This window comes from Arachis ipaensis, chromosome B4 (assembly GCF_059453495.1).
Source record: "Arachis ipaensis isolate K30076 ecotype BB chromosome B4, ASM5945349v1, whole genome shotgun sequence".
NCBI classification, from domain to species: domain Eukaryota; kingdom Viridiplantae; phylum Streptophyta; class Magnoliopsida; order Fabales; family Fabaceae; genus Arachis; species Arachis ipaensis.
This window is the reverse complement of record NC_142439.1, coordinates 139,415,222-139,552,166: the sequence shown is the minus strand read 5'-3', so window position 1 is coordinate 139,552,166 and position 136,945 is coordinate 139,415,222. Positions and strand designations below refer to the sequence as shown.

Sequence of the window (136,945 nt, the reverse complement as noted above, 5' to 3'; positions counted from 1 at the left end):
GGTCGGCTCCCCGGCTCTTTGGGTCACCCCAAGCAGATTGATCGGGTGCTTGGCTTTTGCGATCCTGGTTGTGAATTGAGCCAGGAAGGCATGGCTGATGTCGGAGAATTGGGTCACCGAGCCCTGCGGGAGGTTATTGAACCACCGTATTGCAGGCCCCGCCAGAGTAACCGGGAAGGCGCGACATCTTACCTCATCTCCTACTCCTTCTAAGTTCATCCTGGCCTCGAAGGCCGTTAGATGCTCCAGGGGTCCTGCGTTCCATCGTACCTCATGTCCGTCGGCTTGTCAAAATGCTTTGGCAGCCGGACCTCGAGTATGGAGCGGTGGAATGGGGTGGCCCCTATTATCACGTGTCCCCGAGTGTTCGTTCTCCCTTCGTCGTTCTCTCGACGGGCGTCTTCGTCCCCTCGGTTCGTGGTACGCCGCCCTTCGCGCCTGGCGTAAATGATGGGGTCTCGACTTCTTCTTCTGGCGCGTCCCCGTTCTCCTGTGCTTTCTGACTCATACTGGGGGCTGGGTGTGCGCCTTGAGCGGCTCCTCGAGCGAGAACTGGTGGGGCTTCGCTCCAGAGTGCGTTAGTCGCGTTCTCTGTCTGTTAGCCTGCGTTCCAAGTCCTGCATCCTGTGGCGTAGCTCTTGCATTATCCTGGCGTGGTTGTCGCCGGTCCCTCCGAAGGGGCGTCTTTCGTGAGTTTGCGTCGTGTCCCTTGGAGGCGACCTCTGTTGTTGTCGAGTTTCCGTCGCAACGGCGCCTCCCCCAGGCACAGGGGGCGCGGCCTCGCATCCCGTCCCAGTTTGGACTAGCACGAAGTCCATCGACGAATCAATTCCCACAGACGGCGCCAATGTTCGGTAGGTCGGTTACTGAACGGTTCGGGTTGTGATCCGAGATGATGATTGGGGCTCGTCGAGTCGTGGACTGTCGGCCAGCGGAGTGCGAGGTCCCGAGTACTTCGAGTGAGAGAGAGGAGGGGTGCCACCTGCAAAGACACTCCGACGCTCTTGTCAGTAGGGTGTGCAGGCGGATAAGGTGATAGAGTATATGACGTACCTCTGGGGGAGTGCAAGCCTCCCCCTTTGTATACCTGTCAGAGGTGGACCCGATGAGAGCAGGCCCATGTTTCTAGGAAGGTTACCCCCCAGCTGTGCATGAGCTCTCCTGGACGCGTGTCCGAGGTCGTTGTGGGGCATGTGTCCGGTTCGGGTGGCGTCCGGGTCGGGTCGACCCGCAAGGACTCTGGCCAGGCCGTAACAACACTCATGATGCAGATAAGTTGAAGGGTTAACTTTAAAATGCTCACTCAATAAAATTAATGTTCAATGTTCAACCAAAATAATGTGTTTACAAGTTTTTATTACTTTTCTTTTACAATATACAATATCTTTTGCAGTACATGTTATTTACGATTTTACGTTAGATTTGTCTCACTGTATTGTGACTGGCAAGAAAATCTTGACGGAGACAATATATTTTTATTACGATAGTTAATGACTAGATGCTATGTTCTGAGTTCTAACACTATATTCCCAAACACTTGGAGATAATTTATTTTTCTATTTATTTTACGAAATGTCTGAAATACAAAAAACAGAGGAAGCACGTTCTATTTTCCCCAAATCATCCACTGATTCACGGCCACCGGAAGAAAAATCCCAATTCAGAAACAGAGGTGTTTATTAAATTTTGCACAATTCTCAATCATTCTAAGCAGAATACTAGCGGCTAACGGGTTAGTGTGAGTCACATTCCCCACAAATATGAGAAATCCAAATCAACATATTTATTAAGAGAGATATCACAGACTTGAACCAAAACGTAAAAAAAAAAAAAAAAAGAAAAAAAGATATCACAAATGTGTTGGACGTTATATTTTGAACCAAAAATATAAACATTACATTTGAAACCAAAATGGGCATTAAATTTACGAATCTTTCCAAATATATATACATATCATGATAGCGTCACCAATATGAACAGCATGACAGCGATTATTATTACACGCATTGGAGTCATGCATTTTCTTTAAGTAGCCATCCTGCTGAGGTTGAAGACTTGAGTTTAGAGACAATTTTAATTGATCTTCTTCCGATAGCTGATATTTATTTTTTTAAAAACACTTTTTTGTTTCTGGTAAACTTCTTGAATTCTAAGGTTTGTTAAGTGGCAAGTTCACAACTTTTGTGTTATCATGATAGCATGAGATTCTCTTGTACCAAATCAGTGTTTAATTTGAGTGTCCATGAAATTAGATTGATTAGAACTTGTGCTTCGAACTTGTCGTTATCGAAAGTTTATGTTAAATGACTGCTAAATGAAGTACTATGCCATAAGAAATAGGCTATTATTATTATTATAGTATTTTTTAATTCGACTAATTAAGGACTAAATTATTATAGTTCGAATCTTTATTTAAAAATTTATCATTAGTTAATAAATTATTAACCTATTTAAAATTTTTATACTTATTTAAACAGATAAATAAATCACCTACCCGCGATTTATATCTTAAGAAAAGCATTGTATTAAGAAAAGAAAACCTGACCCATTATACAAGAATCACGGTTGTTGATGCCTTTGATTGGCGCGTAGTGGGAGGAGCATGCGGAAAAAGGAGTGGGAAAAATAATTGAGTCACATGAGGAGTTTTATTTTAAAGTTTAGTCCTAATCATTCATTAAATTAAGTGATCAAATTTGTATAATCTCATATTTCATTTTATTTAACAATGTTTTTAATTAAAAAAATTAAAAATCTTACCGAAATGTAAAAAAAATAATTATCACTTTTTTTATTATAAAAGAAAATGATCACTTTAATTTTAATATTTATATAATTACCCTAACCAACACAACGATAGGTACTAGAGATGCCATCTATTTATGGCATATGTTATGTTACTATCTCTCTAAAAATTTAATGAATAGAAAAAAATAAATAAATAATTATATCTTTAATAATATCTTAAAGTACTTTTATGACTAAACAATTGTTGTTACAAGCAAATAAGACTATTTAAGTGTTAATTTAAAAAATATATTGATTTTATAATAAAAAATATTAATAGATAAATAATACACTTTGTTATTTAATTTTGACCAAATTTTTGGTTAAAAAATAATAATTTCATTTATATTTAAGATATTAAGCTTTAATTTAGTATAATTAACTAATGAACTAGTGTCACAAAGTTTATTATTATTATCATCACTAACTGATTTTTTATTGAGTTGCTTTATAATCCCAGTTATAGTAGGTAAATAAATTAAGATATTAATTTATTTTAGTAAATAGCTTAATTAAACTTTTTTTTAAAAATTTAAATAATAAATTTTTATATTAAAAATAATTTATAAATAAGTTATTTTTTATTTAATTTTTTAATTTTAAAAGTGTTTATTTTAAAAGAAGAGTGATAAAAAAATTTTATTATAAGAGAAGTCATTTTTTTAACTTCTTCGTAAGCACTTAAATAGTTTTTTAAAAAGTTATAATTTAATTTTAAAAATTGCACCAAATATTAATGTTATAACTTTTCATAAGTTAAAAGTTAAAAAAAATTACTTGTGAACCTATTCAAACTGATCAAGTGGCTATAGCTTCTACTTTTTAAAAAGTAGCTTATAAAAATCAGTTTTTAAAAAAATAGCTTTTCAAAAGTTGTAGTATTTATATTTGATAAATTAAATTAAAAATGAGTTTCAATAAGTATAAGTAAAATAACTTTTAAAATTTAAAAATACTATAATAAATAATAATATAAGAATTAAATTTGGATATTAATCAATAGATGAGATTATATTTTAGAAATTTTTTAATTTTAATAAGTACAAGCCAACCTTAAAAGATAAAAACCTCTTCTTTAAATGCTTCCAAAAATATCCCTAATTTTTAAAACTATAAATACAAACACATAAATTTTTTAATTTACTAAACATAAAAATAAAATATTTTTATTTTAAAAAATACATATAATTTTTAAAAAAATTCACTAAAGCAAACTCTAGTATAAGACTTCAATTCATTCGGCTGTTAGTCACCAAAAAAAAAAAAATTCATTCGGCTGTTCATCCATAAATCACCGTGTCTCTGCTTATTTGATCAAGCACTTATTATTAGACTAAAAATTATAGCAGTATTGTGATTAGAGAGCTATTTTATTATTATTATTATTATTATTATTATTATTATTATTATTATTATTATTATTATTATTATGAGTATTTTTATCCGTAATTATATTATAAAAATATAAATTTTTTAAAATTACGTTAATTTTCTCTTGACATTATAAATTATAATACAAAAAATTTATAAAATTAAATTATTTTTATAAAAAGATTATAAAGAACAAAATTTTTGTCAACTAAGAAAATCAAGATTTTCGTAAATAAAAAATTAAATAATAAAATTTTTAGTTATTATTTTTATGTGAAAGAGTTTAATTTATTATTAATAATTAATATTAATATTTGTTATCTAAAATTTGAAACGATTTAACTTTTATACTTTTAATTAGGTGTTAATTCTATTACACAAATAGAAATAATTAATTTTTATATTTTTTATTTAAAAAAATAATTTTTTTATGTATATAAAAATATAATTATATATTAGTATAAAAAAGTTATATTGATAGTTATAAAATTAACTCAAAATTAATTTTTTTTTAAAATTGAATCTTGATTTTAATTTTTAATCAAAATATTAGTATTCTCTTCAAATTATATTTAATAAATATTTGAAAGAAGAGAAATAAAAATATATAGATTAGAAAGATAAGTAGTAAAAATTTAAAATTAAATAAAAAATCTAAAAAAATTGTGTATATAATAATAATATTTTTTATTTTAATTATATTATTTTGTTAATTTTATTTATTGTAGAATAAAAAGATAGAAAAAATAAAAAATGAGAAAAAAAAAGAGAAAGATAAAAATGAAGACTGAAAGAGGGAGTTTGTTAATTTTAAAAGAAAAAAATTATATTTTAATTATAATAGAAAATATCAAGTGACACATTTTGATTTCTCAAATTACTAATATAAAATATAAATTATAAATTATATATAGAGTGGGAATGGTAGAGAGAAATAGAAAAAGAGAGATAAATAGATAAGAGAATTTAAGAAGTGAGTTTATTAATTTTGGAAGAAAATTCTTTCTCTTAATTTTAATAAGAGAATATCATATGACACATTTATTATTAAATTAGATAATAATATATAAATATATAATAAATTATTTATAGAGTGAGAATGGCAGAGAGAAACAGAAAAAAAGAGAGAAATAGATGAGAGAATTTATGAAGGAAATTTATTAGTTTTGGAGGAAAATATTTTCTCTCGAGTTTAATAAAAGTGACACATGTGACATATTTTGTTATTAAATTAGACAATATAATATAATATAATATAATATAATATAATATATAGTTATATTTTAATTTTAATATTTTAAATTTAATTTTAATACAATTAAAGAAGGTTATGTGGCATATTTTGATTGTTAAATTTATAATTAATCATTGATAATGATATATAAAAGAGATAAAGTAGTTAAAAAAATGAGAGGGATAGATAAAGGGAAAGGGAGGAGGGGAGAACTCTTTAATTTTTAAAGAAAATATTTGATTTCAATCGCAATCAAGAAATGACATGTGACATATTTTAGTTATAAAATTAGTAGGAAGGAAGAAAGAATTCTTTAATTTTAGAAGAAAAGATTTGATTTTAATTGTAATGGAAAATTGATATGTGTCATATTTTGATTGTAAAATTAATAGAGAGAAGGATAAAACTCTTTAATTTAAAAAAAAATTGATTTTAATTACAATAAAAAATAAAAAAGATCCCATTAAATTAGTTGTAAAATTAATAATATATAATAGATTTTAAAAGCAACTATCTCTAACTTATGACACGATTTTTACAACTAATATAGGATCATAGTTTACTCACTAACTACTTTATTACTTGAGGGTTTGATGCATATGCCAGTATTTTCACCCATCAATATATCTTCAATTTGCTTAAAAATTTCCATAATGAAATTGGGATTTAATTTGAAGATATGTCGAATAATGTATGATATAGTACACAGTTATATATATATAGCAGAACGTGATAAGGGTTTTCGGGTATAAAAGAAGAGATAAGGGTTTTTATTGTAGAGAGAAGAGAAGAGATGAGATTTTCTTTTTGGACTTGAGACTTGAGAGATGAGGGGTTAAGCGAGTACTAATTCAATCGTTCTTTGGGATTTCATATTTGTATTTTGATAGATCAATTTTAATGGGATATTTTTTATCAATTTTAATATTTGCAGTAATTAAATTGATTTAAAATTAAAATTTATATTAGATATAACTTTTAAAATAATATTAGTATTAATCAGTAAAAAATATTGTATCATTAAAAAAAAAAAGCCTAATAAAATGTTAATATATCCATTAAATTTATTTAATGAATATTGTAATCTGTTATGTAATGTTGTTAAATTAAAATAAAATTAAATATTAAAATAGCAAATTTCACATTAAATTTTATTGTGTGAAATTTAAAATAAAATAAAATTAAAACCATTAGAATTTCTCTTAGCCTAGCTAATGACCTAATAGTACGACTTTCCTAGGCTTCACCGTTTGCCTTGAAATTTTGACGAAATTTCGGTGAAGCAGCAGGTTTAAATAACAAGCATGCTCCTAAGTTTTTTTTTTTTTTTTTTTTATTCTTTTGTTGGGTAAAAAGGGAATTATTGATTATTAAGCTAATAAGCTTGCATTGATATATGTTGACAAAAAAATTAAAATTATTTATGAGTTTAATTTTGATATATTAACAACGTAATAAATTTTATATAAGTATTCAATTAAATTTATATATTTAAATATTTTTAAATAATAAATTTAAAATTAGTTTTTTTTTAAATCATAACAATAAACAATTGAATGCTTTTATAACTTTTACACTCTTAATACATGAAAATTAAACTATATTTATAAATAGAAGAAAAATACATTATATAATGTATAAGGACAATAAACAATAACTTCAAGAGACTAGTAATAACAAAGTAATTTTTATGAGAAAAATTTAAGATTCTAACAAAATTTATTATTTTTGTTAGTATTTTTAGTTATTATTAAATTTTTTTAGTTTAATTAATAATTGAATAATATATTTTTAACCCATATTTTTAAATATTATTCGTTAAAAATAATAAATTTTACTAGTTCTCAAACATTTCTCAAATTTTATATTACAAAATAATAAAAACGCAAGTTTTCTAGTTGAAAAATGTGTTTAACCTAAGTGCTAATTGTTGAAATAATTAATTTAAGTGACTACTTGCATTGTAGGAAGATTGTTAGAATTATTATATGAAGATGCAACCTTAAAGATTGATATCTATTATGTTGCAGTTAAACTGAAAAATTGATTTATCTTTAAATGGCGATTCCATTGTAATATATGAAAGAAAAGTTGGTTGGTAGATTTAATTCGAATCAAATGAATCGTTTCTTTCAAAAAATCAATTTTTTTAACCTGCAATATTAAATACTTCAATGGTCAAACTTACATCTTCGGGTGAAAACAATTCTATATATACTAAAATTAATTATTAAAATGAGTAATTATATATATATATATATATATATATATATATATATATTTATTTATTTATTTATTTATTTATTTATTGTTTAGTTCTATTTTAATATATATTTTATAAGTTTAATTATTTTATTAATTTTTTTAATTTTATTAAATTTATAATTAAATATGTATATATTTTTTTAATTGAATTTATATATTATTTTTAATTTTATAATTAAATTATTTTTATATTAAAAATATTAAAATTAACAAAATATATATTTCTTAAAAAAAATACATGATTAAAGATTTAATTATGTTCTTTTTAGATATCTTTAATTTGTACAGAAATATTCAATTAATTTTAACGTTTTTTATGCTAGGAATTATTTATGTAAGAACTCAATTAAAAAAAATATATAAAAATTTAATTAAAATTTTAGTAAAATTATAATAACTAACAAAATAATTAAACTTAATTTATATTTTATATATATTTTATATTAGTGAATAATTTTAGTATATATATTATATTAAAAATGCTATTTGTACATTAAAATTAGTCACTAAAATCAACTACTAATATATTTGTGTATAAATATATATTGTTTGATTTATTTTTAATGTGTATTTATATTCTAATATGTATTTTATACTGATAGGTGACTTTAATTTGGCGGTTGATTTTAGTGTATACGTAGCATATCTCGTATTATATATAAATTCATAATATTAGTTTGGTGAAACTCTTACCAGAAAAGAAAGATGATAATCTCTTCATCAAGGACATTCACACATGCATGCATACACCGAATGACTGAAATATTACAAATTAAACAAGACAGGAAAATAAAACGGTCCTTACTGTAAACCAGAAAGATGGTATTTGTACATGATGGCACTCCCAATCATAAATTGCGGATCGAGGCAAGAAAAACGATTTATCTTTAATAAATTATACTTACTTTATTAATAAGAAGAAAAATATTTATACGTTTTATCTTTGTATACATCCTATTATCTTTAATGTCCCGAGTGTTTAAAGAAGATATATACAAAAATGGTACAAATATTTTATTAATAAAGCAAGCATAATTCATGAAGCTGATCCGCCAAATGTTGTATTTATAAAATTGATAGCATTGGAGACTAATTTCAGTATTCCCTCGTTTTGGCGAGGCGGTTCCATGGCGGCTACTGCATTGTTTTGGTGTGGTTGCAATTCTACTCCTTGATTCAGCACTCCATCTCTTGGGTGGCGTTGAGTGCATCGAACATAAAATAATCCGACTGAAGAACAAACGAAGGAAAGGCCAAGAGATACAGACATAGCAAACAAGAAGAGAGGCCACGCTGAAGAGCCGAATTCAACAAGAATCCCCGAAAAAATACCTCCCAATTCACTGAGATATATGATTGTCAGAACTATCAAAAGAACAACCTGAAGAAATCGTAATTCTGCTTGGTGTCTCCGAATCAGGTACAGAATTAAACCACAACAAACAAAGAACCCAGCCATCCATGCCATAGTTCTGTTGTATGTACCAACTGCTTTCCCAATACTTATCGATGATGATGAGTGTGCATCTGTTGCAGATGTTGATGGAGAAGTGTTGTACAGCCGATAAAAAATGAAAGCATAACATAGTCCCAATATTGCACCTTCATTACTGTTACCCGCCTCAAAACCTTGCAGGCGGAGAGGAAGGGTACCGTTGTTTTCAGTGTTCGGCTGACAAGAAACGGAGGACATTATTCCAACTGTGTTAGCTAGTTTGCCATCATCTATACTTAAAACACATTATGAATTAATTCATATTCGTATTACTTTAGAAATGTTTCTCAAACTTAAAATTGTTCTTTACAAATTCTATCCAATGCAAGCAAGCAACTGTATTACTAATATTCATGATTTAAATTCCATATATAAAATTAGTCACTAAAGTCAGCTATCAGTATAAAATACATGTTAAGATATAAATATATATTAAAAATAAATTAAATCATACATATATTTATACATAAATATATTAATGACTGATTTTAGTGTACAAATAACATTTCTCAATCATCAGTTTATTTCCTTAATTTGTATGCACACGTAAAATTAAACATTCCGTTTTCAGCTAGAGATAATAGTTGCTCTACTTTATAACTTTATTATTAGAGCAATTAGCCAATTGTAATAACCAATAAAATTCATTATTTTTTATTAATATTTAGTTAATATTTTAAATATTAAATATTAATTTTAAATCTTAAATTTTAATAATATAGAAACAAAATATTTGAATAAAAAAATGTTGGCATCTTAATATTTCTATGGAAAGTATAGGGTACCAATATACTATCTGCCAATTTATTGTCAATAATAATTAATTATTATATTTTAAACACATGTATAAAGAGACATATCCAAAAAATATATATATATAAAAACACTTTCATTAGACACAGTCATAAAAAAGACATTTTTATTAGACACATCCACAAAAACACTTCTATTAAACAATCATAAATAAAAGTTGGCAGAAGTTAGCAGAAATGTTGTTGGTAACGTAACGATATTGTATTTCTATTATTATTATTGGTGAAACGCTCTACTTTATATATTATGTTTGTTAAAAACAAAACCACACACAAACACAAAACAACAACAGAAATATTTCACTAGATGAAACGCACATAAACACACAAATGAAAAATATATCTACATAATATTAAATTAATTTTGACAATATATCTTACCTTAATATTTACAATTTGCCATCGCTATGAAGTGATGACTACAAGTTATCACAGTAATTTATAACTGCTATTTCTTTAAGAAAATTTCTTAGTTATTTTTGGTACAAATTATAACTCTTGCATTAATTTATTAATTGAACAATAATACTAATGAGATTTATAATAAAATTATTTTAGTGTATGTAACATAAATTAGTTAGAAGGACTAAATTCTTTTGTTTACTCTGCAAACACTAAGAATTTCTCTAACTTTAATGACAACATAATCAACGTCAATAATCAAAATGGGAGACAAGGACTACTAGTTCTTACGCTGTCACTAGCGGGCGTTGCAAGCGTGGTATTGTCATCTTCCATTTTTATCCAATAATGTGTTTTTGCAGCCACAATACCCAAGTATATCTGAATGTTCTTGTGACCAAATAAAATGTATGTTCTTATATAATCTCACGTCCGAATTTTTTAATAATTATTCAAACAAAAAAGTTGCTAAGACACCTAATAGGAAACTGCCTTTTCTTTTTCCTCTCTCAGCTCGTGGACTCGTGCTAAGTTGCGTGGGCTCTACCATTTTACTAATACAGTGATAACCTATTCCACTAATCTCTTGTAACAACCACCTAGAAACAAAATTAAATTTGAAGTTTGAAAATCAGTTAGGAGATAAGTTTAGAATTTTGAAATTTTGGATAGGAACCTGGTAACCACCCTCAGTTTGAAATTTAAAATATCCCAACCACCCCATCCCCAAATGTATATAAATAGGGGAGCACACATAGGTAGAAAATCACTTCTCTCAAACACTTATCCTCTCCCTTCTCTCTCTACAAAGAAATAACATTCTGTGGGCAAACACAAGAGGCAAGCTCAAAGAAGCGTTAGAAAAGAAGGTAGGGAATTATGCCTTTCTTACTTATGTTGGCATGTAGTATGCTTTATTTTGTTTTCTTCCATCCATGCATGGCTATCACCTTTCATGTATTTTATGGCATGAATTATTCTTTGCTTATCTCTCATCTACATTGAGCATGATTATCTATTTTGTCAATTATACCCTTTTGAAATCCATTAATATGTATCCCATATCTTTTCTATGTGCATTTACATGACCCTTTAATCACTATTCCTTTTATGTTGAGAGTACATGCCCCTTTATAACGTTTTATTAAATTATTTAACATTCCCTAATTTTACTATGTGCCCTTATATGACCTTTGATACCGTTACCTTATTATTATTCCTTTTATGTTGAGAGTACATGCCCCTTTATAACATTTTATTAAATTATTTAACATTCCCTAATTTCACTATGTGCCCTTACATGACCTTTGCTACCGTTACATTATTATTATTCCTTTAATATTAAGAGTACATGCTCCTTTTTATATCTTGTTCAAGGAACCCTATTTTATTATATGCAACTAAATGACCCCTTATATCATTATTGCTCCTTTATTTTAAAGATCAAGGGTACATACTTTTTATAATATCTAATCCAAGTATTTCAAATACTCACTTCTTACTATATGCACTTAGATTATACTTTTTACGTTATATCATTAATATCTTCTTAGGGTCAAGAGTATATGTTTTTTTATAATTGTTTTATTCAGCTAATTAATATCCTATTTTTTTATAATGTACATTTATTTTATACCCCCTCTAGGGACGAAAGTACCTACTTTCGTATAAAATCTTATTCAAACATGCTTATTTTATCATGATATATGCCTCTCCTCTCGCATGGTTCATTCTTGTATATGCCTAAATAACCGTACTTGTTAAAGAACTGAGGGAATGATCCTTCGGTAAGGGAAGGTGACCCCCAAAGACAAGATATCAAGATGATCCCTCGGTAAGGGAGGGTGATCGATCGAGATGATCCTTCGGTAAGGGAAGGTGATCGAAAAACGTTTGGGATAAGAACCTTCGGTAAGGGAAGGAGACTATCCCATCAATTTTATATAATAATATATCTTTTTATATGACTCCCTTCTTGTGTATGTCTAAATAACCTTGATTGTAAATTAAACTGAGGGAATGATCCTTCGGTAAGGGAAGGTGACCCCCAAAGACAAGATATCGATATGATCCTTCGGTAAGGGAAGGTGATCGATCGAGATGATCCTTCGGTAAGGGAAGGTGATCGCCAAAACGTTTGGGATAAGAACCTTCGGTAAGGGAAGGGGACTCCCACTTATACCGGTTTGAGCTCAATACCCTCCATATAAGTTATAAATTAAGAAAGAAGAAGGCACGAATGAAAGCTTGAGTTCTATGTTTTCCTTAGATTTAATTATGATTATGTTGATGTTATCCTTCTATTTTCCTATATGTTTTCCCTTTCTTTTACACACATGTTTTACAAAAAAGAAGATGCATATTACATGCCATGTTATACGCTTGTTTTTAAAATCCCGCACGTGGGCTGGAGATGGATATGGAGGTGTTACATAGCACTCCTACTGAGACGTTAGGTTCTCACTCCCTTTCTTTTCCCATACTATCTCCAGAGGAACATGGCACAGCGGATAGAGACGACGCAGTGCCCTTCGAGGGTAGCTTCTGAGTATGACCCCTCGAAGCACGCGTGGGTAGTTGCGACCACTACTACCGTGCTCCAAACTATCTACTTAGGTCAAGAACTCGTGGAAGAAGAACCCCAGCTGCCCGTCATAACCTTCCTAGATAGGGACGCTTCAACATCTAGGAAGCGGTCATCCAAGGTGGTACACCTTGAGTCCGACCCCGAGACCGAAAAAGAGAAATTCGACAACCCTGACCAGAAGGAAGACACCATGGAGGAGGACCCAGAGGAGAAGTTGAACCCTTGTGGAGGCCCAAAGGTGGAATACGTGCCCTACTCCCCCATTTCGGAACCCCGTCGAGTTTTGGTTCATCCCACGCAACGGAACCAGGTCTTCACTGCGCGAAAGGGTGTTGGAGGGAGACCCCTGGTACCTCGATTCATAAATAACTGAAGAGTCCTGATCAAGGATGGGATAGGATGCAAGTATGGGAGCCTCTTCGACGAGATTAGTTTAGGACGTATTAGTTTCCTTTCTTATTTTAGTTTACTATAAGTATTTCATACTCACGGTTAAGATACTATCTCATTTTTTATTAAAATTCCAACGTTTTAGTGCTACCCATTTTCCGCTCTACGCGCATTTACTCCTTCCTTGCGTAACGATTTAGTCATTTCTTTGCTTAATCAAGTGTGGCACCTTATTTTAAAGACCCCCCACGATAGTATAAAACTTAGGGTGTTACATTATTGGTATCAGAGCAAAGTCGATCCTAGGAGATATGACTAATGATGCCTCTTCCTATGGTTATCCATAAAAAGGGGAATGTCTAGCAGTTCCCCCACCCTCTGCCGATGCACCCCCAACGTCAAGGACGAGTCTTTGCCCTCAGCAGGTCTGTCAGAGGGTGTGCATCCTCATTTCAGGTAGATCATACCTTGCTAACCTAGTGTGCCTCCCTTTAGTAGGATTAGACATCATCCTAGGAATGGACTGGCTCAACGAAAACCGAGTCTTGTTAGATTGTTTTGAGAGAAAAGCCATCTTCCCTTCTCAATCCATACGAGACACACGTGACCTTCCAAGATCCTCCGAAGACACCAGTACGAGGCAAGAATATGCCTTGCTAAATTCGGTAAAAGCAGACTCCCATCAGGAGTTCTGTGAGATACCAGTAGTACACGACTTTTCAGATGTCTTTCCCGAAGATATACCCTCGTTTCCCCCAACACGAGAGGTTGAGTTCTCCATAGAATTGATACCTGGGACAGGGCCAATCTCCAGAGCCCCTTACCGGATGGCTCCAGTGGAGCTCACTGAACTGAAGAACCAACTAGAGGAGCTGCTGCAAAAAGGATGCATCAGACCAAGCGTCTCTCCCTGGGGAGCTCCAGTATTGTTTGTGAAGAAAAAGGACGGTAGCATGCGTCTCTGTGTGGACTATAGGCAAACTCAACAAAATCACGGTGAAGAATAAGTATCCCCTCCCAAGAATAGATGACTTAATGGACCAACTACAAGGTGCAACAGTGTTCTCAAAAATCGACCTGAGATCAGAGTATCATCAAATAAGGGTAAGAGAGGAAGACATTCCAAAGACAGCATTTCGAACGAGATATGGACACTACGAGTTCACAGTAATGTCTTTTGGGTTGACCAATGCCCCGCCGTCTTTATGGACTACATGAATAGAATTTTTCGACCTTACCTCGACAGTTTCGTGGTGGTATTCATAGATGATATTTTGATTTTCTCCAAGACAGAAGAAGAACACCGGGAGCACTTGCGTGTAATACTGGGAACCCTTCGAGAAAAAAAAAGTTGTACGCAAAACTATCCAAGTGTGAGTTTTGGATGAAGGAGGTACAATTTCTTGGACACATGGTTTCCGGCAACGGAATATCAGTGGATCCCAGTAAGATAGACTCGGTACTAAACTGGGAAAGGCCGACGTCAGTCACAGAAATAAGGAGTTTTTTTAGGATTGACGGGCTACTATAGAAGGTTCATAAGAGGGTTTTCTCAACTAGCCCTGCCATTAACCCGTTTAACCAGGAAGGATACCCCGTTTGCTTGGACGCCAGACTGCGAAAGAAGCTTCCAAGAGTTAAAGTGTCGCTTGACATCCGCCCCAGTACTAGCCTTACCTAACCCCGACATGGCCTTCGAAGTTTACTGCGACGCCTCAGGACAAGGATTGGGTTGCGTACTAATGCAATGCAAAAAGGTAGTGGCGTATGTGTCAAGACAACTGAAGACCCACGAAGCTAACTATCCAACTCACGACCTTGAACTAGCCGCGATAGTATTTGCGCTGAAGACATGGAGGCATCATTTGTACGGAGTTGAGTATTCTCCGATCATAAGAGCTTAAAGTACCTGTTCGACCAGAAGGAACTCAACATGCGACAAAGGAGGTGGATGGAGTTTCTTAAAGATTATGACTTTGTTCTAAATTACCACCCAGGAAAGGCTAACTTGGTGGCCGACGCTCTGAGTCGGAAGGTACTCAAGGCATCATGGCTAATGATAAAAGAGGCAGAGTTGATAAAGAATTTCAGAGACATGAACCTACAAGTCACCCTCGCTCCAAAAATCATACGTCTGAACCACCTAACAGTGGCAAGTCAATTCAAAGAACAAATAACTAAGGCGCAGAATTCCGATCCCGATTTTCAAGAAACCCTGAGCCTTGTCAAGAAGGAAAATTGAAAGGCTTCACCGAAGGAGAGGACAAGGTGTGGAGATACCAAGGTCGAATATGTGTCCCAAAGGAAGGCGATCTTCAAAGCAAGATTGCGGAAGAAGCCCACAAAGGAGATTTTACCATTCATCCTGGCATGACAAAGATGTACCATGATGTTCTAGTGGCCAGGGATGAAAAGGGATTTAGCTACGGTCGTGAATAAATGTCTGGTTTGTCAGAAGGTAAAAATTAAACATCAGAAACCATCAGGGGTATTGCAACCCCTTGGCATCCCAGAGTGGAAATGGGAGGACATATTGATGGATTTCGTCATGGGACTACCTCGTACTCAAACAGGGCGTGACGCTATATGGGTCATCGTGGACCGACTTACAAAGACTGCCCACTTTCTACCAGTCAAGGTGACCGACTCATTGGAAAGACTAGCCACGCTATATATCAAAGAGATCGTGAGGTTACAACAACCATAGTCTCGGACAGAGACCCAAGATTTACCTCGAGGTTTTGGAACACACTGCAGAAGGCATTCGGGACAAAATTGTGCCTGAGCACATCATACCACCCGCAAACAGATGGACAAACGAAGAGGACCATCCAGACGTTGGAAGACATGTTACGAGCTTGTGTCCTGGACAGACCAGGAAAGTGGGAGAGTCACCTACCACTGATCGAGTTTGCTTATAACAACAGTTATCATGGTAGCATCAGGATGGCACCATATGAGGCACTGTACGGGCAAAGATGCCAATCTCCTTTATGCTGGTACGGACCAGAAGAGAAAGGCTACTTAGGACCGGAGTTAGTAAGACAGACCACGGAAGATATCAAGAGGATAAGAGAAGGAATGCGTACCGCCCAAAGTCGACAAAAGAGTTATGCAGATCAACGAAGGAAACCCCTCGAATTTCAGGAAGTCGATCACGTATTCCTAAAAATCACCCCCACTACCGGGGTAGGGAGGGCTCTTAAGGTACAAAAACTAAGCCCCCTGTACCTGGGTCCATTCCAAATCCTCTGGCGTATAGGAAAGTCGGCATACCATCTTGTCCTACCACCAAATCTATCAAGACTACATGACGTGTTCCATGTGTCCCAACTCCGAAAATACCAGCACGATCCAAGCCATGTGTTGCAGCAAGAGGATGTAACACCCAAGGACGACCTGACTTTTGAACTACCAGCCATAGAGATTGTAGACAGAAGTACGAAGCAACTAAGGAGCAAGACGATACGACTGGTAAAGGTAGCATGGGGTAGCGGCAATTCCAGAGAATACACATGGAAAAAAGAGGCAGACATGAGACAGAAGCTCCCGGACTTATTTACAAGTAACAATTGTGGTGAGGATCTCCTTTCTCCCCAACAGTAAGGAAATTTCAGTAGGACCCCTAAGTTATTTAAACGACCCTTATCGACCAAGTTCAGACATGAAATTTGGGGACAAATTCTTTTCTTATGGGGGTGATAATGTAACAACCACCCCTTCTAGAAACAAAATTAAATTTGAAGTTTGAAAATCAGTTAGGAGATAAGTTTAGAATTTTGAAATTTTGGATAGGAACCTGGTAACCACCCTCAGTTTGAAATTTAAAATATCCCAACCACCCCATCCCCAAATGTATATAAATAGGGGAGCACACATAGGTAGAAAATCACTTCTCTCAAACACTTATCCTCTCCCTTCTCTCTCTACAAAGAAATAACATTCTGTGGGCAAACACAAGAGGCAAGCTCAAAGAAGCGTTAGAAAAGAAGGTAGGGAATTATGCCTTTCTTACTTATGTTGGCATGTAGTATGCTTTATTTTGTTTTCTTCCATCCATGCATGGCTATCACCTTTCATGTATTTTATGGCATGAATTATTCTTTGCTTATCTCTCATCTACATTGAGCATGATTATCTATTTTGTCAATTATACCCTTTTGAAATCCATTAATATGTATCCCATATCTTTTCTATGTGCATTTACATGACCCTTTAATCACTATTCCTTTTATGTTGAGAGTACATGCCCCTTTATAACGTTTTATTAAATTATTTAACATTCCCTAATTTTACTATGTGCCCTTATATGACCTTTGATACCGTTACCTTATTATTATTCCTTTTATGTTGAGAGTACATGCCCCTTTATAACATTTTATTAAATTATTTAACATTCCCTAATTTCACTATGTGCCCTTACATGACCTTTGCTACCGTTACATTATTATTATTCCTTTAATATTAAGAGTACATGCTCCTTTTTATATCTTGTTCAAGGAACCCTATTTTATTATATGCAACTAAATGACCCCTTATATCATTATTGCTCCTTTATTTTAAAGATCAAGGGTACATACTTTTTATAATATCTAATCCAAGTATTTCAAATACTCACTTCTTACTATATGCACTTAGATTATACTTTTTACGTTATATCATTAATATCTTCTTAGGGTCAAGAGTATATGTTTTTTTATAATTGTTTTATTCAGCTAATTAATATCCTATTTTTTTATAATGTACATTTATTTTATACCCCCTCTAGGGACGAAAGTACCTACTTTCGTATAAAATCTTATTCAAACATGCTTATTTTATCATGATATATGCCTCTCCTCTCGCATGGTTCATTCTTGTATATGCCTAAATAACCGTACTTGTTAAAGAACTGAGGGAATGATCCTTCGGTAAGGGAAGGTGACCCCCAAAGACAAGATATCAAGATGATCCCTCGGTAAGGGAGGGTGATCGATCGAGATGATCCTTCGGTAAGGGAAGGTGATCGAAAAACGTTTGGGATAAGAACCTTCGGTAAGGGAAGGAGACTATCCCATCAATTTTATATAATAATATATCTTTTTATATGACTCCCTTCTTGTGTATGTCTAAATAACCTTGATTGTAAATTAAACTGAGGGAATGATCCTTCGGTAAGGGAAGGTGACCCCCAAAGACAAGATATCGATATGATCCTTCGGTAAGGGAAGGTGATCGATCGAGATGATCCTTCGGTAAGGGAAGGTGATCGCCAAAACGTTTGGGATAAGAACCTTCGGTAAGGGAAGGGGACTCCCACTTATACCGGTTTGAGCTCAATACCCTCCATATAAGTTATAAATTAAGAAAGAAGAAGGCACGAATGAAAGCTTGAGTTCTATGTTTTCCTTAGATTTAATTATGATTATGTTGATGTTATCCTTCTATTTTCCTATATGTTTTTCCTTTCTTTTACACACATGTTTTACAAAAAAGAAGATGCATATTACATGCCATGTTATACGCTTGTTTTTAAAATCCCGCACGTGGGCTGGAGATGGATATGGAGGTGTTACATAGCACTCCTACTGAGACGTTAGGTTCTCACTCCCTTTCTTTTCCCATACTATCTCCAGAGGAACATGGCACAGCGGATAGAGACGACGCAGTGCCCTTCGAGGGTAGCTTCTGAGTATGACCCCTCGAAGCACGCGTGGGTAGTTGCGACCACTACTACCGTGCTCCAAACTATCTACTTAGGTCAAGAACTCGTGGAAGAAGAACCCCAGCTGCCCGTCATAACCTTCCTAGATAGGGACGCTTCAACATCTAGGAAGCGGTCATCCAAGGTGGTACACCTTGAGTCCGACCCCGAGACCGAAAAAGAGAAATTCGACAACCCTGACCAGAAGGAAGACACCATGGAGGAGGACCCAGAGGAGAAGTTGAACCCTTGTGGAGGCCCAAAGGTGGAATACGTGCCCTACTCCCCCATTTCGGAACCCCGTCGAGTTTTGGTTCATCCCACGCAACGGAACCAGGTCTTCACTGCGCGAAAGGGTGTTGGAGGGAGACCCCTGGTACCTCGATTCATAAATAACTGAAGAGTCCTGATCAAGGATGGGATAGGATGCAAGTATGGGAGCCTCTTCGACGAGATTAGTTTAGGACGTATTAGTTTCCTTTCTTGTTTTAGTTTACTATAAGTATTTCATACTCACGGTTAAGATACTATCTCATTTTTTATTAAAATTCCAACGTTTTAGTGCTACCCATTTTCCGCTCTACGCGCATTTACTCCTTCCTTGCGTAACGATTTAGTCATTTCTTTGCTTAATCAAGTGTGGCACCTTATTTTAAAGACCCCCCACGATAGTATAAAACTTAGGGTGTTACATCTCTAATTTTCTAGATTAAATATTTAAAACATGTTATTTGTACACTAAAACTATTCATCAATGTATTTATGTATAATTACATGTGTAGTTTAATTTTTTTTTAACATGTATTTATATTCTAACATATATTTTATACTATTAATTACTTTAGTGACTAATTTGATGTACACCTGGCATAATCGTAAATATTCAGTAATTAAATATTCTAACTACCACATCCCTTAATCATCGGTGCAACGTTAACCTTTATAAGATTCCATCCGAGGATATATACATTAGGTCTTCCTTTCCATGATCCGAATTTTCTAACAATTATTCGAACAAAATGTTCTTAAGACGACAAAAAAAAATGTTTTATAACTGATAGGAAACTACCTTTTCTTTTTCCTCTCTCACTCGGCTCTACCTTTTTACTAATGGTCACCTATATATATTCCACTAATCTTCAATTTGCTGGATTAATTATTCAGAAATATATGAACTCCATCTAATGATATATACATGAGGTCTCCGCTTTTTACATTTTTAAATCTCTCTCGGTCGAAGTCTTTCAGTTCACATCCTATGAAACTGGGACCTATTACTTTCATTTTAGTAAAAAATGTCACCTGGAATTAATTAGCATCCGCGTGCGGAACTGTTAAAGCCTCTTTCACTGGTAGTTTTAATCATCTGGGAAGGGAAAAATAGAACATGGAAAGAAAATGGAATTATTTTGCTTCCTCTCTTAGAGCCCAGATGAATTATTTTAAGAAAGGTTATAAGAAATGTGATATTTTTCTATCCGTTCAGAAAAGTGTTTTCGAAGTAGTAATATTCTTGGAAATTTTTGTGAAGAACATACATGACGTGTTATACGTATAATATATATATACGTGATGTTTTTCTTTAACCACATTTACAAATAACACTATATCTTATATATTATTTATGAAAAAATTTAAAGAACTACCTACCATATATATAAACTAACGAGTTATAGTTCAGTGGGCATAATTTTTTTATCTTTATATAATGAAGAGTTATTTTTTTTTACAATAAACTTATTTTTTAATTAGTTGTTCAGAATTAACTTTATCTATTCCTAATTAATATTTTAACAAAATTAATTATTTATTAATTTTTTATAATATAAAATAATAATATAAAACATATTTGTTATTATTAAAGATACTTCATTTAATTTTAATATTTTATTATTAATTATAAAATATGTAAAACTTTTTTAATTAAATATTTTTATAACAAGTTAAAATATTTTATATTATATAATAATAGTGATAATAATATAAAAAATATTATTACAACTAATGTTACATAATATAAAAATGATATTGTTTTATCCCATGAGGGTGATGAATTATATAGTTTGCTTTGATTCTAACCTATCAGTATGTTGCATTTCACGAACCCTAATATCCCATGAACATTAATTAGCAAAGAACATTAATCTACGTCTAATTGCGGGATGAAGGTTGGAGTGCTACTAGGGGATCTGTTGGAAGTGCGGGATCAAGGAAGAAAAGGTTTATTTTTATATTTTTGTTTTCTTTCATGTAAAACTAACTTCATATACTCTTCACATTTGTAACATTAACAACCTCACACTTGTTTGTTAATCAAGTGTGTGATACTTGATTGCAAATACTTTGCATGACAGGACGATTATATTGCATCCTTTAATGAGGAAGCCACGGAAGCCTTTGTTTGGGGGTTTAAAAGAAAAATCAAGATCAATCCAAAGTCATGCCCATGTTGTTCAGGAGAAAGTTAGGGTGGTAGAGGATACAAAGGAGGTTACTTGACTAGTGTATTAACTAACTAGATTTAGTTTGAAAGCTGTTATAACAGAATTGTAATTGGTTATAGCTTGTGACCCAGCTAGCTAGCTATATATATATATATATATATGATCACTTAGTGTACCCTTCATCAAATTTGTTCTGCCGTATACAAACTTTCATACGAATTGAATAAATACTGATTCCTCAAGAATTTTTTTTTGGCTTTAATTCTTTTATTTCTGTTTTTATTTCTCTCCTAGTGTTCATCTCTTTAGGTTAGTCTCGTAGACTCTTTTAGAGGATAGAGTACTTGATTTGGAGTTGCAGTCGAAGAATTGTAGACACAATAAGAGTAGTGGTAGGTGCATCGGGGTGATAGTTTTAGTTGTGACTTTTGTTTTAATTTAATTATTTTGTGGATATCTATAATTTTATTAAATTTTTATATATTTTTTAATTAGATTCTTATATTATTTTTTATTTTATAATTAAGTTATTGTTAGTATAAAAAATATTAAAATTAACACAATATTTATTTATAAATTGAAGACATTTATAATTTAATTAAATCTTTAATCACATATTTTTTTTAAAAAATATTTTATTAATTCTAACATTTTTATATAAAAATAATCTAATTACAAAATCAAAAATAATATAAAGACCTAATTAAAAAAAATAAATATAAAAATTTAATTATAAATTTAGTAAAATTATAAATATTAATGGAATAATTATACCTTTTGTTTTTAGTGGTAATTTGCTTTTGCAATTAATGAAACATAGCATTTTAAGACATTAATAAATCAATTTACAATATCTCAAGTTTTTAAACGTTGTTCTGTGTAACTATTAAAATATAAAAAAGTATAGGTAGATAATAATTTTTGTGAATAATAGACTCAATAAAATAAAAATACATTACATTCTTAAATTATCCATCTAAATTTAGTATTAAGATAATCATCTGCATACCTATTTAATCATATTGTTTAAAAAAGTTATTATTTACTTAGTATTATCCTTAAAATATTTAACACTGTCGGCAGCTGGACGTACAATATATAACACTACCCCCCAACCCTCCTCCCCTGCGCTCAAAAAAAAAAAAAAAAAAAACCCGAATATATGTAATTAATAACAAATTTAATCTCAAAGAAACCTTTGTAAGGCCAGCCATATGGATTAAAGTAGCACAATCAACACGATCACAAGTCACAACATTACAAATTTAAATTACAAAAAATACAAAGACTAGAAAATTATATCCCAAATACCACATCTTCGTTATCAAACCAGTCACTAATTTTTTATTATATTAGGATCGATTTGTAATCGAAATAAATTTGAAAACTGATTTGATAACTAGAATGATGGGATAGTAAAAATTCCTTTGAAAACTGATTTAGGTAATAACACAGCAAACGTACACAATTTTACTACATGGATTTTTGAACTAGAGAAACTTTTTTCTGAGAAGTCAGATGCATAGCATGGTATGCAGATCAAGAGAGCCCCCCGGCTTTACTATTTTGCTTGAAGTAAGGATGTGTTGTTGGATTTGGTTATTGTTGTGTGTAATGAAGGAGGTAAGTGCATGAGAGGCTCCGAAGAAGAGAGCGAGTATGGCGAGGAATAGCAAACTGATTGAATGATCAACTCCGACGTGCATAAGAACGGCCCATGAGATGAAGATAGCGCCGTGGGTGTGACTGAATCTTTCTCCAAACAGAATCGTTAAAGCCGCACCCGAAGCAAACACCATAAAACTCAGCAGTTCAACCACCGAGCCCCCTATCGTTATTCTTTCCCGCCGACACGTCAGCAGCCAGCCCCAAACACATATCATTAACAGCATTACTAAACACGGAACTTTTTTTGAGTAGCTTTCAACCTCTTCATCATTTTCTTCACACACCACGACGGGCTTTATTTGCTTGGTTTTCTTGTTCTTGTTCTTGTTCTTGTGCTTGTGCATGTGTTGATTCAGATTAGCGTGGCTGCATCGTATTATTGGCAAGATCATTTTGTGTTCCGATTCCACCTCCTTCTCCAACTCAATGTGAATAGCAACATGAGATTCATCACCATTGCACTGGGATAAATTGATTTCTGTTTTAGTTTCGGATGGAATCACTGCGTTTTCAGAAGCTGGTGGATATCTGAGGGAGCGAACTCTACCAAATTGCTTTGGGAGCAATCAGAAGAATAGTTAAGATATTAGGAGAATTAAATATGACATCAAGTGGTAAATTGACAGATTGAGTAATAGATTTGGCATACCAACCTCACTTTTAGCGATGACGATACAATCCCGCCTCCTCCTCTTCTGTTCCCCCAGCGCCGAATCAGAGTTTGAACGGTGCAGGTGATAATATTGCTGAGGCTGAAACAGATAAGAATAGTTTACAAGAGGAGTTTTATAAATCCCTTGTGAAGGACTAGACATACAACTACAATTAGAAGCAAATTTTGTTCTTGATTTACGCACCTCAAAAGCAAGTAAGAAGTGAAAATCCCTTAAAGTATAGTGTTGTTCCAAGGAAACACTCATGGTTACCTCATCCTGTTGGTCATCTCGGATCCTTTTTCCGCGGGGGTTAATATGGTCATCTTCCATTAAACAAATTAAACAATCGGGACTTGGATCTGGAACTTGTTGAGCCATGAAATGAAATTAGATGCGAGTATACAAAAGCAAGCAGTTTCCAAAATGTACTCTTTCAACAATACCTTGGCGATCTATGGAAGTCTGTAATCATTCAAACCTAACTAATGCAAATCCGTTTGCCTAAAAGTCTTCCTTCGGGTCCCACCATCACACTAATTCAAAGCCAGAGCCGCGTTGGCTTGCACTTTACTTTAGGTGAAAATTTGGAAAAGTAGACTAATTAATAATTATTATATCGATGCAAGTGACCCTGCAAAAGTAGGAAGGGCACACTAACCCATTATTTTGTTCACATGATCATTTTAGAAATATTAGGGGTTAATGTTAATTTTTTCAGAATTAGTCCAGATTTTGAATTAATATTTTATTTTGAAGGGTTTAGTATTATACTATTATAAGAGTATATAATAAGTTTATTATTAGTGAAAAAATTTTAATATTTTTATTTAATAAATATAAATTAAATATATTGAAAATTTAAATTTTTATTTTGTAATCTTAATATATGTCTTTAAAACACATGATAGATAAATTTTATTTTTATATTATAAAAAATAATAAAAGATCATGAATTTATGGTTGATTTTTTTATTTAAAATAAATATTCATATTTTTGTTGAAAATTAGATTATTTTGTGTAATTACAGTTGGGTAGATTTTGTAGGTGGGAAGTTAACACATGAGAAGTGTGTTGCAACACGTATGAGACGTATTGAACACGTGGCAACATCCTGATCAACACGCGGGGTATATTGAACACATGGCAACATCTTAACTAATACGTAGGGGCGTATTGAATAATTTCCACAATAATATAATACACTTTAAATATTAATATTCAATCAAAATACTATCTCTATTTTCATATTAAAAATAATTTTTGAGAATTTATTATTTTTGCTTATTACTTAATTATTAACTCAATTTTTTAGTCTAATTTTTTTCGTGCTTATTATTTAAATGTTATTAAGTTGATAAAAAAAATTTACTAAAAAATATATGTTTTATTTTTAGTGTATTTGGTAAAAATTGAATACTTTTTTTATTATCTTTCTAAAAAAGATCTTTTTAAAAAAAATTTACAATTTACATTTTTAAAAAAATATTTTTTGAAAAAAATTTAACAACCATAAATAAAAAAATATTTTTATATTTTTATATCTAAATATAATTGATAAATAAAAAAATTTTTTTTATAAAATATTTAAATATAAAATTATTTTTATTTTTTTATAATATTTAAAAAAAACTCAAAATTTTTTTTTTAAAAGTTTACTCAAACAAATCCTTTAATTTAATCTAATAATCTAATGATATAATATTTTATTCTATACTTTAAACATTACTAATAAATTAATAACAGAAAATAATAAATTTTGATAATCTTCTAATATTTATTATATATTATTATTTAAAATTAATATAAAAATATATTTATTAATCATATAACATTATTTTTTATTATTATTAAATTCTGTCCCAAAAAGAACCAAGGTCACAACTTATAGGATCTGAATGCTGAACAATTGAACATACTTATCCTTGATTAACGCGTTGCCTTTGCTTTTTTAAGCAAAACTTTTTCCTACAGGTCTTCTTTTCTTTTTAAAGAAAAAATATTCTTGATGCTGTTAGAAATTTTAGTATTTAACAACTTTTAATTAAGATATTATTTTACAATTTTTATTTTCTGAAAAAATTAATTCATATATCAATTTTTTTATAGGGAAGAACTGATGATACTACGAAATCTTTAAAATATTATTAGAGATTTTTATATTTTTATAAAGTAACAACAAAAACAAATTTTCCTAAAGTTTTAGTATACGACTGAATTGTCTAATAAAATAAAAAATTTAAAAATAATAATATAATTAAAATTTATTAGAGATTAAAGTTTTTGTTGAAATTTCTTTAATGTAGTATAGAATATTAGTAAATAAAACTACTGAAAATACGATAGTTTAGGGTTTTTTTTTTATAATATTAAAAGTACTAAATTTAATATTCTTTTAATAAAAGCAACTGTATATGTACAAATTATTAAATGTTAGTGTTACAAGTGTGAAGAGTGTTAAAATTAGTCCCACATTAAAGAAAACAGGAAAGAATAAAGAGTTTATAAGATGAGAGACCCATTTAACTAAAGAAATATTATAAGAAGACAAATAGACAATATACATACTAATTATTTTTTATTTTATTAAATTTAACCATTAGAAATATACAAATAGTTTTTGGCAGCAAGAACCATAAAATATTATATTGTATAATTCATCAGTTTTAAGGAATTTTTGTCAAGCGTCAGTTACTAAGATGTTTAAATTAAATATTCAATTACTTTGTTATTATATGGAAGTAAGAACGTAAATTATTTTCTGTAGTATATTATTGTATAATAAATCTAACTGTGTATATAATTAATATATAAAACATTTTTTGTATATTTTATTTAAAGTAATTAATTTATCTCATATTTTAATTATTAAAGAATATAAAAGTTGATATAATATTTGTGTAATTTTATAATCCATTGAATGGATATTCGGAAAACTCATTTTTGTTCAAATCTAGTTTAACTATGAGTTAAATTGATTAAAACTGTAACTATTTATTGTGTTAAAACTTAAAAGCATAAAGAACAAACTTAATTTTCAACAATACATGATATATATCGTGGTAATCTTGCTAAAGTAATTGCCTTTTGTGTATTCTTAGATTTTATTACGTAGACAATGACTTTTTTAAATAATGTAAATAATAGATTTTAGAATTGATCCAATAAAATAAAAAAGTACTTCACTCTTAAATTACCTCCTAAACTTTAATATTAGGATAATCATCTACACACTTAGTGAATTAAATATTCGATATATCCATTATTTAGTATTTTCATTGTCAACCTATATTTTTTTTCTTTATATTATTTTGTGATTGACACCAAATTAATTAAATTAATTATTTTATTGTCAATATAATGCTACATCTGATGCCGATGGCAAATAAAGGAAGGAAAATAAATAGTTTAATTTTCTTTTTAGGTTTTTCTAAAGAATTAACTCTAATAATTAGTAAATAAATTATATATCTAAAACTTAAAATACGAACTTCAAAATTCAAATAAAAAATTTGTACAATTCAAAATTAATTCATATAAAAACCTAAAAAGTAAAAACTACCTCCGAAATACTAAACATTAAAATAAAATAATCCAAACAAATTTGCCAGCAAGCTTCAGGCTTAAATTCAAAGTATGTACATTTAGACTTTAAAAATACATATTAAATATGGTGAAAACTTAAGTAAAATTGACTTCACGTAAAGTTGATATTTGAGAGTCGTTAGATGAAAATTTAGTCAAATCATCTAACGACCCTCAAGTATCACGTAAAGTCGACTGCACCTGAGTTTCCACTATTAAATATATAAAAATGTATAGGAACCATCATCATCAGTAGATCACTCCTTCATTTTCTGTCTTTGTTTGCATAGGCAGGCAAGATAAATAATGGACATCAACAACACCAAACAGGTCAGTAAAAGTGCAAGAGCCTCAAATATAACAAACAGTGGGAGAGGAAACCTGAAAGAGGCCCACTGCACAACAGAGTCAGAGGATTGGCTGAAGATTGTAATGCAACAAAGGATTGCCAAAAATGACAAAAGTGTCGAATAAGCAAATCGCTCTTCTGATCCCTTTGTCGAAACGAGGACCAAAATTGCTATCGCACAGAAGATGAATATGATGAAAAATATCATCGCGGGAAACAACATCCAAAATGCTTCCCAAAAGTTTAGCACCGAGTGTGATGATAAGTTTCCCAATGGGGAGTTGTTGTTCAGTGCAGCCACTTGAGTAACAGAGAACACCAAAAGCCCCAACAAAAGATAACTTCGACCTCGAGGAGAAATATTAGCTATCTTTGGACGTGCTGGTCGGAAATTCTTCAAATCCCAGTCAGAAACGGGAAGAATGTTCTTGTTCTCTCTGTTGTTTTCCTGACAAAATAAATTAAAAACATTATGGTGCAGGAACCAATTAGGAAACTAATTTAAAAACTAGGAGTTTTGTTATATAAAAAAAATATATAAAGTACTAATATATTATCTGTCAATTTATTGTTAATAATAATTAATTATTATATTTTAATTATAATTAGTATTGACACATTTAAGAGATATATCTATAAAGATATTTTTATTAGACATAACTATAAAAAAGATATTTCTATTAGACACATACATAAAGATACTTCCATTAAACATAATCATAAATAAGAATTAACAGAATAATTAACAGAAGTTGGCAGAATCCTTATTGATTATGTAGCAAAATTGTAAAAAAAAAAATAACTCTCACTATCCTAATTTTTTAAATTCTAAAACTAAAAGTGCAAAAAGTTGATTTGAGTTGGCTATGTTGTAGTTGGATTCCTAGATTTTTTTTTTCTCATAAATATGTCATTTTCTTTTCAAAATTAATTACCAATAAAATGTCACTCGTTAAAATTAATTACTTAAATATCACTGTAATACTAATACTAATAATTAAAAATGAAATAACAAAACAGTTATTATTGTAGTTGCTAAGTTGCTTAATACATCATACATGTACAGTTGTAAAAAGGTAAAGAAATTGCTTAATTAAATTGGTGATCAGTAATTAATAATTAGGGATGGAAAACGACTAACAAAAAATAGTGATTAGGGATCGAGTTCACTTTTCTTTCATCAATTATCTTTGCACAAAGAATCTACTTTTAACAATAGAAAACTACTACTGAAATTAAATCTGAAACGTAAAAATTAAAACAAGAAGGAAATAAATAATGATTAATAACCTAACGAACAAGTAAAAAAAAGTCTAGAAAATCAACTATAATATAAATTAACTTAAGTCAATCTTCTTTTATTTTTAATTTTAAAATTTAAAAAATTAAAATAGTAGAAATTATTTTTTTTTTTGGTAAGAAACCTGTTTTTAATTAATTGATTTCATTTGGCTGAACTCCTAATTGGTTCCTAGCAAAACTCACAAATAAATACTAAATACGTTAAAATAGAGGGATCTTAGTACCTTACCAGATAATAAAAATAAAAAAAGGGGTAAAAGTAGACACGGTGGCCAGTGGAAAAGAATGATTACTAACCCCGGAAGCGCGTGCTAGTAGTATGTTTATGCATCTGCGGGGAAAGAAAATAGGCATCTCTATGTTTTTCTTGTTACCGCACATCTGCGAATTGCAAATTGCGTATTTGCGTGTTAGTGATGAGTTTTGATTTTGGAGAGGGTAAAAAGAAAAAAGAAAGCGCTTTATTTAAGTGAATCTGATCTTCTCAGATTCTTCCCATCCATAATCTCAGATTGCAAGAAACAAATAAAATGATAATGATTCTGATTTATGATCTCAGCTTTACCTCATTTCTGGAGTTTGTCGAGCTCGACGAAGAAGACGCACCATCATGCATTGGCAGCAGAATTTCCTGAAATCAAATCACAGTTTTTATGTTCGCACTCAAAACCTTAGCTTGATCAATAAAGGACAATGATATGGTATATAAATGTGTATGTATGTGTAGGAATTTAGGGCTTATCGTATTACTTACAATATCGTTTCTTGAGAAGAAATCAACCGTAGGTAGCTCCTTCTCTGGGTCCGAGTTCATGTTCATGTTGCCTGGATGAAGATACCAGAGAGAATAGAGGAGGAGAAAAAGAACCTGGAACGTTAGGATCGGATCTCAACTCTGTGCGTGCAGAGAGAGTAAATGATGAAAGTAAGAATATTCAAACTTTTCTGCAAAGAGAAGGGAATCAAAGGGAAGGAAGGAGGTACCCAAGAGGAAGACTGGGGTTTAGTTCAATGTGAGCTGGCATTCTTGTGGGAACCCTATAGGCCTTGGGAATAAGAATGTTTTACACAATTTACGTATCCTACCTCCATCTTAAAAAAAATTATATTGTCACCTTAAAAAAAAAATACCATTAATTATTTTTAGATTAACATAATAACGCTCACAAATAACTAATATTACATATTTAAAAATAATTAAAGTATTATTTTATTATTTTACTAATATTATCATTTTAAAAGATTTTTTTTCTAAAAAAATATTTGTGAATTTAACCAAGATTACCTTAATTTGAAAAAGAACCTTCAAGCATTTAACGCACCATTTTGTTCTCCTTAGGTGGGTTTTAGAGGTACGTAGTAGTAAAATTCTTTTGTAGGTGAACAATTACTTACTCTATGAAAAAGTATGAGAAACAAATGGAATATTTGTACAATATATACAATAGAGATTTAAGGAGTATTAGATATATAACTATTAGTGTTACTTTTTTCTATTAACTGAAGTTTTTGAGATGAGTGGTATCATGACATGGTATTAGAGCTCTAGATCCAAAAGATTAAGAGTTTGATTCTTGGTGAACTCAAAAATCAATTTAAGCTTTTGGGAAGATATTTATTATTCCTAGTACTCGGATGGTTATTCTAAATAGTATGGGAATGTTCATTTTATAACTCAATAATACATTATACAAATAGTCTATTATCTCCCTAGCGGAACTCTTACTTTATTGCTCAAAGAATTAATCTATTTGCACTAATTGTTAGTAATTGCACCACAATTAAATTATGCTGTATGCTACGTTGATCAAATATAAATTAATGAACATTCACGAAAAACGTTAATTTTTTATTATCAACTTCAAATTTTAGGTGTTCCTAACTCGAGTAATTATTCTCTACAAACCACGGTAGTAAGAAAATGACACTAAATTTTCTTTGGATTCAAATTGAATGTAAAATTATATATTCTGTCACTTCTTATTATATTTAAATCATCTACTAATTATTTTTTTCAAAAATAAGTTTCCGTTTCTCAAACCAATATGATATTAGATTACTATTTTTCCAATCATACACTTTAATAAATAAGTAATTAAGTTTTTGAATAAAATAATTAATCTAAGTGAAAATTTAATAAAATTGAACATTTAATTTATTTTTCCTGGCTATTGTGAAGAAGAAAATTTAAAAATAAAAATCACATATAATTATCTTTATATAAAATTATTAATTAAAAATTAATAAATAATTAATTAAATTGTTATTTAACCATTTTTAACTTTTAATTTTACTTAAAAGAGAAAAGAAAAAAGTATATCACGCACGCTCAATGGAATATACAATCAATATTCGTGTCCTCGATTTATTTTTGTTTTCTGAAATTCCGTTCCGATCCATCTTTTTCCTAAATTCTAACTAATGGGCCCTCCTCCCCTTGATTGCGGCGACAAGGTTAATTCGGGAAAATTGATGTTCTCATTGGCAGGATAATGCATTATTCAAAGATAGATGACTACATGCAGTGGCATCATGTGAGTTTGTCTGGGCCTTTCTTTTCCACCTGATGCCACGTACGCGTTTAATGTATTAATTAGTTCTTTATTATTCAAAGATAGACGACTACAGACTACACCCAGTCCCATTAATTGAAAGGAAATTTTTTTGTGCGTATAAAATTTTATCTAATTTATTTAAAAATAGAGATAAAATAATATAGGATTTATCTTTTTAATTTTAAATCATGTGAGTAAATATTAGGCACAATAAAAAATACCTAATTGAAAATATCGCATACGCATTTCAAACTTCCAGGTCACCTTAAGGCTTAAGGTTCGTCCTAGGTTATAGAGTGCTAAGCAGCGCGTCTCACCCATTTAATGGGACCACGGTCGGATCCAAAGGGAAAGGCTTTTTTGATATACAGGACCTATAATTGTTGACTTTTCAATCTTCAAAGTCCTGTTTTCTAAGGATTTATTTAGAGTGTCAAAATATTGCGCACCTAGCGAAACAAGCCTGGAGATTACTAAAAGAGGAGGAAACCATTTGGGCGAAGATTCTAAAGGCAATTTATTATCCAAACTGCAGCCTGTGGAAAGCAAGAGAAGGAAGGAACGCGTCATGGGTATGGAAGAGCTTGTTGGAGGGAAGGAATTTCCTGAGAAGGAAGGGTAGATAGAGCATAGGGAGCAGAATGGAGATAGATATTTAGAATGATAATTGGGTGGCTGGAATAGGGAAGCTGAGGAGATGTGAAGAAGACCAAATCAGAAAAGTGATTGAAATAATAAAGCAGGGGGAAGGCTGGGATGAGAACAGAATTAAGAAGTTATTTCCGAGAAACATAGCGGGATTGATTATCAGAACACCTATCAGCCTGATTAACAAGGAAGATAATCTGATCTGGCCATACCGAGTAGAGGGACAGTACTCAGTGAAATCAGGCTATCGGGCTGCAAAAGAGGAGAAAGATGCGAAAGAAGAGACAAAATTAAATGAAGCTTCGTCAAGCCAGAACTTCAGAGAGGTTTGGGGGACTATATGGAGACTACCAGTGCCACAAAAGATCAGAATGTTCTTATGAAAAGCTACGGAGGAAATTTTGCCAATAAATAGTAATTTGTTTAAGCGCAAATGTGCAGTCAAGCCTTCATGCAGCATATGCCAGGAGGAGAATGAAACTGTTGAACATGCTTTACTTTTATGTCCGTGGACGAGAGCAGTTTAGTTCAGAGCGAGCATTCAAATAACACCTACAGCCTATAATGTGACGTCGTTTGGAAAATGAATAATGGATACAGTTCAGAAAATAAAAAATGGGACGGGGAGGGATCAGGAAAGAATTTTAAGCAATCTGGGGTGTGTATGTTGGTATATATGGAAGGCAAGGAACCAATACATATTCCAGCAAATAAAAATCAATCCGGAACAGGTAATAATTAATGCAGAATATCTAGCAGCAAAATTCCACAACACAACAACAGGAAGCAGCACAGATCATAATGCAAGCAGAGGCAAGAGTGGTGACAAGAAGAGAATTACTTGGAGACCACCGCCACAAAACAGGTTGAAGGTCAATACTGACGCGGCTTTCCAAAGGGATACAGGCAAGGCAGCCTCAGCAGTTGTCGTGAGGAACTGGCAGGGCAAGATCATCACTGGGACTACATCAAAATTCATCACAACTTCAGCACTAGCAGCAGAAGCCCAGGCATACAGAGAAGCTCTCATTCTCATCAAGAATTTACAAATAGAAAACTGTATCATTGAAACAGATTGTTTACCTTTGGTCCAAGCCGTTAAGGCGAGAACGCCTATAGCAGAAGTGGATGCAATCCTCAGAGACATTCTACAACTGCTGGAAGAGGCGCCAGATGTGGGAGCTACCTGGACTCCAAGGGAAGGCAACATAGTAGCTCACCAACTAGCAGCGATGGCAGTGGGGAATGTTCTCAGGAGCCAGTGGACAGTCAACGCTGCCAATCCTGTAAGAAATACAATCAGAACGGAAGCCAGATTCGCAATACTTCAGCATAATCAACGAATGCAAAATCAAATCAATGGGAATCCAATTTCAACCGACCAGCAAGGAATACAAACAGAGGAGGACTTACCTGATAGAGTGGAAAACTGGGACATGCAAGAAGCTGAAGGGGGAGAGCAGCACCAACCTAGTGCGTCACAGCGGCTAAAGATAGAGAGGAGCAACCGTTGCGGAGAAGCTTGGAGAGTGGGACGCGTGGGGTGCATCGAGGGTCTGGGTCCTATGCGGGATGCCTCGAGGCAGAGGAATGCAGCGGGAGAGACATACTGTCAAAAAGCTCCAGGGAGGACCCATTATCAACGGCGTCAGAACCGGACTGGGGAGGAGAACGGTGTTGGAGGAGATCTCAAAACGTCTCTATACAGAATTGTGCTAACGACACTAATCGGGAGGGATATTTAACAGATCCATGCATCAGGTCGGACTGCCGATGGAGGATCCGAAGGCAACAGCAACATCGAACACAGAGCATCGCAAGGAGGAAGACCATAGTGTTAGGGTCGGGCACTAGGGGAAGTGGGTATTGGGCCGAATCGGGTTCTGGTTGTGTGGCAGGGTCAGACATCTGGCCCATGGCCCCTGTCCAAAAAAAAAAGAAAAAAAAAGTCATGTTTTCTGAATAGGGGAACGATGGTGTACAATAATCAAAATATTGTCGTCATTAAATTTGTGAACAAAAGAATATATCAAGACTCAAGAGTGACCGAATGTTTCTATGTTTAATTGTTTATACACGAAGAACTACGTCGAACACTACAGCAGAGGTGGAGCTTAGCGGCGCTTTTTTTTCCTTTAGTGGTGGTTTGAACCGCTGGTATAACCGCCGCTAAATACATATTTCGCGGCATGCGTTAAAAAAATCGCCGCAAAATTTGAGTTCTACGATTGTCATCTTGTTTAGCAGCGGTTTTAAAACTGCCGCTAATCAATTCAATTTTTGGAAGTTTGGATGAATTTTGCGGTTATGTTACAACCGCCGTAATATAGGACTGGTTTGTGTACATTTTACAGGAGGTTGCCAACCGCCGCAATTCTCGATCCAAGTGTCCTATTTTTTAGTCTTTTTGGCGGTTTAAAACCGTCGCCAAGTTAAGAAAAAAAATAAAAAAAAGAAACGCAGAATTTGGGTTTTTATTTATGAAATCACATAAAAATTTATTAAATATTATCAAGTTTTGTTCTTTGGATTTCTAATTATTTTAGGAGTGATTGTATTCACGGATAGAATCTAAACTTGTGACAAAAGCAGAAAAATATCCGCAAATCAAAATGTATTTATCAAAATATCAACAAAATAGATCTCTTGCTAATAGTTGCATAGTCTACTTCAAAAAAAAGTAAGCATCAATCCAAAATAATTTCAATCCTAAAGTACTATTTTCTACTGTATCATTCCATTGAACACATCCCTGCAGCAATCTCTGGTGGCAGCTCCTCACCCTACCGTTGAAAAAGATAAATCAAAGCACTCTCCATTACCTTTATCCTTTTCTTGGCTGCTACTGCTTCATCTTCCATCGCCTTTCTTTTTAACTTCTCGGCTTCCAGTTCTGTCTGTAGTTCATTCAGCTTCCTTTGCATCTCCTCTACTTGGACTCTGTTTATTGACGGTTGCAAATTTGTACCAAAGAATTGACTAGGAGTCGGTTCAAAACCCACTCCACGCACTCTACCCAGTTTCTCTCTTCTGAAAACCTGAGCAATGGAATCATTTTGGGACAAGACTCTAGAAGACTCATCCTGTTGCTCAATCTCCAGAAGTCTTTTCTATAGACATAAAACAACAATATGGATCCGATTCAAGTACATTCAACTTAATTAAAACTTAAACTGAGTTTATATTTGAGGCACACGATAAGCATAAGCATGCATAGGGATATACATCTGAAGTGAGAGCAGAGAATACTTTTGAATGGATTGGATTCCAGTTCTGTCACAAAATCAATTTGAGCAACCACAAGACACCTAAGTACGCTATAGTTTTCATCATTTAGAACTCCCTGGATTCCAAGACTTATACTGTTCTTCCTCTATTACTAAACTTGGATTCCAAACTTCTACTGTTCTCGCTCTATGACTAAACTTAATACCTATTACACGTTCTCAGAATATCGCTCATTTAAGTAAATGTATAAATACATAAATAAATAAATAAAATGGGCAAAGAAATAACTCAATACTAGTTTTCTAGTAATTTTGACTAATTGCTCCTAATCATGTGTTACATATATATTTTGAAACAAATAATTAGAGATGTTAAAACATCATTATTCATAAAGCAATTAACAAAATTTTTGCCCAAATAAAGAACCTTTTCGGTCATACAGATATTTTGTAAATTAATTGAATCCTTCACATGTAACAACTTTATATCATAGTATAAGCGTTGGAACCAAAAACTTATTTGTAGACATTGAATCAAAAGAAACCCATAACTTATTTTTAGCTCAGCACACAAGGAATGGGCAACTAAAAAGCAGCAATGAACATGGATGCATTAGATATCATAATTTTGACGACTAATCATATTAAGTTGTACTTACACCAATTTTTCTTGCCTCATCATTAATATAAGAGCCATCCCTTCTTTTGTGAACCTTGATCCATAACTCTCCTCTATCGACTATCCTTCCTTCTTGTTCTGACTGAAATAACAAAGTTTAATCCATCACCGAAATCCACGCAATCAGAGAGAATGTAGACACAGAGATAGTCCAAGGATTGAATTATGCAGAGCAGTACAAAACCGAAGAGTGAATAAAAAAGTACACTACCTCTTCTTCCCTCCGCCGAGCCAGGCTTTACAAACCGCCAGTGTGGGTATACAGCTATTTTGATCGATTTATCGCATTTTTTCTGCACTTCTCCTATTGGTCCATCAGAGATAAACGGGGATTAGAAACTATTTTAAAAAAGACACGATGCAAAGGTGGTTGTACTATATTATACTAATATAAATACTATTTTTACCTTCGTCTCAGGTTTGGTGCGATAATCAAGGTACCATCTCTAGTGATCTCGATCAATTCCCGGCGGACAATTTTCGATATTTTCTTCAGTCGACAATGTTGGCTCGTAACAATCATCATACAACCTCAGCCTTGCATCTTTTCAGGACTTTCCCATACTTTTCAAAATATTTTTTCTTATAATTCCTTCACTATCTTCATCAAACTGGAAGATTTGTTGCATAAATGACACGATTTGTTAAAAATATTTGCTGGAATACTCCCTGGTCAAGGATCTGGTCAAAGGTAGCCATCCATTACAAAAATATCTTTTAGCAATAAAGAATAAATCGAAGAAGCTGCACCAACCGACGTGAACCCAAAAAAATGGAGTAAAAGATGTCTATTGACTCAAATATAATACTGATTAAAAAATGCACAAAGGATTGAAAATTGTATAATGTCATTAACAGCAATCCATAAGCCAACAAATTAAAAAGAAAAAATGCCAACTCAGCTCTTAAGAGTTCACACAAGTTTGTGAATAAAATCGGTGCATTCATGAACACTTCATATACAAACACTTTGTTTATAGTTAAGTTATTTTAATTTAAGAATAAATTACTATTCCTAAAATAATCAATTCTAATAATGAATAAGCAGATCTAACTTAGATCGGATATAAACTCTTACCTTGACACATTCGTTATAAACTTTGTCTTTAGTGGTAACGTGACGCCAACTTTCCTCACTGATTGAAAATTTTTCGTAGTCAGATCCCAGCATACCAAGAACGCCACTCAACAGTCCAGCTTCGTCTCCAACTGGCTGCTTTTCATTGTTGAACCTAAGCATGATCCTTCTACCATTGGGCCGTTCCATAGCCTCCCTCACACTCAGTTTAGCCGGCTTGATTGTGCCATCGGAATCTACAAGCCAATTATAAACCTTTATATATGTATCCGTTGTAGACCGTTTGAACGAAGAAAAATAAATAACACATACTCTAGCGTAAATTGAGCAGGTTAAATCTAATAGATAGTTACCGATGGTCTTAACCGTCCAATACTCTGTGGTCTTCCGTCTTTTGCGACTCTGAGCTCTAGAAGCAACCAAGCGGTCGTCAACTTCTTGATCAATAGAATCCATGTCATGAGCATTAGCGTCTAAGTGTATGTGTCCCGGCTCTGAGTTCTGACTGCTATAAGTGCGCGTCTATGGAGCAGGCCTTGGTTCACTGCGCGGTGGACGGAACGGACGTACGATTGTATGGACACTACCACAGCTTGCTGGGGGAATTTTAGAGTCATCTTGGTGGAGAGCCGAAGTCGGAGACGGAGCCGGAGACGGAGTCGGAGCCGGTGTCTTTTGAGACTGCTGGCATGTTGGTCCTGATTTAGCTTTTTTTTTGTAAACTGGCCTTTCCTAGCCATCTTAAATTCATAATAACATGATGCAGGCAAAAATCATCACATTAACTCCAACAATACATAATGCGGGTAAATTTTATTTATATATACTAGAAAAAAAATAACTTGTATACAATGCAAGGAGTTACTCAGCACAAGACATGGTTATAAGCTCAAATACTCTACTAGTTCTTTATAAGCCAAATTCATTATTACAAAAGCAAATCATGAACCTTTAAGGCCAAAAACAAGTTACAACACCAACTGAAACCAAAATAAACAAAATATAAAGCCTAGTAAAAATAACACAACGGACAGGATTATATTGTGCTTACACCCACTACCTGCAACCAAACTGATATAGCTAGTGTTTTCAATGAGTGGAATTTCATGTGGCAAGAGAAGAGAAGATGTTCAAACTATAGCTGTGTGTTTTTAATCCCTAAAATCCCTACCCTTTATCCTTTCTACCCAATTAGATTAAACTTCCAAGCATATCCTAAGAGAATATTGACACAGTCAGGAAAATCCATCTCAATAAAATGTTCTATTTTAGTAGGGGTGTAAGTTACCGAACAGGACCAAAAAATATCGCAAAATCGAACTGAAAATTACAACAACTGAATAAAAAACTAAAAAATCACTTTTTTTTGTTTTTTCAAATTAAACCGATCGGTTCGGTTCGGTTTTCGGTTGGTTTGGCAGAAACCGAACCGAACCGAACCGAACCGAGGCAGATGTTCTCTAGTGGTTGTTTTTACTGGTTTACCCTTAGTTAACCTAGGTATAAAAGCCTAAATCTGAAACTCCTTCACTCTCTTTCCCTTTCAATCGCACAGCCTCACTCACACAGACACCCACTTTCTCTTCCATCTTCCATTCTTCCTCCTCCATGCGGCCATGACTGAGAGAATGAGAGCTTGAGAGAGCCAGAGAGCCAGAGAGCGTCATCCACCATCAAGGAAGCCCTCCACCGTCGCTTGAAACCGTTGTTAGTCATCCATTCATCTCCGTCGCAGACTCGCAGACGTAGCAAAGAGCAGCGCCGTCGTGTAGCCAGAAGCCCAGAAGCATCATCCAGTTTGCGCCCTCCACCGTCGCTCGAAGCCGCTGTCCAGTCATAAGTCGTGGCAACAAACCCTAAGTGAAGGAGTACTCCAGTCGCTGAACAGCACTCTGGTCGCCGAGCAGCACTTCAGTCACCGAGCCCTCTCCTGCAAAAAGCAACTGAACAATGTCTTCTTTGAAGGTTAGAATTTGTCTTTGGTTATAATTTTTTTTACAATAATTAATGTATATATTGTCAATGAACTCACCAATGAAATAATATAGCCTTTGGTTAGAATTTGTCCTTAGGATTTTTAGTGATATTTGTACTTGATTTAACCTGAATTATGCTGCCCTTTCATTTTGTACCTCCAATAATAATATAGCTTTTGTGTCCAATAAGGCAATCACATTATAATGGAGCTAGCTAATTGTTTGAGTATTATTATTATTATTATTATTATTATTATTATTATTATTATTATTTATACTCAGAACACATGATCATGGTTTAAGATGCCCCACCAATCTTTAATTTGAAAAAAGTATCCAATTTCAATCAAAAGATCAGTTTTCCATAAGTCCTTTATTGTTCAGTATATATAATCATGTAAGTACAGCTGTTTGAATCCAGAATATACATTTAAAGGTCTTAGCTTGCTACTTGTTAATCTTGTTGGATGAGTTTTGAATATTATGTAATTAATCTTGGTGTCTTTTTGCTCTTGTTTTGAATGACAATCTAAAAATACTGGAGAAAGTTGCAACTCACATTGGAATTAAAGATCATCATCATCATCATTGAGAAATTTTCGATTTATATATAGAACATACATGTCCCTCATTTCATTAATTTTATGTTGCTGTCTCTGATTGCTTATGGTCATTTAAATTCTGTTGATTAGCTTTAAAAATGAATTAATTATGGTTTTGTTTATGAGCTGCTTATGAGCTGCTTTGGTTCTGCTCATGAGCTGTTAATCAAATGAATTCTGCTTTAGATCTTCTTATCATTTACTTGCCAACTCTCTCTGTGCATATATTGATAGATTGATAGATAGATAAATATATTGTAGATGAATAATGAATTGTAGTTAACTAATAACTATGAATCTGAGGGAGTTGGATACCTTTTTCTGTCTAAGTATCTTCATAATATAATTTTTGGTGTTCTATTTTCTATAAGTTATGGATTTGGGATATTTTGGTTAGCTACAAATTTATCTTTTATGCTTCAACCACTGCATTATAATTAATAATTCTCTACTCTGCACATAATTCTCTCTCACACACACACTATTTTAATTTATAAATTTTAACTATTACTCTCAAAGCTACACATATATAAGCTTTAAATGTTGAATTTGTTGCTGGAAACAATACTTTTAGTGATGTTGATGAGTTTGAATGCTGATTTATATGTTGATGAGCTACACATTATTTATGTTTATAATCTATATTGATTTTTTTGTTTTATTTTTGTAGAAATTATACCAACTGGGAAAGATGATGACGAGTCTGGTGTGGATTCAGATTAAGCATGGTGACTGTTTGATTTTTATTTGTTTTAAAGTGACTGTTTCGGTTTAAAGTGTGTTTATTTTTGTTGTTTTGCTAGACATTTTTAATTGTCTTTGTTTTATGTTTAATTAAATTGAATTTGTATTGAATTTGGATGTGATATACTCTTGTTATTCTAGTTTATTGACGGTTTTAAATTTTATTTTATGGTAATTTAAATTCTGATTATTAGGTGTAAAAAAACCGAAAAAACCGACCGAACCAAACCGCTATTGGTTCGGTTTGATTCGATTCGGTTGTTCAAACAGCAGCCAACCAAATGGTTGATATTATTGTAGAACCGATCAGATCGGTTTGGTTGATTTTTGGTCAAAAACTGAATCAAACCGAACCGATTACACCCCTACATTTTAGTAAAAAAGAAAAAAGTTAAAAAGGAAACATAATTTGATCATATAAAAAATAAAATAATGTTTCACCCATGATTCTATTCTTGATTTGTTCATGACCAAAGTCCAAACACAATGATTTTAATAATGTGTACCAATGGTAACGTGTTCACAGGGGAGAAGTTACAATACATAACACGCCTATTGTGCTATCTAAGTATATATACTATGATATGAATATATCATATGCACATGGAAGGATCACAGCAAATAAAACTAATATAAGTTTAATGTATTAACTAGTTTTTTTTTCTATTGTAACCTTACGGGAATATAAATAATCTTTTAAAATTACATTAATTTTGTTCATTATAATAAAAATAATTTATAAAATCAAACTACTCTTATAAATTAAAAAGTTGTAAGAGATAAAAGTCTCTGTCAATTAAAAAGGCCAATATCTTCATAAATAAAAAATTAAATAATAATTTTTTAGTAATTATTATGTGAAAGAGTTTAATTTTTTTATTAATAATTAATTTTAATATTTATTATCTAAAATTTAAAAAAATTTAATGTGTATATTTTTATATTTGATTAGATGTTAAATTTATTATATAAATAAAAATAATTAATTTTTACACTTGTTATTTAAAAATAATATTTCTCTCTCTCTCTTTCTCTCTCTCTCTCTATATATATATATATATATTCGTATAAAAAATTATATTAATAGTTATAAAATTAACTCAAAATTTAATCTTTTTAAACAATTGAATCTTGATTTTAATTAATTAATTATTAATCACGATATTAGTATTCTATTCAAATTATATATAATAAATATTTGAAGGAATAGATCTAAAATTTAAAATTAAATAAAAAAACTAAAAAATATGCATATAACAACAATAATATTTTTTTAAATAAATAATATTAGAGGATAATTTTTAATTATATTTAAATATAAATTTAATGTATTTTTTATAATTTTATGAATTTATTTAAATTATATTATTTTATTAATTTTATTTTTTATAGAACAGAAATATAGAGAAAATAAAAAATAAGAGAAAAAAAAGAGAAAATAAAATCTTTTTTATTAAAAAAAGTGAAGAACCACTTGTTGAATTATTTTTTTTAATTTGTAAATAAAGAAAACAAGAGTCAAGTCTCAAAGAGTAAAAGAAAATAAATAAAAAAATAAAGAAGAATAAAAAATATTACTGGGTGAGCTACAAAAGCGAAAGTAAAGAGGAGCTGATATCCTTACAAAGACGATTCTTGTGGAGTAAAGAGGATGGGAGGTTCGGGATGCCACTAGTGAAATGGGAGATAGTGTTGGCCCCTAAAAAGGCGGGTGATTTGGGAGTGGAAGATGTAGTGGTTCGAAATACAGTTCTTCTATTCAAATGAAGGTGGCGGTTCTTGAAAGAGGACTGCCCTTTATGGAAGAAAGTAGTTTGCTCTTGTAATAACATGAATCCTTCTGAGATGCTACATGGTCAACCTGTTCCTTTAAGAGGGGTCCGTGGAAGGACATTTGTCAGCTTCAAATCAGAGAGCCACAAATCAGAGAGAAGATGATTAGAGGCTTGTCAATGAATGTAGGAAACGGCAGAACAATTCAGTTCTGGGAGGATGACTGGTTAACTGGTGGTGTCTTGAAAGATTTGTTCCCTAGACTTTTTTTGGTTTCAAACCTTAAAGGATCTGTTATAGGTGACTGTGGGTTTTGGAATGGGTTAAAGTGGATATGGAGCTTTCAGTGGAGGAGAGAGTTATTTCAATGGGAGGTGGAACTGTTGAACCAACTCCATGAGATCTTACGTTCAGTTAAGCTAACAACAGAGAGAGAGGATATGGTGGTTTGAAAATTTGATAGAACTAGTATTTTTCCTACTAACTCCTTTGTGCAGGTGTTGCAGAAAGCAGTCCTTCCGGAGGAAGTAACAAGCTATAGCTTCACTAGTGCTATTTGGAGGGATTTCGTCCCGCCGAAGGTCGAATTGTTTTTTTAGTTTGTTCTGATTGAGAGGGTGAATACTTAAGAAAGACTTTGCAGATTAGGGGTCATTAACCAGCTTGATAATTTGTGTGCTTTATGTCGTAAGTCTGTTGAGTCTGTTTTTTATCTGTTTCTTGGGTGTGAGATCACTTGGCAGGTGTGGGGTGCTTGGCTATACGCTCTTGGAAGAGAATGGTCCGTACCAGGTACACTAAAGCAACACTTTGAAAGCTGGACAAATGCTGCACAAAGAAAAGATGAGAGGAAGAGGTGGTTGATTGGATTCTTTGCTATAATCTGAGCAATTTGGCTAGAAAGAAATAATCGAGTGTTCCATAGTAAAGGCTTAGGAGTAGCGAAAATCACCAACAGGTCTTTTGTGCTCGCTGACGAATGGATTGGGAGTACATCCTTTGATTGTTGATGGCAATGCCAAAAATGACTAGGAGTTACTTTACCTTCTTTAATTTTTAGTGATTTTTTTCAGTTGTACTTATGGCTTTTGGATTCAGTTTGCTCTCCCTAATGTGTTTAGCTTTTTAATTAAAAAAAAATGAAAGTAATTCTTTGAATAGATAAATAAATTGGAAAGACAATAGGATTTATATTTACTTTTCAACTAAGTTGGGTTACAATATTTTCTCAACACAACACAAAAATATTTTGGCTTTTTTTTAATGGGCTTACACTAAATTATCACCTTATAAATTATCATCCTCTTTGTTCTGCCGTCCTCTCCCCTTGTTCAAAAAAATACTATTCCTAACGTTTCACACTCCTCCCTTATTCCCCCATTTTTTTCCCTTCCAATACTTTAGAAACAAAAACTAAATTATTATTATTTTTCTTCTTCCCCTTATTTTTGTCCCTTCCAATACTTTAGAAACAAGAACCAAAAATCATTAAATATAATTAATAAAACTCAGCTCCAACTACAATAAGAAATCCCTAAATATAATTAACAAAACTCAGATTCAATTATAAGAATAAAAAATTTTCAAATTCATTTTCAATTACAAAAATTACTAATCTATAAATCTAATTACTAAGAATAGTCAAATACAAGTTAGTAACTTATTGATAATAAAAAATGTGAACAATGGCAGAGATAGAGATACTGTTGATGGACTGCCGCTGGACTACTAGAGGCTAGTTTGTCGTCGGGAGTGAAGGCTGATTAATGACGCGAGTAGAAGAAAAGAAACGACACAGGTGGAGGCGGCAGTGACGCCGTGACGGGGACGCTGTTGGTGGAGGCGGAGACGCCGCTGGACTACTAGAGGTAGGCAAGCAAATTGTCGCTAGTGGAGGCGCGGGTATGAAAGGAAGAAGGATGTCAGGATGTTCGCTGATGGAGGAGGGTTCCTAAGTCTGAGAGATGAGGCGTTGGGTCTGGGTGAGGCACTACAAAAAAATGTGCTGAGTACCATCTGATTTACTGTCAGATTCATCAAATAAATTCACTTGTAATTAATTTATCGTCAGATTCATCAAAAATTAAATGGATGTAGAGCTTTTCTGTTACGTTAATATTTGAATTTTATTTATTTATTTGGATATTTTACTTAAATAAATTTGTTGGAAATTAATATTATTAATTTGTCCTAAAAGTCTAAAATTGAATGCACTGTGATCCTATTCCTTTAATATTTATATAAATGGTAATTTTTATATAAATCTTATTCATTTATAATCTTATTCTTTTAATATTTATTAGCATAAGATATACTGAATGGAGAAAGCCAATAACAAAGGTAATGGTAAATCAATAAATAAACAATTTTTCAAAATAAAATGGTTTATTAAGCGAAGACCTTTTTGTTTTTTTCCCTCATACATCTCGATCAAACAACTAATGAAGTACAGTTGTTTATTAGCCGGAAAAAAATCCTAGCAGAGAAAGAGTACGTACTCCGTACTCAGAGAGAATGAGAGAAGGAGAGAGCGGGAGAGAGCGTTTGAGGGTGAAACACGGTGAAGAAGATGGCCATGTCATCGAAAGAGATAAGGGGGAGAGTGTGGGAGGGTTTGCATCAGGTGTGAAGGAGGGATCAAGTAAGGGCGACCTTAGTTCCAGGGTGACTTCCAAGATTTCGTTCTGTGACAAGGTTATTGGTTCTACGGTAGCCACAGGGATAAATCGGGCTGAAGCTCTAGATGAGGATTCCATGGCAGTGGTCACTGGAAAACAAGGAGATCCTATTCCTCCAAGAGTTTGCTTCTCCGAAGAGGCTAGGAACATCCTTTCTGAACCATACAAGGAAGCAATTGTGATTAAGGTTCTTAGAAAAAACCTTAGTTACACGGCCATGTTTCACAAATTGAAAGGGGTATGGAGGATCACCGGTGGATATGAAATCTTGGATGTGGGTTTTGGGTACTTCCTCGTTAAATTTGATCGAATGGACGATCGAGAGAAGGTTTTACTAGGGGGGCCATGGATGATCTTCGGTCACTATATTGCGGTCAAGCCATGGACACCGGATTTTAAACCTTGTGAGGACACTTTCGGGGAGACTATGGTTTGGATTCGAATCTCTGGTTTGAGCATATGGTACTATCAGGATAAAGCCATGATGAGAATCGCTTCTGCTGTGGGAAGACCAGTCAAGGTGGATCTGGCTACTAAGTTGGCAGAAAGGGGAAAATTTGCTCGGGCTTGCGTGCAAATTAATCTTGGTTTGCCGGTGGTCCGGAGTGTGATTGTCGATGAGTTTGAATATAAGGTGGAGTATGAATGCTTACACCTTATTTGTGACAAGTGCAATTGTTTCGGGCATCCAGCAACTGACTGCAGAATGACCCCAATAGATTCGGAAAGGGTGGATCGAAAGGAAACATCAGTGACCGAGACGGCGGCCCGGGTGGTGCAGCCACAGGAAGCTTCAAAAGAGAAAATTTTTGAATTTGGATGCAATCCCAAAGAGTCAGTGATAGTTGCAGAAATTGGGGAGGAATTAGATGATACGTTGCATGGGAAGGAAGTGGGGTCCCAACATTTGGAAAATGAGACTGGCTGGACCAAAGTCAGCGGCAAAAGGAGAGGAAAATTGAGCCAATCAAACAAAGCCCAACAAACATCTAAAGATAAAATGCCGGTGCACTCAAATCAGAAATTGGACCAGAACCGTGACTTTGGGCTACGTATGAGAGGAGCCGAATCAGGGATGAAGACCGGGTCGGTTAGCGGATCTAAGGCACGCATGGCATCTTCCAAACAGCAAGGGGTGAAGGGCAAATCTGTCTCCGTTGCGGTGCCGACTTTCACTGCCATTATCAAAAACGGACACAAGAGGTTGCGCCCTTCTTCTTTGCAGAATTCGCCGTCGACTCCGGACTGCCTTGGCGACACCAGCAAGCAGCAAATCGGCAAATTGGAAGGGTTGTCAGTGGAGGGACACAGACAACCCGGGCAACAACCGGACAAGGACAAGCAAGGCTCAGGGGGATATGATGGTGGATCTTCATCATCTCGTTAGGGACTTCAGCTGAGGTTGGTCCTTTTTACAATACAAATTGTTTTATGGATTATTTAGATTTAAGCTTCCTATTTTGGAATATTAGAGGTGCCTCTAATAAATTGGCCCGGGTTCATAGTAAGGAGTTAGCGAATAAATTTCATCCTACTTTTTTCATTCTGTTTGAAACCCATATTGCTTTCGAGAGGATGAAATCTTTTTGGAATAATCTAGGTTACCAGGGTGTTGGTATTGTTGAGGCTAATGGTCATAGTGGGGGTATCTGGGTTCTATGTTCTAATTCAAATATTTCTGTGAGAGTATTGGATGTAGTTGATCAATGTATCAGTTTTGAAATCACTATGGGCAATACATCTAGTTACTGCAGTGCGGTGTATGCTAATCCGCATATACATCGGCGTAAAGAACTGTGGGGTGACTTGACAAGGATTGCTAATATGATCCACGGACCTTGGATTGTGTTAGGGGACTTTAATGATGTTTTGTTGCAGAGTGAAGTTAGAGGGGGGCAATTTAGACTTGCCAGAGCAGAACAATTTGCGGAAACATTGGAGGATTGTGGGCTGTTTGATATGGGGGCTATTGGGAGAAGATTCACTTGGTACAGGAAGGTGAAAGGTGGGGTGCAGGTGGCCAAGAAGCTTGATAGAGCAGTCATCAACCAGGACTGGCGACTAATGTTTCCAGAGGCTTATACTGAGGTGCTGGCGCGCCTTCACTCTGATCATTGCCCATTATTCACTAGGTGCAAGATGGCAAAGAGGGCTACCAAGGGCCATCGTCCGTTCAGATTCCAGGCTGCGTGGATGACTCATCCTCTTTTTAGGAATGTTGTTGATACAGCTTGGAATAGAGGAGCTCCGGATGTAGTTAAATGTTTGTTGGAGGTTCAAAAAGATGCAACTAGTTTCAATAAAAAGGTTTTTGGCAATATTTTTGTTAAGAAAAGGGAGTTGGAGAGGCTTTTGAATGACGTTCAGATTACTCTGGAAAGTCGGGAGGATCAACAGCTTAGGATCAAAGAGCAAGTTTTGCATTAGGAACTGAATGCTGTCCTTCTTCAAGAAGAGTTGTTGTGGTATCAAAAATCTAGAGAACAATGGGTGAGATGTGGAGACAGAAATACAAAATTTTTTCATCTGCAGACAGTTATCAGGAGAAAGAGGAACAAAATTCATGGGTTATTTTTGGAGGATGGGTCTTGGACCACGGAGACTACGACTCTAGAACTGGCGGCAAATTCTTTCTTTCAAAAGCTCTTTTCTACAAGGGAGGATATTGACCTGGACGCCATGGGGCCTTTTCCTTGCCCGTCTCTTAGTACTGAGGCTTGTCGAAAGTTAGTGGAACCGGCGACGTCTGAAGAGGTTAAAAGAGCTGTGATGACTATGAGTTCATTTAAAGCCCCAGGGCCAGATGGATTTCAAGCAATTTTCTACAAAGAGTTCTGGGACTCTCTTAGCAACGATGTGTGTAGACTGGTCAAGCGAGCCTTTGAGGGTGAGCCATTGAATGCGGCTATTTTCGATACTCTCATTGTTCTAATTCCTAAAGTGGAAGTTCCCTCTTCCTTACGGGAGTTTCGGCCTATTAGCTTATGTAATGTAATTTATAAAATTGTCACAAAGGTTCTAGTTAACAGGTTCAGACCTTTCCTGTCGGAGATCATTGGTCCTTTGCAAGGAGGGTTCATTCCAGGAAGAGGAACCACAGAGAATATTATCATTGCTCAAGAGATTATGCACTTCATGAGGAACACCAAGTCTCGAAAAGGGACCATGGCATTCAAGATTGATTTGGAAAAAGCTTATGACAGGGTAGACTGGCGTTTTTTGGAAGCTACTTTGGTCCGGTTTGGGTTTCCAAAGGCTACCATTAATCTTATATTGAATTGTGTGACTTCCTCTTCGTTGGCAGTTTTGTGGAATGGGAACAGGCTCCAAAATTTCAATCCGAAGAGAGGGTTGAGGCAAGGAGATCCTATGTCTCCTTATCTATTTGTACTCTGTATGGAAATGCTTGCCTGCTTTATCTCTCATAGAGTTTCCCAAGGTTTGTGGAACCCAGTTGCGGTTTCTAGGAATGGACCACGACTCTCTCATTTGATGTTTGCAGATGATCTTTTGCTTTTCTGTAAGGCATCAAAAGCTCAAGTAATAGAGGTCATGCATTGTTTGGACTTGTTTTCTAGAGCGTCAGGTTTAAAGGTAAATCTTCATAAGTCAAAGGCCCAGTGTTCCAAGAGGGTGTCAGAGAGGAGAAAAGAGGTTCTCTCAGGGGTCTCTAACATCCGGTTCTGCAATGATTTGGGTAAATACCTGGGAATTAACATCGGTCATGCCAGAGCTTCCAGGAAGACGGCTCAGGAGATTATTGAAAAAATTTCGAGAAAGCTCTCCAGTTGGAAAGGATGCCTACTGAATAAGGCAGGGAGGCTTTGTCTTGTTAAATCGGTTATGGCCTCTATCCCAGTTTATGAAATGCAAATTTCTCTTCTCCCGAAGTATGCATGTAATAAAATTGATTCCTTGATGAGACAATTCTTGTGGAAAGGTCAAGCGACTGGAAAAGGGCTGCCTCTGGTCAGGTGGGAGGTCGCCATAACTCCTAAAAAGGCAGGAGGATTGGGTATTAGGGATACTTCCTGTGCTAACATGGCGCTTCTGGGAAAGTTGGTATGGGATTGTCTAAATAATAGTGAGAAGTTATGGGTGCAGGTTCTGAAGCATAAATATCTCAGGAATCAATCTGGTATGAACGGAAATAGTATAAATTCTTCATCGGCTACCTGGAAGAACATTGTTAGTGCCTATGAGCATCTCAAGGAAGGGCTTCATTGGAATATTGGAGATGTCCACAAATCAGTTTGGTATGATGAGTGGACTCCTTTTGGTAAGCTTTGCAACCTTGTTCCTTATGTACATATTTCTGAATCAGATTTCATGGTGGCTGACTTGTGGAAAGGGGTGTCTTGGGAGGTTGATAGTCTTACCACGCCTATTCCGCATGAGATTAAGCAGTTTATTTGTGGTCTGAGATATCCTAGTTTGACTGAGTTGGAGCCACAGTGGGAGTGGTGGCCTGCAGCAACAAAAAAGTATAGTGCAAGGGAGGGTTACAGATGGTTATTAAAGAAAACATTAAATTGGAATGCCAACAGTAATTGGAACTGGTTGTGGAACACAAACATTCCAGAGAAGTTCAAATTTACTATGTGGCTTAGCTTACATGATGCTCTACCAACTGAGACCTTTCGATTCAAGCGGCATTTAGCTTCTTCAGATATGTGTAAGAGATGTAACAAGGCGCAGGAGACTATGGAGCATTGCCTTAGAGACTGTGAACGATCAAAGGCAATCTGGTATATGTTGGATCCTAGTATCCTGGACTCAACGGCTGGTACTGCTCTTGAAGAGTGGTTTCGGAAGGCCTTGGCTAACAATGAGGCGTCCTTTGGTGCAGGGCTTTGGTGGGTATGGAGACATAGGTGCAATGACATATTCAACACTGACAACCCTTGGACAGACCATAAGGTTGTTGCCTTGGCCAGAATTACCGCCAAGGACTTACAGGTTTACAGGAATCGAAGCAATGCCTTTAGGTCTCTCCGAAATTGCCTGTGTTGGGAACCACCGGTAGGCAATAGTTTTAAAGTTAATTGTGATGCAAGCTTGTATATGGATTCAAATTTAGCGGGATTTGGGTGTATTATTAGAGATTCTAAGGGAGATTGGATCTCGGGCTGCTCTGGAAGCATTCCCCCTTGGTCTATAATCAGATGTGAATTATTTGCTGCTTGGAGGGGGCTGGTTTTAGCTTGGGATTGCGGTTTGAGGGATATTATATGTGAAACAGATTGCCTTGACATTCTGCCCATCATGCATGAGCTTACAAGTGGGTATCCATCTGAAGTAACAGATTTGGTTCACAAGATTCAGGAGCTTTTATCTCGTCCTTGGCTTGTTCACGTTGAATGGGTGTCCCGAGAAGCAAATAGAGCTGCGGATTGGATGGCTAAATATGGTGCCAAGAGTAACTCTAATCATGTTATTTGGTCTGAGCCTAGTGTTGATCTCCAACGAATCATCCGCTCAGATTTAGAATAGTTTTTGCTTTGTTTCTTTCCTTGTTTAGTCACCAAAAAAAACAACTAATGAAGTGAAACCGCAAGCATAAATCATATGATTCTTGCTTAGTTACCCTCAATCCAATGCATCAGACGGGCTTTATATATATATATATATATATATATATATATATATATATATATATATATATATATATATATATATATATATATTCTCCCATACTTTTATAACACGTTCTATAAAGAAATGGTAAAAACTAAAATGTCTAACACTAAATAAAACGGCCAAAGAATATTTAAAAGGAAAAGTATGAGGAGCCAATGGAATATTTATACAATGTGTACAATGGAGGTTTATGGAATATTAGAGATATAATTATTAATGTTACCTTTTTCCATCAGCTGAAGTTTTTGGGATGAGTGGTATCATGACATAGTATTAAAGCGCTAGATCCGAAAAGTCAAGAGTTCGATCCTTGGTGAACTCCAAAATCAGTGTAAGGAGGATATTCATTTTGTAATTCAATAAGCCATTGTACACATTGTATAAATAGTCCATTGTCTCTGTAGCGAGATCCTATTTAAAAAGGCAGAGAAAGAAAGAAAGATAAGATTCAAGATTAGAAGAATAATTTCGAAATCCACATAAAACTAGGTTATTGATCCTAAGGCCTAAGCCAATTATATCAGCTACATGATCTACCACAAACTTCAAGCAAAATATATACTAAGACCTTTTCTTAACATGATGCACCTTTACACAACCACAAAAATTACAATGGATATCAGAGCGTGTTGTGTGAGAAACATAAATTGCAATAAAATATTCAATCAGTTGAGTAATTTGACGACTCACATGATTTCTCCTGGTAAGTGTAATTCTATCCCTGTAGCGGACTTCAAGGCCACCAGAAGTATAACAGTCTCCACAGAATAGTGCCCGCGATCTTCATTAATTAAGCGATTATCATGAGAAATGCCAGTAGCTTCATAGATTCAAGATCTACATAATGTGATCTTCAATATTACCAAAGGAAACATCCTATTATAACATTCTTCAATGATTCCATTATATTTAAGTTGTTCAACATAATGTCTTTCAGGGAAGATGAGACCATTATAGATAAATATTTAACTCCTGCTTAAGGGCTTACTTTTTGCCGTAAAAAACCCAAAGGTTTTCACTTATAGACTAAGATAATTGAAAATGTATCAATCTTTAATCCAATTTGTATTATTCAATAAAAATAGAACACAACTTGTACTTATTATGTGTTAGTGTTGCAAGTGTGAAGAGTGTTGAAGTTAGTCCCACATCTAAGAAAGCATGGAAGAGTGAAGAGTTTATAAGATGAGAGATCCATTAACTTAACACCTTAAGAATTTGAGTTGGATGTGGTGTATTCTCATCTTATATTCTCTTGCTTGATTTAGACTAAAATTGATATGCATGATAACATAAAGAAATTTAGTAAAGAAGTAAAGAAGTAAATACCAAATCGGTACTCGAAAGATTCTGTCGTTGACAAAATGGTATTTGACTTTTGCTATTGACAAAATAGTCCCTAAAAGATTTTAAAATTTGACAAGCGTGTCTCCGAGCTCGCCGAAGCAAATCTCCGGCAAGCACAATGCTGACATGGCCACCGTATTTTGGTGACCTGGCAAACCATCCCCTAAACCCTCATCCCTTCCTCCCCAACACACGCTCCCCTCTCCCTCTCCCTCTTCCTCTCCATCGCAGCCCTCCCCTACCCAATGCACACTCCCTCCCCAACGCACACTCTCCCCTTCCCTCTCCCTCCCCAATTGCAACAGTAGAAGCAGCAATAACAACAGAAACAACACCATTAGAACTCCAAACAAAACCAACAGAAGAACTTGCACATTCAGAACCTAACCTTGCTTGATCCTCCTTTTCTCTTTTCCCTCTTTCCTTCCTTCTCTTCTTGGAGGACCATAACCAATAACAATAACAATATCCATTCACACACACACGCAGATATTTACACAAACATGTAACCTGCATATATAAAGACAGAGAGAAAGGATGAGGGGCTGAGAGGATGCGACTATTCCAGGTCTTGTTGTGGCTCCGATGGTGGCGGCGGTGGTCCTTGATCGTGCTCTTACCGTTGAGGTTGCTATTGCTGTTGAGGTTGTTGCTGCGATAGAGAGGGAGAGAAAAGTGTGTGTTGGGATTGCTGTTGTTGTTGTTGCTTGCTGTTGCTGTCGATGTTAAGGTGGTTGTTGCTGCGAGTGGTGGTGTTGAGGGGGGGAGGGGCGGTGTGTGTTGGGGAGGTGGCTGTGATGGGGGAAGGGGGGATGTGATGGGGAAGGAGAGGAAAGGGGGGCTGAGATGGGGAGGAAGAGGGAGGGGGTTGCGTTGGGTAGGGAGAGGGCTGCAATGGGAACGGAGATGGAGGGGGAGTCTGCTTTGGGGAGAGAGGGATTAGGGTTTGGGGGATGGTTTGCCAAGTCACTAAAATACGGCGGCCATGTCAGCATTGTGCTTGTCGGAGATTTGCTTCGGCGAGTTCGGGGATATGCTTGTCAAATTTTAAAATATTTTAGGGATTATTTTACTAATAACAAAAGTCAGATGCCATTTTGTCAGCGTCAAAATCTTTCGGGTACTGATTTAGTATTTACCTCTTTAGTAAATTAATAAAATATATTGATCAATTCAATCTATTGTTTAATGATATGACTAAAATACATTCCACAGGAAATCAATTCAATATTGCAGAAATGATTAATCATTCGTTGTTTATTAAAGAAACAATAATCCATGAAATTACAATAAAAAATTTGAGGAAGGAAAAGGCGCATTAGTGTAATGGTTCACTTGAGCTAATAGCTTATTGTTCATGCACGATCTTAATATAGAGTAAATGGCCAAAATAGTCCCTCAATTTTAAATCGCTATTCAATTTAGTCCTCGACTTTTTAAAATGACCAATTGAATCCTTAAAATTTGAAAAAGTGTATCTCCGTTAGTTCCTTGCAGAAGTGCCGTCTAAACATTGATGATGTGGCATTCCAGCTATATGCTGATGTGTACCAAACTTGAATTTGATTTAAATTGGTACCTGAAATAGTGAAATTGCTTAATAATTTAGGGATTAGGGTTTTATAATTGAAAATGGACTAATTTTGATATTATTAAGCAATTTTAGGTACCAATTTGAATCAAATTCAAGTTTGATACACATCAGCATACAGCTGGAATGCCACATCATCAACGTTTAGACGGCGTTTCTGCAAGGGACTAACAGAGATGCACTTTTTCGAATTTCAGGGATTTAATTGGTCATTTTAAAAAATCAAGGACTAAATTGAATAACGATTTGATATCTAGGGACCATTTTGGGCATTTACTCTGTTAATATATATGCAGAATCTCCTATCAATTGAGCTACATGCATGATGGAGAATTCTATTTATGAATTGGCGGCCTCATCACAATCTTCAAAGCCGTTATTAGTGGATTCTTCTAAATTGCCATCTCTTGTCAACCGTAGGCCTTCGACATTGAATTCAAGCAAGCTAGTCATACAAGACTGGGGTGAAGGTCGACCTCACAATGTTCATAATCTTTACCCATGTCAAACAATCTCTTGACTTCACATGGATTACTACACTTTATCTGTTGTCAACCTCATCATTCACGTAGAACACAAGACGCACCTCAGATGCTAAGATGTATGTCTCCTTGTCTTTTCGATCACCGGTGTGAATTGGAGTGGCAAAGTTGACACAGATGTGACCCAAAACGTCTTGTCGTGTGTCTCTGTCCGACGTGGTATCTGTGCAAATACACTTGAACAAGACTACCATAAATTGACCATTGTAATTTAACTCAATAATGTCTACTAATTTCTCATAGTACGAGACACTGCAAATAGCAACATTGCTATCTGTCCGTCTCCTGGTTATCTCGGGTTGTCGGAGGGTGATGATCTGGTGAGAGGTAAGTCCCGGACGATGCGCAGAGCGAGGGAAGCTGTATGCTGGTGACGTCGGAAGTCGAACGGGGCGAAGGGGGTGGCCACCTGCAAGGACACTCCGATGCTCAAGTCAGTGTCCGTACTGAGGGTGGCAGAATTAGGTCAGGGTTGTGACATACCTTGGGGGGTGCGTTGACCTCTCCCCTTATATACCGTGTTGGGTGGGCCTAAAGGTGACCTAGCCCACTACCTAGAATGTCTTGCGTTGCTCCTGCTCACATGGGGGAGTGTTGGTGGTCCTATCCGTCGGGTCGGGGGGTCGGGTAAGACCCTGATGACTCCGACCCGCTTGTTTCGGCTAGGCGGTTTGGCTCGTACGATGAGCATGGTGGTATGACCCTACGGGTCGGGTAGGGTATCCGAAGGTCGATCCGTAGGGTTTCTTTATCGTTCCGGGTTTGGGCCGGAGGCGCTCCGACCCAGCGAGTAGGCGGACTGGACCTAAGGCGGTCCGTAACAGTGCCCCTAACGCGCTAGCCTCGAGGTTTTGGAGCTCGTGGTTAGGCGCGTTTACGCTACTCGCCGAGTAAGGGCGTTTTCGTTCTCCTCGGGAGTTCGCTTGGTGGCGTTTTGTGTTTTGCACGCGTAAAAGCCTCATCATTGGCACTGTCTCCTTGGCTTCCGCGCGGGGCATTAAATGCCCCATCATTTCAAAGCTTGTGAAAAGACAGGTATGCCCCTTCTTTTTGGCGCTCCTTCTTCGGTGGTTACGTTTCTCTCCCTGTTTTGTTTCGTAGACCCTTCACAGTTTCATTTTCTCTCTTCCGTTTCCCTGCATTCTTGCTTTCTTTTCTTTCTTCCATTTTCCTACATCGCTGCTCTTAATCCTCCTCCTCCTTTGGGTGTTCTTGCTCTTGCTTGGGTTCTCCTTTCTTTAGAGGTTTCTTCATTTCTGGTACGCTTCCTGTTCTTTCTAGTTATTTTCTTTGATTTTGTATGTTTGTGAGTTTTTCTTGTGTGCACGCTTGGGTTTTGCTTTCTTTTCCTTTTAGAGGGGGGCGCCACTGGATTTTTCTGGGGATTTTCATGTTCTGGGTTAGTGTAGGAATAAGTTTGAAAGGGGTGTTTTGAGGAACCTTAGCTTTGCTTATGTTTTGTGTGGGTTCCCGATCTTCCGTTCTGACTGAGCGGTGCCCCCGCTGTAGGTATGGCCGAGCATTCTATCCTCCCGAGCCCCGCTCAGCGACCGCTAGCCGACTTCGTTGATCACTACGCTTGGGTGTCCTCCGATGTGAGGGATACCCCCTCCCAGGTTACGAAGGAGGGTCTTCAAAATTTGCGTCAAGCGAGGCTTCTATGTGGGGGTGGTTCTGAAGAGGCGTTCTACCAGGTTTACGTCCCTGCTGATCGGGAGCGCGTATGCCACAAAAATTTGGTGGCCCCCCGAGTTGCCGATTAGATGTGGGTCTATGAACCTATGTTCACGACTTTGGGGGTTCGGCTGCCCTTCACCCCTTTTGTTATGGGTCTGCTTAACCGCTGCGATGTGGCTCCGTCGCAGCTGCATCCGAACAGTTGGGATGCCATCCGCTATTTCGAGATGGTCTGCGAATACCTGGAGCTGCCGACCTCTGTAAATGTCTTCCTCTATCTTTTTCTTCTCACAAATTCTTCCCGCCAGAGGGCGAAGAAGGGATATATGTCCTTTAGGGCCCAACAGGGTCGTAGGATTTTCGGCCTCTTCGAGGATTCTTATCACGGCTTCAAATCCACCTTTTTCAAGGTTAGGCCTATCGAAGGTCACCAACCCTTCTGGTTGACACTTGAGGGAGATAGGCGGATCCCGACTTACTGGAGTTTCGGGGTGGGATCCGACTACCTGATTAAGATTTTCTATGATGGATAAAGCCCGGAGGATCGTAATATTGCTGACATCTTGTTGGCAATTTTTGGTGAGAGGAACCTTAACCCCCGTATGGTTATGGGTGATCGGGAGGCCGGTCGGTCTTATGTTGGTGAGTTTTTTCCCTTATGTTTTTTATTCCTTTGTTTTCCTATTTCTTATGTCTTTTTCTTTGCTTTTCTAGTTTCCATGGCCGGTGGGAAGAAAACCCTTGCCGACCTGATGAGTCTCATTCAGGGGAGTGAGGAAGGTGGGGAGGACTCGTCGGTGACCCCTTCGGCGAGCCAAGATCGTGAGGTTGCCGGGGAGGGCAGTGGGCAGGCTGCCGGGTTTAACCAAGGTCAGCCCGTCCAGGGTGGGACTTCTACTGTGGATCCTCCGGGGAAGGTGGTCGTGGAGACGGAAAGGATTCTTAATGATGACTTGGGGTTTGGGGATCATTTGTAAGCTGCCGATAGCTCAAAGAAGAGAAAACGGGATTCCGGGAAAGGACTCTCGGTTATGGAGAAAAATTTCGACGCCAGGGGGTTTATCGAGTCTCAGTTGCTTCCTGGTACGGAAGAGTTCTTTCACGATGCTGATCTCTCTGGGCAGGCGAGGTGGATTTATCGCAGCCTTCTCCGAGCAGCCGCCATTGCCAAGAAGGTGGAGCCCGTCCTGAGGAACTATCATACCATGGAGGTGAAGCTTCGGGATTCACAAAAAAATTTGACGGACTCGAGATCCCGGGAGGAGTCTTTGAAAAAGAAAATATCTGAGTTGGAGGGAAAATCTAAAGAGTATGCCGAAGAGGCGAGTAGATTGATGGAGCGGGATGTTGCCTTGATGAAGGACTTGAACACTTCCCGTGGTGAAGCTGAGACGACTAAGAAGAAAGTGAAAGAGTTGGAGGAAAAGCTTAAGCTGTCGGAGAGCTCGGCGGAGGCCGCTCGCAAGGAGGTGGTTGCTCTGAAGAAAAAGAATAAGGAGCTTGCTCAAGGGGCTCAGGAGGCCGTGAAGCTTACTGAAGAGGGGATTAAGCTTCAAGTGGCTGTGCTTGCTCCCGACCTTGATCTTACTCAGGTGAGTGTGATGCGTGAGCATCTTGTCTATCTTTTCCTAGTGAATTTGCATCCAATTTATTGAGTTTAATTAAGAATTAATTATATTTTAGCCACTATGGATGCTATTTTTGAGTTTTGTGCAATACTGTTTATTTTAGGTAGCATTTGGCGGAATTTGATGGAGTTTCTGCAGAGAAAGAGAAGAAGCCAAGGAGATGACCAGCGAATACCGACGTAGACGCATGGCTCACGCGACCGCGCGGAATGGAGGAAATCGCAATGACGCGATCGCGTGCCTGACGCGATTGCGTGGACTGGAATCTGCACAAATGACGCGAACGCGTGGACGACGCGGACGCGTCACATGAGCGATCTGGACAATTGACAGAAAACGCTGGGGGCAATTTTTGGGCCGTTGTGACCCAGTTCTTAGCCCAGAAATCACAGATTAGAAACTGCAGATTGGACAAATCAAGTGATCCCCACCCATCAGCTGAAGACTTGTTAATTAATTCAAATTTAAATTCAAATCTTAAATTAGGAAAAGATATTATTTTAAGTTTAAATTTAAATATTAGATTTTAAATTTATTAGGATTAGTTATAAAAAGGAATCTGATGCCATCAGATTGGAACTCGGTACATTTTTACCTGAATCCTTATTTTCTCTTTTCCATGAGCAACTAAACCTCCACTGTTAAGGTTAGGAGCTCTGTCTATTTCTATGGATTAATTTTATTGCCTTTACTATTTTAATTTATGTGTGAATTTATAATTTAAGAATTGTTTTCGCTCTTTATTTTATGAATTTGGGTGGAACGGAAGTATGGCCCTCTTTCTATTTGAGTTCTTGTAAAACTTGGAAAAGCTCTTTACCTGAACAACAGCTTGAAAACTATTTCTCCTAAATTTTAATTATCTGAATTTAATAGGATACGTGACATATAATCCTTTTACCTCTTGGATAGTTAGAGTTTTTGTGGCATATAAACTAGAAATTGATTATCACCCTCTAATTGGAATTAATTGACCAAAGAATTGGCAGTTAATGAATTTTAGGGGAGACTAGGAAGGTCTAAGGAATTAGGGTCTAGTCACATACAGTTTGCCATAAATTAAATCCTGCATAATTAAATTAGTTAGTAAGAAAAGTTAATCCGGAAAAATAGATAACTCTGAAACCTTAACTATCTTCTCCATATATTATTCCCATCTTAATTACTTGCCTTTCTTCAATATTTTTGATATTGTTTAATGTATTTTATATTGCATCTCAACACTATTTTCTGTCTGTCTAACTAATCCTATCAAACGCTATTGTTGCTTAATCCATCAATCCTCGTGGGATCGACCCTTACTCACGTAAGGTATTACTTGGTACGACCCGGTGCACTTGCCGGTCAGTAAGTGTGGTTGTAAAATACCGTACCAAGTTTTTGGCGCCGTTGCCGGGGATTGACTGTAATTAACAACTATTAGTTGTTTGATTGTTTAGATTAGGCTTTTTAATTTTAAATTTAATTAAATATTATTTTATTATTTTTAAAAAAAATTAATTTTCCTTTATTTTTTTTCGTTTTCTTTTCCCTGCCCCGTGAAATTCTTTTACTTACTTCCTTTTATCTTTTATTTTTATTTTATTTTAATTTTTTTCAAAACTTTCGTTCCTGATTTATTGTTCCGTTTTATTCTTATTTTATTTTTGTTTTGTTTCTTCCATTAATTTTTTTTCTTTTTATATTTTATTAGTCTTATTTTATTTTATTTTTTTATTATTTATTTTTTTAAAAAAAAATTATAATGGCACTAATATTTTTTTTTAATTTCTGAAATTAAGTTTGGTGTTACCCGATTAATTTTATTTTAATTTTCCTGTTTATTTTTCTTTTTAAATTTTTGAATTTTTTTTAGTATTTTTTTTTTATTATTTTACATAGGTTACCTCACAGGGACTTCTCTGCACTCTGACGTAGAGAGTCCCATTTTTTCTTGTTTTCTGCTTGTGTATGCGCAGGAACAGAGACAAAGAACATCTCTTAGACTTTGATACTGAACCTGAAAGAACTTTCAGGCGACGTTTACAACAAGCAAGACTTTGCAAGACTGCAGAATCCACTATGGCAAATAATAACGCTAATGCCAATGTGGTAAATCCGAATGGGGATGATCAACAGAGGAGAGTGCTTGGCTCTTATTCTGCTCCTACTGCATATCTTTATGGAAAAAGCATTGTGGTGCCTCCTATAACTGCAAACAACTTTGAGTTGAAGCCACAATTGGTCACCCTGGTGCAACAAAATTGCCAGTATCATGGTCTTCCTCATGAAGACCCGAATCAATTTATATCTAATTTTCTACAGATATGTGATACTGTGAAGACAAATGGAGTGAACCCAGAGGTGTACAAACTCATGCTTTTCCCGTTTGCTCTGAGGGATAAAGCAAAGCTATGGCTAGATTCACAACCAAAGGAGAGTCTGAATACTTGGGACAAGGTTGTTACAGAGTTTCTCACTAAATTTTTCCCACCAAAGAAGCTGACTAAGCTTAGGTTAGAGGTTCAGACCTTCAGACAGAAAGAGGGTGAAACACTTTATGAAGCTTGGGAGAGGTACAAGCTACTAACTAGGCAATGCCCTCCGGACATGTTCTCCAAGTGGACTCAACTAGATATCTTTTATGAAGGCTTGGGTGAGATGTCCAAGATGAGCTTAGATACCTCTACAGGCGGCTCATTGCACAAGAAGAAGACACCAGAGGAGACTATTGAGCTTATTGAATTGGTTGCAAACAACCAATATCTGTACTCATCTAACAGGAATCCTGTGAACTCTGAGACTCCTCAGAAGAGAGGCGTGTTGGAGGTAGAAGATGTTAATGCTCTTCTTGCTCAGACCAAGCTGATGTCTCAGCAGATAAATCTACTTACTCAACAGATGGGTGGCATGCAAGTCTCATCTATCAACACTCAAAATCCACCCCAAGAAATCTCCTATGACATAGCAGGTAATTTTGTTCAAAATGATAATCATGATTATGCTAAACCTTCTTATGAACAGGTGAATTACATGGGGAGTGGCCCTAGGAATCCCAACAATGATCCATATTCTAAGACATACAACCAGGGATGGAGAAATCACCCAAACTTTGGGTGGAGGGACCAACCTCAGAGACCTCAGAACGTCAACAATAGTTCTCAGGGCGGTTTCCAGCAGAACAATAATTTGGAAGCAATATTGACAGGTTTTAGACAGGAAACCAGAGCATCCATCAAGAACCTGGAAATTCAAATGGGTCAATTAGCCACAAAGGTCAATGAAATTGATCAGAGGACCACTAATAGCCTTTCTGGTAACACAATTCCAAATCTAAGAGAAGAATGCAAGGCTATCACCATAATAAGTGAACAAGTGGCAAGTGTGAAAGCACAATTTATGCAGGAAACCAAGGCCTCCATTAGAAACTTAGAGGTGCTAGTGGGCCAACTGAGCAAGCAAATACTTGAGAGGTCTGCAAGTACAGTTCAAGGTGATACAGTGGTGAACCCAGGAGAAGATTGCAAGGGTATTCAATTAAGAAGTGGTAAAGTAGCTGGCTCTGAGACCAAGGCCAATGAAGAGCTAGTTGAAAAGGAAGCTCCAGAGGAGAAGAAGGAAGAAGTAGAACACGACCCTCCAAAGCGTGCGGACAACCCATTCCCATACTCTCTTGACACTTATCCTACTTTGCCAAAGGCTCCTGAATACAAGCCTAAAATGCCATATCCTCAGAGACTTCAAAAGGAGACCAAGGACAAACAGTTCTCAAAGTTCTTGGAAATCTTCAGAAAGTTACAAATCAATATTCCTTTTGCTGAGGTTTTGGAGCAAATGCCTATCTATGTCAAGTTCATGAAGGAGCTGTTGTCAAAGAAAAAGCATTTAAAGGGAGATGAAACAGTAGTCCTGACTAAGGAATGTAGTGCTGTAATTCAGAATAACTTGCCAAGAAAGATGCCAGATCCAGGGAGCTTTCAAATTCCATGCACTATTGGGAGCACAACCTTTGAGAAAGCTTTATGTGATCTGGGAGCAAGCATCAATCTAATGCCCTTGTCTGTGATGAAGAAGCTGCAGATCTAAGAGGCACAACCCACAAAGATAGCATTACAGATGGCGGACAAATCTATGAAGCCGGCATACGGATTAGTGGAGAATATCTTGGTCAAAGTGCGTAAGTTCTTCCTCCCAGCAGATTTTGTGATTCTTGATACAGGGGAGGATGAGAATGCCTCTATAATTCTAGGAAGACCATTCCTAGCCACTGGAAGAGCTCTGATTGATGTAGAAGTGGGTGAATTAGTGCTTAGAGTGCATAATGAGCAACTGGTCTTTCATGTCTTCAAAGATGTACATTCAACAGGTGAAGAAGAGAGGTGCATGCAGGCTGAGCTTATTGATCCAAACCTTCAAGAACCCCTTGATGATGCACAGCAGAACTTGCAACTCAAACCTCCTGTGGTGACAACCGATAAAATTCCGCCTGACATCAAACCTAAGTTTGGTGTTGAAACTGCATCATCCACCAAAGAGGAGGTCCCCAAAAAGAAAAAAATACCCAGAGGATGGAGAAACAAAAAGATCCCCACTGAAGGTTTCTCTCCAGGAATGAAGGTGGTGTTGACCAGCAATCCAGCATGGGTTTATACAGTAATCAAAATCCTCTCTCTGGAGCATATTGAGCTACGTTATGGAGACACAGGAAAGAAGTTCAAAGCAAGGGGTGAAGAGCTGAGCCCCTATGATCCTCCTCCTTAGAGGAGCTGACCGTCAAGCTAGTGACGATAAAGAAGCGCTTGTCGGGAGGCAACCCGATAAATTCGTATCCTTAGCTATTTTTCGTAGTAGTAGTTTTCTTAGTTATTTTATTTTATTTTATTTTATTTTATTTTATTTTTGAGTTCTTACTAATTTTCTGATCATGCAGCTATGTTCTTCCAGGAACCGAACACCTCAAGCTATAATTAAAAAAAATAAAATAAAAAAGAAAGCACCCGACGCGCCAGCGTCGCTGACGCGAACGCATCATCTAGGGGTGCAAGAAAGAAATAAAAAGTTACAGAGAGTTGCGCGGGAGTGACGCCAGAATGGAGCCTTTCGCACAAACGATCCCACGCGATCGCGTACCTCACGCGCTCGCGTCATTTGTGATTTTTGTCATTCACACGGTCGCTTCACCGACGCGATCGCGTGACCTGCAAATTCGACGTAAAAGAGCGTTTGGGCAGAGAGTTGTGCCAGCTTGGGGCAAAAAGTGTGCTAAAAGCACAAATTTGGTCACGCGGACGCGTGACTGACGCATTCGCGTCAGTAGCATATATGGCCATCCACGCGAACGCGTGCCTGACGCTATCGCGTCATTATGAAGAATGCGCGACGTACGCGATCGCGTGCTGCACGCGAACGCGTCGCTTGCGCCGCCCAGTTTTCTTTCTCTCTCTCTCCCAATCCTAATTCTCTCTTATTTTCTTATCCTTTTATTTTTTTTCTTTCATTTTAATATTTGTCTCCTCTATTTTCAGTTCTTATTTGCTTGAGGACAAGCAAACCTTTAAGTTTGGTGTTGACGCTGCGCTTATAGGTTTTCTAGTACAAAAGAGAGGTGAATCATCTTCGCGAAGGAGCACAACCTAAAGAATAAAGCGACCGCTAGGATAATTAAGGTGGTTGAGTTCCTTTCAATTTTTATTCCTCCCCTCTTTATCTATGTTATGTTCCGGTTTCCTATTATTTTGCTTTGTTTGTTGCATGATCCTTTATTAGTTAGAATCCTAGGACTAGTTTAGTTTTCTTTTAATTGCTTTAATGACTGAAAAGATGTTTCATGTACCACTCACTGAACTTGAATCTAAAAAGAAAAGAAAAAGAAGTGATGTGTTGCATGAGAAATTGAGTTAATTTTAAGAATAGTCTGATTTATTGAGATGTGGTGGTATTTTTTTCTGTGATTCTGAACGCATGCTTGAACAGTGTATAATTTTGATAGTGAAGCTTATGAATGTTAAAATTGTTGGCTCTTGAAAGAATGATGAAAAAGAAAAATGTTATTGATAATCTGAAAAATCATAAAATTGATTCTTGAAGCAAGAAAAAGCAGTGAAAACACAAGGCTTGCGAAAAAAAAAATTTATAAAAAAAAACAAGAAAAAGAAAAAGCAAGCAGAAAAAGCCAATAACCCTTTAAACTAAAAGGCAAAGGGTAAAAAGGATCCAAGACTTTGAGCATTAATGGATAGGAGGGCCCTAAGGAATGAAATCCTGGCCTAAGCGGCTAAATCAAGCTGTCCCTAACCATGTGCTTGTGGCGTGAAGGTGTCAAGTGAAAAGCTTGAGACTGAACGGTTAAAGTCGTGATCCAAAGCAAAAAGAGTGTGCTTAAGAACTCTGGGCACCTCTAACTGGAGACTCTAGCAAAGCTGAGTCACAATCTGAAAAGGTTCACCCAGTTATGTGTCTGTGGCATTTATGTATCCGGTGGTAATACTGGAAAACAAAATGCTTAGGGTCACAACCAAGACTCATAAAGTAGTTGTGTTCAAGAATCAACATACTGAACTAGGAGAGTCAATAACACTATCTGAATTCTGAGTTCCTATGGATGCCAATCATTCTGAACTTCAAAGGATAAAGTGAGATGCCAAAACTGTTCAGGATTGCAGTTGTAAACCCCACTATAAGAGAAGACATGGGCTTAATCGAACTCTCCTTCTCATGCAAATTCACATCCTAAGATTATATTAGTTTTTGGTTGCTTGAGGACAAGCAACAGTTTAAGTTTGGTGTTGTGATGTGTGAGCATCTTGTCTATCTTTTTCTAGTGAATTTGCATCTAATTTGTTGAGTTTAATTAAGAATTAATTATATTTTAGCCACTATGGATGCTATTTTTGAGTTTTGTGCAATACTTTTTATTTTAGGTAGCATTTGGCGGAATTTGATGGAGTTTCTACAGAGAAAGAGAAGAAGCCAAGGAGATGACCAGCGAATATCGATGCGGACGCATGGCTCACGCGATCGCGTGGACTGGAATCTGCATAAATGACGCGAACGCGTGGACGACGCGGACACGTCACATGAGCGATCTGGACAATTGACAGAAAACGCTGGGGGCGATTTTTGGGCCGTTGTGACCCAGTTCTTAGCCCAGAAATCACAGATTAGAAGCTGCAGATTGGACAAATCAAGTGGTCCCCACCCATCAGCTGAAGACTTGTTAATTAATTCAAATTTAAATTCAAATCTTAAATTAGAAAAAGATATTATTTTAAGTTTAAATTTAAATATTAGATTTTAAATTTATTAGGATTAGTTATAAAAAGGAATCTGATGCCATCAGATTGGAACTCGGTACATTTTTACCTGAATCCTTATTTTCTCTTTTCCATGAGCAACTAAACCTCCACTGTTAAGGTTAGGAGCTCTGTCTATTTCTATGGATTAATTTTATTGCCTTTACTATTTTAATTTATGTGTGAATTTATAATTGAAGAATTATTTTCGCTCTTTATTTTATGAATTTGGGTGGAACGGAAGTATGACCCTCTTTCTATTTGAGTTCTTGTAAAACTTGAAAAAGCTCTTTACCTGAACAACAGCTTGAAAACTATTTCTCCTAAATTTTAATTATCTGAATTTAATAGGATACGTGACATATAATCCTTTTACCTCTTGGATAGTTAGAGTTTTTGTGGCATATAAACTAGAAATTGATTATCACCCTCTAATTGGAATTAATTGACCAAGAAATTGGCAGTTAATGAATTTTAGGGGAGACTAGGAAGGTCTAAGGAATTAGGGTCTAGTCACATACAGTTTGCCATAAATTAAATCCTGCATAATTAAATTAGTTAGTAAGAAAAGTTAATCCGGAAAAATAGATAACTCTAAAACCTTAACTATCTTCTCCATATATTATTCCCATCTTAATTACTTGCCTTTCTTCAATATTTTTGATATTGTTTAATGTATTTTATATTGTATCTTAACACTATTTTCTGTCTGTCTAACTAATCCTATCAAACGCTATTGTTGCTTAATCCATCAATCCTCGTGGGATCGACCCTTACTCACGTAAGGTATTACTTGGTACGACCCGGTGCACTTGCCGGTCAGTAAGTGTGGTTGTAAAATACCGCACCAGAGTGCCCTCAAGACTGTTGAGGACGGGAAGATTGTTGATCTCTTGAAGCCTTGAGGTGGAGGTCCCTCCTGTTTCTTTGTTGTTTTGTGTGTTTTGGGCCTGTGTAGGCCCCTTTGCTTGTAATGAACATTTTCCTTTTTGCTTTTCGTTGTCGTATTGGATAATGCTGATTTTATTTGGGCCGTCGTGGCCTCGCTTTTACTTTTTGTTTGTTCGGGCCGTCGCGGCCTTTTATTTTACCGTTTATCGTGGTATTTTGTTTGAGCTGATTTGTTCTCCTTTGGTCCCTTATGGTTCCCGGGGTGATCAGTCCCGGGTTTCCGTCGGTTCGACCGTTTGCCTTTTTCGCTATGTTCTTTATTTTTACTTGAGATTTGCAAAAAGGTACACTTATTGCTTTGTTAGATGAGCAGATAATAATAATGCATAATTGAGTGAAAAAGATAGTAGGTGTGATTTGCATAAGACATAAAAAGAGGGAGTAAAATGGAACATAAAAGGGGGGGGGGTTGAGGTCATGTGGTCGCCCCTTACTACGAGTAGAATCTCCTGAGATTTTTTATGTTCCATGTTCTCGGCACCTCGTTTCCGTCCAGCTTTTCCAGCTTGTAACCCCCTCTGCCGAGGACTTCTCTTACTCTGTAAGGTCCTTCCCAGTTTGCGGCCAGCTTGCCTTCTCCTGGGGTTGGTGGCCCTATGTCGTTACGCCGTAAGACTAGGTCGCCTTCTGCTAAACTCCTTTTCACTACTTTGTCGTTGTACCTAATGGCTATTCTTTGTTTTATCGCCGCTTCCATCAGGTGGGCCATCTCCCTTGTTTCGTCGGCCAGGTCTTTTTCGATTGCCTCATTTCCTCCTCCGAGGAGTAACCTCGGGCTTGGCTCTCCGATTTTGACTGGGATGACGGCGTCGACCCCGTATGTGAGTCGGTAGGGGGTTTTGCCAGTAGATGATTGGGGGGTGGTTCTATATGACAATAGGACTGAGGCGAGCTCGTCTACCCATGAGCCTTTCTTCCCTTCAAGTCGCTTCTTTAGCCCTTTTAGGATGACCTTGTTGGCCGCCTCGACTTGTCCGTTTGTCTGGGGGTGCTCTTCTGACGAGAACTTCTGTTTGATACTTAGTCCCTCTAGGAACCCTCTGAACTTTTTGTCAGTAAATTGTGTCCCGTTGTCTGATACGACAGCTTCTGGGATCCCAAACCTCGTAACCACTTGCTTCCACATGAATTTTTGGCAATTTACTGCGGTTATACTGGCTAGTGGCTCTGCTTCTACCCATTTGATGTAATAATCTATGGCCACTATTAGGTATTTCACTTGTCCGGGTCCTGGTGGGAATGGCCCCAGGAGGTCGACTCCCCATTGGGCGAAAGGTCGGGGGGCCATCATGAGACTGAGCTCCTCGGGAGGTGCCTTGTGGAAGCTGGCATTTCCTGGCATTTTTTACATTTTTTCACAAATTTCCAGGCGTCCGACATCATTGTGTGCCAATAGTATCCTGCCCGGATGATTTTCCTTGCTAGAGATCTTCCCCCGATGTGGTGGCCACAACACCCTTCATGTACCTCCCTTAGGACGTAGTCCGTTTGGTCAGGGTGAAGACACTTGAGTAGGGGTTGGTGGAGCCCTCGCCTGTACAGCTGCCCTTGTATGATTTTGTACTTAGGAGCTTCCCTCTTGACGGCTTGTGCTTCTTTTTCGTTGGGGGTGTTGACAAACCCCAATTTGAGGGTTTATCTTGTGCTGATTTCAGGGGTTTTATCAATGATTCCACACACTTTCTATATGAAAATACAAGATTTTGCATTCCTTTCCTAGTTTTGCCTCATGAATGAAAACATGCTTATTTTGCACTAAAATAGATACATTTCTAATCTTCTCTTGATGCCATTCGATGCCGTGACTTGTGTGTTAAGTGGTTTCAGGATATAGAGTAGGAATGGACCGAAAGAGAGAAGGAAAACGGGCACAAAGGAAGGAAGCATGAGGATTAACCTTTGGAAATTTCCGCATGGGCGCGTGCGCGCACCTGGCGCGCCCGCGCGGATAGGGCAACGTGAAGCCAAAGCCAAGAGCCAAGTCACGAGCCGGCTTGAGAAGCGGCTAAGCCAGGATCTTCATGGGTGCGCACGCGTATATCACGCCTCCGCGCACATTACAAGACGTCTCGACGGTGCGTGCGCGTATCTTGCGCGTGCGCGCCGATTTACGAATATGATTTTTAAGAAGTCACGTGACTTAGGCGTGGAGGTAGTTAAGAATCCCACTTTTGGGGAAACGCCTTGGCGGGAAAAGCTTAAGAAGACCAAAGGAGCAAGGGTTAAGGACAATTTTTAGTTCATTTTCTAGATGGAGATATTTTTTGAGAGGAGAGTTAGTTACACTTTTGGGAGAAGAAGAGGGAGATTCCAAGCTTTTCACTAGGGTTCATCCTCATCTAATCTCTGAATTTTCAATGACTTTTTGGTGAGATCCATTACAATTCTCGCTCCACTTTGTTCATGTCATAGATTTTCTTCTCCAATTTCAAGTAGTAGATGTAATTGATCAATTCTCATAGATCTAGAATTCAACTTTGTAATTTTGGATTTCGTCCCTATTTTGAGAATTTGATTTTCATTGTTACTCTTTGAGACTTGTTGTTAGATCTTTGTGTTGCAATACTTTCAATTCGACTTTTCTTCTCATTTTACTATGACTTTCCTTCTTGCTCATCACATGTTTGATAAAATGACAACACTAGCTATGGAGTAGAATTTTCACACTTGGCATAGGGTTTGGTCCTTGGAAGAAGTTGAATAGTTGTATCAATAGTTGATTTGGAATTAGGGATTGCTAGTTGGCTTGGAGTGCACTAAAGCTAGATTCCCATAAGGTGAAGCTAGGACTTGTGACTCAAGTTGATTGCTTTCATTTGACCTCCCTCTATACCTAGGGGATAACTAAATGAAGCAAGGCCTAATTGTTGTCAACATTGAATGGACTATAAGGATAGAATTTCTAATGCCAACCCTAAGCCAAGTCTTTTGATAATTGATTGTTTGTTTCTCATTACTTTGCTAAAACCTTCAAAGAATTCCAACAAGGCTTACTAAATCAATAAGATGCACACTTTGGCAATTCCAAGGGAGAACGACTCGGGAGACTAGTACTCTCGGATATAGATTGTAGATTTGTTTGATGAAGGATTTTGCGTCGGTTTAGACTATACTACGATTGATCATTTGATAATTTCTATACCGGCAAAAAAAATTCATTTGTCAGGTGTTTCTGCGTGCTCCAGATATCGGGAGATGGGGTCTATCCATGAGGGGGGCTTGGCGCCTCATTTGCATACATGATAATTGCGAGTTCCATGGCTAATCCTTGGATCAGGGATCTGTTTCCCGTGCTGGGTTTGGTGCTTGCGAGCTTGGAGAGGAGGTCGGCTCAGGCGTTTCTCTCTCTGGAAACGTGCTGGATTGTGACTTCTTCGAAGCTTTTGCATAGCATTTTCACTTTTTCCAAGTACTTTTGTAGCAGCACATCCCTGACTTGGTAGCTGCCGTTTACTTGGGAGGTGACGACTTGGAATCGCTGCTAACTTCCACCCTTGATGCTCCGACTTCTTTAGCTAGTATTAGTCCCCCTATCAGGGCTTCATACTCAGCCTGATTGTTTAAAACTGGGAATTCGAACTTGATGGATTGTTCGAAGGCCACTCCTGCCGGGTTCTCGAGGATAATTCCGGCTCCACCGAACGTTTGGTTGGATGTTCCGTCCACATGGAGTTTCCACCGTGTGTTTGGTAGGTCAGGGGCTTCTCCTGTGACTTCTACAAGGAAGTCTGCCATGGCTTGGGCTTTGATCGCTTGCCTTGGTTCATATTGCAGATCGTATTGGGATAGCTCTACTGCCCATGCCATCATTCTTCCCGCTAGGTCGGGTTTTTGGAGGACCTGTCGGATGGCTTGGTCGGTTCTCAAGATGATTGTATGCCCTTGGAAGTATTGTTTTAATCTCCTTGATGAAATTAGTAGGGCATAGGCTAGCTTTTTCAATTTGGTGTACCTCGTCTCGGCCCCTTGAAGTATCTTGCTGATGAAGTATATTGGGCGTTAGGTTTTGTCCTCCTCCCTGACTAGGACTGCTGCCATTGCTTGCATGGTCACGGCCAAGTACAAGTATAAGGGCTCGCCCTCTCTGGGCTTGCTGAGTATGGGAGGTTCCGAGAGTATCTTTTTAAAGTGGTTAAACGCCTCTTCACACTCCTAGGTCCACTTAAAGGTGATTCCTTTCTTCATTAAGTTGAAGAATGGGATGGCTCTCTCAGCCGAGGCTCCGAGGAACCGGGATAGGGCCGTGAGCTTCCCGGTGAGCCGTTGTACATCTTTGATACTTCCAGGGCTTGTCATTTTGAGAACAGCTTCGCATTTGTCCGGGTTGGCTTCTACCCCTCTTTGTGTTATCACGAACCCTAGGAATTTTCCAACCTCCATGGCGAATGCACATTTAAGTGGGTTGAGCCTCATTTTGAATTTTCTCAATGCCTCGAAGACGGCCTGGAGATCGCTTATCAGTTTGCTCGGCTCTGCTGTTTTTACCAAGATGTCATCGACATACACCTCTACTGTCTTGCCGATAAGATCGTGGAAGACTCTGCTCATCATCCTTTGGTAGGTGGCCCCTGCATTTTTCAATCCGAAAGGCATTACCTTGTAGCAATAGGTGCCTCCCGGCGTTATGAAGGCTGTCTTGTCTTCATCGGGTTGGTGCATCGAGATCTGATTGTAGCCAGAGTAGGCATCCATGAAACTGAGAAAACGATATCCCGCTGCCGCGTTCACTAGGGTGTCAATGTTGGGGAGGGGAAAAGAGTCTTTTGGGCATGCCTTGTTCAAGTCGGAGTAATCTACGCACATTCTCCATTTCCCACTGGCCTTCTTGACTAAGACAACGTTGGATAGCCATGTTGAGTATTCGAGTTCTTTGATGAACCCTGCTTCTAACAGCCCCGTTGTTTGCCTGGCGACTTCTCCAGCTCTTTCTTGTGACATCTTTCTTCGCCGTTGAGCTACCGGTTTGGCCTCGGGTTTGATGGCTAGCCAGTGAGACATGACCTCGGGATCCAACCCCGGCATGTCTGATGGGGTCCATGCGAAGAGGTCGCTATTTGCCCTAACAACTTCCATGAGGGGGCCTTTAAGTTCGTGGGGTAGGTTTCTGTTGATGAAGGTAAATTGGTCTGCCATCTTCCCTATTTGGAATTTTTCCATGTCCCCTTCTGGTTCGGGCCTTGGTTTGTCCTCCATCCTGACGTCTAGATCTGCTAGGAACACGCCGGCTGCTTTTTTAGATTCTTTCCTTAAGGAGAGGCTGGCGCTGTCGCAGACGACCGCCGTTTCTAGGTCTCCTCTTATGGAACCGACTGTTCCCTTGTCCGTTATGAACTTCATCGTTAGGAACTTGGTGCATATTACAGCTGAGAACTCATTGATGGTTTTTCTTCCCAGGATGATGTAGGTAGTGGAGTCTCTGAGGACTACGAAATCTGCCATAACCGATTTCCTAGTGTTACCAGTTCCAAGGCTGATTGGGAGGGAGATCGTCCCGTCGAGCCTAATGTAGTTGTCACCTAGTTCCATGACTCCATGTTGGTGGTTCTTGAGGTCGGATTCCTTGAGTCCCATGGCGTCGAATACGTTTTTGAACAGGATGTTAGAGTCAGCTCCTGTGTCGACGAGGATGCGTTTGACTAGTCCTGTACCGACCATTGCTGTAACCACCATGGGAGGGGGGGGGGTTTACGGGCAGGTCGTTGAACCATTTATCTTCTGGACCAAAGGAGATTGTAGGGTGCCCTTTGCCGGTGGCGGGGTTATCCGTTGAAATGGAGAGTACCCGAGTGTCCTTTCTTGCTGCCGACTTGGATTTGAGGGGGTTGTCTTGTCCGACCACAACGTTAACTACGAACGTTGGGGGTTGCCGGCATCTCCTGGGGGTTCTTGCCTTGGCTTGACAGCTTGGCTCCATTCTTCCTCAGAGCGCTCCCTTAGGAGCCGGGAAAATTCGCTTAGTTTTCCTTCTCTGATGGCCTGTTCCAAGGAATCTTTGAGATCGAAGCAATCTTGGGTCTTGTGCCCATATCCTATGTGATAGTCACAGTAAAGGTTTTTGTTGCCTCCTGTTCTCTCTTTTAGTGGTCTAGGCCTTGACAGAATCCCCTTATCTGTAATTTGTTAGTAGACTTCTACTATGGGCGCCGTAAGTGACGTGTAGTTCGTGAACCTCCCTATTCGTGGGTGCTTGAGTGGTTTGTTTAGGCTGCTATCTCTGGGAGCTTCTTTGTACCTGTCGGTTTAGGGGGCCTATCGTGCTGACGAGCTAGGAGGCTGCCGTTTATTGGCTGCTAGTACCTGGCTGACTTCTTCATCGTTGATGTATTCTTTGGTGACGCTTTGAATTTCCTGCATGGTCCACACGGGTTTGGTTGTGAGGTGCTTCCTAAAGTCTTCGTTTAGTAGGCCGTTTGTTAGGCATAGGCTAGCAACTGAATCCGTGAGGCCGTCGATCTCCAAGCACTCGTTGTTAAACCTGTCTAGGAATTTCCTAGTCGGCTCCCCTGGTTTTTGGGTGACCCTCAATAGGTTGATTGGGTGTTTCGCTTTAGCTATACGTGTCGTGAACCGGGTTAGGAACTTCTGGGATATGTCTGCGAAAGTTGTGATGGACCCTTGTGGGAGCGTGTTGAACCATCGGATCGCAGGTCCGACCAGCGTTACAGGGAATGTCCGGCATCTGACTGCGTCGCCTACTCCTTCCAAATTCATCCTTGCTTCGAAGGCTGTGACATGCTCCTGGGGGTCCTTGGTCCCGTCATACCTCATGTCCGTCAGCTTGTCGAAGTTTCTCGGAAGCCGGACCTTGAGGATTGCCGGGTGAAAATGGGTTGCGCCCATGATGACAGGGTCTTCTTGTCTCCCGGTCTCTCTCTTTTGGGACCTCCCCCGGCCTTCCGACCTGCTCCGAGTGGGTTTGGACGTTGCTTGCGGGTGCGGGTGTGGGATCAGCTTGCGCCGCCGCGTGAGTGGCTGGCTTTTTCATGGGACTGGTCCCTCGCTGCCAGCTCCCGCTCGAAGTTTTGTACTATGTGCCTGAGTTCCTGCATGATCTTGGCGCTGTCAGCTCCAGTCCCCCCGAACGGGCGCCTTTCGGGGGTTTGGGTGTACATTTGGTTGGGTTGAATGGATGGTCTCGGGTGCTCGGCAGCGCGGGCTGTCGAGCTTGCTCTGCTCAAACGGGCTCCGCCTCCTTCGCGGAGCTCCTCCGAAGTGATGGGTCACTCCATGTTCGCGTCTGGGTCCCCACAGACGGCGCCAATATTCGTCTCCTGGTTATCTCGGGTTGTCGGAGGGTGATGATCTGGTGAGAGGGAAGTGCCGGACGATGCGCAGAGCGAGGGAAGCTGTATGCTGGTGACGTCAGAGGTCGAACGGGGCGGAGGGGGTGGCCACCTGCTAGGACACTCCAATGCTCAAGTCAGTGTCCGTACTGAGGGTGGCAGAATTAGGTCAGGGTTGTGACGTACCTTGGGGGGAGCGCTGACCTCTCCCCTTATATACCGTACTGGGTGGGCCTAAAGGTGACCTAGCCCACTGCCTAGAATGTCTTGCGTTGCTCCTGCTCACGTGGGGGAGCGTTGGTGGTCCTATCCATCGGGTCGGGGGGTCGGGTAAGACCCCGATGACTCCGACCCGCTTGTTTCGGCTAGGCGGTTTGGCTCGTACGATGAGCGTGGTGGTATGACCCTACGGGTCGGGTATCCGAAGGTCGACCCGTAGGGTTTCTTTATCGTTCTGGGTTTGGGCCGGAGGCGCTCCGACCCGGCGATAGGCGGACTAGACCTAAGGCGGTCCGTAACACTATCCCGTTTGCTTGCATAACTTCTAATATTGTTAATGTTGCGGCACACGTTGAAATCCTCTTCCGCAGACTTGTTTTGCAGTGACAAGGTGAAAGGCTGGTAATTTTTGCCGCCACCCTCCGTGTATCTTGTAGTGCAAGTGTATCTTTTATATAGTTCAAACATTTTAAAATGGGAAAATGATAGTTAAATTATTTTTTTAGGTTAAATTTTATAATAATTATGTTTATACTTTATAGTGTCTGTTTTAGTTATAAAACTTTGACAATATGTAAAAAATATTATAAAATTAAAGATTAAACTAACAATAAAAAAGTGTGGCATTATTTTGCTGGGTATACTATACATATTTCTATATTACTAAGTACAAACATTATTTATTTGTGCAAAAAAAAAATGCACGTAAGTTTTGGAAGAGAACTTGTCCCTGTGCAGTGTGCACCACCACATTGCAAATAATCATCAATCATGTAGCTGTGAGGGAAAAGGAAAAAGAGATGAGAGAATGAGCGAGAGAGAATTTTCCCAGAAGTTTCCTCCAAATTTCAGTGCAGGACAACGCGTTACTCGTAAATAGAATGAACGTGAAGTGGGACCCCAATTAAGGAATAAATTTTGAAACAGGTTTGATCAGGACCCCGGAATCTTCGATATCATCTATGCTGCCTCTTGTGTTCATGGCTTATCTTATACTCGATTACTATATATATTTTGATGATATGCACAGATAGACCATCGTGTGCATTCTTCATTTTAGTTTAATTTGTTGCATGATGGCTCAACAAATTCCAGATCCAACTATTAGTGAAGACCGTGTTTCTGATCAAAGACCTGACGGATACCCGCCGTGTCATGTGGAACTTTATTCACGTCGTCCAACCTTTGGAGCAACAATTATACTCGTGCTCAGAAAAAGAATCATTCTTGCGTCCAGAACGATTTCTTATGTGTTTACACCGGTACGCGAGCCAACACAGATTTTCTATTCATTATAGTTGGATTATTATATAGGTGAATACTATAGTGACTGAGATATGTTGCTTAACTTACTAAAAAAAATAAAGAAATAATATTTAATAAATTTTAAATATTTTATTTTTTATTTAATAAATATTTTATTTTATATTTTATTTCTTACGTACTTGTATGTGTATACTAGGGTGAACACGAGTAGCAAGTATTCTATTATCTGTCCGAATCCGAATCGAACCAATTAAATTGGTTCTGGAATGGAATCGACGGATAATTGGATCCAGTTCAAACTAAACCAATGACTTTTGTTAGTATTGGTTCGGATATCGGTTCTTGGAGTGCGGAATCCGAATCAATCCGCAAACCCGAATAAAAAAAAATATATGACTTTTTTATTAGACAATGATTATTCACTATTAATATGTTTGAATTTTAATGAGTTTAGTTTTTAATGTATTTGGTGTTTATCATATTTGAATTATTTCTATTAATGCTACATGTTTATTATATTTATTGAATTTTTAAGATAAAAATTTGATTTTTTTTTATGAATTTTGAAGTCATCGGATACCCATTTACCCGAACCGAACCAATTCGTTCTTAATCAATTTAGTTTGGTTCGAGTACATATACAAAAAAAATGTAGATTCGAACCAAATCAAACCAGTTATATTTTAATCGGTTCGATTCTAATTTTAACATAAATACAAACCAAATCGACTCGTGCTCGCCCTTACTGTATACAACCAATCTTATTATAATTGATTTGGGCCTAAACAGTTGCAGCACCTGAAACGTTCAAATTCTGATTCTGCCCTATGGGAACTGGACCGTTCAACACGTGTAAATTCTAGCTGGACCAGGATATGCTTGGAAGACATAATTGAACAACAGTTAGGTTCAGATGAAAATAAAATAGTTTGCTACCGCATTTATCAGAATCCACACAAGCAGAAAGTGCCCGTTGTGGTGTGTGAAGAAAATGATGAAGAGGTTGAAAGCTACTCAAAAGAAGTTCCGTTTTTTGTAATGCTGTTAATGATAAGTGTTTGGGCCTGGCTGCTGACGGGTCGGCGGGAAACAATAACAATAGGAGGCTCGGTGGTTGAAATGCTGAGTTTTATGGTGTTTGTTTCGGGCGCGGCTTTAACGATTCTGTTTGGAGAAAGATTCAGTCACATCCACGGCGCTATCTTCATCTCATGGGCCGTTCTTATGCACGTCGGAGTTGATCATTCAATCAGTTTGCTATTCCTCGCCATACTCGCTCTCTTCTTCGGAGCCTCTCATGCACTTACCTCCTTCATTACACACAACAATAACCAAATCCAACACCACATAAAACCGGAGGCCTCTCTTGATCTGCAAGCCATTACATGCTACTCATGAGTTCTAAGCATTATATGTCACGTTAGTGACATATAACACATTAGACATACATAATCTCCAACCACGGACCTACTAAACTTATATATATATATATATATATATATATATATATATATATATTACAATTTACAAGTAGAGAAATACGGGCTTTAATATGCATAAAACAAATTTCTCGTTATGAGTGAATACTTTGCTGCTCTAGTCTTGTGTTCGTAATTTAGAAGTAGAGCCTTTGTCTTCACTCCATTCTTTACTCTTGTTTCATTATCAATTATGGGTTACGTACGTATTCTACACTTCTACATAAATGTGAGTAAACTATTTTATAATTAATAAAAAATATTAGGTATTTATTCTGGTACATGTAACTGTGGTACAATAAGAAAATTGATGAATAAAAAAGCAACATATAAATTATATTATCTGCTAATATTTATTTTTATTTGTTTTTACAAAATATATTATATAATATAATATATAATAGAAATAGTGCTGTACGTTAGTGATGAGTAAGAGATTTATTATTATTATTGAGTATTTCTCTAATTCACTATAAACCATGTAAGAAAGAGGCCATATATGAAAGAAAAAATCAAATAAACGAGTCCTCTTCTGGGAGAGTGTTGCTGTTATAGTCTTGTGTTTGTAAGTAGGCCTGTTGTCTTTGATGGTGGTGTTCTTCCCAAATGTATATTGTAGTTGGTACTTCTTCCTATTCGGTAGTGCTTGGATTGGGTTGCTACAGAGTAACATAATATGAACTTAAGGAACATTGGAAATGCTTCTTTTAGAGTTAGGACTGAGGAGTTCAAATGGGTTGCTAGAGTTGGTTTGATGAGGGATTGGTTTAAGTAGGAAGATGACCTTCAGTTATATTCTGATCAAAAGCATGAAATCCAAATCAATATAGTTTCATGACTAGTGCATTGTGCAACCTCAAGCACTAGAAGAAAACAATCATATATGCTAGAACCTTCTTTCTTTTTTGCACTTTGCAGCATATAACATGAATCAAATATATATGATGCCCCCTTTTCTGTAGAACAAAAAATAAGTACAAGAATTATTAACATGAATATGGTGGAAAATCCAAATTAGACACGACAAAAATAACTAACTCACCACATTGGTGCCCTCACGAGTACTTGTCATTTGCTTTAGTTTCTCTAAAATATCTAGCAGCACAAGAAAAGCATAGCATACTGCATGGTACATTACATAGTTGTTATTTATATATTGCGGTTCAAACTACAAATGACAAATAATGAGTTTAGATTTACAACTTACAAGGATATTTTTTTTGTATTACTTCAAATCAGTGTTCTGTATCTCCTCTGTTTCATTGAAAGAAGACTGTTCATGTGATTGACCAGTAGACAGCTGCAGTTGCCAAGTACTGAAGGCTGTTCAACAAATTTTTGCAGTTTTGCCAAAACAATACCGTTAAATTAAAACTTCTAATAATCTATTTATGCTAATCCATTATGATATGCAATAGTAGAATATATAGTAGCAAGAATTATTTTCAACCCGAAGTTGCATTTTGATTTTTAGCCATTTGCAGATGACATTGCATATTTGCTGTGTTCAGCTCAGAATTGTGTAAAAACTGAAAATAGCCATATATAATTAATGAAAATATACATACCCTATCATTTGGTGCTTTCATCTGCCATGGCAGAAAACACGAGGCTCAAAACTTTGGAGGCGGAGCTGAAACGCTTGGGTCAGCGCATCGAGGAGGTCTCCGATGAGACTCGTGCTGAACGTGCGAGAGCCACAGAGGCTACGAGTTTGAAGTTTGACGCCATTCAATCCTCGTTGACGCAAATCATGCAGGAACAATCTCGATCTCGCTCTCCATCGAGGGGTTTCTCCCATGGTTCGAACTCTGGTCATGGGGTGGATAATGTGACTCGATTGGCTCAGCATAGCCGAGTGAAGTTTGATTTGCCCAAGTTTGATGGCTCAGATGCTCTGGGGTGGATATTCTCCATGGATCAATACTTTGAGTTTTTCAAAATGCCAGACGATGAACAACTTGGGATCACTGCAATCCACATGGTCGGGCCTACGATTCCGTGGTTTCAAATGTCTCAACGATCGGCCCAATTTCGTTCTTGGACACAGTTGAAGAGAGCAATCGAATTGGAGTTTGGCCCTTCTCTTTTCGAATCGCCTAGAGAACTCCTTTTCAAATTGCAGCAGCAAGGTACTGTAGGTGAATATTACGCTACTTTTGTTGCCTTGGCTAGTCGATCTCATATTGAACCTCCTGAGGCTTTGAAGGATTGTTTCATTGGTGGGTTACGAGCTGATATTCGCAGAGAGGTGAAGGCTCAGTGCCCTCCTTCGTTGATGCGCGCCTTGACTTTGGCTAGAATGCAGGAGGAGAAGTTTGCTTCGATTCCAAGAACCACCTATAATACGTCCCAACCTCGCTCGGCGAATCCTTCTTACTCGGGTTCCTAGCAGAATCGCAGTCTACCGAAGAGTTCTCTTCCACCTCTTCTTCCTACTCCTGCGCCTTGCTCAGCTTTACCACCATCGAAGAATTCGGTTCGGAGGCTTTCCCCTGCCGAGATACAGGACAAGAGGGATAAGGGTTTGTGTTATTGGTGTGATGAGAAATTTTCAGCTACTCATCGCTGCGCCAATAAACAATACCTGCAACTTCACCTTGAATTGGATGATTCTATTGATGCTGACCCTGAAACTACAGATGACACTAATGTTGATCTTACTTTGGAGGCTCTAGAACAGGAGGTTGCTGCCCATCAATTCTCTTACAATGCCATGCATGGCACTAGGGGACCTGCTATGATCAGATTCACTGCTGTTATTAATGGACATGAGGTGCACACGTTATTGGATGGGGGGAGCTCGGATTGCTTTATCCAACCCCGTATTGCCAAGTTTCTGAACTTACCAATTGAACCTGCTCCTGGCATTAAGGTCATGGTTGGTAATTTTCAAATTCTGCCAGTGGAAGGCGTGATCCCCAGTTTGGACATCACTATATCGGGCAATACTATCAGCATCCCTGAGGTCTTTGTTCTTCATGTTGCAGGGGGTGAGTTGGTCATTGGATCCAATTGGTTAGAATCTCTTAAAGCTCACATTGCTGACTATGATTATTCTTTTTTGAGGTTTATGCATGATGGAAAATTTATCACAATTCAAGGGTACAAAACAGCTCCTTCGTCACAGGCTCAGTTCCATCATATTAGACGAATGCTCTCTACTGATGCACTAGCTGAGATGTTTACCTTAGAGGTCCAGCATTCGACGGTGCCTGCAACTCCACTATTGCAATTACCCGATTCACTTAACCCAGCTTTGGGCAAATTGCTTCAGCAATATGCGGGTGTATTCAATGTGCCTTCGGGTTTACCCCCTCAGAGGTCACAAGATCATGCAATTCCTTTAATTAAGGGTACTGAACCAGTGAAGGCTCGCCCTTACCGTTACCCTCATCATTTGAAGTCTCAGATAGAGTCCATGGTGAATGAGATGTTGCAAGAGAGTATAATACAGCCTAGTAAGAGTCCGTTCTCTTCACCAATTCTCTTGGTTAAGAAAAAGGATGGCACGTGGAGATTTTGCACAGACTATAGAGCTTTAAATGCCATCACTGTAAAGGATGGATTTCCAATTCCTACTGTAGATGAACTCTTAGATTAATTATTTGGGGCTAATATCTTTTCCAAATTGGATTTGCGTTCTGGCTATCACCAAATACTAGTCAACCCTGATGACAGATTCAAGACTGCTTTTCGGACTCATCAAGGATTATATGAATGGTTGGTTATGCCATTCGGCCTCACCAATGCTCCTGCTACATTTCAGAGCTTAATGAATGAGGTGTTTAAGCCTTACCTTCGAAAATTTGTGCTTGTCTTCTTTGATGATATACTAATCTATAGTGATGGCTTTACTAAGCATATTGAGCACTTGGAAGTGGTCTTAAAGCTGTTGCAACAGGAGTCTCTCTTTGCCAAACTATCCAAGTGTATTTTTGGCTCATCCGAAGTGGATTACTTGGGACATACGATAAGGGGAGGTGGAGTACATATGGAAATGGCTAAAGTGCAGGCTGTTATGGATTGGCCACAGCCCACCAATGTTAAACAACTTAGAGGGTTCCTTGGCCTTACTGGATACTACAGAAGATTCATTAAAGGCTACGCTTCCTTGGCTTCCCCTTTAACAGATCTGCTAAAGAAGGATGCTTTTGTATGGAGTACAGAAGCTTCTAAGGCTTTCACTCAACTTCAAAAGGCTATATGCTCAAAACCTGTGCTGCAATTGCCCAATTTTGATCTACCATTTGAGGTTGAAACTGATGCCTCGGGTTCGGGAATAGGTGCAGTTCTATTGCAGTAAAAACACCCAATAGCATTCTTTTCCAAGAAGCTTCCCCCAACTCTGCAGAAACAGTTAGCTTATGTTCGGGAATTTTATGCCATCACTGAAGCATTGGCGAAATTTCGACATTATTTACTAGGAAAGAAATTTGTATTGCGTACAGATCATCAGAGCCTTAAGGCGCTGCTTGAGCAGGACCTACACACTCCATAACAACACAAATGGATGCACAAGCTATTGGGATATGACTTCGAGATTCACTACAAATCTGGTGCGGAGAATGTGGCTGCAGATGCCCTTTCGAGGAGTTTCCTTGGGGCTTGGTCTGCACCACGAGCTGATTGGCTGAGGCAGTTGAAGGAGGATTTAGCTCAAAATCCTGATCTTCAAGTACTGATAGAAAAGTGTAGTAATCACACTTTGGGAGATTTAAATTACTCAGTCCATAATGACCTTCTTTTGTGGAGGAACAGATTGGTGATACCTACAAATAGCTCTTTGATACCTAAAATTTTGCATGAGTACCATGATAGTGTTATTGGAGGTCATGCTGACATAGCAAAGACCGTGGAGCGAATTTGTGCAATCTTCTATTGGCCCAACATGCAGCGAGACATTAGGCGTTATGTTCTAAACTGTTGTGTTTGTCAGCAAGCTAAGGTGGACACCAAGGCCCCGGCGGGGTTACTCAAACCATTACCAATTCCCTCACAGGTTTGGGAGGATATTGCAATGGATTTTATCACTGCATTACCACTGGCAGCAGGGAATTCAGTAATTATGATGGTAGTTGATAGACTAACCAAATACGCTCATTTTATCCCTTTAAAACATGATTTCAATAGCAAATCAGTGGCAGATATATTCATCAACAATGTGGTTAAGCTTCATGGTTTTCCAAGTTCTATTGTTTCTGATCGAGACCGGGTTTTCATCAGCAAATTCTGGCAGCATCTATTTCGAAGTCAAGGAACTACATTAGCAATGAGTTCCGCTTATCATCCACAAACGGATGAGCAGAATGGGGTCTGTAATAGGACATTGGAGATGTATCTACGTTGCTTTTGTTCTGATAATCCAAAGCGTTGGGTTACTCTTCTTCCATGGGCAGAATATTGGTATAATACTTCTTGGCACAGCAGCATCAAAATGACTCCATTTAAGGCATTGTATGGCCGAGAACCTCCTACGTTAGCTCGCTATGAGTTTTCAGCTCAAGATGATTCCTCCCTACAAGAGCTGTTGGAGGACCGTGATCAACTGCTGGATACATTAAAGTTTAATTTGGAAAGATCACAACAGTATATGAAGCAGGTTGCTGACAAGAGTAGAAGACATTATGAATTTAGTGAAGGAGATTTAGTGCTGGTTAAGCTGCAGCCCTATCGCCAGCAGTCAGTGGCTTTAAAAAAGCATCAAAAGATTGGATTAAGATATTTTGGACCATTCCCTATAGCAAAGAAGTTGAGTAATGTGGCATACCGTTTGGAGTTGCCACCGGAAGCACGTATTCATAATGTGTTTCATATCTCAGCCTTAAAACCATTTCGGGGTGAAGGAACCTCACCATATTTTCCTCTACCGTTAACTACTACAGATGCAAGGCCGATTTTAGAACCTTGCAAAATACTGCAGACTCTTTCAATTAAAAGGGGTGATCAAGTTGTGTCTCAAATCTTGGTACAATGGGGCCAGGATGGTTTGACAGATAACTCTTGGGAGGATACTGTCCAATTCATCAAGTTATTTCCAGAATTCAACCTTGAGGACAAGGTTGGTCTTGATGGGGAGAGTAATGATACGAGTATAGCTAAATGCAAGGAAGGAAGTGAGAGGCTTGCAACGTCAGCAAAAGAGGTTGCAACTAACTCGGGACAGATGGCAGCAGATCCTCAAATTCAGGGCCTCAGAAGAAGCGTGAGAAAGCGATCAAATAGCAAGCTGTTGAGGGATTTCAAGCACTAGGCGTATTGTGGTATTTTCTTCTTTCTTCTCTCTCAACCCTCTTTCTTTGGTCACTCTCATTCAGCTGCTACATAGAATTTCCCTTCTATTTTCCTATTATGTTATCTTCCCTTTCCTGTGCTGATTCCCACTTCCATCTCTCAAGTTATGGATTCTTCCTACTGCTGCAATCAGATTCAGTGGATTCTGATTTCCCTATTTCCTTCAATTTTGACACAATTACTGTTACACTGAAGAACTCTATCTTGTTTCTGTTCTTAGAGCTCAAGTCACTGATGAGCTTGATTTCCTTCTGATTGTTCTTAGTTATTTTTGAACTCTAAACTTGTACTTCTGGCGTAATTACTCTATTCAATATACATACCATTTCACTGTTTTTGTTTAGAACATCTATCACCCTATCAAAAACCTAGATGATGAAGTCATCATCACCACTTAAATTTCTGAGATGGTTGGTTCAGTTTAATTTCTTCTCCATTTTGTGCGGTGCTTCAATCAGAGATCCCCCTCACATCAAATTTCACTTCATGTCATGCCCATAGTTTTACTTTTACATGGAAACTTCATTTCTTTGAATTCATCGTTGGCCTAGGAAGCCACGTCTGATATAAAAAGGGTATGACAGTTTCAATTACAAGTTCGTTTCGTGTTTTGTTGATTGAGTTCTGAACTGACTAACTTGATCACTTTTGAATGGCTGTACAAATCATCAATCTCGGTGCTCAGAACTAAGAACTACAAAGAATGGTACCCAATAGAATTCAATGAATCTGGATCTGGATTTTGGTTATCCTCTTCGTCAAATTCGGCACCTCAATCCTTCGGCACCAAAGAGGAAAATGGGCAGAAGGAAAAAATGAAGAACCTACTTGGAACAGTGACTTCTATTCATTTATTCTTAAGAAATAAATATAATGCAGAAATGTTCAGGCACCAAACTAGAGCTGATATCATATTAAATAGAGTATGTCTTGATATTTCTTTAGAACACTATGGTCCTGTTTTGTAACATCTCAAGTTTTTTTTTGAAACATTTTACATATACCCCCTAATTTTTATGAAAATACCTAAACTACCCTTTACCCCTTTTTCTAAACCCTAACCCTCTCCTAACACACACACACGCTAACACCAACGCTTCTCAGTCTCTGGAACCACAAAGAAGGAAAGAAAAGAGATAGAAATAAACAGAGGGAGAGGGAGACGGAAGACGAGAAGAGAGGAGGGAGAAGAGAGACCGCACGGCAAGGCTTGGTCATGCCGCCGCATTGCTGTCGCGTCATTGTCACAGGGGAGAGAGAGAGATGAGCCCGCACACGAGATTGCGACGGAGAAGAATGGAGATATACCGCCATTACCGTCATGCACCGTCCTGCCTCTGGAGCCAATTGGAACCTTTGCCGTCGAGTCACGCCGTTGCCGTCATTGTCGTCGCTCCGGTGGCAAGCGTGAGGGTCGACCAAGGAGAAATAGGTATGTGGAGGAGGGAGGAGCTGTTACGCCGTCGTCGAGCAACTGCCACCGCCGGAGCTCGCCGTTGAGCCTGCCTGCTTCGCGTTCTGCCCTTGCTCTGCTCCGCCGGGGGCTGAGCCCTTCCTCTCCCTGTTCATCAGAGCTCGTGGTGTTGCTGTGGGAGTCGCTGTCAGAGGAGAGGAACTGTCGCCACCGCTGTTCCATTGTGTCCTTCATCGTCAACGTCGGGCGGTCACCGGAGTTGCTGATGCTCCATCCCTTATTTTCTTTTTCTTTGGTAAGACTAATCTTGTTCTGCCTTGTCTTGCCATAAAGCGCTATTATTGACTCTGTCCTATCCTGCTTGATGTTTATTTCTGTTTTTGCTCAGTTTTTAAACCACTGTAGGCTATTAGATTCGCTGCCATTGTTACTGTGGTTGATCTATGTTATTGATACTAGGGCTGTTGTTGAGGTTGCTGCAGTGAGAAATCGAAGTTGTTGCTACTACCTCGGTCCGAATTTCGTGCTCTTTCATTCCATTCTACTTCAACCTTCCTTACCTTTTATCTTCGCACTCTGGTTTGGTTTCCTCCCTTGGGACCAATTTGTGAGTAGGCTTTACATTTATAACCGTTATATTTTTTGGTTTATGCTATTCTGAGTTTTTAATTATATTTACAAAACTATTGTTGAAGAACTTTGATTTGATTAGAATAATTAATTTATTATAATTGAAAAAAATATTTTTATGAAGTTCATATCTTAGAAATTTTACATGAGACTATATATATTTGATGAAGTTTTATATTATTTTAGAACATTTGATTTTACTTGAAAATATACTTTTGAAACATTGAAGTATTTGTTTGTACTTATTGACTTTGAAATTGTGAAATGTGTTTGAAATTATTTATGATTGAAGAAGTTATGAGTTGAGAAAATATTTCTGATGAAAAAGTATTATCTGATTTGATTTGATTTGATTCGATACCTTATATAATTGAAAGATCAAAGTTTGTTGTATTTGAAATTATATGTTTTGAATTGGTTTGGGAGGCTCGTATTAGAAAACCGTAGTTAACGGCGGTTATGACGTTAACTTAGATGCATCTAACTCAGACTCCAGCTAGCAGGGGTGTTGCTAGCCTAACGTGTAGGCCACACGTTAGATCTGATATTCCGTTAGGACACACGAGGAAAGGGCTACCCATAGAGATGGAGCTGCCCAAGTGTGGACTTTTGATTTGATTTCTGTATGAGAACTCCCTTATTGATTCACTTATTTATATAAATTATTATCTTCTAACCAAAATTATGTTTATATGGTCTCATGTGAATTATAGATGTACTGCCTAGTCACTGGGTTGCAAAACTCACTCCGTTTTTCTAAAAATATTTTTCAGGAATAAATATTTGATTATGTGAGCTTTTCTATCCAAGAGTAATGATCTGCAATGGGTATCTATTCGTTGTTGAGTTCTTAGACGTCATCTGCTCCATATGTCACAGGCAGGATCCACCCATATTTATTTTATTTTTTTTTTGTTTGTTAAAAATACGTAATTATTCATTTTAGACATTGTAAATTTATTTAAAATATTTGTAATTTTCTTATTCAACTTATATTTGAGTCGGTTAGGCTTGCTTGGGGATTATATTCCTGAGCGCCGATCATGGCTCATTTTGGGCCGTGACAAAGTGGTATCAGAGCTTAGGTTTAATCTGTGTAATATGGAGCAAGTGTCCTATGGTAGGATCACAATTGTATAAATAAAAGCGCGCCTATTTGTACAAATTGTGGCACTATCAGAGGCCTATAGGAATGTCATCCTTGTCTTTTTGTCATCCTTGTCTTCTGGTTCTTGTCATCACGAGTCATCTGTCGATTCTTGACACCTCTTTCCTCTTCTTTATACCCAACCTTGAGTTATTATTTTGTAGCTTTTCTTGAACTTGCTTTTGCAATGACTTTAGTTTCGGTTTTGGTTCACGATTCCTGCCTTGTAGCAAGTTCTAATATTCCTCGTTTATGTGAATATTTGCTTTAATCTTCTTCATATTCATGTTGTTTTCTATGGTTTCTGATTTCAAGATTTCATCCATTATCTAGAAGATTCAATATGTTTTTGCTGTGAATTATTATCTTATTCCTGTTATAGAATTGTATTTAGATTTGTGGATTATGGATTTACTTAGCTACTGATTGAGACGCTTGTTTCTGGATTTTGATAAAACAAGTTTGTTCTTCTTATGTTGATGATCTTTGAAGTTAACATAATTTTGAATCACTCGTGATTTTTTCTTTCGAATCAATAAATTTAAAAAAAAAAACTGTTATTCGGTTGCTCAGGTAGAAGAACTACGTGACAAACATATGCATGGAGTGTTATTCTTGTTTGCTAGATTGGAATTATAATTTTCTCTGTTTAGGTGTGGCAAATTTTTTTATAAAGTGTTAGCTGATTTGAAGATCTTTTTCGATCTGAAAGTTTGATTGAGCTTTTTATTTGATAATTTGTTCTGCTATGGTTTTCTTTGTTGAACGTGGCTTTTCTTTCAAGGGCACTATTTCTTCTGGGAACCTTCAAGTTCTTCCCTTTTCAATCTTATGATTCCTTTAATTCTAAAATTTTTGGATTTCAACTTTGACTCATTTTGCTTATGCTCTGTACTGACAGTGCTTCATATTTTTCATGGTAAGAAAACTCAAAATAGCATGCAAATTATGGGGCATGAATTTTGTGCATAGAAATTTTTTCTTTTCCTTTTTCGTTTTTCTACTGGTTGATGCTGCTTTGGATTAATACTCTTACCTTGCTGTGAAAAATAACTCAAACCAGTTTAGTTTATTGTGTACTGAATATTGTATTGAATTCTGAAAAAGTTCTTTCTTTCCTCTTTCATTTGTTTTTCAATCATGTTCTGAAATCTAAGATTTTTTGTTGTTTTTCAACACCCGAGTTGAGCATTGTTTTGAATACCTTTCAAAAGTTTTGAACTTATACTTGTTAGTTAGTTCTCTCTTTTTATGCATTTTATTTGTTTGATTTTTGAATACTATAACATTATTTATTTTATGGAAAAGTGCTTTGAATGTTCAAGCTTCCTTCCTTTATAGACCTTTGTTTTAATCAATGCAAGTTTTACCCTTGTGCTCCTACAATGCTTTGCTTGCTTGGATTTTCACTGAAGACCCTTTACTCACAAGTTCCTAATTCGTTTACTGATTTTCGGTTGTTTTCTTGTTCCAAATTTACGATTCAAAAAAAAAAAAAAGAAAAAAAAACTTTTTTTCTTTTCTTGTTATTAATTCTTACAACAAAAATATTGAGACGAACCACACTTATCATGTCTCATGTCATTCATGTGATACAGTTGCTTTTTGCTTTTTGTATTTTGTGTATATATTTAAATGTTATTCTTGTGAATTTTTTTGGCATAGAGAAGACAAGAACTTTTGACTTAAAATAGAGATTCACCAATAAATCTGCTATACTTTCTAATACATTGAAATTACATCCTTCCCAATTTGTCTTGCCAGGTTTTGTACCTTGATTTTGATAATCTAAGTGATACTTTTACCTCAATTTTATTACAATATTCTTAATGTTAATTTTGCCATTTTGACTGATTTTTTTATATTCTGATAACAAGATAATAAAATCCAGCATGAGCTAAATGTTCTTTAAAAAGCTACAAGCCTACAATTTGTATATATGGAAACTCAGGACAATGTATATGAAGAGAAGAGTGATGAGTGAATTCTTACTATGATTGAACTCAAAATGTGATTATATGACTAATATTAATAGAGATCATTGGGATTTTCTAAGTAACAAGTCAATTTCTTTTGTGATTGATTGGACTTATGAGTTTCTTGATTTGTATGTAGTGATTATTTTTGTGTTTCTTAGTCGGGTTGTAATTTTGTCAAAGACACTGTATAAAAAAAAGGGGGTTCTTTTTTTTATGATATATTTTTCAAGATACGACAAGAATTTCGGAGATATATTTTTTTATATTTAGATCCAATATATATATATATATATATATATATATATATATATATATATGAGTTTGTCTTTAGTTCAGTGAACTATTTATGAAGGTGAATTCTCTTTTTGGTGTTTTATCTTTACATGAAATATGATCCCATACCAATTTTCTGAAATTCTTTTGCTATGTGCTTGGGTTATGTCAAAGCAAAGAAAAAAAAAGTTATGGTAACTGACCTTAGTGTGTTAATTGCCAATACTTTAAATTTTAGTTTTATTATTATCATTATTTGATATGTGAATTTATTTGTAACTTAATACTAAGTCTAATTGCATGATTATAGGAAATCACATTATTGTATTTTACCAACAGTGACCATAATAAGTTAAATACCTAAATGTATATGTAAATTTTGTCTTAAAGGACAACGAGGAGATCAATTGCATTTCTTGTCATGTTTTACATAATCTATTTACTATTTTGAGTTAGGAGATATCAAATTTGTATTGACATAATTATTTAATGTCCAAAGTCATGATAATAATCTCAAAGGTACTTATTTGAAGGTTTCTATAAAAAAAAAAAGGGAAAAAGAAGCATACTAATTTTTGGGATAGTTACCGTTTTCGATTTTTTATGACGGTTAAGTTGCCTATTCTAGAATGTGTTGTTATATTTTTAATTTGTGTTTTGCTTTGCTTTCTCTGTTGTTGATTTTGTCTTTTTGTTTATGCATATCCTTGCTTGATGGTACACCTAAGTGTCCTCTAGGGTTTTTGAGGGAAAATATTTGCATATGACCCCTATTAATCTTCAATTCATGGACCTTTCATCTTTTTGTTTCAACTTGAATTTGTTTGACGTGATAGTATTTATGCTTTTATAATTTCTTTTGAAATGTTCGTCTCATATCTTTTTTCGAGATTGTGAAATGATTTTCTCTTAGTTGTATATGTTGTAGATGGATATCCTACCTGATTGTGTTCTTAATCATTCTCTTAAATCTTTGTGAACATTGCCATCGACTTTAGTGGTCATCTCTTGTGAGCTATGCACTCCTATTCAACTTGAATTTGTTTCGACCTAATACTCTATCTTTCTTTTATTGTTTCTATCGAAATTTCTGGATTCATATTTCATTGTTAAGACGTGATTGGACTCTCTTTCTAGCACACTTCGTTGTTTCTGAACATCCATGTTTAATTGCGATCTTACACATCCTTCTGAATTCTTGCGAACATCATCTGAGATGCTTGTTCTTCTCTTCCTAAGTTTTTTATTCCTTTGAGTAAACTCGAGATTCTATTGATTAACGCGTAATCTCTAGGTACAGCGAGCAATACGTTAGTTTTAGGACATGGCGACGTCAAGAAGATTATGAAGTGAGAGTATTTCGAGGAGGAAGTTAAGGAGATTTTAGTACAAGTTGAAAAGTTAGTCTTGATATTTGACTTTCGGATTTACTTTGTGCGGTGCTTCAATCAGAGATCCCCCTCACATCAAATTTCACTTCATGTCATGCCCATAGTTTTACTTTTACATGGAAACTTCATTTCTTTGAATTCATCGTTGGCCTAGGAAGCCACGTCTGATATAAAAAGGGTATGACAGTTTCAATTACAAGTCCATTTCGTGTTTTGTTGATTGAGTTCTGAACTGACTAACTTGATCACTTTTGAATGGCTGTACAAATCATCAATCTCGGTGCTCAGAACTAAGAACTACAAAGAATGGTACCCAATAGAATTCAATGAATCTGGATCTGGATTTTGGTTATCCTCTTCGTCAAATTCGGCACCTCAATCCTTCGGCACCAAAGAGGAAAATGGGCAGAAGGAAAAAATGAAGAACCTACTTGGAACAGTGACTTCTATTCATTTATTCTTAAGAAATAAATATAATGCAGAAATGTTCAGGCACCAAACTAGAGCTGATATCATATTAAATAGAGTATGTCTTGATATTTCTTTAGAACACTATGGTCCTGTTTTGTAACATCTCAAGTTTTTTTTTGAAACATTTTACATATACCCCCTAATTTTTATGAAAATACCTAAACTACCCTTTACCCCTTTTTCTAAACCCTAACCCTCTCCTAACACACACACACGCTAACACCAACGCTTCTCAGTCTCTGGAACCACAAAGAAGGAAAGAAAAGAGATAGAAATAAACAGAGGGAGAGGGAGACGGAAGAAGAGAAGAGAGGAGGGAGAAGAGAGACCGCACGGCAAGGCTTGGTCATGCCGCCGCATTGCTGTCGCGTCATTGTCACAGGGGAGAGAGAGAGATGAGCCCGCACACGAGATTGCGACGGAGAAGAATGGAGATATACCGCCATTACCGTCATGCACCGTCCTGCCTCTGGAGCCAATTGGAACCTTTGCCGTCGAGTCACGCCGTTGCCGTCATTGTCGTCGCTCCGGCGGCAAGCGTGAGGGTCGACCAAGGAGAAATAGGTATGTGGAGGAGGGAGGAGCTCTTACGCCGTCGTCGAGCAACTGCCACCGCCGGAGCTCGCCGTTGAGCCTGCCTGCTTCGCGTTCTGCCCTTGCTCTGCTCCGCCGGGGGCTGAGCCCTGCCTCTCCCTGTTCATCAGAGCTCGTGGTGTTGCTGTGGGAGTCGCTGTCAGAGGAGAGGAACTGCCGCCACCGCTGTTCCATTGTGTCCTTCATCGTTGACGTCGGGCGGTCACCGGAGTTGCTGATGCTCCATCCCTTATTTTCTTTTTCTTTGGTAAGACTAATCTTGTTCTGCCTTGTCTTTCCATAAAGTGCTATTATTGACTCTGTCCTATCCTGCTTGATGTTTATTTCTGTTTTTGCTCAGTTTTTAAACCACTGTAGGCTATTAGATTCGCTGCCATTGTTACTGTGGTTGATCTATGTTATTGATACTAGGGCTGTTGTTGAGGTTGCTGCAGTGAGAAATCGAAGTTGTTGCTACTACCTCGGTCCGAATTTCGTGCTCTTTCATTCCATTCTACTTCAACCTTCCTCACCTTTTATCTTCGCACTCTGGTTCGGTTTCCTCCCTTGGGACCAATTTGTGAGTAGGCTTTACATTTATAACCATTATATTTTTTGGTTTATGCTATTCTGAGTTTTTAATTATATTTACAAAATTATTGTTGAAGAACTTTGATTTGATTAGAATAATTAATTTATTATAATTGAAAAAAATATTTTTATGAAGTTCATATCTTAGAAATTTTACATGAGACTATATATATTTGATGAAGTTTTATATTATTTTAGAACATTTGATTTTACTTGAAAATATGCTTTTGAAACATTGAAGTATTTGTTAGTACTTATTGACTTTGAAATTGTGAAATGTATTTGAAATTATTTATGATTGAAGAAGTTATGAGTTGAGAAAATATTTCTGATGAAAAAGTATTATCTGATTTGATTTGATTTGATTCGATACCTTATATAATTGAAAGATCAAAGTTTGTTGTATTTGAAATTATATGTTTTGAATTGGTTTGGGAGGCTCGTATTAGAAAATCGTAGTTAACGGCGGTTATGACGTTAACTTAGATGCATCTAACTCAGACTCCAGCTAGCAGGGGTGTTGCTAGCCTAACGTGTAGGCCACACGTTAGATCTGATATTCCGTTAGGACACACGAAGAAAGGGCTACCCATAGAGGTGGAGCTGCCCAAGTGTGGACTTTTGATTTGATTTCTGTATGAGAACTCCCTTATTGATTCACTTATTTATATAAATTATTATCTTCTAACCAAAATTATGTTTATATGGTCTCATGTGAATTATAGATGTACTGCCTAGTCTCTGGGTTGCAAAACTCACTCCGTTTTTCTAAAAATATTTTTTAGGAATAAATATTTGATTATGTGAGCTTTTCTATCCAAGAGTAATGATCTGCAATGGGTATCTATTCGTTGTTGAGTTCTTAGACGTCATCTGCTCCATATGTCACAGGCAGGATCCACCCATATTTATTTTATTTTTTTTTGTTTGTTAAAAATACGTAATTATTCATTTTAGACATTGTAAATTTATTTAAAATATTTGTAATTTTCTTATTCAACTTATATTTGAGTCGGTTAGACTTGCTTGGGGATTATATTCCTGAGCACCGGTCATGGCTCATTTTGGGCCGTGACATGTTTGATAAAGTTTTGGTTTTTAAAGAAAGCTAATCCTACCCTCTTGTACTTATGTAAATAGTGAAATTCAACTGTTTCGTCCAAAGTATTTGGCTTAATTCAATTTAACTTCACTATTGAAATTCCAATAATGGCACAAACATGCCACAGCTAGGAAGATTGTATATAAGATATTAATGGGCCAATTCCGACTCCAATGATTAATAAGCAGCAAGATGCAGCTCCCGGAGTTATACATTTTCCAGAGCATGTGCTATTACATTGTTTCAGACCAGGAAGATGCAATTACATGATTGGACAATCTAACTTTACTGTTGACACTATCAATCACACCACTCCTCTGCAACTGTATGTAAGGATAAACCATCAATACTGAAGCAAGCACAACAAAACGAACATGCTTCCAGGTTTGAATCATGCGTTAGCCCTATTGAGACTGGAAAGGATAAACCATCATTTAGCAATTTTCAAAGCACTAGAACATTTGCATGGTTCTATTACAAACTTGGAATCTTATTGTTCTAAACACACCGACTGTACAGAAACCATTTCTTTGCCGATACACCCTTCTTTCTAACCCTTCCTTCTCAAGAAGTGTATGGTTTAAAACCAAAAACAGCTTTGAAATTCAAACTAGCCAATAACACTTTCAACGCCGGGGACTACAATTGCAACCTTTATGAAATAATATGCTGCCGCAGATACCAAGCCAGTCACAAGATCAGCGAGCAAAAGCAGGATGAAAGCTATGAAAACACAGATGATGAACATGAAGATGATTAAGATATCTGGAAGGAACAGAGGAAATGCTTCCTCAAAACTTAGCTGAGTGTGTGATGTTCCTCTAAGTTGGAAACTAAATTGCTTGCTCCTTATGTGTTCCAACTGATAAGAAAGGAAATATATTACTCATCCTCGAACATGCATAATCAAGAAATGTTTTCCAGCTCTGGCCTTTCTCTATTGAGGTGCTTCCCAAATTCATATTTCCAGGATTATAAACAGACTTATCGTTCCTTACCTGACAAAAAGAAATTATGTTTTTACTTGTCTTAATATTTTATGCCCAAAGAAATTTAGGAATTCAATAAGCTCCCATGCATTAATCAACATCTATAAAATTATATCCAAATATTATCAGAAACGTCGATTTACTACCCCTGCAGGTATGATTGATTTACTTCATTTCAGATAAATTCAAAATACACTTGCCGATTCGAGCATTGAAGTGTCTCTTCCAAGCATAGCTCTATTTATTTCCGGGTTGACTCTTCTAACCATTGAAGAGCTTTCAGTAAAGAAAGGTCCAAGCGAGTCATAAACCTAGCTACATGAATCCAAAAACGGGAAACAAAATTATTAGTTTTAATATCACTTATTGGATAAAGCTATTATTAAGAGTTCAAAAACTGTAAGAGTTTTAAATTAATAAATTAAGTGAGAATTCACAAAGTAGATTAACCACCTTTTCTTAATCTAAAATTTAAAATATTAAGGTAGCGAATATATATTTTTATTTGGTGACAGGTATAGTGCTGTACGCGGATCGGATTTGGTATGGTCGAATCGGATCTGATATAATATCCGTGTTTTTTAGTATTAGATCCGATCCACATATTTGCGGATCGGATCGGACATCGGGTATATCCGTATAATTGAACCTTTTCTTTTTAATCATATTTCTATATAAAAGAAATTCAATAAAAATATTTCTTTCACACTTTTAAACCTATTTATTCCTAATCAAACTTTTCCTAAATAACAAAAATAAAATAAAACAATATATGAATAATAACTACTAACTAAAACATGCAAACAAGTAAATATAATACCAAATATATGTATATTTATTTTTTTTTAATTATTATTGTGCGGATCCGCGGATCGGATATGCAGATGCAAAACAGATATCCGCGATCCGATCCGTAAAGAATGTGGATCGTATCCGCAATTTTCGGATCGGATGCTGATATTTACCGCGAATTTATGGATACGATCCGATCCATGAACACCCCTAGTTAGGTATCGAATATATATGAATTTCTCTAATATTTATTTAATTCAAACTTAAACAAAAAAGAAATTAAAAAAAAGGAAGAAGACGACCATAAATGTTTTATATAAGCCTAACTTTTAGCTTCATTTAATTGAACTAAAAAATGCGAGGTTCTGACCAACAACTGCCAAAGCCAAATTCGGCCATTCAGAAAACAAACCAAGAACAAAAAGTTTGAAAATTAATATAAAATCTATGTTAATTGATCATGATTTAACCTTTTCACCTTCCTCATCCTAGCTAGCCATCTTCTTCTTGTGCGGTTTTGTCAGAATCCTTGTCGAGGGGCATAGACTTTGGATTTGACCACATTTAGAAAGATGATCTCCTTGACCATTCCAACGCCATTAGAAGTTAGAACTCTCCTTCTCTTGTTGAAATAATTCTATTTATTTTTCACAAAAATGATTCGGTAATCCCCTCCACATTCCACAACAAATGCCACAAACTTCTTTTTTAAGGGAAAGAAGGAATAAAAATAAAATCAACAAATTAAAATATGAGAAAAATGTAAAATTTTTTAATTAAAAAAAACTCCATTGCACTTAAAATTCTTGAGAGAACGCAAAAGGAACTAATAAAATTTAAAAAAAAATAGAAGAAAAGGCTAATAGAGGAACTAACTTGATGGGAGGAGAATCTTCTAGAGAAGATTAATCAATAATAACATAAATGATGAAACAAAACCAGGCTTTAGTATCTTTTTCTTGGTCAGTTTTTGCTTTTTAGTAACTTATGTACGGTGATTATGATATCCTCTCTCACTCAAATTGAATGCTACCATTCTAACCATCTTCATCTTCATGTGAATAAACCTAATCATATATGTGTGCGTATGATTTAAACAATCTTCGAAGAAGAAATGAAGTTTGGAAACAAAACAACTAGGATAGCATGTTCTGAAAAGTATGATAATAATAGTACAGATGAAATCTTTGGTAACTCACTTGTCCTGATCTTACATAATACAAGTGTTAAAAAAAGGTAAGTAGAGGACTCTTTTAGCTCCACAAATAGCCTTAGATAATTTCTTTTAGCAGAATATGGTGAAGGCCTTGTCTATTTTATATTAGAGTAGCATTTAGATGCAGTTGTAGTAAGCTGAGCTTGTAAGATAAAATCATAAATAAAATTAAAAAAAAAAAAAAAAAAAAACCAAACATGTTATGTGGCTGATTCTTACTAGAAGCAAAATGCATATTTGCTAATAACCCGAGTTAGACATGACATAAAAATATTTATGCTAATAGTCCTTATAAGAGCAAGTATGTATCTACATGGCTACATGCTAACAATATATAGGCCTTCGGCAGGATCGTGAAACTTGTTTGGTTTTAATGTCTTTCTGGATTCTCCTCCTAACTTTCTTTTATTCTCAAGGGTGAAGGCGGCTATGGATTAGTCTACAAGTCTTTATTACAGCACACTGCAAGTAGTAATCTGTGCAGCAAGAACCCAGATTTTTCACCTTCTCTGAACCAAGTGAAGATACTGGAAATCGACGGCTTAAAATATTTTTATTTATTGGGTGTCAACGAAGAAACCCGATGTGCAAGCAAGGAAACTGTGTTTTCGCGCCTTTTATTTCCGCGACACAAGAATAAGGAAATTACAATACGAGTGGCATCATTTGCAATTTCGACTATTATGGCTCTTCATATATCTCTCCTGCTATGTCACCTGCCACTATTCAGCAAACATTTGCCAGATTTCATGTTCCTTGCCCAGGAACCACTAAAAAAATATGGCTTCCGATCCATACTTATTCCCATGCTTGAATTGTTAAGCTACATGGTGCTTGTTTCGGCTGTTGCTTCAGTTCTTCTTCTTCGTGCAAAATTCCCTTGCATGCACTCTGTAATGTTCTTCTCTTGGAGCATCCTCATGATTGCCGAATTGGATAATCCGATCAGTGCACTGTACCTTACAATACTAGGAAATTTTTTCATAGGGTGGTATGCAGTATGCTCCTGAAAAAGCAGCAATCAAATGCAAGGACAGAAGTTGTCTGGCTCAGTTGAGCCCGAGATTTCTCATGATCTTCATCCTTCTCACTTTGAATTATGCACTATATGTGTTACTAAGTGAGAGACTTGCTCTTACTGAGAAAGCATGCTATACCTCCAATGTAAAATAAATGTCGCATATGTGGCTGTGTTTGCTGTTTCTACACTTGTCTTCTTAATTTGAAGTTGTACTGCTTTGACCTCGGTGCAGTACTATGATGTTTTGCTGTTGGTAACTTCTTATAAGTTGGATTGTGTACCAAACTTTGTCATAGAGCGTATAAGTTTATCCTCTGATTTCAGTTGATGGGAGATAGAAATATTTACCCCTTATGAAGAATAGAAGCATAGATATCCGTGTGCTGTGATACGAAGTTGCTAAGTTTTCTCAAATGTGATATCTCGACTTTCAATTATTTGATGCAAGTAGCAAGAAATGTACACCGGAGACTTAATATCTGAGGTGCTGAATTTTAAGAGTAAGTGATATAGTTTTGGGAACAAGAAAAATGGAAAGGCCTAATTAGAATGACAATTTAGTCGTAATATAGTGTGGTAGAAACCAGTAAAGAGTAAACCATATTATTCCACAACAGTTCTAAAGTAACAAGAAACAGAACATAATGCTGTATCGTCTTTTATATAATGAATCCAATGAGTCTGACGTTAATTATTTATAGAGTCCGGAGTACAATCTCAAAGACCAAAATGGTACAATTGGAAACTCAGGGTGAAATTGGTGCAGGGGTTCAATCTGAGGGTCTATTTTGGGGAATTAGTTAATCTGTTTGGGGAAAAAGTGAAAAAAAAAAAGGCAAAAGTGGAAAATGGGTCGCTATTTTTGTTAAGAAAGCAATCAGCTTGGAGTTTAGTTGCCAAGTTCATCATGAAATCCTGCAAATGTGGTTGCTCTTGTTCTCGTTTCTTCACGATCCTCCGTTCCCCAAATCATAGAAAAATTCTGCCTCAATCCAAAAGGAAGAAGAAGAGAACGAAAATCCACAACCCAATTTCCTCTGTTGTTGAAAAGTTTGCACCATAATCTGAAATGGGTCGTCGGCAAAACGACTCAGGTTTCGGTAAATTTACCATTTTGTCCCTCTTCCTGATGGGTGCAATCTCCTGCTTGGCGGTATACCTGTTTCTCACTGTGGTTTTCAGTCCCAACAACACTACTGCATCTCTTTCTTCAATGGAGCATGTTGATGGGGTTGACGATTTGCTGAACCATGAAGAAGGAGGAGAAGAAGAAGAAAGGCCATGTTGTGATGGGGTTAAGCATTTGGAGCTATGGGGTGATGCCGTTAAATGGGGTAGTGATTTTAGGGTAAATTCTTCTAAGGAATGTTGCATGGCTTGTAAGAGGATGTGTAGAGGTGATGGTGGAGCTTGTTTGTGTAATTCATGGGTGTTTTGTGGTGATAGAGATGCATGTGGACCTAGATTTGGTGAGGTATTGCTATGAATTCTGCATTTTTGTTAGCTTAGTACTATTGAATTCTGTACCTATCATAGATGTTGATAATATGCTAATGAAAAGGAAAAAAAATGGAATAATATGATGTATCTAGCATCCAGGTTTACGTTTAGTGTCCTTTTTTTATACCTCATGCATGAGCACAATCATGTTAGTAGAATCATACTTGGTGGCCTACATTGGTTGATCCACTTATTTGATTGGTCAGTTAATTTTGTTTAGGTAACTGGAACTGATGATTTTGAGAACCTTTGACTGACAGCTAGTATAATGTACCTGTCTGTCTATTATCATGTAGCATTTGACAAAGTTGGTTGGTTGATGCAAATACTTAATAGTCTCTTTTTAACTGTCTTACATATAAAAATTCATATTTTTTTCAGTTTTCTAGATCATATCAAGAATGTTTATTTTGTCATAATTAAGCATTTCTTAATGGAATTACGCACCATATCAAGATCCAGGTTCCAGCCTGGGACTCTTTCAATTGCATCCCATTTGAAACTGGTTGGGTTGGTATTCATGAGGTGTATAGAGTAGCTGCTGTTATGTAGCTTCCAGTTGACCAAAAAGATGTGTATGATTTTATTTTATTTTTCTGTCTTATTAAGGGATTATGATTTATATTTTGGAATTTTGATTGGGCATCATAGTGGCTTCATTATAAAGACATACAATTTTAGTAGGTTTAGCATACTATTACTTCAGATGAACAACTCTTTAAGGTCTAAGGATGAGATATTCCTGTATTTGAGGCTTAGAGTTTTAATGCACTTTTCCTAATACGTTTGTGTTACCTACTCTCGTTTCAGTGTTGGTTAAAAAGACAGAAGGATGCATTAAACCCTGAACGACGAGACTTGGGAGATAAAGTGATGTGGACTTCTGGTTTAGTCTTTGATAAGGGAGAGGTAGGATTGCTATATGATGTGATTAGTTGGTACTGCGCATACTAATCTGAGATATCTATCTTTATCAAATTTTCATGGTTTAAAAAATTATATAAGAAGAAATTTACTGAACAAAGTGAAAATGACTACAAAGCCAAGGGGGATAAGGAATCCTCCTTAGCATAAGTACTCTGAGCCTACTGGAGCTAGTGTACATTTATTTAATTTGTTTTCTTCTGTGATCTAGAACTAGAAGAGAAGAGTCACTTAATTATCATAACTGAGTATGTATAAATTGTTTCTTTTTCATAATCTTAAAGTCTTCACATTATTATGATACATCTCATTTCTGTTAGAAATCTTTTTGATATATAATCCACGCCTTATGTTTATGACAAAATATGCTGATAATCTGTTTCCACTATATTGTATCTTGTGCTCTTACTGTCTTAAATGTATGTCTTTCAGCTGTATATTTATCTGTTGCTTGTATGTTTGTACTTTTAGGGAATTGTTGGTCTGGAAACTGACTACGGAATTCTACGTATAAAAGTGAGTATTCTACACATGTTTACGTCATCATGTATCTGACATTCATTGCACTCTTTCACCTTGGTTGTGTTCAGGATGCTGAACACGTCTTCCATTTAGTGAATTGACTCTTATCAACTCTCTATGCTACAGCTTTTTCCCGACTGTGCTCCCCAATCTGCCTCCTACATTCTTGAGTTGTTGGCATTGCCTCACTGCATTGGATGCCAGATTTATCGTTCAGAGAGCCGAGGTAGCTTTTGGGATTCAGAGGGAAACCACATTAAGAAGGTAAATTTCATTATGTTAACAATTGTACAAATTGTGCTTTATCATTCTGATGATTTTTGAGGTTTATGGATACCGGAAACATATTCAGTGTTTATCGATTTGAATGTTGATATAGGCTTCATTTGGCCCCCCTTTTGCGCTAATCCAAGGAACATTTGAATCGATTGGTTCTACATTCAAGGATATCCCAAAAGAGTATTGTCCGACCATAAGAAGAGGATCTGTAGCATGGGTTGGTTCAGGTCCAGAATTCTTCATCAGCCTGGCTAATCATAATGAATGGAAAAATGCATACACTGTCTTCGGTTCCATACCATCTGAAGATATGGAAATCTTGGAGAAAATTGCTCAGCTTCCGACCAAATCAGATGTTTGGAATGGCATTCATGTTGCTGTCTTGGAGAATCCGGTTTCATTACGGTTCCGGAGAATTACCACATAGTGCAGAAACCGTTAGATTGTTTTTCGTTCCATTCATTTATTCTGAAGGTTTATTTTATTCCTGTTTAACTATAGCTGATTTTATATCAAATTGAGTTTATTTCAACTAGTTTGGTAGGTATCTATGTGGATATTTCTTGATTCACTAGAGATGTAGATAAGCTGAAGAGTTCGTTTTAAAATTCAGCTCATTATAAAAATTAACATTCAATGTTAAACCAAAATAACTTGTTTTTGAACATTCGAATCTCATTCTAAATACTTAACACCTATCATTACTCACAAACAACACGACAGTAAAGTCATGTGACAAATACAAATTGGAAGCCGAAGTACCATATGTTTCTTCATTCAGCTATGTTTTTGCGTAGTGAAAGTCTCAAGCATCCTATGCAAAAGACACAGTGATTCACTTATATTTTGAGTCTAGATAAATAACAATAAGTACATCATAACTTTGCATCCCTGGTTTGTGAAGATTGGAAGATGCAAGACTAACTTACCATTTGAATTCTCCTGTTAATGTATTTGTATAGCCATGTAGCATAGACCACCACCAAACTATTCAAACAGATTACAAAGGAGACGCAAACACCCCCTACGGCAACAAACCATATGGCCGGCATCTTGAATGTCTTGCAATTTACCGCAATCCCAGAAGTCTTGCTTGCTAGATCAGCGAAATAATATAGCAGCGAATACATGATTATGGGCATAAGAACACATCGTTCTCCAGGACGCTCACGCCAGAACAGGATCACCCCTAGAATAAAACACCCAATGAAGGTGGCCATATCTACCATCTCCGGAAATAATGTGAAAAGTGCTTGTACATAATTCCGATCGGTGTCTGAAATGTTTCCAGCTTGGAAACCCAATGTGGCAGCTCTCTTCGCGGGTCCCAAGTGAAGACCTTGGGTCAGAGCAGCCCAAGACAAGATAGCAAAACGGAGATTAGGAACCATTTCTTTCATCTCTGACCATAGAGAATGTAGAAATCCTTTCCCAGATGAGATGTTTGTTGTAACAGGATCAACATTTTCAGCGTCTGTGCTTGTCTAAACAAAGAAGAAAAAAAATAAACGGAGGTTCGAATTAATACATTTCTGAATTTTAAGACTAAGTGATATTTTTGTCAATTTAGTCGTAATATAGTGTGGTAGAAACCAGTAAAGAGTAAACCATATTATTATTATTCCACAACAGTTCCAAAGTAGCAAGAAACAGAACATAATGCACCAATGTTTCTAGAACACTTGAACGCCTTCCCCGAGTGTATACCAAGAAAAAAAGTAATCACAAGCTGTAACTGCTACTGAAAACCTTGATCATGGTGATGATAAGCAACAAGATAAAAACTCAGAAGAAGAATAAAGCAAGGAATGGTGTTTTACCGTTTTACTTGAGTTCTTGTGAGCTTGCACCGCTTGTTCCATGTCTCTTCCCAAACTTGTGCCTGCTTAATAATTTGTTCGAGTGGGAATGTGAAGTTGTGAAGTGTGAATTGCTTAATACTGACCCAGTGAACGCTTATGAATCATTTAACATTTAAGTGACATTAAATGTGTTTGTCCTTTTATCTTCTCATTAAAAACGTTTAAACTAAACTTTGATTCATAATTATAGTCATTTCACCTTTGTTAGAGAAAAAAACATAATTGGTGACAAAAAAAAAAAAAAGAGATGATGACTCAACAGGAAGGGTGCGAGTATCTAAATTAATTGTTTGCTGGCTTCATTTGGGTAATTATCCTTTATTTGTTAAAAATAAAAAGACATGATGACTCAATAGATTCAGCCAAACTTAACTAAAGTTCAACATGTATAAAGTGACGTGATGCATTTGATTCTCCATTGCTAAACATACACTTGTATTCTCCATTACTAAACATACACTTGCAGCTAAAGGTAACGCGTTTATTAATGTTGGTATTATTTTGTTGGTATTATCTTATTTTCTGTGTTACCAAAAAAAGAAGAAACTCATACACTATTTTCTTAACATACAGGTAGCGATTCTCTAAATCCATTGCTAAAACTACTACTACCTTTTCTTTCCCATTCTACCCACATCAGCATTGCCTTTTTACATCATTGTACCGAATTCATTGTAGTCTATTCTTTCATTTTGATAGAGATAAAAAAATAATAATAATAAACATGACAAAGATATCAATAGGTGAATGAAATTTGATTACAAATTTTTTAATTATAAGGACTTGATTGACGGCTTTTATATTATCCTAATTGAAAATTGAGTGAAATTATAGAAATTTCAAGTATAATTTAACCATATTAAGCAATCTATTATTATACTTTTCTTAAAATTATGATTCATGAAAATGTAGGTTCGGTTGAGATAAGAAATAAGATGATTCAGAATTAGTACTTACAGCTTGAATTAGGTCATAAATTTCAGACTCATTGAGATTATGACCATATCTTTTATGTTCACCTATCATTACTCACAAACAACACGACACAGTAAAGTCATGTGACAAATACAACTTGGAAGCCCAAGTACCATATGTTTCTTCATTTAGCTAAGTTTTTGTGTACAGTGAAAGTCTCGAGCATCCTATGGAAAACAGTGTCATTCACTTATATTTTGACTCTAGATAAATAACAATAAGTATACCATAACTTTGCATCCCTGGTTTGTGAAGATTGAATTCTCCAATTGCAATTTATGGAGAAATAGGAAAATACCATGGTAAGGGACATTAACCCCTACCTTTAAAGACTGAATATCAGTACTATATAGTCCATAGGTAACAGAATTCCACAGCTTCTTGTGCTCTTCCATCCATTGAATACGTACTACTATGAAGAGAGTACCAAATAAATGAATAGTGAACACTGAATAATCAAACCATTAACTTATTGAACCAAAAAATAAAGCATTATCTTATCAAGAAGTATCACACATGAGTAACTTATAGCAAGACAGAATAAGTTGTTAGGTTTACACACAATACAAAGATGTATGAGTCATCATATATTGTCCAGAGTATGTGTTATGGCATTTGGACTGATCACTACTTCCCTCACTGTCAGTCCTCTCTTGTGTGTGTATAGCCATGCACCATACACCACCCCCAAAATCATCAAACCGGCTACCAAAGAGATGCCAACACCCCCTACCGCAGCAAACCATAAGGCCGGCATCTTGAATGTCTTGCAATTTACGCCAATCCCAGAAACCTTGCGTGCTAGATCAGCGAAATAATATAGCGGCGCATACATCATGAGGAGCATAAGAGCACACTGAGCTGCAGGATGCACACGCCAGAGCAGGATCACCTCTAGAAAAATACACCAAATGAAGGCCGTGATACGTACCATCTCCGGAAATAATGTAAAAAATTCTTTTCCAAAATCCAGATCGGTGTCGGAAAATAAGTTTCTAGCTTGGAAATCTAAGGTGGCAGAGCTCATCATGTTTGCCAACTGATGAACTTGGAACACAGCAGCTCCAAACAAGAAAGCGCTGCGGAGTTTAGGATCCATTCCGTTCATCCCTGACCATAGAGCATGTAGAAATTCTTTCTCAGATGATATATTTGTTGTAAGAGGATCAACATTTTCAGCGTCTGTGCTTGTCTAACAAAGAAGAAAAAAATAAATGGAGATTCGAATTAATACATATAGTATTTGCATGACTAGAAATGAGGTCTGTGTCTCATCCAATAACGATGAGAATGTGATCAGACTAGAAGAGGATGCAAAGCGTAGTATCTGGAAACTAAAACTTTTTGTGTGTCAAATTAGTCAAGCTGTCCAATCCGATCCGCATAGAATCCAAATGCAAATGCCGAGAGATATACGCTGGGCCGAAGCCGCCCAATTGCTCAAAATAAACCTCCAACTCCATGAACCAGCAGGACCAAAAACAACCCAAAAATTAATTGGCATTAGTTAAGTTTTGTTTGGGGTGAGCTTTTTTTCTAAGTTTTTTTTTTTTGAAAATTTTAAAAAAGAATTTGAGTTTGATACACAATATAACACATAATTACATAATTATATCCATTTTTTTAAATGACTATTCATATGTTACGTAATTAGATCCACGTATAAAATTATTATACATTCATAGTGCATCAAAATTAAATTCTTTTAAAAATATAAAGTTAATTTGATTTTAAATATTTTTTAAAACAAAAAAATTATAACTTTTTAAAAATTTATCAAATACACTAAAAAGTAAAAAAAAAAATTAAAAACAAATCTTTTTTAAAACAATTGAGGCACGGAAAGTAACTCTTAGCCGAACCAGAGACATTGCCTTGGGAATCTGCAGCAACTAAACAGAAATATAGTTTAAGAAAGAAAACATTTGAGCCAGGGAGGGAACAGATGAAATCAGTTGTGCAACAAACAACTATCTACTCTACAGACTTGGTTGCAATTTTTTTTCCTACGACTCCGAATTTCCAGCAAATTAATTACAACTTTGATGGCGATGAGAATAACTAATAAGCAAGAGCAGAAGAACAGGCTAGTGCTTACACTGGCACGTGATCCCTCGTTATTATGCCCTGACTTCATTATCATCAATCTTGACTCCATTATTCTTTTTAGAAAGCCAAAAAACTGAGTACACTCTGAAAGATTCAGAACTCAGAAGAGGACCGATTTTATATTGAGGTAAAAGGATCAGACCCCGAATGCGGTTATTTCTATGGTTTGTGTTCTACTTTCTCTTATTCTTATCAGATGGCGATGTGTTTTTTCTTCATTTACTCTGTTTTTTAATCAGAATCAAACAAGATCAAGCCGGCAAACGCGTTTTTTAACTTTTTCTTCAATGAATGAACGAATTCATCGTCCTTGTTGATCTGGAATTCCCTCTCTCAACTTCATCCCTAATATCTTCCATGCTTGGTTCAATGGCCCAACCAATCCTGAATCCCACTGCTGAAGACCAAGTTTTGTTATCTTTCGCAAAATCTTCCTTTTCCTATCCTCTGAAGATGGTGCGCTAAACTTTTATGCGTTTTTTGTTACTGTTTTTGTGTTCATTTTTAGCTTTATTTTAGTAACTGCTGTACCATGATCATGCTGTCCTCTCTTAGAGGTTTTTCACTGAAATTGCAGGAGGAGGGTCATATCCTCCTTTTTCTCCTCCGTAGTTTTCTTTCTTCATTGTGTCCTTATATTACGAGGATGTCTGTGCCAAGTTGTCTCAGATTTTGTTTTGTTCCTCGCTACTATTCTTAACCATGTTCATCATAGTCACCTAATCAGTAATGATTTTGTAACAGAAAATCTATGAAAGAAATGAAGTTTGGAAATAAAACAACCAGAGGCAGCATGTTCTTAACAGTATGATAATAATAATAGACAGAAAATGTTTGGTAGCTCACTTGTCCTATTCTTACATAATACAAGTGTTAAGAAAAAAAAAAAACAAAAAACAAAAGGTAAGTAGAGGACTCTCTTAGCTCCACAAATAACCTCAGAATAATTTCTTTTAGCAGAATATGGTGAAGGCCTTGTGTAGTTTATATTAGAGTAGCATTTAGATGCAGTTGTAGTAACCTGAGCTTGATAAGATAAAATCATAAATAAATAAATAAATAAATCAAACATGTCATGTGGCTGATTCTTACTAGATGTGAAATACATATTTACTAATAACTCGAGTTAGATATGACATAAAAATATTCATCCTAACAGTCTTTATAAGATGCAAGTATATAGATGCATGGCTATATGCTAACAAAGGTTATATAAGCCTTCGGCATCATTGTGAATCTTGTTTGGTTTAAATGTCTTTCTGGATTCTCCTCCTAACTTTCTTTTATTCTCAAGGGTGATGGTGGCTATGGACGGGTTTATAAATCATCGTTCACAGGAAGGAGCAATCTGTGCAGCAAGAACCCAGATTTTTCACCTTCTCTGAACCAAGTGAAGAAGGAAATCAACAAGTTAGAAATTTTTTATTTATTGGGTGTCATCAAAGAAACTATAAATGCAAGCAAGGAAACCGTGTTTTCGCGCCTTTTATTTCCACGACACAAGAATAAGGAAATTACAATACGAGTGGCATCATTTGCAATTTCAACTATTATGGCTCTTCATATATCTGTCCTGCTATGTCACCTGCCACTATTCAGAAAACATTTGGCGGCCTTCATGTTCCTTGCCCAGGAACCACTAAAAAAATATGGCTTTGGATCCATACTTATTCCCATGCTTGAATTGTTAAGCTACATGGTGCTTGTTTCGGCTGTTGCTTCGATTCTTCTTCTTCGTGCAAAATTCACTTGCATGCACTCTGTAATGTTATTCTCTTGGAGTATCCTCATGATTGCCGAATTGTATAATCCGATCAGTGCACTGTACCTTACAATAGTAGGAATTTTTTTCATAGGGTGGTATGCAGTATGCTCCTGGAAAAGCAGCAACCAAATGCAAGGACAGAAGTTGTCCGGCTTAGTTGAGCCCGAGATTTCTCATGATCTTCATCCTTCTCAGTTATGCACTATATCTGTTACTAAGTGAGAGATTTGCTCTTACTGAGAAAGCATGCTATAACTCCAATGTAAAATAAATGTCGCATATGTGGCTGTGTTTGCTGTTTCTACTCTTGTCTTTGTAATTTGAAGTTGTACTGCTTTGACCTCGGTGCAGTACTATGATGTTTTGCTGTTGGTAACTTCTTATAAATTGGATTGTGTACCAAACTTTGTGCTCGATTATTTAATGCTTGGAATATCTTATATATATCATAGAGCGTATGATTTTATCCTCTGCATTTCAGTTTATCGGAGATAGAAATATTTGCCCCTTTTGAAGAATAGAAGCATAGATATCCGTGTGCTGTGATACGAAGTTGCTAGTTTTCTCAAATGTGATATCTCCACTTTCAATTATTTGATGCAAGTAGCAAGAAATGTACACCGGAGACTTAATATCTCAGGTGCTGAATTTTAAGACTAAGTGATATAGTTTTGGGAACAAGAAAAATGGAAAGGCCTAATTAGAATGACAATTTAATCGTAATATAGTGTGGTAGAAACCAGTAAAGAGTAAACCATATTATTCCACAACAGTTCTAAAGTAACAAGAAACAGAACATAATGCTGTATCGTCTTTTATAATGAATCCAATGAGTCTGACGTAAATTATTTATGGAGTCCGGGAGTTCAATCTCGAAGACCAAAATGGTGCAATTGGAAACTCAGGGTGAAATTGGTGCTGGGACTCAATCTGAGGGATCATTTTGAAGATTTAGTGGGAAAAAAAAAAAGAAAAAGACAAAAGTGGAAAATGGGTCGCTATTTTTGTTAAGAAAGCAATTACCTTTGAGTTTGGTTGCCAAGTTCATCATGAAATCCTGCAAATGTGGTTGCGCTTGGTCTCGTTTCTTCACGATCCTGCGTTCCCCAAATCATGGAAAAATTCTGCCTCAATCGAAAAGGAAGAAGAAGAGAACGAAAATCCACAACCCAATTTTGCGTAGTGAAAGTCTCAAGCATCCTATGCAAAAGACACAGTGATTCACTTATATTTTGACTCTAGATAAATAACAATAAGTACATCATAACTTTGCATCCCTGGTTTGTGAAGATTGAATTCTCCAATTGCAATTTATGGAGAAATAGGAAAATACCATGGTAAGGGAATAGGAATGGATACTACTATGAAGAGAGTACCAAATAAATGAATAGTGAAACATTGAATAATCAAACACGTCCATCCATAAACCATTATCTTATCAAGTATCACACATGGCTAACTTTAGCAAGACAGAATAAGTTGTTAGGTTTACATAGTCCAATTTCACTTATTTAAACACAACACAAAGCTGTATGAGTCATTATATATTCTCCAGAGTCTGTGTTATGTCATTTGGACTGATCACTCTTCCCTCACTTTCAGTCATCTCTTGTTATTGTATAGCCATGCACCATACACCACCACCAAAATCATCAAACCGGCTACCAAGAAGATGCCAACACCCGCCCCAAACAAGAGAGTGCCACTGAGATTTGGATCCATTCCTTTCATCCCTGGCCATAGGAAATGTAGAAATCCTTTCTCAGATGAGATGTTTGTTGTAAGAGGATCAACATTTTCAGCGTCTGTGCTTGTCTAAACAAAGAAGAAGAAAAAAATAAACGGAGGTTCGAATTAATACATATAGTATCAAAAATTGTTGTGACCTACATTTCGGAATTAATACATATAGTATTTGCAATACTAAACCAGTAAAGAGTAAAGCATATTATTATTCCACAACAGTTCCAAAGTAGCAAGAAACAGAACATAATGCACCAATGTTTCTAGAACACTTGAACGCCTTCCCTGAGTGTATACCAAGAAAAAAGTAATCACAAGCTGTAACCGCTACTGAAAACCTTGATCATGGTGATGACAGGCAACAAGATAAAAACTCAGAAGAAGAATAAAGCAAGGAATGGTGTTTTACCGTTTTACTTGACTTCTTGTGAGCTTGCACCGCTTCTTCCATGTCTCTTTGCACCGCTTGTTCCATCTGCTAACAAATGCAGTTTCCCCAATCAAATGATCTGTTCCCAAACTTGGTGAAAGATTGATAGACGCGGTTTCTGAAGATGCTTCTCCTTAGGGGCAAACAATGATAAATTTCTCCCTTGTTTTTTTTCTAAACTAGTAGTGAAACTCCATCACGCGAACTAAACATAAATTTCTCTCTTCTTTCTTATTTTAGTAAGTAGAGACATATTAGGATAATACTTTTGGAAAGTTTTCACATGTTCCATTGCACTTTATGGAAACACTGCTATACCTTGTCTATTAAGCGTTTGATTTAATAATAAAATAAACATAAGGTTCAGATTGACAGGGTAGTTTCTCATATGGGAGTATTTCTATGTAGAACACTGTGGAGACTAGACGTGTTGCTCCCTTCACCCAACAATACCACCCTTTTCCTCCTGTGGTTTGATGGTTAGCGTGGATGCTAGCCAGCTGTTATTTATTATGGGAGCCGATCAATGGACAAATTGATTGCAATGATCATATTGCTGGATGTTGGAAACATTGTGGTAACATGTTTTGCTTTGATTGACTGATAATGATGGAAAAGATGGGTAATCTTGGCTAAGCTCCCTGCTTCTGAAGATTTTTTCTTTTCTTGGTTAGGCAATTGTTTAGTTTAGTAGAACTTCCAATTTGGGAGTTGAAGAGTTGAACCAAGGATTTTCCTAGTATACTTATAGATGTTCAAGAACGGAAATTGATGTGAGCAAGTTTGACCTACAAGTAATGACTGACTTTTGATATTTCAAGGGAATGTGCTATAGCATTGCCATATGAAAGCAGGAAATATCTCTTATATGTGTAGTAATTGTATGAATCTTCTAGTATGAATGAGTCTTTTTTGACTTTTGGATAATTATTTCCATTATGTATTGTGTATGGTTCATGTTGTCATTGTTGTGCATCCATGTTATCTGATGGCTACATTAGTGTTTGCTCTGTGTGGATAGATGAAGACTGGTGGTTTGGTTGTCTGGAGTAGGAAGGATACTCATGTTGTATACCGAGGATGCAATTATCAGTTGACTTCTACAAGTTCTCCAAAGGTTTATCCTCTCTATATTCATGGACAAACTAAAAGTCCTTATGAAACGAACATGGTGGAGTCATTTAAATCCAACAATACTAGTGACATGCCAAGCCAGAATGGTAATAATAATGCTTCCACATCAACTTGCATTCAAGAAGTGCATTGCAGTGGATCATTGTATGAGAGGGAGACTGATAGGTTATTGGATGGCTTAGGACCTCGGTTCGTTGATTGGTGGTATCCCAAGCCACTTCCAATAGATGCTGATCTATTTCCAGAAGTGGTTCCTGGATTTAAGCCTCCATTTAGGCTGTGTCCACCTTATTCAAGTGCAAAAATTACTGATTATGAGTTAACATTCTTCAGGAAGCTTGCTAAGCCTTTGCCAGTCCTTTTTGTCCTTGGTATGCTCCTGGATGTTGGTGGTTTGTGGTCAATGATTTATTTTGCTGTGCATGAAAATTACTCAACAGTGTGAGGAGCTATGTTCTATCATATGACTTAGGTTCTTAATCAAGCCACCACATTGATGTCAATTTTGATAGACCACCTAAATACATTAGTAGTTGATGCTATTATATTAACTAATCATACATAGAAAAGCAGTCTCTGTAATAAGAAGTAATTGCTTGAAGATTGATGAATCGAATCAATACATGTATATGAAAATCATAATTAGTTGGCTGTCAACCAATATTAGCTCTCAGAACAAAAATTTAAAGCTATATTCAAAAATACTTTCATGGTTATCCCTTTATGCATAAAGTCAATTAAATCATTTTGTGTGTTTAATGTGTTGGGAATAAGACACCATTCCCCCTTGAGAAAATACCTTTGACAGAGAAATAAAATAGATACAATCACAACACAAGAATTTAACGTGGAAACTCCAATTACCGGAGAAAAAACCACGGCAGTTGTCAAATGACAACCAGAGAATATCACTATGTGAAAATTGTTACACACATAGACTTCTTTCTCTCTAATACCGGCACCCCAGTACACCCACACTCTCTCAAAGCAAATATCTAACTACACCTCACAACACTCTCTAATTAAAGAGTACAGAGGAAAAGAAAAATCAGATACAAGCTTAAAGTGTTTCTGACTGGTGCAAAAACAAATGGAGAACTTAGCCTCATATTTATAGCCTAGGCCACCCACTCCATTTGCTATCCTAAGCAATGTGGGACTAATTCAACCAAATCCTAACAATCTCCACCTTGATTGAAATAGTCACACATCTTCAGCTTCCATTGTCAACACCGACAATTCTTTGCTGCCATTGTCTATACCGACAATCATAGTTCAGAGAACTATCATACTCCACCATGAAAGTATACTCACTTGGAATTAGACCACTCCAAGCATTTCGCCTTGGTACAGATCGAAACCTTGCTGAAAATTCATGGTGCAACTTCCAAATTGGCTTTTCCTGGAAGTTCTTCAGCCATCGACCTAACTCCGCCACACACCTTGCATCTCAACGCCAACCAATGCCCGTGTGCAATTGTGGACCCGATTGCCACAACTTATCCTTATCCATGGCAGTGCGGCAATACCATGAGGATACTTCTTGTCTTCTAGAGAACATCATCCTTCATACCAGAGATCTTCTCCTTCAACGCCTTGTGCAAACCTGATTGTATCAACACATCCTTGACTTGTATTTGCCACAAGCCAAAATTGATTCTTCCAGCAACAACAACAGCAACCAAAGATCAACCTCAAGGATTCTTTTCTGATGTGGAAGGTCAGACTAGGCTGTAACCACAGAGCATACTAAGAATAAATCCCACCGAACCGAAGCTCTGATACCACTTGTTGGGCCAACCGTGGAGAGCTCTCGACAACCGGGGAGAATTCGAGGAGGAATCAAGTGAGAGAACATAAGATGAGAAGACACCACATCCAACTCAAAACCTTAAGGTGTCAAGTTAATGGGTCTCTCATCTTATAAACTCCTCACTCTTCCATGCTTTCTTTGATGTGGGACTAACTTCAACACTCCTCACACTTGCAACACTAACAATCTCCCCCTCAAGTGTGAGCCTCCACATCAAGCATCAACTCCCCCTCTTTCTAGCTCCTCCACCACCACAAGTATTCGTCCATCACACCGCCGCAAAACACCGCGGGACACGCCGCCCGGACCACCTTTGCCGGGAAGACTTTCGATGCTTCACCTTGAATACTCCTTAAACCAGACCGATTAAACCATCGGCTCTGATACCACTTGTTGGGAATAAGACACCATTCCCCCTTGAGAAAATACCTTTGACAGAGAAATAAAATAGATACAATCACAACACAAGAATTTAACGTGGAAACTCCAATTACCGGAGAAAAAACCACGGCCGTTGTCAAATGACAACCAGAGAATATCACTATGTGAAAATTGTTACAACACATAGACTTCTTTCTCTCTAATACCGGCACCCCAGTACACCCACACTCTCTCAAAGCAAATATCTAACTACACCTCACAACACTCTCTAATCAAAGAGTACAAAGAAAAAAAAAAATCAGATACAAGCTTAAAGTGTTTCTGACTGGTGCAAAAACAAATGGAGAACTTAGCCTCATATTTATAGCCTAGGCTACCCACTCCATTTGCTATCCTAAGCAATGTGGGACTAATTCAACCAAATCCTAACAATATGAACTATGAAGGAAGGAACAGAAGACTTCAAGGCTTAACTGCTGCTATCCTAAAGTTGTGGGAGAAGAGTCTTATTGCAAAAATTGCTATCAAGTTTGGAGTTCCAAATACTGACAATGAATCGATGGCCAACGAACTAAAGGCAGGTTTGATAGACAATCTATTGTTCAATATATGCAAGTTTCAAGACATCATAGACTAAATAGGTATATGTTGAGCTTGTGTCATTGATGTTATGCATATAAGGCTATCTGTGCTTCATTGAGTTTGATCTTATTTATTGACTATACTGACTTGCTTTTGGGGAAAAACTGATCACTTTGGTTGTTCTCTCTTGTGAACTTGCTCAATATAATGGTAAGGGCTGTAATAATTCAATTTAGCTAAAATCATCCCTTGCACCAACTTAAAAAAAACAATAATTTCATGATTAGCTTCTATATATGCCTAGTATTTGATAGTGGTGGAAGGGGCAGTGGACTATCCTTTTACATCTTGTATATTAATTGTTTTGTATCAGAAACAAATGTGTATAACTTTGATATCTGCAATGCAGCTTCTAACCGGGGGAGTTATGTTGCTGCTTAACAAGTATTACATAATTCTCTACAGGGGAAACGATTTCCTTCCTAGCAATGTTGCATCTTTGGTGGAAGAGAGAGAATTGGAACTTAAAAGTTGCCAACTTGTTGAAGAAGTTGCACGGATGAGAGCAGAGGAAGTCGTTTCATCTAAGTGATTATGCACAACAAGAAACAAGTACAAGTGAAAGTTTAGCAGAATTTGAGGAAATCCAAACGAAGCTTGAGGATGTAAAAAATGGCAATGCAGATTTAAATATTCAACTGGAAGCAGATTTCAATATCTTTGATGGCGTATTGGAAGGCCTACACCAGCACTGGAAGCACAGAGAAGTTGTAAAGGTCATCACAAAGCAGAGACTAATCAGTCGGGTCATATACACTGCGAAAATGCTGGAATCTTGGTTTCAGTTGACAAACTCAAAGAGGGGCATGCAGATTATGTTCTAAATTACTGAATCATGTTCTTCCTTTCACTTCATCCTCTGCTATCTCTCAACTCATCAACGCATTCATACTCTTACAATCAGAATCAGCACCACCATCCCAATTCCATTCCAATCCCCAAAGGCCCCAACAATTCTCATTCTCATACTTCCTCCATCACCATCAAATTCAAAACTTCAACACCTCTATGGATGAAGTGTCCCCTTCTCCAACCCCACGACATCCTTGACCTCTCTAAGCCCAAAAACAAGAGGCTCAACAAGCGCCACATGGATAAAGAAGAAGAAGAATCTGAGCGTGTTGATAAGGCCCTCCATGAGAAAGAGGTCAGAGGGAAGAAAGTCATGAAGAGAATAGGAGAAATCGTAATTCAGCTGAGATCCAATTAAGTTCTTCTGCAAAAGAAGAAAGCTTTGACTGAACCATCTAATGATTCACAATGTAATCTTTATGTGAAGACATCATCATTGAAATATTTACCTATTATTATTATTATTATGTTCAATAAAAGCAATGTCTATATCATAGATAATAAAAAGTTCGAACTGAAGCCATTGAGAGAATTTAAAGAAGTGAGAAGCAGGAAAAACGTTAAGCACTTTTCTGACTCAGGTGATCATAAAAATATGCCCTTCACTTCAATATGAGTATACAAATCTCTCATGTGAGACATGAGATTGTGTGTTTGCTATGGTCTAGTTCTGCCTTTGTTATTCAATAATAAGGTGTTCTGCCTTAACCTTAACCTTCTTACATTGCACTTGCTACTTGGTATGAATTATGATTATACATCATTATGAAATGGCTTGGATTATGTTATTAGATATGTAGTTGTTGGTATGAGCTCATTAAAAGCAGGATAATGTGCCGTTTTATCTTTAATATTTAGATAAAATTCTAATTTTATTTTTAATGTGTAAAATTTACTATCTTTATTACAAACGTCTTATTTATTTTTATTTATTTTTCTGGTTAAAATTAAATTTTTTCTTTCAAAAATATCATTTCCTCCTTTGTAATTTTCTTTTAAATAATGACAAAAATCATAGTATAATAGTTTTAGTGAGTTGAAAATAAAAGTGTGAGTAGAATAATAGAAATAATAATAATAATAATAATAATAATAATAATAATAATAATAATAAATAATATTTTTAGAAAAAAATTAATTTTGATAAAAAGATAAAATAAAACAAAATAAACATTGAAATAAAAATAAAATGTATTAAAATGTTAAGTATGACACCAATGAGTTAATACTCATATTCGCCTTCTAAAGTTATACTTGTGCTTTTAAAATTTTTATTTACTCAACTTGGCTTTTGAATTTGGCATTTCTAACTCACATTAGTCCTTATTCTTATTTTTACCATAGAATAGTCAATAACATGTTGAGATAGATTGACAATTGTCACACTAAACTCTTTAATAACTACATAATGTGATAATTAAAATTTTTTACCTCAATTTGTTCTTTATAAAACCTTTAAAATTCTAAATTTCACTTAAAGATTTTAAGAGCTTTATAGTAAGCAAATTAATATAAAAAAATTTAATTGTCACGTAGTCATTAGAGAGTTTAATGTGATAATCATCAATCAATCTCAACATATCATTAATAATTCTGTAATAGAAACAAAATTATAGGCTAATATAAGTCATGAATATAAAATTAAAGATCAAATAAGTAAAATAAAACATCAATATAATTTCAGAGACCAATTTAAATATTACCTCAATAAAACTAGAATTTAATCAAAACTTGAAAGTTTAAAATAATACTTTATCCTTAGAGGTAAGGTTTTTTTTTCTAATTCATTAGCGGTAAATGAAGTTTGATTAGAATCTCGTACATACTATTTAAATCATTTACAATTTGCAAGTTATAAATTAAAGAATAATTGCAGTTCAAATGTTCAATCAATTATAAGCATTTAAATATTTTGCTAGCTTTTCTTCAATATGGCTTCACTTTGCATCGCAAGTTAATGGTTACAGAATCTTAGTCTTTATTCCATTCACACAAATGTGACATTGGTTAATTCAAGTACATGTATGCATCCATGCTTTTCCAGCGCCTCCTACAACTTAATCTAGCTGTTCAGACTTCAGATTAGTGACTCGTCAAATCAACTAATAACACACCCTTTTTAATTAAAAGTTTACTAAATTTAACATGCCTATGTAGAAGATCTTGTATCTTATATTCTTATATTCTTATATAAATAATTATTTGATGGATTTTGTTTACAAAAAAGTAGATATGGATAGCTGTTACTCAAAGACTAGCTTTGTCTTCATGTTGGAACTAAAAGAATTATTTATTTATTTCTTTTTATTTTCATAGCATTAGAAACAATTAATAATTTTTTTGGCCAGGGTTGATTAATTACCTTTTTTTGGTGACTAAAATAAATTAAACAAAGAAAAACAAAAGAAACAAAACAAGGGACTGCTTAAATAGAGGGACAGTCCCGTTTAAGACTACTCTTAAACTCCTCCCAAGGTGAAAGAAGCTCCACATGCGAAAGTTGTAACTTCATCGCCATCTTTGCCATAGTATCTGCCACCGTGTTTGCATCTCTCATAATCAAACGAAAGTCAACACGCCAATTCCAATGCATGATATCTCTTATTTTGAGCACCAGTGGATCAATAAACCCAAAACCATCTTGAGTAACAAGATTAAATGCTTCCACACAATCTGTCTCACAAATAACATCTCGTTGACCCACATCCCAAGCTAAGAGATATCCTCTCCAAATAGCAAACAATTCTCCTTGAAGAATACTATTACTCTCAATCATTCCTAAACACCCCCTTTGCCAGCTCCCATTACAATCTCTAATAACACAAGCAAAACCAACACTATCACCCGAACCAAAATAACTAGCATCACAATTAATCTTAAAAGTACCAATGGATGGGGGATTCCAAAAACCATTTAGAGTAGAGGGAATGGACATACGTTGTAATTCAAAAATATTTCTAAGCTCCTTTTCTGAAGTTAATGCCAGACAAATGACTTTTTCCGGAGGCCAAGTTTCGTGGGGATTAAAGATGTCGTTATTCCTTGCTCGCCATATCCACCAAAGTCCCGAAAAAAACTTGAACGGGTACTCTCTGCTATGATACAAGAACCAGTTCTTCAAATCTAAAGGATGACAAGGAATATCCAACCTTTGCCAAACAAGCTGAGCTTTTGGACAATCCCGAATACAATGTATAACCGATTCCTGGCTAGAAAGACATCTTGGACACCTATCCGATGACGACATCCCTCTTCTAAAGCGAAAACTTGCAGTAGGAAGAGCCTCCTTAAGACACAACCAAGCCAAAAACTTATGCTTTTCCGGAACAAGCTGACGCCAAAGCCAAAGCCAATTCTCCCTCTCCTCCCAACCAAACAGCTGCTTACACAACCACAAGTAACCATTGCGTGAGTCATAGACTTTGGCAGCAGACCCACTCCAATACCAACCCACTTCCGGACCTGCTTGTTCATCTGGATTGTAAGAGAGAATATTATCTTTCAGATTTTGAGATAAAGGAGAATAAAGAGTATCCAAATGCCACCTACCAACCGACCAAATATCCTGTATCCGGAGATTCGAATCAGAAATGTGGACATAATCCATCTCATTAGATAACCGTCCTTCTCTCCTCCAGCTAGAAAACCAAAAATTCTGGTTCAAATCTCCAATACACCAAGCAAACCCATCCTTCAACACTTTCCAAGCCTTGCAAAGACACCTCCAAATGGGAGAGTCCTTGTTCTTAGGATAACTAAAACAGTCATATAGAGATGATCGGTATTTGGCATCCAATAATTGGACCCATAGCTTGTTTGGCTGCTGGAAAAAAGTCCAAACTAGCTTCCCAAGAAGAGCAATATTTACACAATAAGGATCTCTAATCCCCAAACCTCCATATTTTTTTGGAGTAACTAGTACCTTCCAACTAACAAGATTCAATCCTCTTCCATCAACTTGTCCTTTCCAAAGAAAATTTCTCATCATAGACTCCAATTTACTAATGATTCCTTTGGGAAAAATAGAGACCTGCATCTGGTACGTGGGAATAGCAGCGGCAACAGAATTAACCAAGCAGAGTCTACCAGCCCGATTGAGTAAACTCCCTTTCCAACTTGCTAGCCTACTCCGAATCTTATCCAGGACACCATTGAAAGCTGAACGAGTCACCCTAGAATGGCTAAGGGTAACTCCAAGATACTTGCCCAAATCCTGGACAAATCTGATAGAGGATACCCCAGTGAAAACCTCTTTCCTTGTTGCAGAGACATTCTTGGAGCAAAGCGCTTTAGACTTCTCCACATTAATCTTCATCCCAGATGCTTTGCAAAAAGTCTCTAAAACCAACATCACATTTTGCACTTGTCTCTTTGTAGCTTTACAGAATAGAAGCAAGTCATCCGCAAACATTAAATGGGATATTCTTGGTCCCCCTCTAGAAATAGCAACCGGCTCCCACAAGCCCAAATCAACCTGATGACTAATAAAGCATGCCAGTCGCTCCATACACAACACAAAAAGATAGGGTGACATAGGGTCTCCTTGTCTAAGACCTCGGCTAGGAGTAAAGCCATTCAGACGACTCCCATTCCAAAGAATAGATAAGGAAGAAGCAGTGACACAATTCATAATCAAATTAAGTGTAGGAATAGGAAAACCAAAGCTCTTAAGGGTATGAGCTAAAAACCTCCAGTCAACTCTGTCATAAGCTTTCTCCAGATCAATCTTAAAGGCCAGTGTGCCTTTCTTTGATTTAGTCTTCTTCATAAAGTGGAGGACTTCTTGAGCAATAATGATGTTGTCAGGAGTTCCTCGTCCCGGAATAAATCCTCCTTGAAGCGGGCCAACAATCTCCGCAAGATGAGGACGAAGCCTATTAACAAGGACCTTCGTGATGATCTTGTAAACTACATTGCAGAGACTAATCGGCCTGAAATCTTTCATAGATACCGGTGATTCAACCTTTGGAATGAGAACCAGTAAAGTCTCCAACATTCTCGGATCAAGAGTAACACCGGAGAATGCCTGCTTAACCATCTTCCAAACATCAAGACCAATGATCTCCCAATATTCTTTGAAGAAGAAAGCTTGAAACCCATCCGGACCTGGAGCTTTAAAAGAGTTCATGTGAAAAACAGCTGTTTTGACTTCCTCCATAGTAACTGGTGCCGTAAGATTATTGCAAGCTTCCTCATTCAGAGAAGGAAGAGGCACATCACCAAGGCAACCCAAATCAACATCATCCAAATGACAGAATAAGCTTTTATAGAAAGACTCTGCTTCTTGACTCAGAACCTCTGGATCAGTTTCCCACACTCCATCCTTGAGAAAAAGGCCATGAATCTTATTATGCTTCCTTCGCGCAAGAGTTTGAATATGAAAGAATCTTGTATTCCTATCCCCGAACCTTACCCACTGCTCTCTGGACTTTTGGAACCATAGGAGCTCTTCTTGCACTAGAGTATTATTATAATCATCAAGCAACTGTTGCTCTTTCTGACGCAAATAAATACTATCCACCACTTCCAAACGCTTTTGTAAATAATTAATCTGCTGCTCTAATTCACATTTCTTAACAAAAATGTTACCAAATACCTTCGAGTTAAACTCTAGTGAATTCTTCTGTACTTCTGAAAGCTTGCCATGAATTCCTCTATTGCCAGACCACCATGACTGATTCACAATATCTTTATACCCAGGATGAGTAGCCCAAGCAGCAACAAATCGGAAAGGTCGATTCCCTTTAGGCTGAGGACGACCTTTACAACGCACCAGAATAGGGCAATGATCAGACTGAAGCCTATTTAAAACTTCTGCATAAGCCTCTGGAAAGATAGATAACCAACTACTATTTATACAGACTCGATCAAGCTTTTTTGCCACATCAACATAATTTTTCACCCTCCTGTACCAAGAAAACTGCCTCCCGATTTGAATTATTCTTTAACTTTTTTAAAAATTAAATTTTATATTATGTTTTTTTAAAATATATATTTAAATTTTCATTTATTTAAATATTAAAAAATAAATTAAGTCTGCCAATCATTATTCATACATTATATATTTATATGTATGTATAATATGAGGATGTGGGTCAAAATATCTTTTGCTAGTTTTCTTGATGTACGTGTAGCACGTTAGATACACACAGGGTACATGCAAAAAAGTAAAATGCTCCATTTTTCTATTTCCAATTACAGCCAATTATTCCAACTGGGTTATGTATCATTTGCAACCAAATTCCATCTCATTCTAGCTGTACTTTTTATCATAACCACTTGCTTCCTTGTAATCTACTATATGTTTGATTTCAGGTACCAAATTTGAGACTCAGTCATCAATTTAATGTTTCACATTGATGATTAATTCAGATCATTTTGTGTGTCCCTAGAGAATGTTACAAATAATCATAAGACCTAATACATTTGGATAGTTAATATATAGTGATATGTAAGAAAAAATTGTGGTCAAACCTTTTTTTTTATCCACGATATTTCTTAACCCAACAGGTCAAAGACTAATTCGTCGTCGATCTGGATTCTATTTAAGGGTGAGTTTGTCATTGGCTAATGGGTTGCTACATACATAGAGTGTAATTTAAACTTCCGATATTTAGTTAAGCGGAGTAAGCTGACCACTCAACCAACCCTTTATCTCAATAATTAATAGTTAATAGTGATATGTAAGAAAAAATTGGTCAAAACCCTTTATCTCAATAAGTAAATTAGTCGTTGTTGTGAAGCTGGATATTGCAAAAGACCAAAATATTATAGATTTTTAATATATATTGCAAGAAAATTAATATTGTCGGTGGTAAATATCCTACTGAGTGAGAGATTTGCTCTTACTGAGAAAGCATGTTATAACTCCAATGTAAAATAAATGTTGCATATGTGGCTGTGTTTGCCGTTTCTACTCTTGTCTTTGTAATTTGAAGTTGTACTGCTTTGACCTCGGTGCAGTACTATGATGTTTTGCTGTTGGTAACTTCTTATAAGTTGGATTGTGTACCAAACTTTGTGCTTGATTATTTAATGCTTGGAATATCTTATATATATATCATAGAGCGTATGATTTTATCCTCTGGATTTCAGTTGATCGGAGATAGAAATATTTGCCCCTTTTGAAGAACAGAAGCATAGATATCCGTGTGCTGTGATACGAAGTTGCTAAGTTTTCTCAAATGTGATATCTCGACTTTCAATTATTTGATGCAAGTAGCAAGAAATGTACACCGGAGACTTAATATCTGAGGTGCTGAATTTTAAGACTAAGTGATATAGTTTTGGGAACAAGAAAAATGGAAAGGCTTAATTAGAATGACGGTCCTATAGTTTCCCGTGTATTTTTGTCAATTTAGTCGTAATATAGTGTGGTAGAAACTTATTCCACAACAGTTCCAAAGTAGCAAGAAACAGAACATAATGCTGTATCATCTTTTATACTGAATCCAATGAGCCTGACGTAAATTATTAAGCCACAGCTTTTAAAAGATCACCGAGTTTAACGTTCTCTTCCTTCTTCTTCCACGGTCCTCTTCTTTCAAATATCTTTCTCCAGCTTATATAAAGGGCCGCCAATATCACCAAACCAAGAATCAGAGCTAAAACAAGGGCCCCTGAGATAACGAACCTTATAAGCGAAGCCTTGAATGTGGCGCACTTAACATGAACCCCGGAAGCTCTACGACCCATTTCAGGGAAATAGGAGAGCGATGCAGGTACCACCAGGAACATGACAATGAAAATCTGCAGCTCAATATGGAGGGGCAGAACGAGAATAATGAGCACAACACAGCATTTGATGAAGATTGTGATCTGTGCTATCTCTGGAAAGAACATGAAAAATGCTTCAGAGCAACTTAGGAGGAGTTGTGAGTTTCCTCTGTATTGGACTTGGAATGGAGCCGATTGATTGACTACATCTCTGAGGAAAATAGCGCAGTAGGTGAGCAGAGCAAGCCGGAGTGCAGAAGGAATAGCAATCACTTTCTGGTATACGTGGGATCGAAAGATCAGCTTCTGATGATGATCAACACCCTCTTGTTGCTTTTTGTTATTTGTCTGATAAGAATAGTAATAGTAACAAGTGAAACTTGAATGATTGTTTAGATAAAGACAAGACATTAGTCTAGGGGTCAGCAACTTTTGTGTTTTTTGGCCAACACTTAACCATCAAAATAAAAGTAAGTGATCTCTCACCATTAGATGTAATCTCACACCATTAAAAACACTATTAATGGCCAATTGATGGTTATAAAACACCAAAATTGCTAGCTCCCTAACATTTCTCATTTGAAAAAACTACTATTCCTAGTGAAGAATGTTTAAAATAATCAACATTGTATCCGTACAAAAATACATTTTGACAAAATTATCTAAACTAAATACTAAATTTTACTTTATTCCATTAAAAATTAGCAAAGATTCTTAAATTATCCTCGTCATCTCCTCTACCATCACATTTACATCCTAACCTATAACTCATGCCTAGGGGTGGCAATGGATAGGGTAGGGTAAATTTTAGATCCAACCCTAACTCTATCAGTGGGTTGAGATTTTTATATAAACTCAACCTTACCCTACCCGCGGATTGAGAATATTCCAACCCTAACCCTACTCGCTCTTAACCCGCGGGTACCCGACCCTACCTGCGGGTTATAAAAAATATACAACATTATTATATAACTTGATGATAATTTAAAATAGAAATGGTTTTTATGTAAAAAAAATATTAAATTATCAATTAATAATTTTCTTTTAGTGGTTAAGGATCTTTTGCATTTAGTGAGAAGTCTTTGATTCAACATCTACTTAAAACATATTTTTATATAAATATATAATATAAACATATATAAAGTGCAGGTTGGTCGGGTAGGGTTGAAGCTCAACCCGCACCATACCCGACCCGCACGAGAACCCTACACGTACCCTACCCTACCCGCTGCGGATCGGGTTGGTAACCCTACCCGAGCGGGTGAGATCGAGTTAGGTACCCGCAGATAGGGTATATATTGCCATCCCTACTCATACCCCAACCCTACTCACCATCCCTTACACTTCTGCCATTGCCACCACTCTCTCACTGTCATTCTTATTGGATTTTGTTTTGTCCAGACTCTTACTTATTGAGTTAATGTTATTATTCACCTTAAACCACCATCACCACTGCCACCAACAAGTCAACAACAACAAATTTAGAAGTAGATTTAATAATAATAACAACAATAAAAATAAAGTAAATTATTATTTTAGTTTCTAACCTTTCAAAATGTCTCAGATAAGAACGAATTTTTGTCCAATCTAACTCCGTCTGGCTCTCATTTTACTTATTTACTATCCTTCCTATCACTATCTGCAAATAGTAAATTACTGTACCCTAACACATTTTTATAAAAATTAAATAACACTTTAATTTTTATATATTTATATATAAATTAAAATAAAAATTTAAAATTCATAAATAAATTAAAATACGAACATAAAATTAATACAATATCAAAAATTATTTATATAATTTTTATATTTATTAATTTTTATGTATTTATATTATATTATAATATATAATATATACTTCGGGCCAGATTTATCCTAACTCCAACCCTGCCTTATTAGTGCATCCGCCCGGATAAAAACACGTCCTCGCACCGGGGCAAATTGTTACCTGTCCCAACTAATTGAAGTTCGGAATTTGGATACTCTTGCAGTTTAATGTTGTTCCACTATTAAATTTAACACGAACAATTAATATTTAAAAGAGGTAATAATTTTCGATTTGATTATGTAATTGATTGCCAGGGTTTAAGATTTTATAAAAAAAAATGGAAAAAAATATTATAAAAAAATTTTAGTTATATTTTTTTAACATACGAAAATAAAAAATATGATTTAACTAAAAATATTGTTAAAGTTAATGAAATTTACTCCATTAATATTTATATCAAATTTAAAAGTAGGATAACATTAAATTTATTTAAAATTTTTAAAAATTAAAATAAAATATTTAAAATATTAAAAATCAAATTATGATTTAGCCCAAATTTTATGGATTAAAATAGTGTTGGTCCCTGGAAATAAAAATAGTACTAGATTAAACAAAACAAATTGAATGCAAAGGAGAACAAAATATTAAAGAAAAATGAAGATGAAGATGCAAGTTCGAATCATGCATGCTTCATTTTGGTTGTTATATTCATAAAATAAAGAAAAATTATAGGTAGACAATGAAAATATTAAACAATGTGAACAATAGATATATTGGATGTTCAATTCAATAAATGTGCCAATAGTTATTCTAATATTAAAATTTAAATAGATAATTTAAGAGTGTAGTATATTTTTATTTTATTAAGTAAATTTTAAAATTTATTATTCATATTATTCATAAAAACCATTGTTTGTCTTAGGGGTGTACATGGGCCGGGCCACACTGGATTTGGCTTAACTCAGACCCGACCCGAAATATAGACCGGACCTAATTTTTAGACCCTAACCCGATTCTAAATCCGATAAAACCTATGCACCTTCGGATTGGGTGAAAATCGGATAAAAAATCGGGTGAAAACCGGGTCTTTTGCATGTAAAAATCACATAATTTTCAACCATTATTTCACAATTCACATAGTAAAATTCACTTAAAAAAATATAATAAGAATCAACCATTCTCTAAAATTAAAGCATAACCATAATAAATACTAATATTGTCTAATAACACCAAATATTTAAATCAATACAAATAACACAATATTATGCATTAGTCTAAAGTCTTATGCATTTTAAACATAAAACATTAACTTATAATGACTAATAACACAAAATATTAAGATTTATAATATTTAAATTCCACATAAGAATAACCATCATCCATCACTAATAACACAAAATATTAATTGTGTATGATGATCGGATCACTGGGCCGAGTTCGGGTGACTCGAGCTATGGCCCGGATCCAACCCGAAATAATGACTGGGTATATTTTCGAGACCCTTATCCAGCCTTAAACCCGATGAAATCACACTAAATTAGCCTCTAAAGTGTTCGGAACCAAACCGAATCTTCGAGCCGGGCCGAACCATGTACACCCCTAGCTCTGTCGGGCAAAATCTAAAAATAAAATCTCCTTAGCTCCACAAGTCTCATGTCGATTGTTGCATAAAAGTGTGAATGCTTTATAAGGGTAGAAAGAGAACAGAAACAGCAGTGTTGTACAAGTCAGCTGAGAAGTGGTTTAGCGTGCATTATCACTTTTCCGACCTACCGCGGAAGTGCAGGGCTTTTTGGCGAATTACTTATTTTCTTGATTGAAATTCAGTTTTAGATTAATAAATAACTTTTCTGGCAATATTACTAGCTTTAGCAACCGAAATGTTAACATTTTGGGTCTACGACTACAGTAAAAAAATCGGGTCATTTTTTTGGTTATGGAGGAGGGGTTAGTGTTGTACTGAGATATGGATTGAGGGGGTGCTACACCCGAATGTGGGACAGGTTTTGTCAGATTTGGAAAGGAAGTAATCGGACCCTCCGATTTCTATGTATTAGAAATTTTGTAAGTAAATCGGAAGGTCAGTTTTGTACTAGCACATAGAGAAAATCGGACCGTGCGATATGACCCAGCAAAACGGATGGTCCGATTTCTTTGTTTGATTTGTTTTGGTTCGTTAAAGTAATCGCTGGGTCCGTTTTGTGGTTGTGGAAATTTTTTTTTTAATTTACACTAATGGAAATCGGACCGTGAGTTTTCATAATTTTGTTTGTTTAATAATAAGTGCATGCAAATCGGAGGGTCCGAGATCCCCTCCCCCACTCGCAAGGTCCGATTTCCTTTTGCATTGACTCCACATTAAAGTAAAGCTCCCCCTTCCTCCATAACTGCGTTCAACTCATTCCAGTCCTCCATATAGAAAATAAAAAGCGAAAAAAATCATGATTATAGATTTTTTTTGCTACGATTTTTTAAAAAATGGTAATTTAAAAGAGTTTATAATCACAATTTTAGAAGATGGCCTAAAAGGGGTTTATAGTTACAGTTTTTTATACTGACAAAAAAAAAATTATGGTCACAGTTTTTCAAAAAAATAATGACCTAAAAAAATCTGTAGTCACAGTTTCGGAAAGTGAAAACTATGACCATAGATAAGACTATGGTCACGGTTTTAAGGAGGGGTGACCACTGATCATAGAGCTATGATTACAGTGATAGATAAGACTATGATCACGGTTTTAAAGAGGGAATGACCATAAAAACTATGATTACGGTGAAAAAACGTGACCTAAAGTGTTAGAATTTGAAAATTGTAACTGTAATTATAGAAACCATGACCATAGATAAAAAAAAACCGTGATCATAGACCTATAACCACAGCAGAATAGGCCAGAATAAAAAATCATGACTATAAATTCAAAACTGTAACCATAAATCTATGGTCACCCTTCACTGTTTTTTATCATAACCATAAGTTTTTTTTGTAGCGCATGGGTCTCCAACAAACAGATAGGATTACTCTTGTGCTGACGCCAAACGTCTTTTAAAGGATATTGTAGAGCATGATATTTAATCTCAAAAATCATGAAAAACGGGAAGCAATAAAAAAATATTTTTCTTTTTATACTGTTATGAAAAGAAATTGCCATTTCGATGAAATGAAACGAGTATAACTATGTTTAAGTACGAATCAGCATGATTAGATTTAAAGAAGAAAATGAAATTAATGGATGAGTAAAAGTAAAGCATGGGTAATAAAAAGATGAAGATAACTCACCCCGTTGATAAAGCCTTCTTTGAGGACTTCGTAACGACATCGTTGATACAACTCCCTCAACTGCAAGATGCAAATTATATGCTAAGTTGCCAGATTAGGGTGAAGGTTTTTTCTTACTCAGAGGGAGTAAAATAAAGAGATACTTACAAGGAGAATTATCATGCCGACCAATATACTGTTACTCTTCTCCTTTAGCATTGTGTTATTATTGCCAGCAGGCTCTTCATCTGATGGATTACATACCTGTTGCCAAAATTTGAAGGGGATATGGCATTGGCAGACACCAATGCAACCATAACCATCAAGATTATTTCTTTTGTAATTTTATGAATTAAATAACTGTTTTAGAAGTATCTACAAATCATTCAAAATGAATAAAGGTTGACTTTAGTTTGCAAGTTGTATTATTAAAAAAAAAAAGTTATTTTAAGTACTTTTTCAAATAAATAATTAAATTATATATTTACTTATATATTTAAAATAATTTAAATTTTACACTGTTATTTATTTCACTGTGATTGCAAACGAGGCATGTATATCCATATGACCATATTTTATAAATAATTTATTAAAATTAGCTTTTTTAAAATATTTTTTTAAGAAGTGATTCAAAAGTATCCTGAAAAAAAAAAAAGTGAGTTATGTTAATGCTCTGAATTTAAAAAGCAACTTCTTTATCTCGAATATAATTTTGTTATTGCTTCATGATTTTTTTATTTACAAGTCTTTTGGAGTTTGGACAACTACATATCTATTTTTCTCCTTTTTTTTCATAGAAAAAGTTATTAGAAGACTATTTTTTTATTTATCTTGCATTTGAGTTAGCATTCACTAACTCGCTCACCATATCTTTTACGAAAAATATTTTCTTATATTATTCTCTTTTCTTAAATTAGTAACTATAGTTGGTCAAACTAGTTAGATGATCATATATAAAATAATTTATATTGTTAGTGTATTAAAATCAAAATTAATTAAAAATTATAAATAATAATTTGAATAATTATTTAAATTAATTATAAAATTTTTAAAATTAAACACTTTAATCTTTTAAATTTCATCAAAATTTAGTTATTATTATTATAATTTTTACATCATTAATAATCAAATAATATTATTTTTCATAATATTTTAATATTAATAAATAAATTTTTATTTTAATATATTTTATTATTTTTAATATTTTTAAAATAAAATATATTTTTATTTTTAATATTTTTAAAATTACTCTTAAATTTAATTTAATTTAATTTTTAATATTTAAAATAATTTTAATTTTATTTTTATTCTAAAATTTTAAAAGTCAACAATGAGTCAAAATTCCTTTTTTTAATTTTATTCTTCACTCATCTAATCATAAAATTTGAATCTTTTGAATTTTAAATTTTTATTTTAAAAAATAAAATATAATTTTTTATTATTTAATAATTTTTTTATATATTTTTTTTAGTTTTATTTATTAAAATATTTATTAAAATAATAGTAAGAGATTATATTTTATCTTTTGAAATAAAATTCAAAATTTAAAGGATAAAAAAATTCTAAGTCATCGTTAGTTGTTGGGGCAGATGGTAATGGCTTTTCCACTTTCCAATTCAACCTTCTTGTGCTCAAAATTGAATGGCACAGGTACAGGCAAGTGGGTGGAGGGGCTTTTGTCACCATGGTCTGGTTTGAAGCATCTGGGCATGTCAGCTACGCCAAAGCCCCTTGTTATGAGAGGTGAATAGAATAATACAATAAATACAATAGAATGGAATAGGCTCTTCCTTTCCTTTGTTGACTGATTTGATTTGCAGGTAAAGAGGGGTTGTGGAAAGGCAAGGTGGTGTACGCGTCTCTGTTTGGAGTTGGAGCTCCTGAAGCCCTGGTTACTGGGGTGGTTGCTCTATTGATTTTCGGTCCAAAAGGTCTTGCGGAGTTTCCAACCCACAATTAGAGAACTTCAGGATGTTTCCAGGGAGTTTAAGACCACACTGGAACGGGAGATCGGTCTTGACGACATTTGACACCTACAATTCTACTCTTGACCCTGGTTAGTCTTTCTTTCTTTTGTTTCTTTTTCATTCCATTCAATTCACTTGCGGCGGCGGTGGCGATTGATATACTCCGCCACCGCAACTCCTCCATCGCCCAGCGCGAGTCTCACCACCGCTGCCATAATCCCCGGCCAGACCGATGTCTCCCACTCCGACCTTCGCAAGCCTCTCCCCACCTTCATCCTCGCTTTATGTTCGCCGCTCTTTTCGAGCTCCACATGCCGGTGAGTGGTGGCAGTTGGAAGGGAAGAGGTGCGGCAGTGATGAGGGCGACGATGAAGGAGGCGGTGGTGGTGAGAACGAACAAGTGGGAATGGGTGGTGTTGTTCTGATAATGGTGATGATGGTGGTGGTAGTGAGATAAGGGTTGGAGGTGTTGGATTTGGACGGATGAATTAGGATTAGGGTTAGAGGAAGGAGGGTTAAAATTAGAAAAAGAAATTTTGATTAATGGTTGACTATCAAAAATTTTAGAGAAGGATAAAATTGAAATTATTTCAAAGGTTAAAGATAAAATTAAATCAAATTAAATATTATGAGTAATTTTAAAAAATTTTAAAAATGTTAAAGGCTAAAAATATATTTTAACTTATTTTTATTTATTATATATTTTTTAATAATTTTTATTTTTTTGATTAATAAAAATATTATAAAACAATGATAATTTTTGAAAAAAATAAAAAATATTCAAAGAGACTATTTTGAAATTTTTAAAAATTTTTAAAGATTGATTTGAGATTTTGTAAATTTTTTGAGGATGGATTTGTATTTCATCCTAGAGATTGATTTGTCTAGAACGCATGCGGAGACATTTATGATTATATGTACGAGTTAATGTTAATGTTTCATATCAGTCGTCATTGTTAATGACTAATAGAGACGGATTGTATTATCTAATAGAACTATTTTGTGTATTTTAAAATATGAGAAACTAAAGTATTCGAAACCAACTTGGGTTGGTCGAGTGGTCAGTTCACTCGTTCGCTTAAGCAAGTGTGGGGGTTCGAATCCCGCCTTGTACATGCAACAACCCATTGGCTAGCGACAGATCTTTAAACGGAGCTTCGATTCGCAACAGATTAGTCATTGACCTGTCGGGATAGGGAATACCGTGGACAATAAAAAAAAAAACCTAAAGTATTCGATTTTAATAACCTCACTTATTTGGATAATTACTCTAACAATTTTGTATTTGGATAAATAAAAATATTAAGTGAACAAGTATTTTTTTTAACCTAAGTATCTAAGAAGTTTATTTTTTTAAATAATAAAAACAGAAATTTTATGAAATTAATACATAAATTTTAAAAAATACATAATTTTTTGGGTAAAAGTATAAAAATTGTAAGAATAGCAAAATATGAAGAAAAAAAAAGGTTGGTAAGAAGAAAAAGAATACACAAGGAAGAAAAAACGTATTGAAAAAAGAGAAAAAAAAGAGGAAAAACAAGAAAGAAACAAAAAACGCAGCTTGAGAACACAATCTTGGGGGAGAAAGAATATTACGCTTGAATTGTTTTATTTTTAAAAATTTGAAATCTTTTTAAAAACAGCTATATAATTTTTTTGAAGCTATTTTATATTTTCAAAACTAAACTCTGATAGATATAACTTTATTTCTAAATTAATATCCTATTTTTCCATATTTATAACTAATAAAATAATTTAAAATTTTTTAAAAGGTTTATTTAATATTTCTTTTACATAAATATTAAGTAGTCAATATTTTTTATATTTAACTTATATTTGTGTAATTGTATTGAGTTTTTTTCTTCAAAGGCTCAATGTCACATGCTTAGTAAAAACAAAATATGGCTGGAGCGAATAAAAATTAGTTTAAATAAATAAAAAATTATCTTATTTTATATTTATTATATCATTAGAATATAATATTAAATATAATAAATATATAATTATAAATATTATATATATTAAATTATAAATATTAAATTAAATTAATAATTTTAAATTAGTCTCTTTATAGAAACAAAAATCATATTAGATTTATATTAAAATCAGTTACTAATATAAAATATATTTTAATTAATAATTGATTTTACATGTATTTTTGATTAATACTACATATTTAAGTTTTTTTTTGTTAACTAAGTCTAACCATATCGGTCTAACATAACAAAAATTAATTATGTCAAGCATTATTTCAAGTCTTATTGTTTAACTTGGCTAAACTTGGTGAATAAAAAAAACTTGGATGTGTAGACTCTTTGTTAAATTATCAATTACTAATAGTGATGTACAATAATGAAGGCAAAGACAGAAAGAAGATTTTTCATTACAGACCTGAATTTCAACCTCTGCCGGCGATATCTGCAGAATTCACAGCAAATATGTTGCATGTTAATTTTTTTTTTATTTTTTTAATTTCTACTCTAAATTTAAACCAGAGTTACAGAAGAAAAATCTCTGTTTTGTTTGCAACTGAATCTAGGAAAATTTCCAAATGTTTCAAGAATATTAGTTTTTCAACAATTTTAGAGGATGATCTCAAACAACAACAACAACAATAAAGTGTTCCAGGAATATTGGTATTTCAATTGGTGTTTCAGTTCGTGTTTACAGTGATTTTAAGGACGTTGGTGTTTCAATTGTAGTGACCTAAAAATAAAGGAGGCCTTGGGGTTGGTGATGTTGCTCCAAAAAAATAGTCGTACAATTTAAATGGTTGTGGAGATTTGATAAGGAAGAATGCCGATTATGAAAAAAAGTTGTATGCTCTTGCAACAATTTAAATATTAGTGAGAGGATGGTGAACCAGATGAGAAAGAATTATGGAGGTATTTGAGGGGATATTAGAAGTTTGCATATGCGTGACCCAGAGTTCCCAAGAAATTTGAGCAAGGTATGCAACTTGTGATCGGGGATGGAACTAAGACATGGTTTTGGTATGATTTGTGACTTAGTGAAGGGAGATTAATGGAAAGGTTTCCTCGGCTCTAGTATTTCTAATGATAATGTATGTTGCATTAGTGAATGTGGGGTGTGGGATGGGCATAATTGGGTTTAAAGCTTGGAATGGCGGAGACAGTTGAGAGAGTGGGAGGAATTAAGCGTCTTGCTGCGAATTCTTTCAAAGGTGATAATAAAGCATGGTGAAGTCGACAAATTGGTATGGAAGCATGATAAATTGTTATGATATGTCTTGCTAGCTTTAAGATAGGTTGTTGGAGATGTTATGGATGTCTGTAACTGTTGTAAGCTCTCAAATTCCTCTTTGGGTGTCTTGCTAGTTTAGATATCTGTAACTGTTGTAAGCTCTCACATCCTCTTTAGGAATGTTGTTAGCTTTAAGATAGGTTGTTGGAGATGTTATAGATGTTTGTAACTGTTGTAACCTCTCACATCCCTCTTTGGGTTTGTTGATAGCTTCAAGATAAGTTGTTGGAGATGTTATAGATGTCTGTAGCTGTTGTAAGCTCTCACAGGCCTATTTGGGTATATTGATAGCTTCAAGATAGATTATTGGAGATGTTATAGATGTCTGTAACTGTTGTAAGCTCTCACAGGCCTATTTGGGTGTCTTGATAGCTTCAAGATAGGTTGCTGGATATGTTATAGATGTCTGTAGCTGTTGTAAGCTCTCATAGGCCTATTTGGGTGTCTTGATAGCTTCAAGATAGGTTGTTGGAGATGTTATAGATGTCTGTAACTGTTCTAAGCTGTTGCAGGTCTATTTGGGTGTCTTGACAGCTTCAAGACAGGTTGTTGGAGATGTTATAGATGTCTGTACCTGTTCTAAGCTCTCTCAGGGTTAGACAGGTTGTTGGAGATGTTATAGATGTCTGTACCTGTTCTAAGCTCTCTCAGGGTTATTTGGGTGTCTGGATAGCTTCAAAACAGGCTGTTGGAGATGTTATAGATGTCTGTAACTGTTCTAAGCTCTCGCAGGTCTATTTGGGAGTTTTGTGAGTTCTAAAATTATATATTTAAAAAAAAACACTGAAATACCAATGTTTCTGGAACACTTGAACGCCTTCCCTGAATCTATAGCAAGGAAAACGAAATCACAAGCTGTAACTACTATTACTGAAATCCTTGATCATGGTGATGATGGGCAACATTGGAACAAGATAAAAACTCAGAAGAAGAATAAAGCAAAGAATGGTGTTTTACCGTTTCACTTGAGTTCTTGTGAGATTGCACCCCTTGTTCCTCTTCTCTTTCAACTCCATTATCCATCTTGATTAGTCCAATTCCCTTGCTAACAAATGCCATTGTCCCAACCAAATGAGCTATTCCTAAACTTGATGGTAGATAGATAGATAGACGCGCTTTGCCGAAGATCCTTCTTAGTAATCTTCCTTCAGTGGTTTCCATTCCTTTTTTTTTTTTGGGCATGGACAAACAATGACGGTAAATTTCTCCCTTCTTTCGTATTTTATTAAGTAGAGAAATATTAGGATTATATTTTTATTAATATTATAAATATTTTTAATGTGTTAATAAAAAATAAGTGAATACCCCATCCGGCCCCTAACAATTATCTCGAAAGGACAATGAGGCCCTCAAGAAAAAAAAACACCCGATCCGGCTCTTGGTATTTTTTTTGGATTGATTAACCCCTGTGCCAAAAAAAACAACATTGATTTTTTTTTTGTACAGGGGCCTCGTTGTCTTTTTGAATCAATTGTTCAGGGACCGGGTTAGATTTTTTTTTGTTAAGGACCTCGTTGTCTTTCGAGATAATTGTGAAGGCTATTTTGGGTTTTATTCAATAAATTTTGTTGATAATATATTATTTGTTTTTTTGAGAACGGTGCGTGAAACTGTGAATGTGAACATTATTTAATAAAGTGACCCTTTGCGAAGTTGCAGCTTCACTTTCGTGCTCTCTATCTTCAAGTTTGGGAACAGGTCGTTTGGGAATGGAAAGGAACTAGCTAGTCTAGTCAACGCTTCTCTCCCTTTTTTTTTTTTACTGAATTAATTAGTCGCAGCAACGCGGTTTTCTTTGGATACAAGGTTTCTGATGTAACAACTGGGTTGGGGTGACATTGTTCACTTTTGCCTTTGTTCATTGAACTCCTCTTCTTCTTCTTCTTTCTTCTTCTTCTTCTTCTGCTTCATGGGAGACATACGGGTAATTTCTCTCATCCATCATCATCTGTAATTGTTGTTAGATCCGCTAGCCCAACATTCTTTTATTATTTTCTGTCATAATTTTCTTGTTCAAGTTATTTTAACATTACATTTGATCAGGCTCTTTAGTATATAAGATTGTAGTGGTTCATTTTCTCTTGAGCATTGATATGTAGTATGACCCTCCTTCTCGACCTCCGTTTCGGGTTTTGGCCTCTTATGGCTTCCCATGGGTGAAAAAAGCTACTTTATAATAAGTAATAAGGAAAGGCCAATCCCGCAGGGACGAGGAACTGCTATTCTTTTTCATTTCGATTTAATTTAGCACCAAATCTATGAAATTCAGCGTCTTCTTTTCATGTTGTGGTTTCAAATTGTATGTCTATAATCTGTGGTAGTAATAGCGATTGTAGTTAGTATAGCGACAATATACTTACGATTAGAGACGAGTCAGAGGGTGAGCGATATCGCAGGGTGAATCTAAATTGACCAAGAACGCATCGAATCGGGTTGAACGTGACCCAGTTCGAAAAAGGGTTTCTTTTCCTCTTTTCCCCCAAATTGAGATAGAAACTGCCTCAAAAAGAACATATTTCCATCCTCCCACCACAACCGTTTGCTCACCTCAGTCTCATCTCCGTTGAAAAGCTATTAAGCAAACAGTTTCTTTTTTTTTAACTATTTCTTTTTATTATTTGGCTAATGATTTTGGGCCCTATTATGCTTTCTACAGTTATTCTGAGTTGATTATGTTTTATAATTTGGACTTTCCTATTATGTGTTATTGTTTTATTTAGGACATATCCCTATGCTTTATGCTTGGTTACTTGTTTCGGTCATTTTTATTTCTGGATATCATTTTTTAATTTTATTTATTATTGTTGTTTATGTATCTTACAACACACACATAAAAAATAGATTCTCCATACATATCCCAATTTAATAACCTTCTCTTTATTATGGATGACAGAGTCCTTATGATGAAGCTTCGCGTCTGCTAGATAAAATGGCTGGCATTGTTGAGCAAGTTCGAAAGCTTATCAATGAGGTAAAAGTTGAGGAAGAGTTCTTGATTTGTTAATCATTACTTTATTATTGTTCTTTCTGTTGTTGTTCTTATTTTTGTTTTCTCATTGTTTCTCCATGTAAATCAAGAGGATGATTTTTAAGAAAAAGGTTGAGATTATTGCAGTTGTATAGTTGCGGGTCCTGTTCTTTTTGCCCATTTGATCTAATCACAGAGAAATACTTGTATGCTATTCAAGGAATTACAATCACTCATTCTCATCTTCTATTTGAACTTTAAACACTATCAATAAAAAAAATATGTGGCTGAAAATATTTTTAAAATATCTATTGAGTATGTTCTAAGAACATTCATGTATGATGTATTTCTTCGGCTACCAATGCCACTTTGTTGCCTCTTTGTTTTATTCCTTTCATTCCATAAACACTAACATGATCGATAGTACTCCATAGTGATGAGATGTGTGTATAAGAATACTTGGAGTTGTACGGTATATATACCATGCTATACGGATATCTATGATTGATTATTGTTTAGGAAAAATGAAGGACCAAGTTTTGAGTTTGATTCCGAAGAAAATATGGTCCTTTTTTTGTTTCTTTCTTTTGACAGAAGGATAAAGGTTTGTCCCTAGTCGCCCAAGCTCAAAAGTTGGCTTCTCAGCATTGGATCAAAGCTGTGAGTTATGCAATACTTTACCAATTTTTTTTATTTTAAATTTATTTATATTTTTATTTTATTGTTGTGATAGTAAGGTAGTAGTAGTATGGTTTTGGTGGGAAGAAAAAGTTTTAAAAACTGAAATGGATTCCCACTTCGCTGTTTTTCTCCAAATTGTTGATTCACAAACATATCAGATTGTTCCCGAGGGCGATTCGATGGAAGCTGCAGATCGCCAAATGACTTGGAAGAGTCTGGATCACTCCACTAATAATCTTGACACTGACATGGAAGAAGAAACTATGCATAAATTCCCTTATTGGAAGCTTCATGATGCCATAGATAAGCATAAGCCTGAAGTAACCGTGCAACGCATGTCATCTTATGCGATTTCTGCAAGCATATTTCTTTGGATTTTCTTGATATACAGCCAGAAGCTACTGGCAAAGTATTTGGCCACAAAAGCAAGAGTCTCCATTTTCATAGCTGTTGACATGCTTGGATTGTTGAGTTTCATGGTGCTTGCTTGGGCTCTGGGCGTAAAGATTCTTGTTGGTGGAAAACTCTCTCGCATGAACTGTGCTATGTTCCTCCTTTGGGCCATTCTTAAGCTTTTCAAATCAGATAACTCTATTGATGCGGTTTACCTTCCAATACTCGGAATATTCTTCATCGGGTGGCATGCAATGTCCTCACTGGACACCAAATACCAACACTGTTGAACACGTGTCGAGTTCTCTTGATCTGTGTTTGCATATGCCTCAGCATTCGAACATATGTTATCTAGGGTTTGAGGTGCCTCTCCTTTGGTATACATGTGTGGTATGAGGCATATGCCGCAGCTCTTTTAGATATATATCAAATAGAAATAAATTTCTCACTAGAGAATGCTTTTCTTTTGTTTTATTTGAAGAACATGAGAGAATGCTTGCTTGTACTTATCGTGTTTGTAATTTGAAGGTGTGTGATATATATTGTATTGCTGTTGGAACATACCATTCAGCAGTAGGATTCTACCCAACTTTGGGGCGTAATTATTCTATGAATGAAATATCGTATGCTTAATTATTCAATAGAAACTAGTTTTACTCTAAGAATTTTGTTTGGTTGGGGTAAACATAAATTGAAATTTTCATAGAAGAGTTTCATTGAGTTTCTTGAAATTGTAATAACATTATATACAATTAAAGAATCATAGGAATAGGTTAAGGTTCCCAATAACGAATTTGAAGGTGGTAGTTCACCTGATAGGTTGTTAGCCAAAGGTACCAGGTCATCACGTAGTCAGTTTGGCAGCAAAGAGTTAAGTTAGTAAGTTAGTTATGGGTTTTTTTTTTCCTGAAATAAATTAAAAAATATATATTTATTTCAAAAAACACGTTATTCGATCTTTTTATTTTCCAGATATGTTTTATTTTGGGATTTAGGGTGGCAAACTTCATAATTTATATGAAGTTCGTCGCATTCTTGGTGAACTTTAACTGTCAACACGACTTTTTTCTTGTTTTCAAATTGTTGTCTAACTTCAAACTCATTAGTTGGATCTTGCTTCCATGGGTAAACGACTAATCCAAAGTCATTACATCAAGATTCAACCTGGAGAAGTGATTTGTATGTTACCATAGTAGTTCATCATCTCTTCTTTCTTGTCACCATCATAAGAAATTTTTGCTGGTTCATCATCAGCATGTTTCCGTCATCGGGGTTAATTTCGTACGAATCCATCATCAAATTCCTGATAGCAAAATCCTCATAACTTTTAACATTATCTTCCATCATGTCAGCATTATCAAGTTTAACGTTTGAGTCCTCTTATTAACTGCCTTCAGGTGGCATATTTAGATCGACCATCATTCTTTTAATATTTCGTCTAACAGCTCTACTTAACGGATTATCATCAACAGTATCCGCCCAACTCAACGAGAAACATGAATAATTCCAACAAATGAACATTTGCCCATCGGTTGTGCCACGACCTTATAAGATGTATGTCCTCTTCGTCACGTAACCGTTACCTAATTCAAAACAACAGCAATATTTCTCAAAATCGTGGTCTAATAAACATTATAACAACATAGCAAAGACAATTGTAACATATCTTTTATAAATCAAATTGTTATCTACTTAGGTCGGATATCTGTAGTAATTTTTTTCACTCTTTTCGTGTGTTGCTGCCCAATGGAATATAATATCAAATTCTTCAACACTATTAGACTGATGACTTTCGGTGTCATGTACGTAATTATTGGTTTCCATACTTAAAAACGATAGAACCTTCTTCATCATATATTATTTCACTATCATAATGAATGGATAACAATGAATTTATTGACATTGTAGAGAAAAAAAATGTCAATATGAGAACCAAAGAGAAGAATGGAATTGTGGTTTTGAGTTCTGTTCTCCAGCAGCCATGCTTTTATTTTGGAAACTCCACTTGAAGTTCGCTGTAGTGCAGTGAACTCTATTTAAATTATAAAGTTTGCTGGGATGCGATAAATTTGCCTTAAATAAAAAAAAATGTATCTCAGAAATTAAAGTTCGAATAACGTGTTGCGAAACAAATATTTTTTTAATTTATTTCAGACAAAAAAGACGTCAGTTATGTGTTGGAAAGTCTGTTAGGATTTGGTGCATTCTGATACAGTATATAAAGCATGAAACTA

General features: G+C 36.0%; 9 protein-coding genes and 3 pseudogenes across 11 annotated transcripts; 7 read left to right on the top strand and 5 right to left on the bottom strand.

Annotated features, from left to right (window-relative positions):
• Nucleotides 1-22,649: 22,649 nt before the first annotated feature.
• Nucleotides 22,650-24,334, bottom strand: LOC107635221 (uncharacterized). Of its 2 annotated transcripts, none has more exons than XM_016338623.3 (3): nt 23,996-24,334; nt 23,792-23,890; nt 22,650-23,692 (listed from the first exon to the last, which is right to left on the bottom strand). In XM_016338623.3, exons 1-3 carry the CDS (start codon nt 24,170-24,172, stop codon nt 22,985-22,987), a joined length of 984 nt encoding a protein of 327 aa, XP_016194109.1. In that variant the 5' UTR covers nt 24,173-24,334; the 3' UTR covers nt 22,650-22,984. The 2 variants fall into 2 exon arrangements, with proteins under 2 accessions (XP_016194109.1, XP_016194111.1); XM_016338625.3 differs by having other exon boundaries at nt 24,065-24,267.
• Nucleotides 24,335-27,245: 2,911 nt separating this feature from the next.
• LOC107638110 (uncharacterized) lies at nt 27,246-30,051 on the bottom strand. The gene is made up of 4 exons (XM_016341283.3): nt 29,783-30,051; nt 29,594-29,659; nt 29,326-29,409; nt 27,246-28,174 (listed from the first exon to the last, which is right to left on the bottom strand). The coding sequence occupies exons 1-4, from the start codon at nt 29,846-29,848 to the stop codon at nt 27,635-27,637; spliced, it is 756 nt and encodes a 251-aa protein (XP_016196769.1). The 5' UTR covers nt 29,849-30,051; the 3' UTR covers nt 27,246-27,634.
• Nucleotides 30,052-44,824: 14,773 nt separating this feature from the next.
• Nucleotides 44,825-46,375, top strand: LOC148569445 (uncharacterized). The gene has a single exon (XM_088483810.1). The coding sequence runs from the start codon at nt 44,825-44,827 to the stop codon at nt 46,373-46,375; it is 1,551 nt and encodes a 516-aa protein (XP_088339936.1).
• A 188-nt stretch (nt 46,376-46,563) lies between these two features.
• Nucleotides 46,564-47,415, top strand: LOC148569444 (uncharacterized). Its single transcript, XM_088485047.1, has one exon. It carries the CDS (start codon nt 46,564-46,566, stop codon nt 47,413-47,415), a length of 852 nt encoding a protein of 283 aa, XP_088341173.1.
• Nucleotides 47,416-60,647: 13,232 nt separating this feature from the next.
• LOC148569443 (uncharacterized) lies at nt 60,648-62,153 on the top strand (annotated as a pseudogene).
• Nucleotides 62,154-71,884: 9,731 nt separating this feature from the next.
• Nucleotides 71,885-72,475, bottom strand: LOC107637202 (uncharacterized). The gene has a single exon (XM_016340639.1). The coding sequence runs from the start codon at nt 72,473-72,475 to the stop codon at nt 71,885-71,887; it is 591 nt and encodes a 196-aa protein (XP_016196125.1).
• A 5,000-nt stretch (nt 72,476-77,475) lies between these two features.
• LOC107637201 (uncharacterized) lies at nt 77,476-80,187 on the top strand (annotated as a pseudogene).
• A 16,497-nt stretch (nt 80,188-96,684) lies between these two features.
• On the top strand, nt 96,685-99,683 carry LOC107635219 (uncharacterized). The gene is made up of 5 exons (XM_016338621.3): nt 96,685-97,238; nt 98,075-98,173; nt 98,660-98,704; nt 98,837-98,974; nt 99,090-99,683. Exons 1-5 carry the CDS (start codon nt 96,834-96,836, stop codon nt 99,414-99,416), a joined length of 1,014 nt encoding a protein of 337 aa, XP_016194107.1. The 5' UTR covers nt 96,685-96,833; the 3' UTR covers nt 99,417-99,683.
• On the bottom strand, nt 99,665-102,925 carry LOC107635220 (uncharacterized). Its single transcript, XM_016338622.3, has 4 exons — nt 102,529-102,925; nt 102,125-102,274; nt 100,810-100,871; nt 99,665-100,473 (listed from the first exon to the last, which is right to left on the bottom strand). The coding sequence occupies exons 1-4, from the start codon at nt 102,923-102,925 to the stop codon at nt 99,910-99,912; spliced, it is 1,173 nt and encodes a 390-aa protein (XP_016194108.2). The 3' UTR covers nt 99,665-99,909.
• A 5,474-nt stretch (nt 102,926-108,399) lies between these two features.
• Nucleotides 108,400-112,667, top strand: LOC148569442 (chloroplastic group IIA intron splicing facilitator CRS1, chloroplastic-like; annotated as a pseudogene).
• A 7,203-nt stretch (nt 112,668-119,870) lies between these two features.
• On the bottom strand, nt 119,871-131,862 carry LOC107635214 (uncharacterized). Its single transcript, XM_016338615.3, has 5 exons — nt 131,627-131,862; nt 129,797-129,823; nt 125,604-125,699; nt 125,457-125,516; nt 119,871-120,759 (listed from the first exon to the last, which is right to left on the bottom strand). The coding sequence occupies exons 1-5, from the start codon at nt 131,849-131,851 to the stop codon at nt 120,169-120,171; spliced, it is 999 nt and encodes a 332-aa protein (XP_016194101.1). The 5' UTR covers nt 131,852-131,862; the 3' UTR covers nt 119,871-120,168.
• LOC107635215 (uncharacterized) lies at nt 126,982-135,352 on the top strand. 2 transcript variants are annotated; one of them, XM_016338617.3, is made up of 6 exons: nt 126,982-127,178; nt 127,256-127,491; nt 132,329-132,593; nt 133,563-133,640; nt 134,232-134,297; nt 134,477-135,352. In XM_016338617.3, exons 3-6 carry the CDS (start codon nt 132,579-132,581, stop codon nt 134,999-135,001), a joined length of 684 nt encoding a protein of 227 aa, XP_016194103.1. In that variant the 5' UTR covers nt 126,982-127,178; nt 127,256-127,491; nt 132,329-132,578; the 3' UTR covers nt 135,002-135,352. The 2 variants fall into 2 exon arrangements, with proteins under 2 accessions (XP_016194103.1, XP_088340170.1); XM_088484044.1 differs by lacking the exon at nt 132,329-132,593.
• The last annotated feature ends 1,593 nt before the right edge of the window (nt 135,353-136,945 follow it).

What these genes read in the sequence shown, in the direction of transcription:
- LOC107635221 (XM_016338623.3), bottom strand. Translation starts at nt 24,172, where the DNA reads ATGGCTCAACAAGTTCCAGATCCAAGTCCCGATTGTTTAATTTGTTTA. An exon ending in ACTTCTTACTTGCTTTTGAG is followed by an intron (nt 23,891 to 23,995) that starts GTGCGTAAATCA and finishes TATCTGTTTCAG; the next exon opens with CCTCAGCAATATTATCACCT. An exon ending in TCGTCATCGCTAAAAGTGAG is followed by an intron (nt 23,693 to 23,791) that starts GTTGGTATGCCA and finishes TTGCTCCCAAAG; the next exon opens with CAATTTGGTAGAGTTCGCTC.
- LOC107638110 (XM_016341283.3), bottom strand. Translation starts at nt 29,848, where the DNA reads ATGAACATGAACTCGGACCCAGAGAAGGAGCTACCTACGGTTGATTTC. An exon ending in CGACAAACTCCAGAAATGAG is followed by an intron (nt 29,410 to 29,593) that starts GTAAAGCTGAGA and finishes TGCAATTCGCAG; the next exon opens with ATGTGCGGTAACAAGAAAAA. An exon ending in TACTAGCACGCGCTTCCGGG is followed by an intron (nt 28,175 to 29,325) that starts GTTAGTAATCAT and finishes TTATTTTGTCAG; the next exon opens with GAAAACAACAGAGAGAACAA.
- LOC148569445 (XM_088483810.1), top strand. Translation starts at nt 44,825, where the DNA reads ATGAGAGAAGGAGAGAGCGGGAGAGAGCGTTTGAGGGTGAAACACGGT.
- LOC148569444 (XM_088485047.1), top strand. Translation starts at nt 46,564, where the DNA reads ATGAAATCTTTTTGGAATAATCTAGGTTACCAGGGTGTTGGTATTGTT.
- LOC107637202 (XM_016340639.1), bottom strand. Translation starts at nt 72,475, where the DNA reads ATGGGCGCAACCCATTTTCACCCGGCAATCCTCAAGGTCCGGCTTCCG.
- LOC107635219 (XM_016338621.3), top strand. Translation starts at nt 96,834, where the DNA reads ATGGGTCGTCGGCAAAACGACTCAGGTTTCGGTAAATTTACCATTTTG. An exon ending in GTGGACCTAGATTTGGTGAG is followed by an intron (nt 97,239 to 98,074) that starts GTATTGCTATGA and finishes CTCTCGTTTCAG; the next exon opens with TGTTGGTTAAAAAGACAGAA. An exon ending in AGGGAAACCACATTAAGAAG is followed by an intron (nt 98,975 to 99,089) that starts GTAAATTTCATT and finishes ATGTTGATATAG; the next exon opens with GCTTCATTTGGCCCCCCTTT.
- LOC107635220 (XM_016338622.3), bottom strand. Translation starts at nt 102,925, where the DNA reads ATGGATCCTAAACTCCGCAGCGCTTTCTTGTTTGGAGCTGCTGTGTTC. An exon ending in GGTTAATGTCCCTTACCATG is followed by an intron (nt 100,872 to 102,124) that starts GTATTTTCCTAT and finishes ATTATTAAGCAG; the next exon opens with GCACAAGTTTGGGAAGAGAC. An exon ending in ACAAGAACTCAAGTAAAACG is followed by an intron (nt 100,474 to 100,809) that starts GTAAAACACCAT and finishes TTCTTTGTTTAG; the next exon opens with ACAAGCACAGACGCTGAAAA.
- LOC107635214 (XM_016338615.3), bottom strand. Translation starts at nt 131,851, where the DNA reads ATGCCCAAAAAAAAAAAAGGAATGGAAACCACTGAAGGAAGATTACTA. An exon ending in CGGCAGAGGTTGAAATTCAG is followed by an intron (nt 125,700 to 129,796) that starts GTCTGTAATGAA and finishes TTTTGGCAACAG; the next exon opens with GTATGTAATCCATCAGATGA. An exon ending in AAGAAGGCTTTATCAACGGG is followed by an intron (nt 120,760 to 125,456) that starts GTGAGTTATCTT and finishes TATTCTTATCAG; the next exon opens with ACAAATAACAAAAAGCAACA.
- LOC107635215 (XM_016338617.3), top strand. An exon ending in TTCGAAAGCTTATCAATGAG is followed by an intron (nt 133,641 to 134,231) that starts GTAAAAGTTGAG and finishes TTCTTTTGACAG; the next exon opens with AAGGATAAAGGTTTGTCCCT. An exon ending in CTCAGCATTGGATCAAAGCT is followed by an intron (nt 134,298 to 134,476) that starts GTGAGTTATGCA and finishes CAAACATATCAG; the next exon opens with ATTGTTCCCGAGGGCGATTC.